Raw genomic sequence first — 144179 nt, 5'->3', positions numbered from 1 at the left:
GCGGAGGATGCCCTAATTGCTTGGGCCCCTGCACCCATGTGGAAGATGCAGATGGATTTCCTGGCTCCTGGCCCAGCCCCAGCTATTGCAGCTAGTAGAGGAGTGAACCAGAGGTTGGAAGCGCACTCTTGCTCTCTTGTTCTCGCTCTCTCTCTCTCTCTCTCCCTCCTTACCTCCCTCCCTTCACTTCCCCTTCCTGTAGCTCTGTCTTTCATATAAATAAATAAATCTACCCAAAAAAAAAACCTACAACAAGCATCATACCTAGTGGTGAATGACAGAATGCTTTACCCTATGAGATTAGGAACAAGACAAAGATTTTCATTCTCACTACGTCTGTTCAATATTATGCTGATGATTCCAGCCAGTGCAACCAGGCAAGTAAAAGAAATAAAAGGCATTCAGTTTGGAAAGGAAGAAATGGCATTGTCTTTATTCACAGATATCATGTTTGTTGATATAGAAAATCTGATAGAATTTATGTAAAAATCTACTATAACTAAAAATTTGCAGGGTTAAAGGATACAGAATGAACATATAAAAACAATTTTATGCCACTATACTATCAGCAATTGGAAATTGAAGTTTTAAAGAATGCTAGATGATCAAGGATAAATCTGACAGAAGATATTAAAATTTGTGCATTAAAAGTAATAAAACATCTCCAGAAACCTTTAAGAAGACCTAAATGACCACCTTATTTGAAAGACTGAGGATTGCTAAAACATTGACATTTCCTTTATTAATTTACAATTTACATACTGCCAAACAAAATTCCAGAAAGCCTAATTTTTCATAATATTCAGTACTCAATTATTTTAATTATGGTTAAATACACAAAACCTAACACTTAGCATTTTAACAATTTTAAGAGCACACTTCAGGGACCTTGCTCTACAATCATCACCACCACCCATCTCCAGACTCATTAAAAAATAACTCTGCATTCCCTGTTCCTCAAGCCCCTACAAACAACCTTCTATTTTTGTCTATGAATTTTACTCCTCCACATTTATCCTGTTATGACTGGCTTATTTCACTTAACATAATAGTTTCAAGTTCATTAGTAAGATGTGCTTTTTATAAGGACATATATATATATACGTATATATATATTCACATTTTGTTTATCCATTCACCCATTAATGTACAATGTACACTTGGATTGCTCCCACCTTTTGGTCATTGTCAATAACGCTACTTTGAACATGGATATACAAATATTTTATTTTAGTCCCATTGTTTAATTATTTGGGTATATACCCAGAAGCACAACTGCTGGATCATATGGTAATTCTATTTTTAATATTTTGAAGAACTGCCATACTTTGTGTGTGTGTGTGTGGTTCTATTTTCTTAATAGAATAAAATTTTAAAAATAAATAAATTTTAAGGGCTGGCGCCGTGGCTCACTTGGTTAATCCTCCACCTGCGGTGCTGGCATCCCATATGAGCGCCGGGTTCTAGTCCCAGTTGCTCCTCTTCCAGTCCAGCTCTCTGCTGTGGCCCAGGAGGGCAGTGGAGGATGGCTCAAGTGGTTGGGTCCCTGCACCCTCATGGGAGACCAGGAGGAAGCACCTGGCTCCTGCCTTCGGATAGGCACAGCGCCAGTCATGGCGGCCATTCGGGGAGTGAACCAACAGAAGGAAGACCTTTCTCTTTCTCTCTATAACTCTACCTGTCAAATAAATTTAAAAACAAATAAATAAATATAAATAAATAAATTTTATTAATATAAAGAGGATAGATTTAATGATTTCATAGGTAAAGTTCTAAGAATATAACCATACTTACCTCCATCCTCTTCTCTCTCCCTCAGTCCCCCTCATCCCTTCTTTTCCTTTTTTCTTTAATTTTTACAAAGACATAATTTCAATCCACTCTATAATCACATGTTTAATTCATCACTAAAAATAATAGTCAACAAGAAAACAGTGGGAGACCACAGTTCCACAGGACTATAAACAAGAGTTAAAAACAAAGGTGGAATCGGAGCAGATCCAGGACTCAAATCAGACACTCTGATATGGAATGCAGGCATCCCAAACAGTGTCTTAACTGCTAGGCCAAGTGCCTCACTCAAATTTAGTTTTACATGACTTCATTACTTACAAATGAAAGACAAAAAAGAGCTCATTATTTGTCTTTAGAATTTATATTAAGAGCAACAAAATGAACAAAAAGGCAAGAAAAGGCATTTGTAAATCTAAAAGCCAAAAATTTCTATTAATTGACAAAAAGTTGAAATTTTCATAAATTGACAGATAAATAAAATGTGGTATATCCAAACAACAGAATATTGTTAGATCATAAAAAGCAATGAGGTACTAATGCATGCTACAACACAGATGAAGATGGAAGGCATCATGCCAAGTGAAATAATCCACATATTGACAACACAAGTGATACTATTTACATCAAAATACACATAACACTATACAGAGAAAGTAGAACAGTAGTTACCTAGAACTTGGAACTGGTGGTTAAGAGGAAATATAACTATTAATGGGTACAGGCTTTCTTTATGGTTAGGAAAATACTCTAAGACTGATTGTGTGAATATTAAACAAATATGTAAATATACTAAAAACAGTGGATTGTATACTTTAAAATAGGTAAATTGTATGATAGGCAAATTATGTCCCAACAAAGTATATATGTTAAAAACTTTAATTATGTAGAAAATAAAATGCAAAAGCTTCTTTAAAATATCACTTAAAATAGACCTTGTAAGAACCTCACTAGGAGCCGGCACTGTGGTGTAGTGGGGTGGGCTTTTCCCTGCAGTGTTGGCATCCCATATGGGCGCCGGTTCTAGTCCCACTGCTCCTCTTCTAATCCAGCTCTCTGTATGGCCTGGGAAAGCAGTGGAGGATGGCCCAAGTCCTTGGGCCCCTGCACCCACATGGGAGACCCAGAAGAAGCTCCTCGCTCCTGGCTTTGGATCCACACAGCTCCGACCGTTACGGCCATTTGGGGAGTGAACCAATGAATGGAAGATCTTTCTCTCTGTTTATCCCTCTCTCTGTCTATAATTTTACCTCTCAAATAAATAAATAAAATCTTTTTAAAAATTTTAAAAAAAAGGACCCCACTAAACAAAATAAGAAAAATATACAGGGGAGACTTTCACAGTTACAGTTAGACACTAAAACAAATTATATGAGAATTGCATATGTAACTGTGTCAAAACATTTAAGAGGCTAAAGGAATAAAAAGTTTCTTAAAATATATAAATTTAAAAATGACCCAAATTGAGGTGAAACACTTGAATAGATTAATTAGCACAGAGGAGTTCAAAAAGTTGATGGAAATAAAGTGCTGTCCCATGGGAAATGGCATAAAAACCACATGAATTCACAGCCAGATTTAATTAGATTTTTAAGAACAGCGAATCCTCAATGGAAGTCAATGCTAATGGTATAGGGCTTCTTTGGGGGGGGGTGATTAAAATATCTGGAATTACATCATGTTGATATTGCCCAAAATTTTCAATATACTAAAAGCCATTAAGTAACGCACTTTATTTATTTATTTTTTTAAGATTCATATAGGGGCCGGCACTGTGGCGTAGTGGGCTAAGCTTCTGCCTGCAGTGATGACATTCTGTATAGGCAACAGTTTCAGTCCCAGCTGCTCCAGCAGGCATCTGGGGAGTCAACCAGCAGATGGAAGACCTCTCTCTCTGTCTTTCCTTCTCTCTGTAACTCTACCTTTCAAATAAATAAAACAAAAATAAAATCTTAATGTGATTAAATTATTTTTATTTGGAAGTTAGGCTTACAGAGAGCCAGATAGTTGCAATAGCTGTGGCTGGGCCAGGCCAAAGCCAGGAACCTGGAACTCCATCTGGGTCTCCCATGTGGGTGGAAGGGACCCAAGTAATTGGGCTATCTTCCTCTGCTTTCCCAGGTTCATTAACAGATTGCTGGATCAGAAATGGAGTAGCCAGAATTTGAACCAGCACCCATATGAGATGCCTGCATCACAGGCAGCAGCATAGCCCACTGTGCCATAACAGTGGCCCTGAATTATGCATTGTAAAATGTGAGTTTTGGGGCCAACACTGGGCACAGCTGGTTAAAGCCCCAACCTACAGCACCGGGATCCCATATGGGCACCAGTTAGAGTCCCGGCTGCTCCACTTCCAATCCAGCTCCCTGATAATGTGCCTGCAAAAGCAGCGGAGGATGGCCCAAGTCCTTGGGCCTTTGCACCCATGTGGAAGACACGGAGAAATCTCCTGGTTTTGGATCGGTTCAGCTCTGGCTATTGGGCTATTTGGGGAGTGAACCAGCAGATGGAAGACTTCTCTCTCCTGCTGTCTCTACCTCTCTCTGTAACTCTGTCTTTTAAATAAATAAAATAAATATTTAAAAAAAGTAAAATGTGAGTGTTATCAATACAATATGGTGAATTTTATGTTATATGAATATAAAAACCAATTTTTTGATGAAGTTGTTAAATTTCTATGAGATTAAATAATAAACTTTCTTATAGTGCTTATTTAAAATAAATGAAATAAATATACAAAGATCAGTAGCTTTCCTGGTCCATCAATAAGCATTTAAAATAGAAATTTAGAAAATGTTCCATTCAAATATGACAAAAGCCTTAAAATGCTTAGAAATAATTTAACAGGATCTATATGAATAAAATGTAATATAAATAAAAAGTATATTCTTATTAAAGCAAACAAGCAAGGTCTGGTAAAAAACAGAAATATATACCATAGTGTTGAATTAGAATACTTGATAGCATAAAAAATGCCAATTCTTTCAAAATTACATATAATTTCAATGCAATTCTTACGAGAATCACAATGGTGTATACTTTCATCTTACATAACAAATGCCAGAAAATGATGAAAAAGAAGTAGATTAGGGAAGGGAGTGTGTCTTAACAGATTCTAAAACATACTACAAATGCACTGTGCACCAACAGATATGGTACTGTCATTTGAATGGCCAAGTAGACCAGTGACTCATAACAGAGAATCTAGTAATAGATATAGATCCAAGAATCAATTGGAAAAAGAAAGCCACTAAAAATGATGCTTGAGTGACTAGATATGCATGTTAAAGGAAATGAAAGCAAAGCTTTTCTCTTTACAGCATTGTCAGAAATAAATTCCAACTGAATTAAAAATTTATTTGTGCTAAAAATGCAAAATATGCTCAAAATTTTGGAGATATATTTACTATCAAGGGATGGGGAAAATATAGCATTATTGGGATTGTTTAGATTTTAAAACTTTAAGTATAGACTGTGTCCATTAATATTTCATGGAAGACTTCAGGGGACTCTGCAACCAAGTAAGAATGATGGATTTGCAAAAACCAGTAAAGTTGTAGTTAAGTACATACTTACGGAATTGTGATTCAGATGTTGTATGAGGTGATGATAATTATAAGACAACTAATTCCAACTGATAGATAACTATTAGAGTACTTATGGTAACAGAGTACTTAAATCAGAGCCTATAGGAGAGAAACTGACAATTTGAGATGTAATGATTTTTTTAAAGATTTATTTATTGTTTATTTGAAAGTCAGAGTTACACAGAGAGAAGGGAGGCAGAGAGAAAGAGAGAGAGGTCTTCCATCCACTGGTTCACTCCCCAGTTGACAGCAACAGCTGTCATTGTTTTTCATGGCTAAGTACTATTCCTGTGTGTGTGTATGTGTGTGTCTACTGCTTTCCCAGGCCATAGCAGAGAGCTGGATCAGAAATGGAGAGGCTGGGTCTCGAACCAACACCCATATGGGATGCCAGACCAGGGTGTTAACCCGCTGCACCACAACGCCGGCCCCAAGATGTGATGATTTTGAATAGCCCTTGCCTTTACTGTCAGGGAACAATGCTTTTCTTCTTTTTTTTTTTTTCTTCATACTAATTGGTGAACTCTCTAGCTGCTGTAGGGTTATTATTTTGAGTATAAAAGACAAGATTATGGGTATGAGGAAGGTTGGCGGGAAGCATCATGTTCCCAAATCTGTATATATAAAATGCATGAAGTTGTATTCCTTAAGCAAAATAAATTTTAAAAAGGGAATAGACAACATGACCAAGTGGGAATCAACCCAGGAATACAAGAGTATTTCAGCAGAAGAAAGTCAATCAATGTTACACACAGCTATAGCTAGAACAAAGGGTTAAAAAAACACACCATAATGTAAGCTGAAGCGGACAATGTATTTAATAAAATCTAAAACTCTTTCATAATAAAAAAATTTTCAGAAAACTAAGAAAATGAGATAACTTCCTCAACATGATAAAGGAAATTTATGAAAACCCTCAACTAACATCATATTCACTGGTAAGAGACTAAAACCTTTCCCCCTTAGATCAGGAATAAGGCAATGATCCCTGCTTACACCACAGCTGTTGAACATTGTACTGGAAGTCTTAGGAAGAGCACTTAGACAACAGGAAGAAGCACAGAACATCCACATTGGAAAGGAAGAAGTAAAATTGTTTCATTTGTAGAGGATAGGATCCTGTATGTAGAAAGACCCCAAAATATAGAGAAGGCTGCTAGGATTAATAAACAAAGTTCAGCAAAGTTATACAAGATATATACCAGCAATCAATAACCAAAAATAGATATTTAGATGGTTCAATGCCATTAATAATCGCACCTAAAAGAATAGAATAACTAGGAATAAATTTTACAAAGGAAGTGAAAGACTCATGCATGGAAAACTATAAAAAATTGCTCCAATAAATTAAAAGAAGACCCTCATTAGTGGAAAAGTATCCTGTGTTCATGGATTGGAAGACTTAATATTGTTCATGTCAATGCTACTCAAACTGACCAGTATATTCAAGGTAAACCCTATTAAGTTTCAACAGTTTTTCTTGAAGAAATAGAAAATCCAGTCATCAAATTCATACAGAATTGTAAAGGCCTCAAAATGGCCAAAATAATCTTGAAAAGGTAAAATTAAATCAGAAGACCCATACTTCCCAAATTTGAAACATACTACTAAACTACAGTAATCAAACAGTAATCTGGTAAGGAACAGAAATATAGACAGAGGGAATAAAATTGAAAGTACAGAAATAACCCATCCATCTAAGGCAAATTCACTTCTACCAAGGGTGCCAAAATCATTCAATGGAGAAAGAACAGTCTCTTGAACAAATGGTACTAAGACAACTGGATTTCCACACACCAAAGGATGAATTTGAGTAACTACTCACACTATATATAAAAATTTCTTAAAATAGGTCAATGCTCTAAATGTAAGTGGTGATACCATAAAAGTCTGTGAATAAAACCTAGAGGTAAAATATCACAAATTTGGATTTGGCACTGGATTCCTAGATGAGGCACTAAAGGCATTAGCAATAAAAAAAAAATATGTAGTTGAACTTCAACAAAATTGAAACTTTTGTGAATAAAAATATCAAGAAAGTAGAAGAGAAATCCATAGAATGGTAGAAAATATTTCCAAATCACATACTTGATAAAGGTTTACTACCCATAATATACAAAGAACTCAACATAAAAGAGCAACAATTCAACTGGTTTTAAAAATCCAACATGGGAAGTGAGATACTCAGCAGACTCATAGAATGGCAGATGTCCTAAATAGCACTCTGGCCTCAGAATCAGCCCTAAAGGCATTCGGAGCTGGCTGAAAAGCTCATGAGAGTATTTCAGGCATGGAAAGCCAAGACACTCTGGCAAAAGATCTCTGCGAGTGAGATCCCAGTGGAAAGAACAGGTCATCAAAGAAGGAGGTACCTTTCTCTGAAGGGAGGAGAGAACCTCCACTTTGACTATGACCTTGTCTAAACAAGATAAGAGTCGGAGAACTCAGAGGGCTTCCATAGCCTTGGAAACTCATGACTGGAGCATAGGGAGATTACTGATGCCATAGACAGGAGTGTCAATTGGTAAAGTCAACAACAGGAGTCACGGTGCACTTACTCTTCATGTAGGATCTCTATCCTTAATGTGCTGTACATTGAGATTTAATGCTATAACGAGTACTCAAACAATATATTTCACTTTGTGTTTCTATGGGGGTGCAAACTGTTGAAATCCTTACTTAATGCATACTAAACTGATCCTCTGTAAAAAAAAAAAAAAAAAGAAATTATCAATTCCCAACTTGACTCTCACTGGGATTAAACATGACAATAGGTCTGCTCTGATTTCATCATCATTTAAAAAATCATCTATTATTTTTCACTTTATGTTTCTGTGTGGGAGCAAACTGTTGAAATCCATACTTAATGTATACTAAGCTGATCTTCTGTATATTAAGATAATCGAAAATGAATCTTGATGTGAATGGAAGGGGAGAGGGAGTGGGAAAGGGGAGGGTTGTGGGTGGGAGGGACGGTATGGGGGGGAAGCCATTGTAATCCATAAGTTGTACTTTGGAAATTTATATGCATTAAATAAAAGTTTAAAAAAAAATGGGCAAAGGAAGATATGGACTCAACCTAGAAGGTCTATCAACTGATGAAAGGATAAGGAAAATGACACACACACACACACACACACACACACACAGAGGAATAGTACTTAGCCGTGAAAAACAATGGAATCATAACATGTGCAACAAAATGTATAGAACCGGAAATCATGATGCTAAGTGAAATAAGCCAGACCCCGAAAGACAAATATCACATTTTCTATCACATACAAAGTTAGTATACAGAGTATAAAAATTGGGTGGATGTCATACTATCTGGCATATAGTTGTAAAAATTGTTTCGCTGATAAGCAGTAAAAAATGGCCCAAGTCCTTGGGTCCCTGCCACCCATGTGGGAGACCTGGAAGAGGCTCCTGGTTCCTGGCTTCGGATTGGCGCAGCTCTGGCTGTTGCTGTCAACTGGGGAGTGAACCAGTGGATGGAAGACCTCTCTCTCTCTGCCTCTCCTTCTCCCTCTGTGTAACTCTGACTTTCAAATAAATAATTTTTTTAAATTGTTTCACTAAATTATACCATGTACATGACAGTATATCTTTTTTCCCCACTTTATGATCACTGTCATGAATCTCACAAATTTTTGGTATTAATATATATGTGTATGTATATTATATCTACATATGAAGTGAATATGGCAAAATATTAAAAATTGTCAAATAATAAAATCAAGATAATAAAGTTAAATATATTTAAAGTACTTGAAGAGACAGTTCAAAGAAGTTATACAAATGACCAACAATTGGGCCGGCACTGTGGCATAGTGGGTAAAGCTGCTGCCTGCAGTGCCAGCATCCCGTATGGGTGCTGTTTCAAGACTCAACTGCTCTACTTCCAATCCAGCTTTCTGCTATGGCCTGGGAAAGCAGTGGAAGATGGCCCAAGCCCTTGGACCCCTGCAACCACGCTGGAAAACTGGAAGAAGCTCCTGGCTTCAGATAGGCGCAGCTCCGGCTGTTGTGGCCAATTGGGGAGTGAACCAGTGGATAGAAGACTTTCTCTTCCTCTCCCTCTCCCTCTCCCTCTCCCTCTCCCTCTCCCTCTCCCTCTCCCTCTCCCTCTCCCTCTCCCTCTCCCTCTCCCTCTCCCTCTCCCTCTCCCTCTTCTCTCTGTGTTTAACTCTGACTTTCAAATAAATAAATAAATCTTTAAAAAAAAAACAAATGGCCAACAAGGCTATCAACAAATGCTCAATATCATTAGTCATTAAAGAAATGTAGATGGAAACCAGAATGAGAAATATCTAACACCCCTCCACATCTACATCTATTATAATTTAAAAATTATTTATAAAAAATAACACGCATAACCAAGGATGTGGAGAAATTGAAACTGCACATTGCTGATGGGAGAAATAGTTTGTCATTCTTCAAAATGTGTTTTTGTATAATGTATACATAAATAAAAACATCACATTGTAACAAAAAAGCTATTATTAACAATAAATAATAAATTTAAAATAAGCTGAAGTATAATTTTAGAAAATTTAAATATAGAATACCACAATCCAACAATTCCACTTCTAGATATACACAAAGGAGTCAAGAATAGACTAAAAAATCTGTTTATATTGGTGTTCAACGCATGTTTAGTCACAATAGCCAAAAGGTGAAAACAACCCAGGGCACATCAAGAGATATATGGACAAGTGAAATTGTGTGTGTGTGTGTGTATACATATATATATATGCAATGAAATACTACTCAGCTGTGGAAAAAAATGAAGTTTTGAAGTATGCTATCATACGGATGAAACTGGAAAACAGTATTTTAAGGAAAATAAGCCAGACACAAAAATACAAATATTGTATGAGTCCATTTGTATGATACATGTGAACTGGCAAATTCACAGTCACACCAAGTAGATTAGAGGCTATCAGGGACTAGGGGATAGGAGGGGATGGGGAGTTACGGACTAATGGGTAAAGAGTTTCTGGTTGGGGTGGTGAAAAAGTTTTGGAAATAGATAGTGGTGATGGTTGCACAGTGTTGTGGGTGTAATTAGTATTACTAAATTGTAAACTTAATGGTTAAAATGTGAAACTATGACTATATATATATATACATATAATTTTTAAAAAGAAAGAAATCCACCACTGCAGGAAGCACAGCCCGTGCCCCACACCTCCCTTTTAGAACATCACAAATTGAACCCAGAACAATACTGCAAAACCCAAAGCCACAGTTCAGAAACAATACTTCAAAGCAATTTTCCCTCCGCTGCATCCTAACAACTGCAGCTGCTACTTTTCTGCTCTCTGCTCTCTACTTCTTGGGTTACGACTTTATCCTATCTTTTCTCCCCTGTCAGCTTACTGAACGTTTCTCACCAATAACTTGCTTCCAATGCACCTGTCCCAGTGAAAATCCTCTGCCTCTATTTATGCCCCTGTCTTACTGGTTTAGAACAGGACTCTTGAGGCTCCTTTAAGTCATACCTCCAGCTTGACAACACTATTTGAATAGTCAGAGACATGGTAATTGACTCAGGCAAAGAAAAGAAGCCTGTAGTTTGCTTTGGTCCTGGGACTACATGTTATCATATGCAAACTATTCCTCTGAGTTCAGCATTGGCATCAGTTATATAGAGTAATGTCATCATTCTCTAAGTGTTTTTTAGGATTAAATTAGATTAACATGTATAATATATCTAGTACATACTATAATCTAGTAAATTTTGGTTACCTTTCCCTTCACAGCACGGTATTAAGAAAAACTGACTGCTGCGGTGGGGGTGACTTGCATTTCTAACACTCTGAAGAGGACATCAGGGTGTAACCTTACTCTCAGAAACTAATAAGCATGCCTCTGCCAAGCACCCACCATGTGATGAAGGTAGGATGAACTCGAGTTGTTACAGTACTCTTCTGTTCTTCCAAAGTAAAGTCTTTGATATGCAGAAGAAATAACTTCTTGTGAATACTCTTGAAAATTAATGACTTTTACAGATTCAAAGTAAATAATTCCATCATTTTATTAAAGCTGTACTTTTATATTTTTATTGAGTTACTTAGAGCAGAACACAGCTCTAGAGCAGAGAACTATAGCATTAAGTGGAATTATCCTCCTTCCATACAGAGAGCCACTCACACATGTGTGTAACCATTCAGCATTTGTTTTGTGCCACTGTGATCCCTTTATATGGATACAGACTTGAATAGGCTATCCTGTTCCTATCCTCAAGGACTCACAGTCTAGTGAAGGCCACAGGTAAGTAGACAATTACAATACAATGCACTAAGCTCTGTCATTCAGGGGAATTTTGAGAACAGATTGGTAGGCAGTGACACCTGCAATGTGTTGAAGTTCATGTATGAGATATACAAACATACCCTATTGCTATTAGACGACAAAAGCTCAACTAAGGCTCTGGCTCTGTGGCATAGCAGGTAAAGCTACCTGCAGTGCCGGCATCCCGTATGGGCACCTGTTCGAGTCCTAACTGCTCCTCTTCTGATCCAGCTCTCTGCTATGGCCTGGGAAGGCAACAGAGGATGGCCCAAGTCCTTGGACCCCTGCACCCACGTGAGAGACTTGGAAGAAGCCCTAGGCTCCTGGCTTCAGATGGGCGCAGCTCTGGCTGTTGGGACCATTTGGAGAGTGAACCAGTGGATGGAAGACCTCTCTCTCTCGCTCACTCTGTAATTCTGCCTTTCAAATAAACAAATAAAATTTTAAAAAAGAAAAAAATCAAGGTGTAGAAAAGTACATATAATATAAATACCACCTACATTAGAAGGAAAGAAATAGAAATACATATGTACATATCTGTTATGTTTGATAAGGAAATTTAAACCATAAAACAAAGAAACATGGTTACCTGTGAGGGTAGAGAAGAATGGCATAAAGAAGCAGGAATAAATGCTAGGCTTCTTCAGAGCTGGCATTTAGCCTAGTGGCTGAGGCGCTCACATCCCATTGGAGAACCTGAGCTTTATTGCTGACTTTAGCTCCTGACTCCAACTTTCTGTCAGTGCAGACCCTCAGAGGCAGTAGTGATAGTCCAAGTAATGGAGTTCCTGCCACCCAGGTGGAGACCTGGATTGAATTTCTGGGTTGCTGCAATCTACACAAGAGACCTGGCTCCCAGGTCTTGGCTTCAGAACAGGTAATGCAGTTATTTGAGGAGTATATCAGAGGATGGGAGTTCTCTCTGTTTCCCAAATAAATAATTTCTTTTTTAGGATCTAAAAATATACACTTCTCTTTTTTAGGATTTTAATTAATTTATTTAAAGGCAGAGTGACAGAAAGATGGGGAGACAGACAAACAGATCTTCAATGCGCTGATTCACTCCCCAGATGGTTGCAACAGCCAGGGCTGGCTTCGGCCAAAGTCTGGAGCTTGAAACTATATACATCCAGATCTCCCACATGGGTGGCAGGGGAACAAGCACATGGACCATCTTCCAGGGCTTTCCCAGGTACATTGGCAGGAAGCTAGATTAAAAGTGGAGCGGCCACAACTAGAACCAGCACTCTGATATAGGATGCTGGCATCATACACGATGGCATAATCTACTGTATTACAATGCTGGCCCCAAGATAGACTTCCTTAAGTATATTTTGTTCTGTAGATTTGACTTTGGAAACACATAAATATATTACATGTATCTAGGAATTAAATTTAATAATTACTTTACAATTATGTAATATATGTGTTTCCAAAGTCAAATCTACAGAACAAAATATACTTAAAGAAGTCTATTGTAAAGTAATTATTAAATTCAATTCCTAGATACCAAACAAAAAATCAAACAACTGAAACCCTGTATTCAAATGGTGACATTAATCATATAGAAAAAAACTTTAAAACACAGCAAATGAAAATGTATATCCCCAATAGGATGTATCATAAGCGAAACACAAAAATATCTACAAAGAACATTAAATTCTTTTTAGTAATTTTTAAGGTAGCATACTTATATTACTATTCCAAAGCAGTTGTCTGTTTGCTGTAGGATAAAGCAAATGAGTGATTATGTTGTCTTGATAAGCAATATTTTAGCTGTTGAGAAAGGAAATACAGATTGTTGGGGTTAAATAAAAATCCAATAGTGTCGAATTTAAATTGGAAAGATCATAATGTCAAGGGCCCAGATTTTATTTCCAACACCTTTTTACACTAAGAGGAACAAGGGCTCCCAGGAGAGATGGCTGATTTCTGGAATGCCAACATGCAGCATTCTCAGAAAGCAAGGAAACTATCATAGACCACCAGGATCAAAGGACACAGGACAGGAGACACGGGCCAAAGATAGGATGTTTTGAATATCAATAAGAATAACTGTAATTGATTGAAATATTTAAAATGTTTGTTACTGTGTTAATGACAATACTGAAAAATGGTTCTATTTTAAAGATGATATGGAACACCTCATTATTTTGAAAACCAGTCAACTAAAAGAAAGAATCAGCAATCTACCAATTTGTCCTACACAAACTGCACCATTAGATGCCAGACAGTAGGTGGGGGAAAATTTCTACTTATAAAAGAATCTTAGCTAATAAATGAATGTGGAATGATAGGCTATCACTATTTTACCACCTTTAATGAATTAAGAGACACAGCTATTGAGGGACAACCAGATATTTTGTGCCTCCTGATGAAGAACTCCATACAATCTACGAACCATCTAGCTAAGGAAAAGGAGCCTGAATCTAATTAAGCTTCTAAAGTTAAGCACCAATTTTTAGGAAAAACAGCAGACAGAAGACATGTTAAATCATACTATGGGAACACAATCAGTAAAGTCCCTACAGGACAAACAACCTGATATAGTCAACAAATTGCAAAGAGAAATGGAGGGATAAGAGGAAAAATCTATGGCTTAAAAGAGATTTAAGAGGCATATTAATCAATACAATGCGTAGTCCTTATTTGGTCCTGACCCTAACAAACTATAAAATTCTGTCTCTCTCTCTCATGCTTGCACATACACTCAAGCATTTATGAAATAGTTGGGAAATTTGAGCAAAGATATGAAATTTGATATTATTAAAAAGTTGTGTTTGTAGGTATAATAGTTCGATTATATTTAATTAATCAGATTATATTGATAACTTATTTTTACAGGTACATAATATTTATGGATAAGAGAATATGAAATGTGGGGTTTGCTTCATAATAAAAGAAAGTGAGAGTATAGATGAAAGAAATAATTTTGGGGCCGGCACTGTGGCGTAGCAGGTAAAGCTGCCACTTGCAGTGCTGACATCCTATATGAGCGCTGGTTCAAGTACCAGCTACTCCACTTCCGATATGGCTCTCTATTGTGGCCTGGGAAAGCAATAGAATATGGCCCAACTCTGTGGACCCCTGCACCTGTGTGGGAGACCTGGAAGAAGCTCCTGGCTTCTGGCTTCGGATAAGCACAGCTCCAGCCATTGCGGCCATCTGGGGAGTAAACCAGTGGATGGAAGATTCTCTCTCTCTCTCTCTCTCTCTCTCTCTCTCTCTGCCTATCTGTAACTCTGCCTTTCAAGTAAATAAATAAATTAATTTGCTACAAGTTGATAATTGCTGAAGCTAAGTGGTGGTGTTAAATGTATATACTTATTGGGGCTGGCACTGTGGCGCAGTGGGTTAACGCCCTGGCCTGAAGCGCTGGCATCCCATATGGGCGTTGGTTCGAGACCCAGCTGCCCCACTTCCTATCCAGCTCTCTGCTATGGCCTGGGAAAGCAGTAGAAGATGGCCCAAGTCCTTGGGCCCCTGCACCCACGTGGGAGACCTGGAAGAAGCTCCTGGCTTCCAGCTTCAGATTGGCGCAGCTCCAGCCACTGCAGCCAATTGGGGAGTGAACCAGCAGATGAAAGACTTCTCTCTCTCTCTCTCTCTCTCTCTCTCTCTCTGCCTTTCCTCTCTCTGTGTAACTCTGACTTTCAAATAAATAAATTGATCTTAAAAGATGTTAAATTTAAAACAAGTTTAATTAAAAATGTATATACTTATTAGATCACAAGGGCATACAAAAATAAAAACAAGTGATCAATAAAGCTGAGAGGTGGTCTGGGAAAAACAAATAAAACTGATAAATTTCTCAGCAGGTTTATCACATAAAAAAAAGAGAAAAGGCACAAATAATGTACATAAATAGGGACGTGGTCTAGATTTGCACAACCTTATAATGATGAGCTTTGACCACTAGCAGAAATGCTTGCAATTTCTGGAAACATTTTGGTTGTCACAAACTAAAGGGAGGTGTGCTACTGATTCTAATTGGTAGAGTCCAGGGATATTACAGTATCCTACAATGCACAGAACAGCCTCCCACAAACAAGAATCATCCAGTCCAAAATGCCAGTAGTGCTGAGACAAAATCTTTGGGGGCTAGCTGTCACCTGTAATGTCAACACTCCATATAGGTTGAAGTTAGTGTCCTGGCTGCTCCACTTCCAATCCAGCTCCCTGATAATGGCCTGGGAAAAAGTAGTAGCAGATAGCCCAAGTGTTTAGTTCCCAGCCACCCAAGTGGGAGACCTGGAAGAAGCTCCTGGATCCTGGTTTCAGTCTGTCCCACCCCTTGCTATTGCAGCCATCTGCGGAGTGAATTAACAGATGGAAGACCTCTCTCTCTCTCTCTCTCTCTCTAACTCTTTCAAACAAATAAATAAATATTTTTGAGAGAGAGAGAGAAACTTTGACTTGGACTAAATGGAAAGTTTCTAGGAAAACATTAGTTATCAAAACTGATCCAAAAAATATCCGAATAATGCAATAATGAGAAGAAATTCAGTTTTCATAAATCTCTCTTTTACCGAGAGGTACCAGAAGAGTAAGTTGTGCCAGATGAGTTTTACCAATACTTCAAGAAACACATAATTTTCATTTCATCTAAAGACTTAGAAAATGTAATGAAGATGAGAACCTCATTTAACAACCAAACATAGCCCTGGTTTAGACATCAAATAAAGACACCTTAAAAGTAGAAGGCTAGAGGCTGTTGTAATTTAAAAGCAAAAATGCAAAAATCCTAAATAAAATGTCAATAAATAGGGGGCCAGAGTTGTTGTGGTGGATTAAGCCACCACCTGTTACGCTAGCATCCCATATGAGCACTGGCTCAAGTCCTGGCTGCTCCACTTCAGGTGCAGCTCCATGCTAATGCATCTAGGAAAGCAGCAGATGATGACTCAAGTGATTAAGACCCTGCCACCCACGTGGGAGACCTGGATGGAGTTCCTGGCTCCTGACTTAGGCCTGGCCCAGCCCCAGTTGTTGTGGCCATTTGGGGAGTGAACCAGTGGATGGAAGATCTCTCTGTAACTCTCTCTCTCTCTCTCTCTGGGGCTGTGTGTGTGTGTGTGTGTGTGAAATGAATAATTTTTTTAAAAAGTTAGTAAATTGAATTTCATATGCATTAAAGAATGGTTCAATATGTCCAAGTGTGGTTTTTCTTAGGAATAAAAATACAGTTCACCAAAGGAAAGCTATCAATGTAATCACACATAACCCAAGTAAAGGGGAAAGACTATATGATTTATTCAATACAAGCAGAACAAGAATCCAATAAAATTCAACATTCATTTGTGTAATATTAGTAATAAAGATCTGAGAAGCCAAGGAGAGAAACAAACTCTTTTAAAGTGATAATGAGATCTTCCAGAAATCTATTACATACATTTTTAATAGTTAGGCATCAAGCCTAGTCCCATGAAAGTTGACAGCAAGAAGTGATAACCACTAACCCCACTGCTGTGGCCAGGGAGTGCAGTGGAGGATGGCCCAAGTGCTTAGGCCCTGCACCCCATGGGAGACCAGGAGAAGTACCTGGCTCCTGCCATCGGATCAGCGCGGTGCGCCGGCCGCAGCGCGCTGGCCACGGCGGCCATTGGAGGGTGAACCAACGGCAAAGGAAGACCTTTCTCTCTCTCTCTCTCACTATCCACTCTGCCTGTCAAAAAAAAAAAAAAAGATTTGAAAGATAGGGGCACAGTGGGTTAAAGCCCCTGCCTGCAAGGCCAGCATCCTATTTGGGTGCTAGTTCAAGTCCCAGCTGCTCCACTTCTGATCCAGCTCCCTGCTAATGAGCCTGAGAAAGCAGTGGAAGATGGCCTAAGTGCTTGGGCCCCTGAACTCACGTGGGAGACCTGGAAGCAGCTCCTGGCTCCTGGCTTCTGCTTGGCCCAACCCTGGTCGTTGCAGCCATCTGGGGAGTGAACCAGCAGATGGAAGACTTCTCTCTCTGTCTCTACCTCTCTGTAACTCTGCCTTTCAAATAAATAAAATAAATCTATTTTAAAAATAAAAAATGAGCCTTTCAAAAAAATAAAAATAAAAAATGAAAAGATAAAGACACAACTGTTACTATTTTGCAAATGATAGGACTGACAATCTAGAAAACCTAAAATCGTCAGCTTCAAGCCATTTAATTTAAGGTAAGAATTAAAGGGTGGGTATAAGATAAACACAAATAATTTTCCTTTACATAATGATAATCAATTAAAATATAGTAAGAAAAAATTCTATTCATAATAACAACAAAAGCTATAGAATAGCAAGAAATATATCTAATAAAAATGCAAGTCTAGAGACCAGCATTGCGGCATAGTGAGTTAAGCTGCCACTTGTGACATCAACATCTCATATATGTGGGTGCCAATTCAAGTCTCAGCTGCTCTGATCCCAATTCAGCTCCCTGCTAATGCACCTGGGAAAGCAGTGGAGAATGGTAGGAGTACTTGGGCCCCTGCCACCCACTTGGGAGATTTGGATGGAGTCCTGGCTCCTGGCTTCAGCCTAGCCCAGTCCCTCTGTTTAGGGAGTGAAACAATGGATAGAATATCTCTCTCTCTCTCTGTCTCCCTCTCTCCCCCTCTCCCTCTCTCAATCTTTCTGTCATTCTGCCTTTCAAATAAATCTCTTTTTTAAAAAAAAAAGTCTTTCATAGAAAAAATATAAATTTTACTGGCGGGCCTGGCGCTATGGCTCATTTGGTTAATCCTCTGGCTGCAGTGCCGGATCCCATATGAGCGCTGGGTTCTAGTCCTGGTTGCTCCTCTTCCAGTCCAGCTCTCTGGTGTGGCCCGGGAGGGCAGTGGAGGATGGCCCAAGTGCTTGGGGGCCTGCACCCGCATGGGAGACCAGGACGAAGCACCTGGCTCCTGGCTTCAGATCGGTGTAGTTCCAGCTGTAGCAGCCATTTGGGGGGTGAACCAACGGAAGGAAGACCTTTCTGTCTCTCTCTCACTGTCTAACTCTGTCAAATAAATTTAAAAAATTTTAAAAAATTTTACTGAAATACATTTTAGAAGTTCTGAATAAAGTGAAAGTGAAATGTTGTCAATTTGTCAGCTCGTCCCAAATGAATCTACAAATTCAATGCAACCACAATAAAATTTTGAATTTTACTCAGAACTTGACCAAATAATTCTAAAATTCCAAGGCAGTGCAATATTGGTGAAGTTTTAGAACAACAGAATATGTTCAATGTAATATTTCAAATCAATGGGAAAACAGTAACTCAGTAAATGACATTAGCACAATTGGTTAAACACTTAGGAAATATTCAATTAAATTTCTATCTAAACCCATTTATTAAAATACAAGAGAATCAAGGGCTACAGACAAAGTTCCAACAATAAAAACATGAGAAAATTATAATGTATTGATAATTTTGGGAGATTTTAATTTCTTGAGGCTGCCATAACAAATTACCACAAACTTGGTGGTTTACAACAACAGAAATTTATTCTCTCTCAGTCTGAAGGTCCATCTTCTAAAATCAGAATGTCTGTAGGACTGATTCCTACCGAGGCTCTGTGGGGAGAGTCTGGTGCATGCCTCTCTCCTAGCCTTGGGTGGCTGCTGGCAATTCTTGGAGTTCCTTGGCTTCTAAATGTATCCTTCTCCTCTCTGCTTTATCTCTGTGTGTCTTCTCAAAAAAACACTTGTGATTAAGTTAGAGAGACAGTAGGAAAATCCTACTGGACCTCATCTGATCCAGATTCTTCATTAAATCTGCATAGAATTGTTCCAAATACGGTCACATGTACAGATTCCAGGTGGCCATTGTTTTTGGGAGAAACAAGTTTCAATCCACTACAAAGGCTTTCTTAATTAAGACAAAAGGGAGAAGATTCATAAATTTGACTTCATTAAAAACAAAAGCTACATTTAAAAACAGCATGTTAATTAGAAAAATTAAAGGAAAACATGAATGGTATCTCTCTTACATTTATTTTAGAAAAAAGTTAAAATCCAGAATATATAATTTTCAAAATTCCTGCAACTCAAAAAGAAAAAGAATAATGACTCAATAAATTACTAAATATATGAAGTCATTAATCAGAAGAGCAAATAAGATAAATGAAATAAACACAGTATAAATACACATAAATTAAAAACATTAAAAGATATTCAATGACATTAGTATTCAAGGAAATGAAAATTAAAACATACCACTTTGTACTCATCATATTAGTCAAAGCTAAAATTTAATAATATTTAGTACTGGTAAGGATAACAGGAAATGGGAGCTTCAATATACTGCTGATTGGCACAGATAATTTCAATGCCTTTTTTTCTATATCAAAATTTTAAATTCCTGTTTCCAAGACACCTGTATACATTCACAAGATGACATGCTTATGTGTTTTCTGAAGTACTATTTCCAAGAATTCTAACCTGGAAACAAAGTAAATGTTCATCAACAGAGTAATGCTTACTTAAACATGAGACAGAACCTCATAATGCCCACACAATGCTGTATTATGGAGGTCTATGCAATAACAGGACTAGCTATGCATGGCATGCTTTGGGGTAAATAAAGTAATCTGCAAAATGTAGCTACAGAAAATACTGCATAGTTTTAGATATTATATATATATTATATATGAATATATTAAATACACACACACAATCTAGAAGTATACAAACCAATCCAATAAAAGTGGGTACTTTGGGGCAGGGGGGTAGAGGGGACTGTGATGGGAGGTAATAGACATAAGTAACTTTAACTTTTCTGTAGTATTTTAACTTTTTTTGTGAAGAATGTATTCATACGGGGTCAGCATTGTGGCACAGCAGATTAAGCCAATGCTTCCGAAACTGGCATCCCATATCAGCCAGGTGGAGTCAGGATTGCTTAGCCTTCAATCCAGCTCCCTGTTAACACCCCTGGGAAAGCTGCAGAAGATGGCTCAAGTATTGGGCCCCTGCCACCCGTTTGAAAGACCAGGATGGAGTCCTAGGCTCCTGGCTTTGATCTGGCCCAGCCCTGGGCATTGCAGCCTTTTAGATAGTAAACCAGCAGATGGAAGATTTTCTCTCTTATTCTTTCCCTCTCTCTCTCCCTCTCTCTCTCTCTGACTTTCAAGTAAATAAAGAAATCTTTTTTAGTGTTCATAGATTATTTATATTATTCCTAAAAATAATTTTTAAATGAGTGGGAAGTAGTGAAAAGGAGAAAGTGTATATGCTATTTTTTCAAGAAGTGTAATAATGAAATAATTATTACTATTAATAAGAATATTTAAGCAAACTGTAGGATATCTAATAAAATGAATATTAATGCAGAATATATAAAATGGAAAATCTTTGTGGAATTTTTACAACTTTGGATTTTTAAAAATTAATATGATTAAAACTTCTAAGTAATATAAGAAAGTAACAAAATTTTCCCAGGAACTTGGAAATAAAATTTTGAGAATTAAACTTAAATGTATAATGAATTAGATAGGAAAATCACCTTTGTGAAACATAATGCCTTCCAGAGTGACAAGACCTGACTGTAACTTGGATGACAATGTTGACATATCTAACGAAAGAATGCATCCATGAGCCAAAGAAGCATAGATAGGGAGAGTCAATGAAGCCAATGTGGACAGAGCAGACTTGTCTCTTACCTCATTTTGTATGCCTTAGTTTCTCCATGCCAAAAATGGGGTTAATAAGAGCATTGCATTATTATATAAAATACAAGAGCATCTGCTACCTAGTGAGGCTTATGTGTTATTAAAGAGAAGGAATGTAGTGGCTAGGCCAATATAAACCATGTCCCCATTCTTTCTATTTTTCATTATTGAGCAGCACCCTGCTTTTCATACACCAGGCTGTTGTGAGGGTATCAGCATGAGTCAGCCTCCTGAGCCTGTCCGGTTTTGAAACACGGAGCTGATCAAGTTTCTGAGACTGCCAGACTGAGGCCTAGACTGGACAGAGGTTGAAAGCACCAAGGTAATGCCATTAAGCAAGGCCTCTTGGTAGCCAGCCAGCTATATTTCTTAATGACATGCCACCCTGGCATACCTAATCTGGTCATACTTTTAACAACGTGGAGTGGCCAGAGGGGATAGGTATATGTAGAAGGAATGAAAAGGCTAGGAAAAAAAAATAAACTAAAATACTAACAGGTAGTTGTGTACAAGTATTATGGGGTGATTTAATATTGTCTTTGTTTTACTTGCCTATACTTTCCAAGTTTTCCTTAGTGGGTGTGCAGTACTTTAAGGTTTTGTAAACATGTCTAACTGAAGTTGAGGTGGTGAAAATCAAGAGGGACAAGGACAGAGAAGAGGCTTCTGAGGCTTGAGGCTGAGGGAAACCTGTCAGAGAGTTAGAGGCAGAGCAGAGATGACTAAGTGCACTTTCCTAATGAGAAGCTTGCTTTCCCCAGAAAGACTGTTTCTACCCCCTGTGCACCTAGGCTTTGAAGTGACTCACTTGCCTGTCATTTCATTGCCCTAGCTAATGACTGCAATGGAAAATATTTCTTTGAGAATTTTAAGTGTATCACTGTGTCTAACTCTACCACAGGCACTTGTTGAACCTGAACTCCCCAGATCTGAGTTCTTTTGTTGATGTTGTTTTAACTTTTATTGATATAAAGAGAACACATTTCATGTATTTCATAGGTATAGTTCTAAGAAGATATCTCTGTACTGAATTGGGTACAGGGAGTTTGTATGAGGAGAAACAAATTTTAGAGAAATAAAAATAGAAATGAAAATGCAAAATCACTGTGGCCCGGGTGAAGTGGCTAGGGAAGGCTTAGAATGTGAAAGGTCAACGGATCTAATTTTCTTACCCTTCGATTCAGGGAGCAGGTGGTGCTTAAGCTGAACCTTGAGAAGCCTGGACGGTTTGGATAAGCAGAGAGCAAGTCATGGGCAGTGGGGACAGCAGATGGAGAGAGCAAAGGCACTGGGGCCAAAGTGGCCCCGCGGACTGTAGATTGACTCTCCTGAAGCCAGCCAGCATTATCTGCAGGATACTTTTCCAGCCACCCTTTATTTTCAGCTGTGTCTTTGTTGCCTCAGTCTTGTGACCTCGGTGCGCAAGAGGAAGCCATCCAAAACAGTTACATGATCTGCTCCAGCTCCAGTGCTGGCGCGGCTCGCTCCCAGCCCAGTCCCCCTCCCGGACTCGCGCCGCTTTAGAGCGCACCACTGCCTCCTCCTTCCCTAGCCCGCTCACTCGCCAGTGTCTAAGCAACAAAGTGCCCTAGGAAGTTCTTTCTTGTTTGGTTTGGGGCGGGGTGGGGCGTGTTTAATCTGGGCTTCTAGTTCAAATCTAAAATCCGATCAAGACGCGGAAATCCAACTCTTTAGATCTCGAACGCAAACGAGATTTTTCTTTCACTTTTCAAGTGACCGTCGGTTCCTAAAACTAGTCCCGTAGTAGAAAGCAGCAGCACCCTCCTCAACATTTTGTAAGCCCAGCATGTGTGGAAAACTGAAATAATCATTTGCAGGGCTTCGAAAATAAACCTTGCCTACGGTGACAAATTCCCCGGGTGGCCGAGCCCCTAGGGCGCAGCGCGCAGCTGCCAGGACCCGCCGCGCCCGCCCCGCCTCTCGCCCGCCCGCTCGCAAGCGTCCCCTGCAAGGTGGAGGCGGCGCCGCAGCGAGGGAGCTGTTGTGGGCCGCCAGGCGGGAGTCTCTGGGCCGCCGCTGTCTCCGCCAGGAGAGCGGAAGATGCAGGAGCCACGCTTGGACGCCGGCCGGCACTAAGGGGAGCAGCGGGCAGCGGCTACGGAAGCGTTGCGGTGAGGCCCTAAACAGACCGAAGCTCCAGTCAGCTCTGGCGCGTGGTGGACTCCGGAGGCCGCCAGAGCCGAGAGCACCAGGCGAGACCCGCTGGCCCCAGGCCCTAGAGGTCGGGGGCTCTGGCGGGCCTGGCACTTGGGCTGCCCACAGCGAGAGTGCAGCTGCTGTGAAGCTGCCTTTCTTTGGGGCTGAAGCCCCGTGCAACACGTGGGTCATTTCTTTGAAACCATTAGAAACGTGCGGCAATGAGGAGCCGGAGTAACTCCGGGGTCCGACTGGACAGCTACGCTCGACTGGTGCAACAGACCATCCTGTGCCATCAGGTAAGTGTGGGGTGTCACCTGTTATCACCCAGGATGTGGAGTGTGATAGCCTGGACACAGACCCTGAGTGAACCTGTGTGTGTGAAGGGGTGACAAGTATTCCTGCCCCCTAGCTTGGGGAGGCCATAAAGGACCCTGAAAGGGAAAAAGAGGTTGATGTTGAGCCTGGAGCAGAACCAGAGTCTGGCACGGATAGACACAAGCCCCCTGGGTCACGGCTTTGCAGCACCCCTCACCAGCAGCACCAGTAGCAGCAGCAGCAGCAGCCACAGATGGGCTCCAAGGGCAGACTTGCAAGATCTGTTGAGGCTTGTTCATTGACTTCCCCCTGACTCCCAGGTTTGTGTGTTATCTTGCCCTTCTCCCAGAGAAAAGACATAGGGAACTTTAAGCTCTCTTAAGCTAGACCATTGTGAAGGTCGAAGGCACTCTGTATGGTTAATTATGTCTCCTACACCTTTATTGCTGGTTTTATCATTGGTGGGTCAGTCTATACAGATAATTATATGTTTCCTACACCTTTATGGCTGGTTTTTTCATTGGTAGGTCAGTCTTTGTAACTGAAAAGTTAAAGCTGTTTTTAGATAAAACTTTTAATGATGCTTTTCTCTTAACAATAAGCCTGAATAATCTCTTTTAAAAATGATACACACATTTCGGATTTGTAAGGCTTCAGCCAGCTCTTTTCCCTTACTTAAGATAATACTGGCGAAAGGTACAAACTTTCTGTTCTAAGAATATGTTTTGAGGATCTAATGTAAACCAGCATTGGGACTATAGTTAATAACACTTACTTGTATAAAAATTGAAATTTGCTAAGAGAATAGATGGCAGGTATTCTCACCATCAAAAAAGGGAACTAAGTGAGGTGACGGATGAATGAATTAACCTGATGATGGTAATCATTTCACAATGAACACAACCAATGGCAAACCATCACATTATACATTTAAAGTACACACAATTTTTGATTGTCAATCATACCTCAGTTGAAAAAGACAGCATTTGCCTGCAGTTGATCAGAAGAGAAGGTTAGGGGGAATTAGAGGAAAGACCAGAGTCCCAAAGTAACCCATTTGGTAGATTCTGTTTGCTAATATTAAGAACCTGTGGTTACCTGGCTATCCTTTTTCTCCACCTTGCAGAATCCAGTGACCGGCTTGCTTCCAGCTAGCTATGATCAGAAAGACGCATGGGTCCGAGATAATGTGTACAGCATCCTGGCTGTGTGGGGTTTGGGCCTGGCCTATCGGAAGAATGCAGACCGGGATGAGGATAAAGCAAAGGCCTACGAACTGGAGCAGGTATTCAGAGTAAAAACTTTAGGAGATTCAGAGCTATGTGAGGTTGCTGGGGAAAGGGGAGCAAAGACTGAATGTAGCCGGCAGGAGCTAAGAGAACTGTATTTTGCCTGTCCTCTTTTTTCTTCACCGTCCTGGAATTACATTGCAAAAGGTTTTCTTGAATTGTTCTGAAGTGGTCTTTTGTTTGTTTGTTTGTTTGTTTGCAGTAGAAACTTGAAACTTGCTGATTCAGGGAAGGGGGCACAGTCTGTTCCATTACAGCGGAAAATCCCATCCTGAGATCTTTCCTAAAATGTATAATCCTCTTTCTACGTAAATGTATTTTGCAGCCTCTATCATATTTATTCTCGTTGACAAGAATGTTTGGGGGCAGATATCTACTACTTTGCTTCATTTTTGAAAATGATTGGTGGCATGGGGGTACTTCAGAAAATGTGTGGAAATAGTTCAAAGATAAACTTATTTTGGTACAAAAATATTTAAAATCCATATGTAGTTTTTTAATTTTTTTTATTTTTGACAGGCAGAGTGGACAGTAAGAGAGAGAGACAGAGAGAAAGGTCTTCCTTTGCTATTGGTTGCCCCTCCAATGGCCGCTGCGGCCGGCGTACCGCGCCTATCCGAAGGCAGGAGCCAGGTGCTTCTCCTGGTCTCCCATGGGGTGCAGGGCCCAAGGACTTGGGCCATCCTCCACTGCACTCCCTGGCCACAGCAGAGAGCTGGCCTGGAAGAGGAGCAACTGGGACAGAATCCTGCGCCCCGACCAGGACTAGAACCCGGTGTGCCGGCGCCGCAAGGCAGAGGATTAGCCTAGTAAGCCACAGCGCCGGCCTTGTAGTTTTTTCATAATACATTTGCCATGTACTTTTTCAAAGACTTCCCATATTTGTATGAGGGCAACACACAAATAAGAGACCTTTCAGACTAGACACCAGGCAGGTTATTTGTTGATTTTTATAGCTATGGCCACTGTTTCAGACCCTATTGCTCCCCTGCTTCCTCCCCACGTGTAAAATGAGGTCAGAATCAGCAGATGCTTTAAAGCCAACTTTCAAGGCACTTCTCATAAACTAGCATCCTTCATAAAACTGTTCTGACACTCAGGGAGCAGTATCTTCTTGAATGACCCAGAAAACAAGTTATTCTAAGTTATATGAGACTTTAATAATTTTTAATGTACTTGAGAGGCAGAGAAATAGAGCGTGAGAAAGAGAATAGACAGAGTTCCCATCCACCGGTTCATTCCTCCAGTGTCTTCCATGGCCAGGGCTGGGCCAGGCAGAATCTGGGAGCTAGGAATTCAGTCCATGTCCCCTACTGTGGATGGCAGGAACCCAACTACTTGAGCATTGGCAGGTCTGCATTAACAAGAAGCTAGAATCAGGCATGGAGCCAGGACTGAAACTCAGGGCTTCCAGTAGGCGATGCAGGTGTCCCAGCTGGCATTTTAACTGCTAGGCCAAATGCCCACCCACTATATGGGACTTTTAATGTAGAAATACTATGCTGTTAGTTGTAAGATATATATGAATTCTTATCCAGGAGTGGAAAAGATTCTTTCTACACCAGTCGTTTTCTCTACTAATCATCCTCAGACTTAGGCAAAATGAGTTCCAGTCTAAATTTATAAGTCAGAATACTGAGCTTTGGTTATTACTAAAAGTACCAGCATATTACAGAGTTGCAGTTCTTAGCAATAGGAAAACTGCACTGTGCTATCTTCAGCAACAGTAGGCACTTGTTATTTTTTCAGGCATTATTGTGAGGTGCATACATCTGCCAAAAGAAATTATTGGAGTCTTTGCTGTAGCCCAGGATGTACAGATCAAATGCTGTTATCTGTACAGGTCTTTTATACAAATAATACCATTGTAGAAATTTTGAAAATATAGAGAAGTACTAAAAGTGAACTGTAATCCTGCTCCTCCCGAAATCCTACTTCCTGGTTTTAGTGTTTTGATATTTTGATCTCAATATTTTATGTTTTTGCTAGAAATTAATATCAGTAAAGCTGGAATTACATATCTAGTACAATTTGACCAATTTTTCAAATACTATTAGAAAAGTATTTTGTCTCCCTATTGACCAGTCATTCTACAAAGAGGTTTTATTATTTGATCACATTAATTTTTTTCTCAAACTTGGTTCAGGATTAATCTAGACCAAGAATCCAAAAATCATCTCTGTAAAGGGCCAGTTAGTATTTTCAGCATTGAAGTCTCTGCCCAGCTATTCAACACTGTAGTCGTGCAAAAGCAGCCAGAAATAATATATAAACAATGAGTATGGTTATGCTCTAATGAAACTTTATTGACAGTAACCACCAACAGTGGGTTAGACTTGTCCCTGATCTAGATGAATGATTCTAAACTCTGAATATACATTGGAATCACTTGGGAAACTTTTAAGACATACCTTTATCCTGTCTTAGAACAATTTTAAGAATCCCTGGACATCAATATAAAAAAAAGATTCTAATGTACCCCCAGGGTTAATAATGACTGATATATGGTCAGTATGTGAACATAGATTAAATCTAATAAATCCATAATTAAATTGTCAGCTACTGTCAACTTTCCATTATTGTGTGGATTTTCCCAAAACATTGATTGTTAATCCTGTCTACCTTTTCTTCAAATTCTCACTTTGGTTTCTTTCTGAGAAATAACATCAGAGAACTGAAGAGAATTCTGGATGTAAAAGAGATGAGGACTTAGGCAGCTACCATATCCTAGACTGAGAACAGAATTATTCACGTCCATGTTTTTACAAATGCCCCTTTCTCTTAGACACAGGATACCGTCTGAAACCCATAAACAATAAATAAGCACACAAGCAGGTATCACTCTGGCTGCCTTAAGTTCTACTTCTTCCTCCGTTTTGTTTTGTTTGTGCAGTCTCTCGTCTTTTCTCTTGAATTTAATTACCTTTATAAGAAGGACTTTGAAATCTTCCAAAATAAAGCTCTGACCTCACTTTAATTTCATACCCTCGTATCATGGTCTGCGCATCAGTTTTATCTGCATACCTGTGTCTGCTCAAACTCAGTGTGCCTGAAATCCCATCTTCCCAACAACATCAAAAATAAATAAATAAATAAATTCCCAAACAACAATTCACCAAGTAACCCTTTATTGGTGTCCTCATTCTACCAGTCACCCAGGCAACATTACTTGGAGTGTTTCCCATATCGTGTTCTGTGGAACATGAGGCCAAATAAGTTTGGGGCTATGTTAAACTGCATATTTCTTTAATTGATGCTTTCTCAGAACTTTTGGTATACTAATATACATTTTGAATAGAAGATGGATTGAATTTTCAGCTTTTCTAAGTGCATTCATTACTTCTGGAACAGTCCTTTAATAAAAACACTTAACATCTTTGTAAATAGCTTTCATTGTACAAACACTTCCCAGTAATTGCCAGTATTTTATTCTCACAATGCTATGTGAATTAACTATTACTCTTCCCAGTTTACAAGTGAAGGGAACAAAGGGCAGGAGATGAAGCTGGAATTTGGTGGTGTGCATACAACATGGATGTTAGGACTTTTAGATGCAGTCCTGTTTGCATTTTTTCCTCCAAATGAAGCCATAGACATTGTTACCTCCAAGTCTTTACAGGTTGTGTCTTCTCCAAACCTATTCAAATATCCAAATATCCTATTTTGAAATCCCAGCACCAATCCCACTTTATTGATGGTCCCTGTCCTTACAGACCACTCGATTGTACAGTCATCACTTCTTTCTCAGGACTCCTCTCTTTGAATTTCTAGGTCACTTATTGTCTGTACCACTCAACATGTTCTTTTTTTTTATTTAATGAAGTTTGTATAATTGTTATGTGCAAGGTCCTGTAATAGATACAAAAAAGAAATCTGGACAAAATATATAGACATTTACATGATTTTTCAAATTTTGCCTTTTTTGACTTTTTATTTATTTTTTCCAACATAGCACTATATTTATTTTTGATATAACATTTTTAATTTGCTTTTGGAGAAGACTTTTGAAAGTTACTTGCAGACATGAGTTAGGTTTTTTATATACAACCTGCTTAGTCAATTGACTAAATGTCTTTTTCTGAACATGGTCTCTGCTCCTTTTTCTCAAGGGGTTTATAGTCAATGGGATAGACATATATATAAATAAATAGTTACAATACATTAAGCCAGGTACTGTAGGTACTGTACATATTGAAGATAAGTATTAAGTTCTGCGGAAACACACAAAGGCAGGATTGTCTAAACTTTCCTTGAACAAGGCAAAGAAAGTTCACATAGAAGAGTTGAGCTGTAAAGAATAATTAGGAATTGCTGAGTAGACCATGTTGTAATTCAGTTTTTGTAACATATCTTCCCATCTCTCTTGCTTTATGTTCCACAAAATCTGGTATATATGACTGTATATGATTATATACTATATGGTCAACTCACAGGTACAAAGATCCATGTCCTCAAAAAAAGTAGATGATGTATAGGCATTTGGCTTAGCAGTTCAGACACCACTTGGGATGCCTGCATCTCATATTGGAATGTTCATGTTCGAATTCTGACTCCTTTCCTGAATCCAGCTTCCTGCTAATACACATACTGGAAGGCAGCAAGTGATGGCCCAAGAGATTGAGTTCCTGCCACCCATGTAAGAGACTCAGATTGAGCTCCCAAATTTTGGTTTTGGCCTGGCTTTGGCCTGGCTCAGGCCCAACTGCTGGAGGCATTTGGGAAATGAAATAAAGAACCAGCAGAAGGCAGTGCACCCCCCTCTCTAATAGATAAAAAGAAATACAAAAATTTTTAAAAGTAAATTAACTTTAAAAAAAGAAATAAATATGAGGTGAGGTGTTACTTTGTGTGAGTAGAAGCCCTGGTATATAAATGTGCACGTATAATTTACACCATCTAGTGTACTTGAGTCAGAAAACAACCCGTGTGTGGGACAAACTACAGATACCTCCTGTCACTCCTACCTCCGCATCTTTTCTATTGATTTTATCCTGAACTTGAAGACAAAAATGGCTGATAATGGCCAATCCAGGAAGACAAAAGTGGTTGGAAATCAGGAATCTTCCATCTTCCACTGAGAACGTGATTCCCCAGATTTGCTGTTTTAGTTAAAGAAAATTTAGATAGGAATAGTCACAAAACAGGATAGATGGGTAAGCAAGAGAGAAAATGACTAAGGAAGTAAAATAGCAAAGAAGCCAATGAAGTGAACTGAGGGGTCTTATAGAATAGTATAGAAGTTAAGTCCTATATTGATTGATTAGAGGCCCTCAATATGCTTTGTTTATTTTTTTAAGAAACCATTTATTTAACAAGTACAAATTTCATAAGTAAGATCAAGTGTCTAGGAATAACAATGGATAGAATTAAAAAGGAGAGAATGTTTCAACATGAGAAGCAATTCACATAGCAGACTCATAGAATGGCAGTCACTCTAAAATAGCACTCTGACCTAAGAATCAGTATGCTTTAAAAATGAGTTCCTTTGGGTTACTGATTTAAAGAAAAGACAACTGAAAATTCTGCCTCTGCTTACCACTCTAATTTGTTGGATGTTGGAAAAGAAAGTACATGGTAGAAAACTTTCAGTATGTTGTAACACATATCAGAACTGAATAAATGAAGGCTTTCTTAAATAATTTTTGTTAACAAGGTATATGAAAGGGCTAGTCTCATTAAGGTTGAAGTAATAATAAGAGAAATGATCTTCACTTTTAGTAAAAGTCTTCATAAAGAGTTGGAACATACTTTAATAGGAACTTATCCTCATCGTGCCTATTGCTTGTTGTGTATTTTGAATGTGCTTTGAAAAAATAACAGAGTGATATAGCACCCAAGTAGATTAGTTTTCAGAGGTGTCCTGAAGCCACCTCTGAGCTAGCATTCCCCGGAGTAATGTGATTGGAGTTCTTTTGGACTGTGAAACAGAAAGCTTTTTGGAAAAGTGGAGAAGGTGTTCAGTGCTATGTTCTTCCAAAATATATTGCCTACCTGTATCACTGTTGATGGATCCTTCTAAGTGCTGGGTAGTATATAGCTGATCATCAGAATTTGGGAACATATAACTGGAAAACAAGCTACTTGAGAAATTTTCAAGCCCTAGTAAGAGAAATAGTGATGACTTAAGACTTAAGAAATTTGTGACTTTTTTCATAGAGAAAGGATTGAGTCATACTAACAATTTGCCTTTACATTTATTCTAAATTGAAAATCACTTTATTCCTCAGGGAAAATGTCCAGATAAACATTTCTATGAACTCTTGAAGATAAATCTTGCCTAGTTTAGAAAAAATAAAAATGATATTATGGTGAAGCCTTTCTCGGCCATAGGATATACAAAGGGACTTCAGAAAGTTCATGGGAAAGTGGAATTAAAAGATAAGTTTATTTTGGTGTAAAAAATTGGAAATATATGCATAGTCTTTTCATAACATAGATTTCTGTGGGCTTTTTGGTGACCTCTCATAAAACCCAGAGCCTCATGATTTTTGAGCTGACTTGCTTCTTTTCTCCAAGTAGACTGTCCTCCAATAAGATGTTCATCTTATTTTTACATAAACCTACAGAACATGGATTATTTTTTGTAACTGGATGGGATCACAAACTGTAGCTTTTGATTCCACTTTTAGCTGCAATCTACTCTTCTGTGTCCCTATAAAGTAAATGCCATGTAAATAGGAACCCAGGATAGAGTTACTTGTTCTCGAAAGGTCATGTACCAACTGCTGTTGCTGAGTAAGTGTTCTTGTATCTAGGGATGTTTATAACAGTCTTGTTTCCGTTTATTTCTGCAGAGTGTAGTGAAGCTGATGAGAGGACTGCTGCACTGCATGATCAGACAGGTATGACGTTGGGAACAGCTTCCTCTCTGATGAAAGCATAGCAGAGTAGTATCTACTCCTTGGCAAGTATTTATAGCTTATATTTTCTTCAGTTTCACAAGTAGTACGCACTCATTTTAGAATATTTAGAAAATTGAGAGGAAAAAAAAAATGTCACCCATAATCTCATCACACAATTACCTCTAGAATGTTTTCCTTCCAGTCTGTTGTTTCCCATCTACAAATTCATCTACAAGTACTTCGTCATTACTGTACATGCAATTATGTTTATTGGGTAAAAGCTGATAGAAGTCTAAAAACCCTCATCTGAAAGCTGTGGAGCCACCAGATCAACTTTCAAATTAAGAATTTCTCGGCCGGCGCCGTGGCTCACTAGGCTAATCCTCCACCTAGCGGCGCCGGCACACCGGGTTCTAGTCCCGGTCGGGGCGCTGGATTCTGTCCCAGTTGCCCCTCTTCCAGGCCAGCTCTCTGCTGTGGCCAGGGAGTGCAGTGGAGGATGGCCCAAGTGCTTGGGCCCTGCACCCCATGGGAGACCAGGAGAAGCACCTGGTTCCTGCTTTCGGATCAGCGCGGCCATTGGAGGGTGAACCAACGGCAAAAGGAAGACCTTTCTCTCTGTCTCTCTCTCTCACTATCCACTCTGCCTGTCAAAAAAAAAAAATTTCTCAGATTTAAAAAAGGAAGTATTGGGGTTCTTTAAAAACTTCGTGGAAAGTGGACTAAACTGATAAGTTTATTTTGGTGCCTTACATTTTTGAAATCTATGTATACAAATGGTCTTTCAAAAGTTTGTGGAAGATGTATAATATGAAAAAACTATACATGGATTTCAAAATATTTTTGCACCAAATGAACTTGCCTTTGAATTCCTTCTTCCATGAATTCTTGAGGTTCCCTTATACAGTGGAAATACTGTACATTATCTTATGCCCTCAATGGGTCCAGGACAGCACTCCATAGTCAAGAACATTAATATCTCTGTAGGGAAACATGTAATTTCACACTAAGTGGAATATACAAAGACTATAGAAATGCCTATGTAAATTTGTTGCTACCAAATGAATTTTGGTGCAAAATATAGAGGAAAAAACCTTTTCAAAGTGTTTTAGTTTTTAGAATTGGTGAGAAATGACCTTGGACTTGTATCTTTTTTAGTGATTTGTATTTTCCTGACCTTGAGTGAACTTGAGCATTTTCTCATATGTAGATTGAAAATTTGCATTTTCTGATTGGCAAACTGCTGCTAAGATCTTTGCTTATTTTCCTTTATGGATCCATCTTATTTTTGCCTATTTGAAAATTTGTGTACATTTCAGTTATGATTCCTTTGTCACATGCCTTGTAAATAGCAGTCTGCCCTTTATTTTTAAGTTTATTTGTGATATCTTTTTATATAAAGTGTTTTATTTAAAAATTGTTTTATCCTAGGAGAATTTTTTTCACATTCGAAACACAGAGACAGAGACAATGAGAGAGAGTCTTCCCATCTGCTGGTTCACTCTCCAAATGCCCACAATAGCCAGGGCTGCACCAGGCCAAAGCCAGGGGCCCAAAAATCCATCCAGATCTCCTGTGTGGCTAGCAGGAACCCATGTACTTAAGCCATCACCTGCTGCCTCCCAGGGTGCAGATTAGCAGGAAGCAGAACAGCCAGGACTCCAGCCAGGCACTCTGTTATGAAATGCAGGCGTCCCAAGTGGTCACTTAACAGCTATGCCAAACATTCACTCCCTATCCTAGGAAATCTTAAAGCACATTGCACACATTGAATCTGATGCGATTTTCTAGAGCTCAAGATTATGTTTTATTAGAAGAAGAAAGTGAGACCCAGATGGATAAAGTGACTGCCCAGTGACACACAATAAGTCTGAAGGAGAAAGACATCAACTTTCGTCTTCTGAACTTTATCAGTGCTCTCTCTGCTGGGTTGTCTCACATCTATCCTTTCTCTTTTTTCCCTTTGCCACTTTATTTTTGTATTTTAGATATTTGCATTTTCTACCGTACCAGATTTAAAGGCATTAACTTCATAAACCAGATTTAAGAACCAATAATCTCATTTATCATATAATCAAGTCTGAGTTTCAGGGAATCAGTCTTTCAGTTGTCCTTCGCTGGTGTTTCCCTCCTGACCTCTGGTTTCAGCCTTTCTGTCACACCTTTCTCTGAATCTTTTCACACTCAGTTCTCTCTTACTAAGCTGCAGCACCTTGAATCTCAGTTTATAGTGTGGTAAAGCGGCATCTGAGGTATGCAAGAGAGGCAATTTAGGAAATAACTGGTTTTGATTATTTGGCATTATTTTCTAATGAAATAGATTGAAAAACAACAGGGCAAAAGTGGTACCAATACATTTTAAATATTCACAATTGCCTGAAGATATAATGCAATAATATACATTAGAGTACTACAGAAGTGGAAGTGTGGCTTGATTTTTCTGTATATCCTTCTTTTAACTGTCTTTTCTTTCAGGTGGATAAAGTAGAATCCTTCAAGTATAGTCAGAGTACTAAGGATAGTCTCCATGCCAAGTACAACACCAAAACCTGTGCCACTGTAGTGGGTGATGATCAATGGGGACACCTGCAGTTGGATGCTACTTCTGTGTACTTGCTCTTCTTAGCACAAATGACTGCCTCTGGTAAGTACATAGAGAGAAGTATCCGGAGCGCCTGAGTGTGGAGTATTTGCTCTGGCGCACATGGCTTCTCCTAAGATATTGGCTAGAAAACAGCATAGCTGTTTATGTTGCCGAAAGAGGCACATTGGAAACATAACATCTTGCAAGGCTTATACAGAAAAACAACTCTTTGAAGCCTGCTTAATATTCTGTTAACACTGAGAAACAAGTCTGGGATACTAAATAATATTCTCTAAAATTGAGATCCAGGAAGTCTGGTGTGAATCTTCTTTAGACAGATATTTTTATTGTTTATTAATCCTCAGATTCTATAGGGGAAAGAAGCACTAGGGTTTGTTATTTATTTTCACTCTTTATGCTGACAAGCCTGCAGTTAGTAAAAATATAAATTGAATTACCTGCTTTATACTAATCTTTATGAATATATTATAAATAAGGCCTCTACATATCTCTATATTTAAATTATAGTAAGGGAATTAACTTAGGTGTCAGAATCAAAATGTTTGCTTTTTAATTGTTGAATATTATACGTTTCTCATGTGGTTTTGTTAATTAGCTGTAGATACTTTACCTGCAAAAAGGAAAATGTAAGACACAGCATAATTTCTGTTATTTCTCCTTAATTGGGGTGGGGACAATGAATGTGATTTTAGAGTATCACAGAACTGTGACGTATCGGGTGATTTTCTGCATATCCTTCTTTTAATAATGTATAGTTATAAATATTCCTGAGTAAGTTAATATGCTCTTCACAATACAACATTTTTCTTTATCTCCCTTTCTGATTATAGAGCTATCTGATACTAAGGGCATCCAGGCTGGGAATTCCCACAGAATATTATTCTTCTCATATTCTTAAAGAAATAAATATTTGGTGATAAGCCCTTGCTCTTTTGCCCTTAGAAACACACAGCCCAGAGGCTGAATAATCTTTTCTTAAAATTATGAACTGCCTACCCACATACTCCCTATTTTGCCTGGAAAGTTTCTCTCCAGATAAATATATGTTTAGATTTTGTTTATTTAAAAAGCGGCATCTATCACTTTGTTTCTAATATTATTTTTTAAAAAAATTATTTATTTATTTGAAAGGCAGAGTTACAGAGAAATAGGGAGAGAGGGAGAGAGAGATCAATTTTCCATCTGCTGGTTCACTCCCCAAATGGCCGCAGCAGCCAGAGCTAGGCCGATTCGAAGCAAGGAGCCAGGAGCTTCTTCTGGGTCTCCCACATGGGTGCAGGGGCTCAAGGACTTGGGTCATCCTCCGCTGCTTTCCCAGGTGCATTAGCAGGGAGCTGGATGGGAAGTGGAGCAGCCGAGTATTGAACTGGTGCCCATACAGAATGCTTGGCACTGCAGGCCATGGCTTAACCGGCTGCACCACAGCACCAGCCCCCCTCTATTATTATTTTAAAACCAAACAGTATCTAAATATCCCTTGTTGTTTTTGCTTTTTGAAAATTTAAGAAAGGCGCGACCTGCTGCCTGGAGTGCTGACATCCCATATGGGCGCCAGTTCAAGTACCTGCTGCTCCACTTCTGATCCAGCTCTGTGCTATGGCCTGGGAAAGCAGTAGAAGATGGCCCAAGTCCTTGGGACCATGCACCCGCGCGGGAGACCAGAAGAAGCTCCTGGCTTTTGGCTCCAGACTGGCCCAGCTCCAGTCCTCCGGATTGGCCACTTGGGGAGTGAACTAGCGGATGGACCTCTTTCTCTCTGACTCCGACTCTGACTCTCTGTAACTCTACCTCTCAAATAAATAAATCTTAAAAAAATAAAATAATTTGTTTTATTTGAGAGGCAGAGTTATACAGAGAGACAGAGACAGAGATCTTCCATCTGTCTGCTCGTTCACCCTCTAAATTGCCACAATGGATGGAGCTGGGCCAGACTGAAACCAGGAGCCAGGAGCTTTTTCCGGGTTTTGCACATGAGTGCAGGGGCCCAAGCACTTTGGTCATTTTCTGCTGTTTTCCCATGTGCAGTTGCAGGGAGCCCAATCCGAGGTGGAGCAGCCAGTACTTGAATGAGCACCCATATACGATGCCGACATTGCAGGCAGCAGCTTAATGTGCCACAGTGCCGGTCTCCAGTTTTCCCTTTTTTTTAGCCCATTATGGATGCAGAAATATACCAAAGAGGCTTATAAAAGACTGAATCATTCATTCGAGAATTTAGCACTGTTTTCCACATTTTTGAATACTTAAAAAATAGACCTTTTTAAAAGAGTCTTACACAATAGCTGACTGCAACTTATAGAATGGTGACAAGAGGAGCTCCATGGACCCTCTCCCAACAAAACAACCATAAATGCTAAAAATGATTTTCAGAAAACCAACCACTAAGTCATTTGGAAATTATCCAAAGGACACACAGCAGATGGAGTAATACTTATTTGAGGATATTTACTAACTCTAGGTATGAGCAGTGAGAGAGGGTGGCATTTGGGTCTCAACCTACACCCTCCCCTATGCCAGCACACATAACAGAAATGCTATTCTAGGTGATTATAGCCTAGGGACATAATTCTTCCTCTGCTCCCAGATACCAAGAGATGTAGGCTGCCATCATTTTTCATCCTCTCCAGATCCATGTTGCAGAAGTCCTAGTCCAGACAAGATCAGTTCTGGAGCTTCATTCCTCCCCACCCCAGCCTCACGGGTGGAAAAGCAGCTTTATCTCAGGCAGGGCAAGATAACAGTATTCGGCCCTAATTGTCCTTGACCCTCCTATCTCATAGGGTGGAGGTTTCGCACTGGGAGAGGCAAACTGAGATCAGAGGCTACCACCATTACTGAGTTGTCAGTTTGTAAAGTAGGAATGTTTCTCCACTGTTCTTGCCACCAGCTCTGGAGCACTGGCACAGAAATTTTCCTTCAGAGAGGCAGGCTGTAAGGATAAAAATCTCCATAACTCTTCCCAAGATAATTGACTTCATTTAGAATAGAATGTGGGGTATTTTGAGCCTAAGGAAAACTTTCAGAAAGCAAAAGAGAAAAATCTTAAAAAAGAAACAAACAAAAAACAAAAGTAAGAAAAAAAAAAAGAGATTTTGTTTCTAAGCAATTAATAGGAGGCCAGTGGTTCAGTAAGATCAAGAACCTAAACCAGAAACTAGCTAAGCATTTTAATAAAGAAAACCAAAGAAAGAGACAGCTAAAAAGAGTCCTCCTAGTGTTGGAACAAGTCTCAAAATGTTGTCCCAAAGATCATGTGAAAAGAAGCCTGAATTTGATTAGATTAAGGAGCGATTTATGCCTTAGGGTATTACACAAACAAATAGAGCTATAAGTTGGGAGTTAGTGGAGGCAAACAACTGAGTATGATACCAACACTGGCAGGAACTTAACAGATCAAGGAAAAGAGATAGTTGATGAGGACCTGCTAAAACATTGCCCTTCCAGGGTAGTGGTGTACCTCCTCAAAGCTGCACCTTCAGAACATCAGAGGCTACATACTGCAGGGAAAATAGACTTCACAGAAATAGTCCAGCCAAGTCACTAAATAAGTGATCAAGCCAAGAGAAGATGATATTGGTATCTAGAGTTCTTGAAACATATACCTAAAATATGTAGTTTTTACTAGAAAATGCAGAGAGAAAGATAAGTAAGGATCGTACACAAGAAAAAAAGCAGGTAACACAAACTGCCTCTGAAAGGACCTATATGTTGACCTTAGGGAGATAGAGTCTTCAAAACAGTTGTTACAGGGGAGGGCTTTTGACCTAGTAGTTAAAATGCCCACATACCATATCAGAGTGCATAGGTTCGAGTCTAGCTCTGCTCCCAATTCCACCTTCCTGCTTATGAGCGCTCTGGGAGACAACAAGTGGTAGCTCAAGTAGTTGGATCCCTGCCATCGATGTAGGAGACCTGGATTGAGTTCCCATCTCCTGGCCCTGACCCCAGTCCAACCTCAGCTATGTAGGCATTAGGAGAGTGAACCAGTGGATGGGAGTTCTCTCTCTCTCTCTCTCTCTCTCTGTCAAATAAATAAATAAAAATAATTCATACAACAACTAGGTGGGAGGTCAGTATTGTGGCATAGCAGGTAAAGTCTCATATGGCCCATGCCTTATATGGGCCCTGGTTCATGTCCTGGCTGTTCCACTTCCCATCCAGCTCCCTCCTAATGAATGGCTGCTTCTAATGAAGCAGGAGAAGGTAGCCCAAGTGCTTAGGCCCCTGTCACCCACCTGAGAGACCCCAGTGGAGCTTCTGACTTTGGGATGGCTTAGCCCGGGCTGTTGCGGCCACTAGGGAAGTAAACCAGCAGATAAATTGATCAGTCTCTCTCTGTCTCTTGCTCTTGCTCTTACTCTCATTCTCTCTGTAACTGTGCCCTTCAAATAAACAAATAAATCTTTGGGAAAAAACAAACTAGGTAGAAGATCAATAGGAAATTGAAAACTTTGACTAGACTTAACACACATCTGTAGAACATTAGTCCAAGAACTCTCGAATACTTATTCTCCTAAAGTATACTTGGACCATTCTCCAGGATAGACAGTATGGTAGGCCATAATACATAATTCCTATTAAAAATCTCAGCAAGTTTCCTTGCAGAAATTGACAAACATCTTAAAATTCATATGAATATATGAGGGACCCAGAATAGCCAAAACGATCTTGAGTTGGAGGACTCACATTTACTACAAAGCTACAGTAACCAAAATAGTATGGTACTAGGATGAAAATAGATGTGTAGATTAATGGAATAGAATTGATAGTCCAGAAATAAACCATCACATTATGTTCAATTGATTTGTGACAAGGGTGTCAAGATAATTCAATGTGGAAAGATCAGTCTCTTCAACAACTGGTGCTGGAACAACTGGATAGCCATATGTAAAAGAATGAAATTGGACTTCTTCCTCCTGCCATAGATTAAAAATTAACTCAGAATAAATCATAGACCTAAATGTAAGAGGAAAACCTATAATACAGTATGTTAATCTCCCATGACAGAGTTACCACAGGATGGATGGCTTAAATAACAGAAATGTGTTTTCTCATTGTTCTGGAGGCTGGAAGTCCATACATGAAGATACTAAAAAAGTTCATGGATGTAGAATTAAAAGATATTATCTTAATGTGAAAAAACTTGAAATTGGTGCATGGTTTTTCCATAGTATGCATTTTCCATGAGCTCTTTGAAGGCTTCTCATATATTTCCAAGAGAAATGAACACATACATTTACTCAAAAGCTTTTAAATGAATGCCCATGGCAGCATTGTTTATGATATCCAAAGAGCAGAAACAATTCAAATGTCTATCAACCGCAGATTGGATAAGTGAATTTTGATATATCCACACAACGGAATATTTTTGTCAATTTAAAAATGAAGTACTGATACACGCTACAACACAGCTGAATCTTGAAAACCTTATGCTAAGTGAGAGAACCCTGATATAAAAGGCTGCATATTGTCTGATTTCCTTATATATCAATGTCCAATAAGGCAAATCTGTAGAGACAGGAAATAGATGAGTTATTACTTAGGCTCAGGGGTTAGTATTGAAGGGAAATGGGGTGTGACTGCTAATGTGTACAGAGTTTCTTTTTTGAATTAATGAAAACATTCTAAAATTGTAATGATGGTTGCACAAGTCTGCATATACTAAAAAGCATTGAATTATATACTCTCTATGGATGAATTTTAAGGTATGTATAGTATATGTCAACAAAGTTGTTTTTTAAAATGAGGGAGAAGGAGGCTTAATGTTAAACAGGTGTATGCAAGGCAATCTAATGGAGCAGACCAATGAATCAGCTCCATTCTTGGAGTCCTGAACATTTTAAGGTGTTTTTTGTTTTGTTTTGTTTCGTTTTGTTTTGTTGACAGGCAGAGTTAGATAGTGAGAGAGAGAGAGAGAGAGAAAGGTCTTCCTTCCGTTGGTTCACTCCCCAAATGGCCGCTACGGCCAGCGCGCTGTGGCCAGCGCACTGCACCGATCCGAAGCCAGGAGCCAGGTACCTCCTCCTAGTCTCCCATGTGGGTGCAGGCGTCCAAGCACTTGGGCCATCCTCCACTGCCCTCCTGGGCCACAGCAGAGAGCTGAGCTGGAAGAGGAGCAACCAGGACTAGAACCCAGCGCCCATATGGGATGCCAGCGCTGCAGGCAGAGGATTAACCAAGTGAGCCACGGAACCGGCCATTTTAATGTGCTTTTATATATAGCACTGTCACCTTTAGCCTAACTCAGCCCTACTTTAGTTCATGTGTACTCATCTCTGCATAAGCAGTGTCTTGGCTCTTCAGAAGGAACAAGATCCACAGGTCCTGCATTTAAGGATCTTGCTAGAGACTGGTCCCTTTCCTGTGGTTAACAAAGTTGTTTTCTATCATGAATAAACATTTGAATGTCTGTTGTTAAGTATTGCTTAATACCATTCACAATACTGTTAGGTACTTTTAGGGGCCATGTGAGATACTTTTAGAAGAAGCAAATATAAATATCATATTATTCTTTCCTTAAAATTCAGGTACATATTTATCCATGATATGAAGAATAAAATTCTGTGAAGCACAGGAGAGGAGGAACAGTTGAAAGCATCACAGAGGAGATAGAATTTAAGTTGGGCCTTGAAAGAACAGTAGAATGTCAAGATGAGAAGGGGGAAGACCGTGTAAACAGAGAATATCATTAGCAAAGAGACATATGGTAAAAATGTGTGGCATTAAGTAATTAGTTAGCTATGATAGACCATAAAAGACAAACAATAACATTTATACTCCTCTCTTCTCTTGGGCTCTGCTCATGTTGGCACACAAAAATGAAAAGATGAAGCTATGAAGCTGATGCCTGTGTTACTAGCTCTTTTCCCTTTTCAGCCTAAGAAGTTAAGATTATTACTCCTGCAAAAAAAAGATCATTTGCTGCTACTACTACCTCATGGAATAGTAGCTATTTTGAAACAGCCATAGATCAGGAGGAGTTTACAGTCTGATGACACTGGTCATATATTCTTGTTTAGTTCCAAAGGTACACAGTTCTGTGATTTAAAATGTCTGTTATAGAACAATGATATAGATGCAAAAAATGAAATAATAAAAGTATAGAAAATTTAATGGGATAAAATTTTTTCATAAAAATTTCTGCAAAGAAAAATATACTACAGATTGAACATTCCTAATCTGAATATCTGAAATCCAGAATGCTCCAAAATCTGAAACTTTTTGAGCACAAACATGATCCCACAAGTAGAAAATTCCACACCTGACCTCATATGGTGGCTTGCAGTCTAATGGCAGGTGGACTAATAAAATGTGTAAAATTGGAGCTGGCTCTGTGGTGCAGTAAGTTAAGGCCCCATCCTGCAGCACTGGCATCCCATGTGGGTGCCAGTTCGAGTCCTGGCTGCTCCTCTTCCAATCTAGCTCTCTGCTGTGGCCTGGGAAGGCGGTGGAGGATGGCCCAAGTCCTTGGGCCCCTGTACCTGCTTGGAAGAACTGGGGGAGGCTCCTGACTCCTGGCTTCAGATCAGCTCAGCTCTGGCCATTGCGGTCATTTGGGGAGTGGGCCAGCGGAATGGAGGACCTCTCTCTCTGGCTCTACCTCTCTGTAACTCTGTTTTTCAAATAAATAAAATAATTCTTAAAAAAAAATGTGCAAAATTATCTACAGACTAGGTGCCACAGCTCACTAGGCTAATCCTCCGCCTGTGGCGCCAGCACCCTGGGTTATAGTCCCGGTTGCTCCTCTTCCAGTCCAGCTCTCTGCTGTGGGCCGGGAGAGCAGTGGAGGATGGCCCAAGTGCTTGGGCCCTGCACCCACATGGGAGACCAGGAAGAAGCACCTGGCTCCTGGCTTTGGATCGGCACAGCGCACCGGCCATAGTGACCATTTGGGGGGTGAACCAACGGAAGGAAGACCTTTTTCTCTGTCTCTCTCTCTCTCTCTCTCTCTCTCACTCTCTCTGTCTAACTCTGCCTGTCAAAAAAAAAAAATAGAAGTGAATTTTGTGTTTAAATGTGAGTCCCATCCCCAAGATATTTCACTTTGTATGTGCACATGTTTCAAAATCCTAAACACTCGTGGTCCCCAGCATTTCAGATAAGAGCTATTCAATCTATAAACAAAGTTGAAATTCAAACAAACTAGAAAAAATATTTGGAATACGTATGGACGAAGACTAATTTCATTTATATTCATTAAAATTTCAATAACAGAAAGAAGAAAAATGAAAGTTTAGTAATGAGCGATGTGTATGTATATAAGCATATCGATAGACAATAACAAAAAGCAGCAACTCCATAGAAATGAAGGGCATAAGCAAGCAGTTCATAAGAAAAGAAATACAGATGGCTTATAAATGTATAAAAAGACTCACAAGCTTACTCCTAATGAAAGGACTGCAAATTAAACTATAAGGACATTCTATTTCTTATCCACTGAACTAGAGTAAGGCAGAGATGAAAATCTTTTATTGAAGCCTGTGTTTGTAAGCTTTTATGTAAATAGCCAGTTAGTTTTGGTTGATATATAAAGTGTGGAATTATATCAGGGGGAAGTGTACTAATATCTGCAACTTCGAAATGCATAAAAAATAAGATGGATAGATATGTGAGGAGCAAAGTATAGTAAAACATTAATGGCAGAGTCCAGTTGGTGGGTATGTATACAGGTGTCCTTTATAAAACTCTTTCATTTTTCTTGTTTGAAAATATTCATAATAAAATATTGGGAAAAATAATTTGCATGAATAATATGCATGAAGTGTTAACCGAGTATTTCCACTTCTAAGAATTTACCCTGGCTGGCGCCAGGGCTCACTTGGCTAATCCTCCGCCTGCGGCGCTGGCACCCCGGGTTCTAGTCCCGGTTGGGGCGCCGATTCTGTCCCGGTTGCTTCTCTTCCAGTCCAGCTCTCTGCTGTGGCCAGGGAGAGCAGTGGAGGATGGCCCAAGTGCTTGGGCCCTGCACCCGCATGGGAGACCAGGAGGAAGCACCTGGCTCCTGGCTTCGGATCGGCGCAGCGCAATTTGAGGGTGAACCCACAGAAAAGGAAGACCTTTCTCTCTCTCTCTCTCTCTCACTGTCTAACTCTGCCTGTCAAAAAAAAAAAAGAATTTACCCTGATATGCTAACACCTATGCAGAAAGATATATATATATATATATATATATATATACACACACACAAAGATACTCATTGCAGCATTGATTGTAGTGATGAAAGGTTAGATAAGACCTAAATGTCTTTCAATAGGGTACTGGTTACATGCCTGGACATTCAGTGGAATGCTATGTAGCCGTTAAAACAATGAGGCAGATAGATGTGTTTGAAAATATCTCCAAAGTTATATGCGAGAAAAGCAAGTGGAATATAATGTAAGCGGGCTTCAAAAACTTCATGGAAAACGTGCATTATTGTTTAATTCCATTTGTCCACAAACTTTTTGAAGCCCCGTCGTATACTATCCTTTGGGTAATGTCTATATATGTATAACATATCTCTGAAAGGATACAAAAGAAACTAGTTAAGACTGGCTTACTTGGAGAAGAGATTTGTCAGGGGCTGGCTGGCATGATATGATTCCAGGTAGGAGGAAGATTCTCTGTATACTCTTTGCTATAGTTTGAATTTTTTTCTTATCAAAGAGGGTTACTAAGTGCTGAGTTATATGGGAGGTTTTTGTGCTAAGAATTGTTTCTGAACAGGAGTGAATATCATCCAGGACATTGATGGTGGAGTTCATTTGAAAGCTGACATTAAGAAGCATTTGACAACCACTTTACATCACACTTCTAAGAACATCGGTGGACTTTTCCATTCCCAAGCTCTTTATTTATTTATTTAATTTAAAGATTTATTTATTTGAAAGAGTTACAGAGAGAGAGGGAGAAAACAAAGAGATCTTCCATTGGCTAATTCACACCCTAGAAGGCCTCAGTGGCCAGGGCTGAGCCAGGCCCAAGCCAGGAACCAGGAGCTTCATCTGTATGGCGTTGCAGGTGGTGGCTTTACCTGCTAACCCACAACAGCCCCCATTCCCAAGCCCTTTTATTTATTTTTTTGAAAGATTTATTTTATTTAATTGAAAGTCAGAGTTACACAGAGAGAGGAGAAGCAGAGAGAGAGGTCTGCTGGTTCACTCCCCAGATGGCTGCAACAGCCAGAGCTGCAGGAGCCAAAAGCTTCCTCCGGGTCTCTGACTCAGGTGCACGGGCCCAAGGACTTGGGCCATCTTCTACTGCTTTCCCAGGTCATAGCAGAGAGCTGGATGGGAAGTGGAGCAGCTGGGACTAGAACCAGCACCCATATGAGATGTCAGCGCTTCAGGCCAGGGCTTCAACCCACTGTGCCACAGTGCCGGCCCCTCCCATAACCTTTTAAAAGAAGCTTTTGCCCTAGATCTTGCTTCTGTGGATGTACCCATTGCTCAGCAAACTGCAGATTCTGGGCTTTTTCTGCCTGTAGCTCAAGTTACATAACTGGCAGATGTAATCATTTCCATTTAAACCACGCTGTTTTGGTTACAAATTTTTGTTTAAACAAAATAGTTTCTTCCAGGAAAATATGAGAAGCTTTAAAGTTTAGTGTCTCTAGCTAATATGTTCTTCTCTTCTTCCTCCTGTTTGCTTATAGACTGTAAAGGAAAAATAAGCTTTTTGATTTTTCAATTCTGAAATGATTTTATGGTTAGAATGAAGTAGTCTACATAGACAGTAAACTTTATTGTTGTGAGAGAGATGTTTTCAAAGTTAATTGAGTAGTAAATTTATACATACAAAAAGTCTTAGTGCTCAGGATTTAATAATTTTATGTAAAATTGAATGCAGTGTGTCTTCCAGGTTTCTGCTTTATTTAATATGATTTTGCTTTTCTGTATAACTTTTTAATTTAAAAAGTAGTGCCTGTTCATTGTCAAATATTGAAAAATTACAAACATGTCCAAACAACAAGAAAATAAAGCTCCCTTGAATTTTACCACCAAAGATAATGATGTTAACATCCTCCTGGTATAGATTTTTCAAAGCGTGTGTGTATGTGTGTGTGTGTGTGCAGAGAGTTTATAAACAAAAATGGAGCATATTGTGCATACTAGGAAATAGTATAGAATTTTGCTTAGGAACTCAGTCTCTGAAGTGACACAGAAGTTAGCACTCAATTGAGTCTAGTCCCACTATTTATTGATTACATGAGCTTAGGTAAATATTTTCTCTCTCTATGCCTCATGGAGAAAATATATAGCTAAAAAAATACTCACTTCTTATGGTTGTAGTAAAAGTTAAATGTGAAATTCAGGGCCAGCATTGTGGCATAGCAGGTAAAGCCACGCCCTACAATGCCAGCATCCCATGTGGGGGCCTCTTTGTGTCCTGTTCCACTTCTGATCCAGCTCCCTGCTAATGGCCTGGGGATGCAGTGGAAGATGGCCCAATTTCCTGGGCCCCTGCACCCACGTGGGAGACGTGGAAGAAGCTCCAGACTCCTGGCTTTGGATCATCCCAGCTCCAGCCATTGTGGCCTTTTGGGGAGTGAACCAGTGGATGGAAGATCTCTCTCACTTTCTGTCTCTCCCTCTGTCTCTGTAACTCTGGCTTGCAAAATAAATAAATCTTTATTTTGTAAAATTAAATATGAAATTCAATCAAAATACTATGTGTAATCAGTAGCTATTTAGCTTACATTTAGAATAACCATCATTTTACTCAGAAAATATGGTTTTAAATCTTCCTTAAAAATCATAATTTTGTCTATTACTTCTTGTTTCTGACTTAGACCCCTTCCAACTCTTTTTGAGATGTCTTTCTTCTTCCAGATGTCTAAGTTTATATACTTAAGTGCATTGTAAAATAGTTTCTTATAGAATCAAAAGTCTGAGACTTTTTTTATTAACACTAAAAATAACAAATAAAATTCTTCTATGTTAAAATGTTTGGTTCTTACTTAGTTAGAGATTAGCCTAGGACTGACTTGTGGTCTTGTGTTATTGTTTAGGAATCAAATTACTTTCCATTGTTCCTAAATGGAAATAGGACTACTTGGAAATAGTGAGGTCATCTAATCACCCCAGCTACCTATAAAGCTTGAAGTGATAATTGACTAGTTCTATATATTTGTTCCCTTTTTCCTCAGGACTCCATATTATCCACAGCCTAGATGAAGTCAATTTCATACAGAACCTTGTGTTTTACATTGAAGCTGCCTATAAAACTGCTGTAAGTACTAATTGTGGAATGGACTTTAAACATGATATTTTTGTTTTTAAAATCCTGGACAACTCATTCTTTCTGTTAATGCTGCCCCTCATCATGAACCAATATAAAAGGATTCTAGCAGAAATTGTCTTCAGCTTCCTTCTTTACTACTCTGTTAGCCTTTCCCCAAGGAGGTTACACAGACAACAGGATCAAGATGCTATGCTTTCATTCCTTTCAAATCCTGTGATATCGCATAGCATGTGTATGGCAATCTGGGACCAAATTGTGGTCTTATTTTAGTGATTTAAGGTCTCACACAGGAACAAGGAGTCTAGAGAGTATTACAGGTCATTAAGTTACTTAGAAATAACATTCAATCATGTGTTTAATATTATCTGTTGGCACTGGTTCAGTGATGACTATATAGAAAGGTTGTTTTTCCTTTAACATATGAGATAGGTTTATATTAAATTATCATATATTTAATATCCTCTGTATAAAATCTTTTGGTAGATACTGTACAAGAATGCTTTTTTTTCTTCTGCAGTCTAACATAGACAGTTTTTGTTGTTGTTCTTTGAGGCCTTATTTATAATCTCCAAAACTGTATATAATCCAGATGTCCATGAACAGGTAAATGGATAAATAAATTGCAATATATCCATAAAATGGAACTTTACTCGGCAATAGAAAGGAATAATATCTATGCAACTATATGGATGAATATTGAAGGCATCATGCTTAGTGAAAGAAGCCAAACAGAAATGTTCATTCTATATGATTCCACAAATATAAAGTTCTAGAAAATTGGAGCTGATATTTAGCATAGCAGTTGAGATGCTTATCCTTTATTGGAGTGCATGGTTCCCAGCTTTGGCCTGTACCAGCCCTGGCTGTTGCAAAAAAATTTTGAAAGTGAACCAGTGGATATCTCTGTCTGTTTCCCTCTCTATCTTTCAGCTTTTCAAATAATTGAGTAAATAATTTTTTAACTCTAGAAATCTGTAGTGACATAAAGCAGAGTTGTGGTTGCAAAGGACAGAGGCAAAGGAGAGATACATTAAAAGGACATGAGGAAACTTTTGAGGATTTTACAATTGTTCATTAAATGCGATGATAATGTCACAGGTGTAGACATATGTCAAAATCGATCAAATTGTATAGTTTAAATAGATGTAGTATTTGAACACCAATTATGCCTCAATAAATATTTAAAATTATTTTTGAAATGCATAAATGCAGTCACTGTAGGACAGTGCTGGAGACAAAATGCCAGAGTTTTCTTCTCTATCTTCCCTTTTGCATTTTTTTAAAGATTTATTTTATTTATTTGAAAGGCAGAGTTAGAAAGAGATCTTCTATCTGCTGGTTCACTCCCCAAAGGGCCGCAGTGGCCAGGAGCCAGGAACTTCTTCTGGGTCTCCCACATGGGTGCAGGGGCCCTAGGATTTGTACCATCTTCTACTGCTTTCCCAGGCCATAGCAGAGAGCTAATTGGAAAGTGGAGCAGCTGGGACTTAAACAGGCACGCAAATAGGATGCCAGCACCACAGTCCAGGGTTTTAACCCGCTGTGCCACAGTGCTGGCCTCCCTTTGCATTTCTTACTAAGCATCCTTTTCTTTGGGACAAACACATTCTTTTATATTTTTGTTAATTGGACAATTACCATTTAAAAGTGATTTAAATAAAAATAAAAATGTATTTACCATTTCTAATGCTTTTCATCCTCTCATGTGGATTCAGATGTTAAACATATCTTTTCCTTGTGCCTGGAGAAATAACTTTAACAGTTTTGAATTTGCTGGTGATGAATTGTAGGCTTTTGTATGCCTAAAATCTATTTCACCTTCATTTTTGAAAGATATTTTTACTAGGTATAGAATATTATTGTCACTCTAACATCTTGTTTGCATTGTTTCAGATGAGAATTTATTGCCCTCGTTATTTTTTTTCTTTATGTAATGTGTCTTTTTTTCCTTTGGTTGCTTTCAGGAGTTTTTTTTTTTTTTTTTTTTTTTTTTTAGTTACTGACTTTAAGCATTTTAATTATAATGTTTTTTGTACTTGGGGTTTATTTATCTCCCTGGATATGTGGATATATACATATTTAAAGATTTATTTTATTTTTTGAGAGGCAGACAGAGAGAGGGAGAGACAAAGAGAGAGGTCTTCACTCCCCAAATGACTGCGACAGCTGGAGCTGAGCAGATCCAAGCCAGGAGCCAGAGCTTCTTCCAGGTCTCCCACGTAGGTGCAAGGATCCAATCACTTGGGACATCTTCTACTCCTTTTCCAGGACATCAGCAGGGAGCAAGATCAGAAGTGGAGCAGCCAGGACTCAAACTGGTTGTTCATATGGGATGCTGGCACTGCAGGCAGTCTAACCTACTATGCCACTGTGCCGGCCCTGGATAGATTTCATCTATATATAGTTTTCATTAAAAGTTTCAGCACAGTGGGCATTTAGTGTAGCAGTTAAGACACTGCTTAGAACATCTACATCCCATGTTGACTGTTTGGGTTCAAGTCCTGTTTCTGCTCCTAATTCTTGTTTATAGGTACTCTGTGAGGCAACAAGTGATGGTTCAAGTATTTGGGTCTCTTGTGGGGGGTCCAGTTTGAGTTCTGAGCTCCTGGCTTCGGCCTGCTCCAGCCCCAGCTAGTGCAAGCATTTGAGGAGTGAACTAGCAGATGGGAGTGCTCACTCTTTCTCTCTCTCTCCCTGCCTCCCTCCCTCTCTATCTCTACCTCTACCTCTAAAATAAATAACTAAATAACTACCTATATAAATAAAATTTTGTTGAGAGCAGAAAAAAGTTTTCAGGAATTATTTCTTCATATCTTGTTATGTTTCCCCCTTTCCTTCAGGGACTCCAGTTACACATGCATTAGGCTGTAATGTGCCACATCTCACTGTTGTACTGTTCTGGTTTTCTTAAATTCTTTTTTCTCTCTATGTTTCAATGTGAATAGTTTCTTTTTAAGTTTATTTTATTTTATTTTTCATTTGAAAGGACAGTGTTAGCCTGGGCTGGTTCAGGCCAAAGCCAGGAGGTAGGAACTCCATATGGGTCTCCCATTTGGGTGGCAGGCATCCAAATACTTGAGCCATCATTTGCTGCCTCTCTGTAGATAAGCGGAAAACTGAATTGGAAGTGGAGGCAGGACTAGATCCCAAGCACTCTTAATATGGGATACAGGTGTTCCAAGCAATGGCTTCATCCACTCTGCTGCGGTGCCCACCCCCTTGAATAGCTTCTATTTCTACACTTTCAATTTTACTGATATTTTCATTTACAATCTGGAATTTGTTGTTAACCCCACTCAGTAAGTTTTTTTTTTTATCTCTGATATGTTTTCATCTCTAGATGTTAAATTCCTGTCTCTTTTATATTTTCCATGTATCTACTAAACTTTTTGAATATATTGAATAAAACTTTAATACATGTTTTAATGTTTTTGTCTGAATATTTGAACATTGATATCACTTCCAGATTAGTTTCAGTCGATTGATTTGTATTCTTATAATTATTCTCAACCTTTGTGCCGGAGTTGGAAAAAGTTTCTTCCTTTTCAAATTTTTTAAAAATTTTTTGGATACACAGAGTTATAGAGAGAAAGAGAGATCTTCCATCCACTGGCTCACGCTCCAAATGGCCACAACAGCTCATCCTGTCCAGAGCCAGGAGCTTCATCCACATCTCCCACGTAGGTGTCAGGGACCTAAGTACTTGGTCCATCTTCTGCTTCTTTCCCAGGCACAGTAGCAGGGAGCTGGTTTGGAAGCAGAGCAGCCGGGAGTTAACCAGAGCCCATATGGGATGCCAGCATCACAGGCAGTGGCTTAACCTGTTGTATCACAATGGTGGCCCCAAAAGTTTCATCCTTATTGCTTTTAAGATGTGTTACATGGATCCAGAGTCATGTTCATTCTAGGGCTGATTATTCCTCACTGCTTAGGCAAGACCCTTCTGAAAAGGTTACCCAATATCCCTATGAATTAAGAGGCTTTCTAGTCTGACTGATCGGAACAGGCAGTATTTCTGGTCCTGTGTAGGTATCAGTTATTTTTATTTTTTTAAAAGATTTATTTATTTACTTGAAAGAGTTACACAGAGAAAGAAGGACAGGCAGAGAGAGAGAGAGGGGTCTTCCATCTGCCGGTTCACTCCCCAGATGACCACAACAGCCAGAGCCGTGCCGATCTGAAGCCAGGAGCTTCCTCTGGGTCTCCCACGCGGGTGCAGGGGCCCAAGAACTTGGGTCATCTTCTGCTTTCCCAGGCCACAGGAGAGAGGTGGATCGGAAGTGGAGCAGCCGGGACTCTAACCGGTGCCCATATGGGATGCGGGCACTGCAGGCAGTGGCTTTACCCACTACACCACAGCACCAGTCCCTCAGTTATTTTTCTAATTCTTTTGGATTGCTCTTTTCCCTATTTCTCACATTCGTGAATTGATCATTATTATTTTGAATACTTAAGGAGGAACCTCTACAAATTTATAAGGTTCTCTATGTAGCTCTCTCTATTCTTCATTAATCTGTTTGAAAAATTACAGGTACCTTGATCTTTCTGTATTCTCAGCTCCAGTTCCTCAACTTGAGGAGTTTGCCAGGCTCTGCTTGGGTTTCCCTTCCTTGTACTGATGCCTGGAAACTTTTGCAGTAATAAGCTGGTGTGGTCATAGGAGTCATCCTGTTTATTGTCCCCTTTCAGGAGTCACTTCTGTTCATTGCATGATGTTTATTGTATTGAAAACCACTGTGTTGGGGCCGGCACTGTGGTGCAGCGGGTTAAAGTCCTGGCCTGAAGAATCCCATATGGGAGCCAGTTCTAGTCCCAGCTGCTTCTCTTCCAAGCCAGCTCTCTGGTATGGTCTGGGAAAACAGTAGAAGATGGCCCAAGTCCTTGGCCCAGGCACCCATGTGGGAGATCCAGAAGAAACTCCTGGCTCCTGGCTTCAGGTTGGTCCAGCTCTGGCCGTTGCGGCCATTTGTGGAGTGAACCAGCAGATGGAAGACCTCTCGCTCTCTGTCTCTACCTCTCTGTGTAACTCTGTCTTTCAAATAAATAAAAAAAAACTTAAAAAAAAGAAAACCACTATGTCATAAATAGTCCATTTTTAAAAAAAATGTATTTATCTATTTGAAAGGCAGGAGAGAGAGAGATAAAGAGAGAGAGAGAGAGAATCTTCCATCTGCTGGTTCACTCCCCAAATGGCCAACTGCTGTAGCTGGGATGATCTGAAGCTAAGAGCCAGGAGCTTCTTCCAGGCGTCCCATATGGGTGCAGGGGCCCAAGTACTTAAGCCATCTTCCACTGCCTTCCCACCCATATTATTAGAGAGCTGGATCAGAAGTGGAGCAGCCAGGACTAGAACAAGAGCCCATATTAGGAGGCGAGTGCCACAAGCAGCAGCTTTACTCGCTACGCCACAGTGCCAACCCCCGATGGTCCAGTTTTTAACTTGTTTCAGGTGGGAGGGTAAATCTGGAACTCTTTAGTCCATATTTGCCAGAAGCACAAGTATAGCATAGACATTCTTGATACAAGCAGACATTATTTGTTGAGTGATCATTTTGCCTTCAAATTAGCAGAGACCTTCTGTGGTCCAGGTTAGAAGTCAGGATTATTTGGTCTCTCATTGCATCCTAGGGTTGCAACAGTAGAATTAATGATATTTATGCCAACTATTACTCTAACCTGTGTTACACAAACCCAAACTGGATTTGGGTTAGGTGAGGCCAGCCATAGATTAAATAACTTACCTTCCTGAAACTTCACTTTAACTCTAGGATTTGACAAGAAAATATAGAAATAAATATAAATGTGTGTACATACACACATACACATGTATGCACTTATCTATTTACAAGTTCTGTTCAATAAGGGCTTAAAAACAATGTCACTCCAAAGACAATACACATATCTACTGCCAAGGTCTTGGATTCTTTCAGTTTTGATAAAAATAAACCAGGGCTTCTTGTAGAAGTGGTTGATTTCAGGGCTGTCACAGAGAAAATACAGGATATGATTGCTGCATCTTGTAGTGCCCAAAAAGTGAAGAAGTGCTAAAAAAAATGGGGCACATCCAAAGCACACAAGAACCAACATACATAGAACACTCAGTGGCCAAATATGGAACAATTTGAGCAGTAAAATAAGTAATGATAGTATTTTCTTATAAGCCACAGAACAATATGTAGTATCTCTAAATATTCTGTTTATCCTCAAACAGCTTCTCTTCCTTAGAGAAAAATTGCAATTAATGACTATAGAAGTAATGAAGACTCTAGAAAATCACCCTTAAAACGCAACTGGAGGCCGGCGCCTCGGCTCACTAGGCTAATCCTCCACCTAGCGGCGCCGGCACACCAGGTTCTAATCCCGGTTGGGGCGCCGGATTCTGTCCCGGTTGCCCCTCTTCCAGGCCAGCTCTCTGCTGTGGCCAGGGAGTGCAGTGGAGGATGGCCCAAGTGCTTGGGCCCTGCACCCCTTGGGAGACCAGGAAAAGCACCTGGCTCCTGGCTCCTGCCATCGGATCAGCGCGGTGCGCCGGCCGCAGTGCGCCGGCCGTGGCGGCCATTGGAGGGTGAACCAACAGCAAAGGAAGACCTTTCTCTCTGTCTCTCTCTCTCACTGTCCACTCTGCCTGTCAATAAATAAATAAATAAATAAATTTAAAAAACCACGCAACTGGAGGCCGGCGCCGCGGCTCTCTAGGCTAATCCTCCGCCTGCGGCGCCAGTCCCGGTCGGGGCACCGGATTCTATCTGAGTTGCTCCTCTTCCAGTCCAGCTCTCTACTGTGGCCCGGGAGTGCAGTGGAGGATGGCCCAGGTGCTTGGGCCCTGCACCCACATGGGAAACCAGAAGGAAACACCTGGCTCCTGGCTTTGGATCAGCGCAGCGCGCCAGCCACAATGTGCCGGCTGTAGCGGCCACTTGCGGGGTGAACCAAAGGAAAAAGACCTTTCTCTCTGTCTCTCTCTCTCTCTCTCTCACTGTCTAACTCTGCCTGTCAAAAAAAAAAAAAAACAACACCATAACTGGAATAATTGTTGCAGGCAATATTCACCAGTGAATATTGAATTAATAAGTGGATGTTTGAAGAGAAACAGAATATTTATATACACATAGTCTTAAAATGTCTCTCTCAAGATGCTTATTAGTTACAAAGGAAAAAACACTAGAAGTAGAATGGAGAAACCTGACACACAGGTTTCCTTAACCAAGGATATAAGGTTAAGGTTATCCTTAACCAAGGATGATATCACCATTAATAAGACATATCAGCACCACATACCCCTAATATGATGATACAGTAAGAATGGCATAGCATAATGTCTTCAATACATATTCTTGCCAAAAATGCCTAACTTCAGTCTGATCATGTGAAAACAAAGATCAATCCCAAATTAAGAGAAATCTGCAAACTACTTGATCACTAGTCTGCAAAAACTGTCAATGTCCTTAAACACAAGACTTAAAAGAACTGTCATTGGTTGGAAGAGACTAAGGAAACAAGACAAATGCAGCATGGAATTCTTTATTGGATCCTGGAATGTAAAAAGGACATTAGTGTAAAAACCAGTGAAATCCAATTCAAGTTTTTAGTTTAGTTAATGAAATTGTAGTGATGTTAATTTCTTAACTTTGACAATTGTACTATTGTTACGTTAGATGTTAATAACAGAGGATGCTGAGTGAAGAGTATGTGGGAACTCACTGTACTGTTTTTGTAGCTTCTAAGTCTGAAGTTATTTCAAAATAAAAAGTTCTTAAAAGTATTTTAAATGTAATCTTTACATTACTGAGCTGATACATAGAGCTAAGGTAAAGAGTAGGCTTTGCGGGGCTGAAATTGTGGTATAACAGGTTGAGCCAACCCCTGTGGCACCAGAATCTCGAATGAGCACTGATTCGAGTCCCAGCTGCTCTGCTTCTGATCCTGCTCCATGCTAATGTGTCTGGGAAAGCAGCAGAAGATGGCCCAGGTTCTTAGGCTCCTACACCCATGTAGGAGACCTGGATGAAGCTCTTGGCTCCTGGCTTCAACCTGGCCCAGGCCTGACCATCGCAGCCACTGTGGGAGTGAACCAGCAGGTGGAGGATCTCCCTCTCTTTCTCTGTAACTCTGCCTCTCAAATAAATATAATAAATCTTTAAAAAAAAAAAAAGGAGTAGGCTTTGGAGTGAGATTATTTAGACCTTGACTCTGTCATTTACTAGCTGTGTGACTTTGGGTGAGTCATTTAACCACCCCCCCCTTTGCACCTCACTTTCATCATCTATAAAATATAAGAATTAAAGAAGAAAATGATACAAAATGCATCAATTAGTACATGGTACGTTGTCACTGTCAATAAAGAGTAAAATTAGAATTGGTGTTTAATATAAAATACTGGACTTCTCTTTAAGCCCTGGCTCCTAGATCCCCTGGGAAACTGCTTTGATGAAATATTTTGGGAATTGCCTCTCTAGATTGACTGTTATAGTTCTTAATAACTCTTGATTAACTGTTGAGGAGTCTTCCAACTTTTGGAGGCCCTAATTCATGGTTACTTTAAAAATTTCATAGGAAAATGGAATTGAAAGATAAGTTCAGGGTGGGTATTTGGCCTAATGGTTAAGAACCCCATTAAGATGCTCACATCCAGGCACTGTGGCATAACAGATAAAGCTACCACCTGAAGCTCTACCATCCTATATAGGTGCTGATTCAAGTCCTGGCTGCCCCACTTCTGATCCAACTCCCTGCTGATGCACCTGGGAAAGCAGCAGGGGATGGTGATGGCTCAAGTGGTTGGACCCCTACACCCACATGGAAGACCTGGCTCCTGGTTTCAGACTGCCCAGCTCTGGTCATTGTGGCCATTTGGGGAGTAAACCAGCAGATGGGAGATCTCTGTCTCTCTGAATCTCTCTCCTCTTTTTCCATGTGTGTGTGCCTTTCAAATAAAATGAAAGTTTTTTTAAAATATTATTTTGGTGAAAAATATTTTTTTGAAATCCATGCATAGATTCTTCATTATATGTATTTTCCATGAACTTTTTAAAAACCCTCTTAGAATGTAAAGCTATTGGGAAAGTAGCTTCAGGGACCAAATAACTCACTGCCATCTACTTAGTAAGCATTTGGGATATACTTGTAAATGGCAAATTAACTCCAATTAGTGTCTTTTATTCAGAGGCTGTGCATCTAGCAAGTATTTAGTAGTTATGACTTGTTAATTGTATATTGTTAATGACTTGTTAATGGTATTATTTTATGCCAGGACTTCGGGATATGGGAACGCGGAGACAAGACCAACCAAGGGATATCAGAACTGAATGCCAGTTCAGTAGGAATGGCAAAGGTAATTTTTCCATTCTTGTTTGTACCAAGTATGGAGTAAGGAAATCTAGTGCACTTTTGCTATGAATAAAAACTTAATATCAATGTGGACCATCATCACATTGGTTATTCTTTTAAACCATAGGCAATCGCTTCTCGGCCTTTTGGCTAAGATCAAGTGTAAACCATAGGCAAGAGTCAGATTTTCTCAAAGAATTTTGGATATGTAGATGAAAACTTCCATAAGTTCCAGATTTGATACACAAGCTTAACACCTGAGAACCACCTCTCAATCCTCTACCCCTTTAACCGTCTCCATCCCCAAATCATCATTATCATCCATCATCATCATGAACACCTCTCCACTTGGCTTTGCTTTTTCATCCTACCAGCTCTTATCACCTCTGGAAACAGTAAGAAGGCAAAAACTAGGATAGCAGGAATAGGATCAAACCTGTGCAATATGATAAGTATGCATTGTTTAATGTCTTCTACAAAAAGGTAAAGACACAGATTGACTTGGAAAAAAGGAAATCCAGTGTATACTGCCTATCAGAACTCTAATATAGCAAAATGATACAGAAATATTTAAAACAGAATGATGGACAAAGTACAGTCTGATAAACATAAATTTAAAAAGAGCAATGATGACTATGTGAATGTTAAATGAAGGATTTGAATTCTCTACTACGTGTAGGGTTAATTTTATGGGTATAAAATTAAATGAAAAATTGATCTCTACAAAAAATAAGAATGAGAAAGGAAGAGGGAAGAAGAAGAAAGGTGGAGTATGGGTGGAATGGAGGTAGGGGAGTAAGAATCATCATGTTCTCAAATCTGTATATACTAAATTCATGAAATTGTATTCCTTAAACAGAATAAAATAAATAAAGATATATATGTATCACATGGAACAAAGAGGACAGAATAGGACCATGATAGAATTTTGAAAGGCACGACTGAGGCCGGCGCCGCAGCTCACTAGGCTAACCCTCCGTCTTGCAGCGCCAGCACACCGGGTTCTAGTCCCGTCGGGGCGCCGGATTCTGTCCCGGTTCCCCCTCTTCCAGGCCAGCTCTCTGCTGTGGCCAGGGAGTGCAGTGGAGGATGGCCCAAGTACTTGGACCCTGCACCCCATGGGAGACCAGGATAAGTACCTGGCTCCTGCCATCGGATCAGTGTGGTACGCCGGCCGCAGCGCGCCAGCCGTGGCGGCCATTGGAGGGTGAACCAACGGCAAAGGAAGACCTTTCTGTTTGTCTCTCTCTCACTGTCCACTCTGCCTGTCAAAAAAAAAAAAAAAAAAAAAAAGAAAGGCACGACTGAGAAAGTCTGGTCTTGAATGTAGTTTTAACTATTCAGGGCAAAATATATGAGAAAACAGGGCAAAACAAAAACAGTTATTAGGGAAATAAGGAAATAAATTTAAAAAGCATTGTCAGCCTATGATGCAGGCAGTAAACCAAAAATAAGATCATAGAAATTTTGAATTATGTAATCAATACAGTTGGATTAGTAAATACATTTAGGACTTTGTACTTACAAAATGTTTATCCCCTGGTAAGCTTTTAAATGTATTTTTAAATAACCAAAGTGGTATAGGTATTATGTTTGCCTTTTTAAATGAGTTTATACCATACCTACTTCTGTGTAACTGATTTTTTTCATTCAATAATCTTGTAATTCACTGAACAGCATAAGCAACTCCTTTCAATGGCATTTCATACAGATTAATCCAGTTTATTCTTTTCAGTTACCATACAGTATTTAATAATTGCTCTGTGGTGCCATTATCTCCATTTTTAAATTATTCCAAATAATAATTTAGTGAGGGTCCTTCTGCATGCACCCTGGTGGACTTGTATAATTATCTTTGTAGGATAGAGTCCTAAGAGTGGAACCCTTAGGAGATACACACACACACACAAATTTCTCTCTAAAAAATTTCCACTAGTTTGCATATTCCTCATACATATATATGATGGATATATGGAAAATGGAGTTAAAAATAAATTCACTTTGAAGTAGTTTGAAATCCATGCATAATTTGTTCATAATATGCATTTTCTATGAACTTTTTGAAGACCCCTCATAAGTCATTTTCCTCAAATCCTTGCTATCTGAATATCTGACTTTAAAAGTTTTAACCACTGAAACTGTTTTTACTTCTTGTTTTGAAATCATATGAGACTTACACAAAAGTTGCAAGAACTGTACAAAAATTCCTTACATTCCCCACTTGTCAACATTTGATTAATCTCTATTTACAAACTTAGACACACATACACACATGTGCATATGCACAAATTTTACATTTTCTGAACCAATGAAGAGTACATTACAGATATGATGCCACAATACTCCTAAATATTTCAGTGTGAATTTTCTCAAAGACTCTTCCATAACCATCATCAAAAGTCAGAAAATTGGATCAGGCATTTGACCTGCATCCCACCTTAGAGTACCTAGATTTGATCCAAGGCTCTAGCTCCTAACTCTAGCTTCCTGCTAATGGCAGGCTCTGAGAGGTAGCAGTGATGGCTCAAGTAGTTGGGTCACTGCCACCCATGTGGGAAATCCGGATTGAGTTCCTGGCTCTTGTCTTCAGTCAGCCCAGCCCTGGCCATGCAGCCATTTGGAAAGTAAAACCACAGATAAGAGTGTGCTCTCTCTCACTCTCTCTCTCTCCCTTTCCCTCCCTCCCTCTCAAATAAATAAGTAATTTAAAAAGTCAGGAAATGAACGCTTACATTATATTATTATATTACATTATATTATTACCTCATCCACAGACCCCATTTAAATTTCTTTAATTTTCTTTTTCTTTTTTCTTTTTTTTTAATTTTTTGACAGTCAGAGTTAGACAGTGAGAGACAGAGAGAGAGTTACAGACAGTGAGAGAGAGACAGAGAGAAAGGTCTTCCTTCCATTGGTTCACTCCCCTAATGGCCGCTACGGCCAGCGCTGCACTGACCCGAAGCCAAGAGCCGGGTGATTCCTCCCGGTCTCTCATGCAGGTGCAGGGCCATGCTCTGCTGCCCTCCCAGGCCACAGTAGAGAGCTAGACTGGAAGAGGAGCAACCGGAGCTAGTACCCAGCGCCCCAACTGGGACTAGAACCCGGGGTGCTGGCGCCGCAGGCGAAGGATTAGCCAAGTGAGCCACGGCGCCGGCCTAATTTTCTCAATAATGTCACTTACAATAATAAAAAATCCTAGTGATGAAAGATCAAATCTAGGATAAGATATTACATTATATCATAATGTCTGTTTAGGCTCCTTCCATTTATAACAATACACCAATCTTTACTTATCCTTCTCCCTCTCTCTCTCTCTGCCTTTTAAATAAATATTCTTTAAAAAAATAAAGACAAAAAGGACCAGCGCTGTTGTGTGGTGGGTAAAGCTGCCGGCTGCAGTACCAGCATCCCATATGGGCACCGGTTCGAGTCCTGGCTGCTCCACTTCTAATCCAGCTCTCTGCTATGGCCTGGGAAAGTAGTAGAAGATGGCCCAAGTTCTTGGGCCCCTGCAGCTGTATGGGAGACCTGGAAGAATCTCCTGGCTTCTGGCTTCGGATCAGCACAGCTCGGGCCATTGCGACCATTTGGGGAGTGAACCAACAGATGGGTGACCTCTCTCTCTGCCTCGCTCTGTTTCTCTGTAACTCTGTCTTTCAAATAAAATAAATAAATCTTTTTAAAAACAAAATAATAAAATAAATCAAACTACATTTCTAACAATTGTTAAATGGTTAAATATACTTTCATATATCCATAAGAAATTTTTGTACAAAATGAAAATACTCATGCTGCATTTTTTTTACTGCAAAAAGCAGGATACCAAATGTGACCTCAACTATATAGAAATATGCACAGAAAAAAACCTAATAAGGAAACATGTCAAAAATGTTAACAGTGGTTGTTTTAGCTGAGTTTTTTTTTTTTTAAAGATTATTTACTTGAAAGGCAGTTACAGAGAAGCAGAGGCAGAGCGAGAGAGGGAGAGAGGTCTTCCATTCACTGGTTCAATCCTCAAATGGCCGCAATGGCCATAGCTGGGCCGATCCGAAGCAAGGAAACAGGAGCTTCTTCTGGGTCTCCCACATGGGTGCAGGGGCCTGAGGACTTCGACCATCTTCTACTGCTTTCCCAGGCCATAGCAGAGAGCTGGATCAGAAGTGGAGCAGCCGGGACTCAAACCAGCGACCATATAGGATGCCGGCACTGCAGGTGGCAACTTTACCCGCTATACCACAGTGTCGGCCCCTTAGTTGAGTTTGTGTCCTCTTTATACCTTATTATGTTTTCAAAATATCCTATAACAAGTGTGTTCTACTTTTATGATCAGAAAACATATTCATAAAAGAAGTTAAGAAATAAATTATAGTTTTTAAAAAGCATGTTAATTTCATTTTAATGTGTCATCTAAAAATTGAACTCATGTAAATAGAGAGTAAAATAATGGTTGCTGGTGCTAGAGGGGAGTGAGGCAATGGGGAGTTGTTGATGAAAGGGTGCAAAGTTTCAGATATACAGTAGGGATAAGTTTCTTGATGTATTGCATAGCAGGGGATTATAGTTAATAGAAATATATCGTTCAAAAAACATGCAACTACTCCTTTGCCTTGGTGACTAATAACCTTTATCTTTAAGTCAAATATAATATCTTTCTAGGATATTCACTTCCCTATGGAAACTCAACTATGTGGCAGTACCTAATGGTTGCTGCATTATCTTGTAGTCATATACTTCTTGTGTTTTAATATGCTGGTACCTTACTTAGAGCTCCCCTGGCAAAAGAATGATTTACTATAAATTCATCTAACATGCTAAAATTATTTTTAAAGTTTGATAAATGTGATGCTTGTTTGATAGTGTGCAAATTTCATCTTAACTTTTTCTATGGGATAATTTGGGAGGCAATAAAACCCCACAGAAACCTCTGAGAAGAGAGTGCTAATCTATTTTCTGTTCTACTGAACATATTGAAAAGTGAAATCATATAGATAAGATACAGAGGTGCAGAAAGAATAAATTTGTATTGATAGAACACTGACATTGTACTTTCCTTCTTTAATCCTCACAGGCAGCCCTGGAAGCATTAGATGAACTTGACCTGTTTGGTGTGAAAGGTGGGCCCCAATCAGTTATCCATGTCTTGGCTGATGAAGTACAACACTGCCAGGTGAGGCAACAATAGGTCACATTATAACAAATTGTATTCTTGCCCACACTCATATTCACCATGGACTTTACATTAAGGAGAACTGAATAAGGGAGAGTACTTCATGTGATTTGTTACCTTGTGCCAAGAAATACCTTTATCAAGCCTCCTGTACTAAAGCCCAATATGGTGTTGGATATAAAATGTTTTGTAGCCTTGCTCTCTCACCCAAGATGATAAAGCAGGGATGGGGAACCTTTTATTGCCACTTGGATATTTATGATATCATTCACAGGTTATAGAAAATTGTCTTTTTAAAAGTTAGCCTCCTATAGATTTATTGAGTTTCTAGTCCCAACTGCAGTTGCCTTAGCAGGGCCAGACCAAATGATTTGGCCTGGGTCAGAGCAAAGCTGGAACCTGGGAACTCTGTCCAGGTCTGCTATGTGAGGGACAGAGAACCAAGTATTTGAGGCATCACTTGGTTATTCCCAAGGTGCATATTAGCAGGAAACCAGAATAAGAAGTGGAGCTGCTGGCCAGCACCATGGCTCACTTGGCTAATCCTCCGTCTGTGGCGCTGGCACCCTGGGTTCTAGTCCCGGTGGGGTGCCAGATTCTGTCCCGGTTGCTCCTCTTCCAGTCCAGCTCTCTGCTGTGGCCTGGGAAGGCAGTGGAGGATGGCCCAAGTCCTTGGGCCCTGCACCCGCATGGGAGATCCACATGGGAGGAAGCACCTGGCTCCTGGCTTCAGATCAGCGCAGTGCGCCAGGCGTAGTGGCCATTTGGGGGATGAACCAATGGAAGGAAGACCTTTCTCTCTGTTTCTCTCTCTCTCGCTGTCTAACTCTGCCTGCCAAAAAAAAAAAAAAAAAAAAGTGGAGCTGGGAGTCCAACCCAGGGCATTCTGGTATGGAATGCAGGTTTCCCAACTCATGACTTAACCACTAAGGCCAAATGTCCATGCCCACATAAATGCTTTTAAATTAAAGTTACTGGTTTTACAATACCAAGGTGTTTAATAATGGGCCACATTTGACTTAATTTCTTTTAGTCTATCCTTAATTCCCTACTACCCCGGGCTTCAACATCCAAAGAAGTTGATGCTAGTCTACTTTCAGTGATCTCCTTCCCAGCCTTTGCAGTAGAGGATAGCAAGTTGGTGGAGATCACAAAGCAGGAGATCATCACCAAGCTTCAGGTAAGTCCATATGTGCCTCTCTTTTCTTTAATGCTATGACTTTGAAGGGAAATTAATTAATTTGAGTATCACCTGTGTTGGTGATTTCAAGAAATGTTTACATTTTCCAAGTTATCATTCATATGGAGTTTCTATAAAAAGCTGTTAAACCTTCTATCCACCCTAAGGTGGAGAGTCATGGAGAGGATACTTATTCGGAACACTGCTTGAGGGAAGAGCCTGTAACTTACTCCTCACCCCAAATCAGTCTCTGCTGCTAGACTGATTTCAGGATTTTTGTTTCTGTTTTGGGGTATCCTATATGTATAAATGATAGGTAAACACATATAGATGTTGCAAAGGCTGTATTTCCGATTAATTATTATCTCTGTCCCAATTTATAATCTTCTGACCTTTCTTCTCTGCATTGCCAGGGTCGTTACGGTTGCTGTCGTTTTCTCCGTGATGGGTATAAAACCCCTAAAGAGGTATGTTTCTTTTCTCCAAAATGAACTCAAGATAGAATGGTCATCACTACCTGCAGCCTCATTCAGAGAAAATACTTACCTCACTAATGGTACTTACGTAAATCGCTAAATAAGATAATGATAACTGAGGTTTGTCATATTTGTTGGGCTTAGCTGCCAACTTCTCAGGTTGTGGACCTTTTAGGATTAAATAAAACAGAGGACGGTGAAGCCCTTCCAATCCCTGCAGTTGGTTAGTTTCAGGAAAGAACTACTGATGGATTCTAGAGTTAGTAAATGAAAGTTTAAGTAGAAACAGAATATTTGCATAGTCTCAAACAATCTACCTCCAAATTTTTAATAATAACAATGGACTAAGTCTATCAGTAGATCTTTCTGACCATTTTCCACTTTTTGCAGTTTGTTAGCTTCTAAGCAGTACTTGTTCTTGAGAATATAAGTTCCTTTTATTCTGTTATCAAAAGTTCTCAGAAAAGTCAGTGGAGAAAATCGAGTATTATTAAAGGAAATGAATGGTCAATAAAGAAGCACTTTCATTGGTAATGCTGGTCAAAAGCCATTATGACTTTTAAAGATCATTGATCTCAAACTCTTTTGATCTACTTCCTCTCTTCCACTTAATTCTTTATCTCTGAATTTGACTGCTGCCCCTGCCAATCTACTGAAATTGTGCTCTAAAGCAGGAATTGGGAACCTTTTTCTGTCAAGAGCCATTGAATATTTTCATCATTCGCAGGCCAAACAAAATTATCAACTTAAAAATTAGCCTGTTATAGATGTATTGAATTTTGAGTCTCACTTGCAGTTGCCTTGCAGGACCAGACCAGATGATTTTGTGGACCTTATATGGCCTGCAGGCTGGGCATCCCCCACCCTGCTAAAGCATCATCATAAGCTGCTAAATGACCAACCCAATAGTCTTTTCTCAATTTTTATCCTCCTTGACTTCTCTACAATACATCACTATTTCCACCCCCATATCTTCTTGAAAATATTTTCCTATTTTAATTTCCAAAATACAGCACTATCCAAATTCTTTTCTTTCTGTTCATTCCTCATCCCATTTTGAGGGTTTATCAAGATTCCATTCCTGGACAGTTTTCTCATTTATATGGTACTATCTCACAAAGTTCATCTGTAATTTGTGCTTTATATGTCATCCCCATAAGAATGATACCCAAACTCTCATTTCTAGCTGCCCCTCTAAACAAATGGATATTGTAGTTCATGCCATTTGTATGTCCCACTACTACTTCAAACATAGTAAGTATAAACTAAACTCAGTTTTGTTGCAAACCAATCTTAATTCTTACACACCCTCTTGTGATGTCATTATTGTCCCAGTGGCACTAATTAGAAGTCACATCACAGAATATTGGCTGAGGGAGGAAAGTATGTACATATGATGTCTTCCCTGGTGTCAGCTCTAAAACACACTATCAATAGTGAAAGGCCACATTTTAGTGCCTTTGAATTAAAGATGAACATCTAACCTCTGAGTGATAAGACAGACTTTGTTTATTATATTCCCACCAGGATCCCAATCGTCTATACTATGAACCAGCTGAGCTGAAGCTGTTCGAAAACATTGAGTGTGAATGGCCATTGTTCTGGACTTACTTTATCCTTGATGGGGTCTTCAGTGGCAATGCAGAACAGGTAATGAGCTGAGGAAGGAGCTTTTCAGCAGAATGTTCTCATTACGTCCTCTTTCAGTTACTAGCTGTACCAACCCTGTATCCAAATGAAAGTATTCCTGGTAAGGAAGAGACAGAATTGTCTCCTGGAGATTAATAGCTGAGGGTACTAAGTTAAGAGTTGAGAAATCTGGATGCTTTTTTTTATTTTTTAAAGATTTATTTATTTATTTATTTTTAAATATTTATTTATTTATTTGAAAGTCAGAGTTATGCAGAGAGAGAGAGAGGTCTTCCATCTGTTGATTCACTCCCCAACTGGCTACAACGGCCAGAGCTGGGCTGATCCGAAGCCAGGAGCCAGGAGCTTCCTCCAGATCTTCCCACATGGCTGCAGGGGCCCAAGGACTTGGGCTATATTCTACTGCTTTCCCAGGCCATAGCAGAAAGCTGGATCAGAAACGGCACAGCCAGGACTCAAACTGGTGCTCATATGGGGTACTGGCACTGCAAGCCGTGGCTTTACCTGCTACGCCACAGTGCCAGCCCCAAGATTTATTTTATGTATTCGAAAAGCAAATTGAAGACTGAAGGAGAGACGGAGAGAGAGAGTTCTTCCATCTTCTGGTTTACTCCCTAAGTGGCCACAATGTTCAGAACTGGGCCAGGCCAAAGCCAGGAGCCTGGAACGTCATCTAGATTTCCCACATGGGGTTAGCAGGGGCACAAGCACTTGGGTCATCTTCTGCTACTTCCCCAGGCACATTCGCAGGTAGCTGGGTCAGAGTGGAACATTCAGGACTCGAACCTGGCTCCAGTGTGAGATGACATAATCACAGGTGGCAACTTAACCTGTTGTGCCACAATGCCAACCCCCTGGATTCCTTTGTTTCTTTACACCTAACCATTGAGTAGCCCAGGAATCATCACTGGCTTCTTCAGTTTTTCTGTATATAAAATTTGAATAGTTTTTCTCTCCTCATTAAAGAAGATGGCATTACAATTCTTTACATTTCACAAATAGAAATAATTTGTTAAGTACAAGGTACAGTCCATTCTGCTGTAATGAGACAGGTACATTTCTTTAAAAATCACCATGCTATGCATATTCAATAAATAACAACAATGGAGCTTGTAGGAAAATGGGATAAGGAGCACAGCACTTAAAATGTTTATAAAAAACACAAATGGATAGGAACCTAATGAAAACAGTAACAATTTTTACATGTTAAAAGGTTAAGAAATACCTAAAGACCACAATAGTTATGGGTTTTACCTTGAAAAAGACCTGAGGTTTGCCTTTGGAAGTGTGTACTCATGTTCCCGATAGATCACCCACATGGCTCCTTGCCCACCAGCCTGTGTACAAGAGGAAAAGAACAAAATAGAGATAAAAATAGTGAAAAGGAACTTAGAACAGAGAGGAGAAATAAAAAATAGTTTGAGATGAACGAAGGGGATAAATTAAAGAGAGAAGAAGCACAGTCTTGCAGCCAATGTGGCCACCAGATGATTGCAGCTTGTAAGACATAAAGAAATGCAGGGAGGGTTCTGAAATTGGAAGGAAATGTGTAAGAGCAGATGCAGATGGGTGCGGTTCATGTGTTCCTGAGGTGTGTGCATGTGTGTGTTTTATGTGTTTGTATGCACTTCAGTTCAGCTGATTGAGTATTTTTCCACCATAAGATACAGATGTTTTTGTTTCCGCATTTTATGTAACTTCAGCAAATTGTGAAGCAAAGAAGATGGACTTAACCATAGTGCAGTATCAATACATCCTTAAGTCAAGCAGCTATACTTAAGGTAGAACATATTTGATGAGGCCTTTGAAGGCATGCTGACTTGGGCTAAACTCTGGACTTGATTATGTACTTGTTCTGTGATCTTCTGCAAGTTTATAATCTCTTTGAGTCTTAATTTCCCTGCAAAAAAGGCCTTAATTACACATACTATATCATGAACTAGCTGAGCTGGAGCTATTGAAAAGATTGATCATAAATGGCTATTGTGTTAGACATAGTTTATCTTTGATGGGCTCTTCATTGGCAATGCAGAACAGGTGATGAGCTAAGGTTATTAAAATTTAAATGGACACTATGAGAAACAGTGACTTGATCAGCTCTTGTCCTGACTGTTGATGTACAATGTAATACTTTATCCATTTTAGTATTTTCTCTTTGTTTTGTTCTAGTACTATTGGTTGAACTCTGTGATTAACACACAATTATTCTTAGGTGTTTAAATTTTAACTGAAAAGTGATCCCTGTTAAATATAAGAGTGGGAATAAGAGAGGGAGGAGATGTACAATTTGGGACATGCTCAATCAGACTAGCCCCAAATGGTGGAGTTAGAATCATGCCAGGGGATCCCAATACAATCCCATCAAGGTGGCATGTACCAATGCCATCTCACTAGTCCAAGTGATCAATTTCAGTTCACAATTGATCACACTGATAGGTCTAAGAGTCAAAGGGATCACACAAACAAGACTAGTGTCTGCTAATACTAGCTGATAGAATCAGAAAGGGAAAGAATGATCCATCATGGGAAGCGGTATACACAGCAGACTCATAGAATGGCAGATGTCCTAAATAGCACTCTGGCCTCAGAATCAGCCCTTAAGGCATTCGGATATGGCTGAAGAGCCCATGAGAGTATTTTAGGCATGGAAAGCCAAGACACCTTGAAAAAAAAAAAAAGAAGACCTAAATGGAAGATCTCTGCGAGTGAGATCCCAGTGGAAAGAACGGGGCCATCAAAGAAGGAGGTACCTTTATCTGAAGGGAGGAGAGAACTTCCACTTTGACTATGACCCTGTCAGAATAAGATCGAAGTCGGCGAACTCAAAAGGTTTCCATAGCCTTGACAACTCATGACTAGAGCCTAGGGAGATCACTGACGCCATAAAAAAGAGTGTCAAATTGTTAAGTCAACAACAGGAGTCACTGTGTACTTACTTCTCATGTGGGATCTGTCCTTAGTGTGTTGTCCAATGTGAAGTAATGCTATAACTAGTACTGAAACAGTATTTTACACTTTGTGTTTCTGTGTGGGTGCAAACTGATGAAATCTTAATATATACTGAATTGATCTTCTGTATATAAAGATAATTGAAAATGAATCTTGATGTGAATGGAATGGGAGAGGGAGCGGGAGATGGGAGGGGTGTGAGTGGGAGGGAAGTTATGGGGGGAAAAAGCCATTGTAATCCATAAACTGTACTTTGGAAATTTATATTTACTAAATAAAAAATTTAAAAAAAATTTAAAAAGAAAATACATGGTGGAAAAAAAAAAGATCAAAGTCGGTGAACTCAAAAGGCTTCCATAGCCTTGGCAACTCATGACTAGAGCCTAGGGAGATTACTGATGCCATAAACAAGAGTGTCAAATTGTTAAGTCAACAACAGGAGTCACTGTGTACTTACTCCTCATGTGGGATCCCTGTCCTTAATGTGTTGTCCAATGTGAAGTAATGCTATAACTAGTACTGAAACAGTATTTTACACTTTATGTTCTGTGTGGGTGCAAACTGATGAAATCTTTACTTAATATATACTAAATCGATCTTCTGTATATAAAGATAATTGAAAATGAATCTTGATGTGAATGGAAGGGGAGAAGGAGCGGGAGATGGGAGGGGTGCGAGTGGGAGGGAAATTATGGGAGGGAAAACGCCATTGTAATCCATAAACTGTACTTTTGAAATGTATATTTACTAAATAAAAGTTAAAAAAGAAAAAAAAATTTAATAGATCGCACTGTACGAAACTCCTAGCATAATATTTGGCTTATAAAACTCATTGAGCAAATGTTTTTCCCTTCCCTGCCCCACTTACTTAGTGAATGAGCTTCTTTGCAATAGGACCTTCTTTGACTATAGGCTCTCTCCTAGGTTCTCAAGGAAAATTTCTTAATTTGTTTTTCTGCCTTTTATCTTCAGGTTCAAGAGTATAGAGAGGCTCTTGAAGCAGTTCTCATCAAGGGCAAAAATGGGGTCCCACTTCTGCCAGAGCTCTACAGTGTTCCTCCTGACAAGGTGAGTTGGACAGTGCCACAATGTGGAAGAGACAGAAGAGGAGCAGTACTTTAATCCTATTACCTCATTTGCATCAAATAATTTTTAATCTTCGGATTTTAATGTTCTAAAAGTTTCTCTTAGGTACAGGGCAATAAATGGATTATTTTTCCTTTAAAAATAAAATTTTGAAGGAGTGTCAGTTACCACAGTGTTGCACAATGGCACAAGGACAAGATCAAAGTGGAGATCATTTGGTAGAACTAGGGTGATGTTCTTTCTGAGCTCTTAGGATTTGGTGTTCTCTACTTTGAGGCCAGGAATCTGGGATTATTTAAGTAGGTCAGGCTTGGAAATTGAAGCATGTCCTCCTTGTCTTCTTTTTCTGAAAATGCCCATTGGGTGTACATTTGTTCATCTTCTCCATTGTGAAAGACCAATAAACATGGGAGAGTTACAGTCTTCCATTCTGGTGGGCATGGGTAGAATTTCAGGCCCTACCTCATACCTATTCAGTCAGAATCTGCATTTTAACAAGATTCTCAGATGGTTTGTATGCATATTACAGTGTGAGGAGCAGTGCCCTAGCCTACAGTTATAGTGCTTGACATTTTAGTGCTGTGCATACATGATTGCATAGGGTATGAATCACAACCCAGACTCAGTCTTTTTGTCAGTATCTTAAACTTCCTATTACCCCTCATTTGGTCTCTTCGTCTTTTCTTTTAGGTTGATGAAGAGTATCAGAATCCTCACACCGTGGACCGAGTCCCCATGGGGAAGTTGCCTCACATGTGGGGTCAGTCTCTATACATTTTAGGAAGCTTGATGGCAGAGGTATGGAAACTGCAAGCCTGCCCCACTTTTTCTGCCTTAGTTACCTTAATAATCAGATTTGTGAGTGGCTCATTAAATCTGAAGGATGTTTTCGCATTTTCTACATTGCCTTAATTACAGTTTTTCCTCTAGATCCTCAGAGTAGGGAGCATGGCCAACCCTCAGTAAAAATTTCTTGCCCCTGGCAACCACATCTCTCATGCTGCCCAGGGCTCCCTACTTTGGCACTGTACTTGGAACTACTCCGGAATCAGGCACTTTAGCCTTCCCTTTCAAACCTCCCCTCAGTGCCTTGCCTGGTAACTAACAAATTCAATTGTGCTTAGATAACACCATTTACAATGGGTGAAGGGCCACCCTTTCCAGGCAACATAGTGTTTCATTATTTAATTGAATTAGCTGATCACTTTAGGCACCATGTCGACTGGTTGGGAACATCCTGGGTTTTTGTTCAATTGGTTGGGGTGTTTCTTGGTTTCTATTTGTTTGGTTTTGGGTAAGTATGAAATTCTGTTGAGACATCTCTTAATGAAGTAATTCTGACTTTGTGTCTAGTTTTCTTGTGTGTGTGACATTTTGAGCCTACACAGAAGGGCTCAGTTTCTGAAAAGTTTTCCAAATTTTCTGAAAAATATATTTCCCCATTGTGGATTATTTTGATAAGTTACAACTCAGGCTACTTGAGAGTCTAATTTGGGACTTAGCTGTCTTTTCTTTGTAAAAAAATGTTTGTTTGAAAGTCAGAGTTACAGAGAGGGAAAGAGATCTTCCATCTGCTGGTTCACTCCACAGATGGCCAAAATGGCCAGAACTGGGCCAAGCCAAAGCCAGTGGCCAAGAACTCCATCTAAGTATCCCATGTGGATGGCAGGGGTCCAAACAGTTGGGTCATCTTCCACTGCTTTTCCCAGGCCATTAGCAGAGAGCTGAATTGGAAGTGGAGCAGCTGGGACAAGAACCAGCATCCATATGGGATGCTGGCATCACAGATGGTGGCTTATCCATTAAGTCACAATGCCAGGCCCATTAACTATCCTTTCTGATCCAGGCCTTTTGACCTGTTTATGTATGACAGTTTATTTTATGCAGCTGTTTTCGTTTGTTTGTTTTATTTTTCTGTGGTCATATTTGTTTGATTATCATTAGTTAACATTAACATGAATATAGTAATAATGGGCAGAATGCTTTAAAATTATCCTTAGTGACCTTCACCTTTACTTAGAATAAATTAGTGCAATGAAAAAAGATGAGTGAGAGAGGTGTTCATAAGGGCAAAGTAGATGAGTTTATCTCATTTCATAAAGGATAGAAACTCAAATCAAGTAACAAGATTTCTAAGAGCAGAGAGCACAGCAGATAAATGACCAAATGAGAAAATAGCAGAACTAAAGGCATTAGTTATTGATAATAAGAATTGTCCTCTGATCATCTAATTTTATATATGTACATACATATATATATATATATAAAGAAGATAAAGGAATAACCAGGAAACTTTGTGTATTTATCTTTTATATCCCACTTTTTTATTTTTTTATTTTTTTGACAGGCAGAGTAGACAGAGAGAGAGACAGAGAGAAAGGTCTTCCTTTGCCGTTGGTTCACCCTCCAATGGCCGCCACGGCTGGCACGCTGTGGCCGGCGCACCGCGCTGATCTGATGGCAGGAGCCAGGTGCTTCTCCTGGTCTCCCATGGGGTGCAGGGTCCAAGTACTTGGGCCATCCTCCACTGCACTCCCTGGCCACAGCAGAGAGCTGGCCTGGAAGAGGGGCAACCGGGACAGAATCTGGCGCCCCGACTGGGACTAGAACCCGGTGTGCCGGCACCACAAGGCAGAGGATTAGCCTAGTGAGCCGCGGTGCCGGCCTATATATCCCACTTATTTAAAAAGGATCCATGACAGCCACTAGAAATTAACTCCTGATAAAACTAATTTGGATGTGAATTCATGGAGTTCAAATATTTTCATTTAAGATAATTATTTTCATTATAAGATAATTATTTCTTTCTATACCTGCCTCTCACATTATGGGGTAGGGTTATAGACATAAGAATGTTGTTTTCCCTTAACCATTAGCCTTTTTGGAGAATTAATAATCTGTATCTTTGTGATTTTTCTGTAGGGATTTTTAGCTCCTGGAGAAATTGATCCACTGAATCGTAGGTTCTCTACAGTACCAAAGCCAGATGTTGTGGTTCAAGGTATGTATCCTTATTCCCAGTGGCAGAAACTTTGTATTGAAGGTCTGGTTAGGGGCAGAGGCTTTTGGCCAGTAAATTATGGCTTCTTCATCTTGATTTTGTTGGGTTTCAAGCAGTATGCAATGAACTTAGTTCAGCTTAGTTTCAAATTGCTGTTAGAGTCATAAACAAATGAATGTTATGCTTATATGTCAGAGGATTCCAAAATATTATTTGACATTTGTAACCACTCCTTATTTTGGAAATTTCTTTTCTTATAGTTTTCATGACATTTTGGCTTCCTTATCTATGTTTTCTCTCTGACCACTCTCTCTGGCCACTTTTCCCACTAGCTCCCTTTCTTTTCATGTCTTCTTAGTGACTCTGTATTAATATTGTACTCTTGTTTCTTTTGCATTTATGCCCTGAATTATTTGCTAAGGCTGCCTACCTCGTAATACATCTGCTTCCATGGTTTGAACTATTACATCTTTGGAGAGTACTCCAAGCCTTTATTTCTGTTCCTTACAATCAACCTAAATTTTGGAGCGTCAACTCTGTGCAAAACACTGGACTGACCTGTAAGAATTCCAGTCCAGGGCCGGCGCCGCGGCTCACTAGGCTAATCCTCCGCCTAGCGGCGCCGGCACACCGGGTTCTAGTCCCGGTTGGGGCGCCAGATTCTGTCCCGGTTGCCCCTCTTCCAGGCCAGCTCTCTGCTGTGGCCAGGGAGTGCAGTGGAGGATGGCCCAGGTGCTTGGGCCCTGCACCCCATGGGAGACCAGGAAAAGCACCTGGCTCCTGGCTCCTGCCATCGGATCAGTGCGGTGCGCCGGCCGCAGCGCGCCGGCCGCGGCGGCCATTGGAGGGTGAACCAACGGCAAAGGAAGACCTTTCTGTCTCTCTCTCTCACTGTCCACTCTGCCTGTCAAAAAATAAAAAAATAAAAAAATAAAGAATTCCAATCCAAATACCTATGAAACGTCTCCATCACTTATACTTCAAGTCTAAACCTGACCTCTTCTGTCTCCATCCATCCTATCCTTGACCTTTCTCAAGAGAAGCAGATTGTTTCCACCTTCCTTAGCTCTCTCAATGATTTCAGCCTTGTCCTAGCCTCCTTGAGTGGAAAGTCTGAGGTGATAATTTTACTCTCCAGTGTCATCATCCAATATGATATGAAGTCCTAATGTGAAGCACCTTTATATGTTCTCTGGTCGCTTAACTTTGAGTTGATTCTATGTGGAAAATAATCCTGTGTGTTTTCTAATACTTCTTCTAATTGGCATCCCATGTAGTCATAAAGGTAGACCTTGCTTTTCAATGTATGTAGCAAAGATACAAAGTTAATTAGTCGTCTTCTCCCATAATAAGACTTACTCTTTTTAAATGTACGCTATTTGACTGCATTGAGCACCTGTTTTCTCTATTTCATTCATTGAAGACTTCGAGGCTTGGGTCACACACAGCTTTGCTCTTCCTCTCTAAATCCTGCTAAATTTCAACACTGATGTAGATGTCTCAGAATTCTTGTGTATCCATATGTTTAGTGACCTTTTGGGCTACCTTTACTTTAGCCCCTCCCACTAAGGACCAAATTTTAGGAGTATTCTAACTCAGATATAAAAACTTCCGATATTCTACTCTCTAGAATTATTTCACATTATTTCAGCTTTCTTTTTCTTCCTGTTGAACTTGTCTATTTTCTCCTAGTCTGCCCTTCCCCATCTCATGGTTGATCATCTAAATATTTCAGTCACCTTTATACCATACTTCTGATACACTAACCAGAAAAATCATAGCCCTGATCAATCTTACAGTATTCATTTTCCAATGCTATTTATGGCCTCCTAAAAGCTACTGGGGAAAAATCATACAAATAACAAAGTGGGGCCGGCTCCGCGGCTCACTAGGCTAATCCTCCACCTAGCGGCGCCGGCACACCGGGTTCTAGTCCCGGTCGGGGAGCTGGATTCTTTCCCGGTTGCCCCTCTTCCAGGCCAGCTCTCTGCTGTGGCCCAGGAAGGCAGTGGAGGATGGCCCAAGTGCTTGGGCCCTGCACCCCATGGGAGACCAGGAGAAGCACCTGGCTCCTGCCTTCGGATCAGCGCAGTGCTCCGGCCGCAGCACGCCAGCCATGGCGGCCATTGGAGGGTGAACCAACGGCAAAGGAAGACCTTTCTCTCTGTCTCTCTCTCTCACTATCCACTCTGCCTGTCAAAAAACAAACAAACAAACAAAAAAAAAAAAAACAACAAAGTGGTAGTACTGAAAATCCATGGACTCCAACTCAGCTATGTCTACTGGTTCCTCTTTTAGGCCTCATTCTTATCATTAGCCAGAATTTCATTCTTTTCAACCACTATTCCAACCTTCTCTGCGTTCATCCCCTACCTCTTATCTTTCAGCCTGATTCTTGGTCTGTTACTTCATGCCTGATAATCGTGATATTCTGGTATTTGTCAGTTTCCCACTCTCAGATGTGCTCAGCTTCTACACCACAGAGAATAGATAAGTTGTGAGACAAGAATCCCTCCACCCCCATTCAAATCCCAGGCTTTTATTTATCTGCACATTCCTTATATGTTGGAATGTCTGTAGGTTATATTCTAGATTGTCTTCTCTTTATATATGATTCTTGACCCATCTCAGGGCTTTCTAATGACTCCTCAATCTATCTCAGCTTCCTTTAATTTTGTCCCCCTTGGATGTTTCACATGTATAAACTCAACATGTTTAAAATTAATCAGCTGCACCCTCTGGTACTGCATTACTCATACCTGTTTTTCTCCTGTGTACCTGTGTCATTAAATGACACACTGTTCTCCTGTTATGTAAATAAACATCTAGGGCTTCCTTCTCAATATCTCCTTCTCTGGCACCTCCTGTATTCAATCAGTTAATAAGTTCTGGCTTCTGTACTTCCTAAATAACTCTGAAATCCATTAACTCTAGTACCAATATCATGATCCTCATGTAGGTAATCAGTATCTCTTCCTTAATTTCTACAATAACTTTGAAACTAGTCTCTCTGTCTTCAGTGTAGGCTCACTACAGTCTTATCAGTTTATCCTTAATTGTCAACCTAAATCTCCTCTTTTTTTTTTTTTTGACAGGTTAGACAGTGAGAGAGAGAGAGAGACAGAGAGAAAGGTCTTCCTTCTATTGGTTCACCCCCCCCAAATGGCCGCTATGATTGGCGTGCTGCAGCTGGCGCACTGCGCCGATCTGAAGCCAGGAGCCAGGTGCTTCCTCCTGGTCTCCCATGCGGGTGCAGGGCCCAAGGACTTGGGCCATCCTCCACTGCCTTCCCGGGCCACAGCAGAGAGCTGGACTGGAGCAATCGGGACAGAATCCGGCGCCCCAACCAGGACTAGAACCCGGGGTGCCGGCGCCGAAGGCAGAGGATTAGCCTAGTGAGCCACGGCGCCGGCCCTAAATCTCCTCTTTTTAAGGTGTGGGTGTGGGTATGTTGTTCTTCTCATTATAATTCTTCAGGGGCTTCCCATTACCAGCCTCATTATTACAGCTCACAAGGCTCCTTGTGATCAGGCTCCTGACCCTATCTATCTTCAGCTTTGTTTCTCATCATTGCCCCTTCACACTTCATGTTCCAGCTATGAAGAACGTCTATAATTCCTAGATCGGCCTTATTCTCTGTTCCTGAGAGCCATTGTACATACTGTTTCTTCTGTCTGGAATAACTTCTCTCTTGCTTTTACTTTTACCTCTACAAGATTAACAGTTCCGGCAGAACTCAGTACCAGTGCCATTTTCTCCATGTAAGGATCATATCTGTCTGTGTATTCCTAGCATTTGGGAGTGTCTCGTACATGAGAGGCAATAAATAAAAACTTTCTGAGTATGTCATAAAACATAAAAGAAACAAAAACCTGAGTTGCTTGGGTTGAAAGTACTTGTGTTATTCACTCAACTACCCTTCAGTCTCCTCTAATCCTATTTTTTAAATATTTAGATATTTATTTATTTGAAAGTCAGAGTTACACAGAGAGAGAAGGAGAGGCAGAGAGAGAGAGAGAGAGAGAGAGAGAGATCTTCTGTCTGCTGGTTCACCTCCCAGATGGCTGCAATGGCCAGAGCTGTGCCAATCTGAAGCCAGGAGCTTCCTCCCAGTCTCCCACACGGGTGCTGGGTCCCAAGGACCCGAGCCATCCTCTACTGCTTTCCCAAGCCGTAGCAGAGAGTCGGATTGGAAGTGGAGCAGCCAGGACTTGAACCAGCACCCATATGGGATGCCACAGCACTGGCCCCATCCTCTGCTCCTTTTATCAACTGCATTGCTCCCTATAGAACTCTAAGGCTCAGTGAAATATGGTTTGGAAATCAGTGTTCAAGGATTGAAAAAACAAGATCCATAAGTGAAACATATTCCCTCTTTGATGATCTAGTCCCCGTGTACCTTTCTAGAATAATTTCTTTTGCCACTAGGCAAGGTACTTCATGCTATGGTGATATTGAAGTGCATGTGGCTCCCCTTCATGCACAGCCACAGACTTTTCTCAAGTCCACACTTTAAGTTCATTCTGGACCCTCTACCTAGAACAATAGTCACCCTCCTCTCCCCTTACTTCTCTTGGCTAGCTTATTCATTCTTTCTAATTCAACTTAGTTATCAGCACTTTCAGGAAGCCTTTCCTGAAGCCATCCCCCCAATGCAGCAACCTCTTGGATGGTGATAGCATTTTGTGTAGTATCTCCTTTTATCTAGCAGGTTATTTTATATTCAGTTTGTATGTGTGACTCTTCCATTACCCTGTAAGCTTCTTGAGGGGGAAACTAATTTATTCAACTTTATATCCTTAGTGCTTTGCATGGTGCCTTATCCATTTAAGAACTTAGTAAACATTTATTAATGAATGGATGGATAACCACATGTATTTCCCTGAACTTTTCTAAGCCCAGTACCATTCTTCCTCTGTTCATTTTGCCTGTACAGTTTCCTCTTTTATTTTCATGTTTTCAGTTAGAAGTAATCAAGATAGGGTTATGTCCAGGGGGCTCTCTAATCATCATATCCTATATTTCCTGGTGCAGGCTTCAGCATCTCATTAGGATGAAGCTCCCAAGATAGAAAAATATACAAAGAATAAAGGCATGGGAAAGCAAAGCAGCACTTTGTTAACTATACTTTTGCCCCAAAAGCTCAAAATAGAAAATATTGGTGAACTGAAGTAAACCAAGCAGTACACTGTTTTTCCTGTAAACCAAATCGAACACATATACCAGTACCAGAGGAACAGAAGTCGTGTTTGCCCTTGGTGCTTAGCATCTATCCAGCTGAAGTGTCACTCAGATTATGGCAACTGGCTAGGCATCTTTCTCATAGAGGGAAGATGAAAAGAATCAGGGAGTTGTCTTGATCTCCTCCCTTGTACATAGACTTACCACTTCAGAAGCCTGAGTGTTACAGGAAGAAAAGAGAACTGTCTAGGCCTGGTAGGCTCTGAGGCCAGATAAGTGTCATTCCCATCCCTCCCCACCACCTCCTGCCAAGAAAACATACACAGTTTCAACTATAATACTTGCTGTATTTTGGTGACTGATATCTTTAACCTCAGTTCACCCTGCCTTTTTACCATTCTCTAGCCAGAGGTTAACTCTTGCCATTAGGGTGATCTTTATTATACTCGCATTCCTGGCCCTCACCTTAAGTGTACTGATATGAAAGAGCTTGGGGAATTAACTTTTACCAAATTTATAAGAAAACCTCATGATGGATGTTTTCTCCATTTCAGCATGAAGTCTCAGAGTGTGATGTTCTCTAGGAGCACATAAAGCACATGTGATGTCTAGTCATGAGATGTTTTTCCTTTTCCGCAAAGAGAATATTGTAAAGTACTGTTTCATCAAATTTCCTTAACTATTAATTTCCTCCTCCTTTTTTCTTTAAAAAGAAATTATGTGGCTTAGTTGCCTAGTGAAATAAAATTTTCTGTAGGCCTCATCTATTTTCTCTCCTGTAGTCTCCATCCTTGCTGAAACAGAAGAAATTAAGGCCATTTTGAAGGACAAAGGAATTAATGTGGAGACTATTGCTGAGGTATACCCCATCAGAGTACAGCCAGCCCGTATTCTCAGCCACATTTATTCCAGCCTTGGTAAGTATTATTCGGTACAGTCTGATTTTCTTCCTGTTTTTTCTTCTTCTTGACTTTGTATTGCTTTATTAAACTAGAGATGAGAAGGAATTCAGTGGCTCTGAAATCCTAGTTTCTAACCCTATCCATCCTGAGAAGGCTTGATAATTTTAGATGTGTTTGATGAACCCTTTGGTGCATAAGGCATGATTATTATCAGATGACATTGTATCTTCACTCCAAAAGTGTACTTAACTAACACATTCTACCTTTTCTTGGAATCTATGTTTCTCTTTCAAGTACATGTTAATTTTACAGAGATTGATAGCTCAGGGACTTGTTTTTAAGTCTTTTATCCTTTGCCATGTAATGAATTTGTTGATAATATTTGTAAAACCCTTAACTTAATACTTAATCTAATGATTATTTTTATTTCAACTTAATAGTTTATTAATTTTAAAATAGCATTCAGTTAATTAGTACTTATTTTTATTCAATTTTATGTTAGCTTAAGTGATAGGCATTTAATATTTGATAAATTACTTAAACTGTTAACTTCACAAAGGATATGCAAATTTTCTAAACTGAATAATGACCCCCAAAGATATCCAGGTCCTAATCCCTGGAACCCATGCACATTATCTTATATGACAAAGGGGCTCTGCAGGTGTGATTCAGTTAAAGAGTTTGAGATGAGGGGCCAGTGTTGTGGCATAGCAGGTAAAGCTGCTGCCTGTGAGGCCAGCATCCCATGCAGATGGATGCCAGTTCATGTCCCAGCTGCTCCGTTTCCAATCCAGCTTCTTGCTAATGGCCTGGAGAAAGCAGTGGAAGATGACCCAAGTGTTTGGGCCCCTGCCACCCGCTTGCAAGGTGCTGGCTTAGGGTCAGCCTAGCCCTGGCCATTGTGGGAATGAACCAGTAGATGGGAGCACTCACTCTCTCTCTCTCTCTAACGTTGACTTTTTTGAAAAAAAAGATTTATTTATTTGAAAGGCAGATTTATAGTGAGGCAGAGGCAGAGAGAGAGAGAGAGAAAGTCTTCCATTTGCTGGTTCTCTCCCCAAATGGCCACAATGGCCTGAGCTGCACCGATCCAAAGCCAGGAGCCTGGAGTCTCTTCTGAGTCTCCCACGCAGGCACAGGGACCCAAGGACTTGGGCCATCTTCTACTGCTTTCTTAGGCCATAGCAGAGAGCTGGATCAGAAGCTGAGTCTCGAACCAGTGTCCCTATGGTATGCCAGCACTGTAGGCAGAGGCTTTACCCACTACACCACAGCACCGGCCCCATAAATCTTTTTTTTTAAAGGAATGTTTGAGTTGAGATTACCCAGGCAGACCCTAAATATAACCACAAATATTCTTATGAGCTAAAGACTAGACTATAGAAGTTGGATATGTGAAGACAGAAACAGATCTTTAGGGTTCAGAGGGTAAACTGTGTGATACTAAATGATGGCTCCCAGAGACATCCAGGTTCTAATCTTTGGAACCTATGAACATCAACATTATATGCAGCTGTGAGCCAAGTATCACCAAGGAATACCCACAGCCTTTAGAAGTTAGCATTGGTAGAGGGCCAGTGCCATGGCTCACTTGGTTAATCCTCCACCTTCGGTGCCGGCATCCTATATGGGCACTGGGTTCTAGTCCCAGTTGCTCCTCTTCCAGTCCAGCTCTCTGCTGTGGCCCAGGAGTGCAGTGGAGGATGGCCAGGTGTTTGGACCCCTGCACTTGCAGGGGAGACCAGGAAGAAACACCTTGGCTCCTGGCTTCGGATCTGTGCAGCACCCGCTGTAGCGGCCATTTGGGGAGTGAACCAACAGAGGGAAGACCTTTCTCTCTGTCTCTCTCACTGTCCACTCTGCCTGTCAAAAAAATTAAATTAAAATTAAAAAAAGATGTCAGTACTGCCTAAAGCTATCAGAATATTCAAGGAAATCTTTGTGTCATTAGCTCAGTGATTTTTTAAAAAAAATAGAAAATTTTGTTCTAAAATTCATATGGAATTTCAAAGGGACTCCGAATAACAAAAATAATCTTCAAACAATAACAGGATAAAATTTGAGGACTTGTACTATGATTTCAAAATATACTGCAAGGCTAAGTAATCACAAAAGTATACTACTACTGGTATAAAGACAGATAGATAAAACAATGCAATAGAATGGAGAGCCTAGAAACAAATCTTCACATATACTATCAAATAATCTTCAACAAGTATGCCAAGGCCATTCAATGAGGAATGGACATTTTTTTTTTCAGCAAATGGTGCCAAGAAAACTGGATATCCACGTGCAAAGAATGAATTCAGACTCTTTGTTTACACCATATGCAAGAAGTTAATTCAGAGGCAGGCATTTGGTGCAGCAGTTAAGATGCTGCTTGGCCCACCCACATCCCATCCTATATCAGAGTCCCCGGGTTCGAGTCCCAGCTCTGCTTCTGATTCCAGCTTCCTTCTAGCACACATCCTGGGAGGCAGCAGTGATGGCTCAGATTTTTTTTATTTTATTTATTTATTTATTTATTTTTTTTGACAGGCAGAGTGGACAGTGAGAGAGAGAGAGACAGAGAGAAAGGTCTTCCTTTGCCGTTGGTTCACCCTCCAATGGCCGCCGCGGCCGGCACACCGCGCTGATCCGAGGACAGGAGTCAGGTGCTTCTCCTGGTCTCCCATGGGGTGCAGGGCCCAAGCACTTGGGCCATCCTCCACTGCACTCCCGGGCCACAGCAGAGAGCTGGCCTGGAAGAGGGGCAACCAGGACAGAATCTGGCGCCCCGACCGGGACTAGAGCCCGGTGTGCCGGCGCCGCAAGGCAGAGGATTAGCCTAGTGAGCCGCGGCGCCGGCCATAGCTGAGATATTTTGATCCCTGCCACCTGTGGAAGAAACTCAGATGGAGTTCCAGGCTCCTGGCTTCAGCCTGGCCCGACCCTGACTGTTTTGGGCATTTGGGGAGTGAGCCAGTAGATGGAAGATATCTCTCTCTCTCTTTCTCTCTTGCTCTCGCTCTCGCTCTCGCTCTTGCTCTCACTTTCAACATCTTCCTCTTTCCCTCTCTCTCTCTTTCTCCCTCCCTCCCTTCTTTCAATAAACATAAAAGCAAATTAATAAAAAGTTTTAAAATTTATTTTTAAATTAATTCTATATGCATTAAAGACCAAAATTTAAGACCAAAAACTGTAAAAGTATTGAAGAAAATGTCGGGAAAAAGCTTCTTGATCATGGGCCTCACAATGATTTCTTGGATATAATACCAAAAACACAGAAAACAAAAGAGAAAAGTAGACAAATTGACCTTCATGAAAATAAATTTTTTGTGCATCAAAGGATACCATCAACAGAGTGAAAAGGCAACCCATAGCACAACAGAATGTATTTATAAATCTTACAGCTAATCGGGGATTAATATCCAGAATATACAAGAAGAACTAAAGTTTTACAACAAAAAGTAACCAGATTCAAAACTGAGCAAAGGACTTGAATAGTCATTTCTTCAAAGAAGATATGCAAATGGCCAACAAGGAGTTGAGAAGATGCTCAGCATCACTAGGGAAATACAAATAAAAACCATAATGAGATACCATTTCACATACATTGCAATGACTGTCACAAAAAATATAGCAAATAACAAATGTTAGTGAGGATGTGGAGAAATTAAAGCCATTCTGCACTGTTGCAATGTAAAATGGTACAGCTGCTATGGAAAAATGACAAAAAAATGAACATAGAATTACTATATGATCAAGCAGTTCCACTTCTGAGGATATACTCCCAACAAAGTGAAAGCAATGACTCAAGCATATATTTTCTACACCAATGTGCAGCATTTTTCACAATAGCCAAAAGATAGACACAACCCAAATGGCCATCAGCTTTCAGGGCTGGGGAATGTCTGGCCCGCAGGCTGTATAAGGCCCACAAAATCATTTGCTCTGATCCTGCAAGGCAACCGCAGGTGGAACTCAAAATTGTAGCAGGCTGTTTTGTATGGCCCACAGATGATGTTAAAAATATCCAAATGGCCCTTGGCAGAAAAAAAGGTCCCCTCCACAACCCTGATGAAGCTGAAAGATATTTTACTAAATGAAATAAGCCAATACAAAAGGACAAATAATATATGACTCCAGTTATATCTAAAATAGTCAGATTCATAGAGACACAAAGTAGAATGGTAGTTGACAGAGACTGAGAGGAGGAGAAACAGGAAGTTACTGTTTAACGAGAGTTCCAGTTTGGGAAGATGAAAACCTGAATATCGACGGTGATGCTACTTGCACAATGATATAGATGTGCTTACTGCCACTGAACTGTACACTTAACTATTATTGAAATGGAAAGTTTGTGGGTCAGTACTGTGGTGTAGTGGTTCAAGCCATTGTCTGCACTGCTGGCATCCCACATGGGTGCCACTTCAAGTCCAGGCTGCTCCACTTCTGACCCAGCTCCCTGCCAATGCACCTGGGAAAGCAGCAGAAGATGATTCAAGTGCATGGCCCACCCTGCACCCATGTGGGAAACCTGGATGAAGCTCCTGGCTCCCAGTTTGCTGAGCAACGAGTGCACCCACAGAAGCAAGATCTAGGGGAAAAGTTTGTTTTCAAAGGGCTTGGGAGGTGGGCGCTGTGGCATAGTGGGTAAAGCTGCCGCCTGCAGTGCCAACATCCCATATGGGCACTGGTTCAAGTCCCAGCTGCTCCACTTCCAAGCCAGCTCTCTGCTATGGCCTGGGAAAGCAGTAAAGATGGCCAAGTCCTTGGGCACCTGCATCCACTTCCAATCCAGCTCTCTGCTATGGCCTGGGAAGGCAGTAGAAGATGATCCAAGTCCTTGGGCCCCTGCAACCACGTGGGAGACCCAGAAGAAGCTCCTGGCTCCTGGCTTCAGATCAGTGCAGTTCCAGCCATTTGGGGAGTGAACCAGTGGGTGGAAGACCTCTCTCTCTCTCTCTTTCTCTTTCTCTCTCTCTCTCTCAGCCTCTGCCTCTTTGTAACTCTGCCTTTCAAATTAAATAAAATAAATCTTTAAAAAAAAACTATTTGGGTCTGGTGTTGTGACATAGCAGGTAAAGCTGCTACCTCCAACACTGGCATCCCATATGGGCACCTGTTTGTGTCCTGGCTGTTCCACTTCTGACCCAACTCCCTGCTAATGAGCCTGGGAAAAGCAATGGAGGATGGCCCAAGTACTTGGGCCCTTGCTACTCACGTGGGAGACCCGGATGAAGCTCCTGGTTTTGGCCCAGCTCAGCCCTGGCCATTGAGGACATCTGGGGAGTGACAGCAGATGGAAGCTTGCTGTCAGTTTTTCCATCTGTTTCTGTAATTCTTTGAAATAAATAAATAAATAAATCTTTAAAAAATAAAGTGGAAAATTTTATGTATACTTCACTGTGATTTGAAAAAAAGAAACAAAAAGGAAGGAACAATGGATAACCCTGATTGTGACATTAATCTCCTGAAAAATGTGTGCTTTGCTGTGCAGACGCTAGAATATGACCAAGACATTAACAGTTCTCTGTTTCTAGCTCCCATAAAAGTGAAACAACACTAAAAATGTACCATTTGTGATCAATATAACACTTAGGATGAAGCCTAAAAGTCCCGAGGGAAAAAATGTTCTAGTCAAAAGGGAAAAATGGTAAAGAGGCAGTGTTTCTGTCAGTGCTGACATGAAAGGATATAACTATTTCTTCATTGCAAGAGATTTTGATTTCATAGCTGCCTTTTGGAAGACAAAAAGAAATTCAACTAAATATGACATAGATATCATTTAAAAAATAGGTTCCAATTTCAGAATATAAAAAGAAGGCACCTTAAACTCGAGGAAATAAGGTGAATGTGTGTACCTATGTGTCTGTATCTGTATGTAAAATGTTTGCTGTTTTGGTTTGTACACTACACATATCTTGACCATTTCCCAATTCTGTGTCAGGATGCAATAATAGAATGAAACTCAGTGGACGACCCTACAGACACATGGGAGTACTTGGAACTTCCAAACTCTATGACATTCGGAAAACTATCTTTACTTTCACTCCACAGGTGGGTTAAATAAACGGAAATGTGCATTGAGGTGAATGGAAATTAAAGAGAAACATTGCAGAAAGAAATCATATACTGTAGTTGGGATAAGTGTAGAAGAGTTCCACAGAGCCATGAGTATATTAATTTGTCCATTAAATGTTTATTGGGTTTAACCGAATTGAACTTGCAACACAGACTTTATGACAAGTGATTTTGATTACCAACAGTAGACTTGGGGTATTGCAGAAGTACTAAGGGTTTTACAAATGTTAGAATGTTCACAAAGGTTCCCGTTACTTTTAAGGGCTAAAATAAGATGCATTTGTCAATTATAAGTAAAACACAGTCTCTTTTATTCAGCTAATGATTTATGTGTTTTCTTTATTTGAGGGGAGGGGACTATTTTACATGCTTAGGGATCTTCAATATCTTCTTCACAACAAAAATGTCAGGACTGTTTTTAGTAATTTAATTAGTTAGGACTGTTAAATATAAACATTATATACATTATATATATTATTAGCCTGATATTTATTAGCTATATTATAGTAGCAAGCCCAATAATATGTGTGTGTATGCAGAGGAGCAACTATTTTTTGGGAAGAAAGCTTAAAGTTTGTATTTATCATGTACATTTGAAGTACTGCAGCTGAGGGAGATATAAATGGAAGATTAATGAACCATAGATTCTATTTATGACTTTGCCATTTGCAAATTATTTTTCATTTATTGAAAGAAGATAAGCCCTTAATGGGTGTACTTGAAGATACTTGGTAAACTGTAACACCCTGTGAATATGTCAGAAACTCTTGTTATATGTACCAATTAACCACTAAATACAAAGGGAAGTATTAGGGATTACATTTGAGGGCATTTGAAGCTCTTTTTTATCCTTATAAGTCTGTATTTTAAAATATTATTTGATAGTTATGAGAGTCAATTATTCTGAACAATTACTTTTCTTTTTCTCAGTTTATAGACCAGCAACAGTTCTACCTGGCTCTAGACAACAAGATGATAGTGGAAATGCTTAGAACAGACCTCTCCTACCTCTGTAGCCGCTGGAGGATGACAGGCCAGCCTACTATCACCTTCCCCATCTCACAAACCATGCTTGGTAAGGGCTATCTGAGGCAAGTAATGCATGTGTATTTTTTTTAAATAAATCATATGCTTAGCCTTTTACTATATCAGAATTGCTGGAGAGCTATTTCTTGTGATTCATTCTTTCAGCAGTACTTATCAGCTCCTCTTTCGTGCCAGGCACTTTTATAAGCACTGGGAACACATGGGGTGAATAAGTATATGAGGTTTCTACTCTAAGGGAGCTTAGGTTTTAGACCAAGACAATTGATAAATATGTAGCAAATAAACCCATAGACAAGTATATTTCAGATAGCTTGAAAGGTATGATTTTTTCAAAATGTATCACAGAATAACTTGATTGGGGGCTATTTTAGAGAATTGGATTCCAGATCAATTTGCAGAAACTATTCTCTTTAAGGACAGTGCTACTACATTGTGCATCTTTCTGACTCCAGTGGAGCTGCAAGATTTATTAGATAAGTTCTCAGGCTTCTCTTTCCAAAGCCTGTCTAACTGGGGCAGTAACATCTAGCAAGGAGAAAGTGAAAAGGCTTTTGGTGTATCTTTCTTTCTTTTATTCCTTTTTTTTTTTTTTTTGGATGTGTTTCCTGATATTGCTCACTTGAAACTGGGTGAAAGGCTTTATTGTTTGTTCCTAGAGGACTAGAGCCAATACTGAAGCAACTGCTTCCTTTCTGTGTCTCTGCTGTTGCTTCCAAAGAGCTGTTTGTACTGTCAAATTACACAGAATTCTTTTTCATTAAAGAAGAATCCATCATCACAAATGATTCAAAATCCAGACAGAGTCTTAGGGATTTTGATCACATCTCAAAAATCCTTTCAAATTATTGCAATTGAGGAAGTAGTGAAGTCTTTCTTTACTTAAAACGGTTAACAAGTACCCAGTTTAATAACTACTGTGGTCCCAGAATTGTCCTCAGAAAGGAAAAAGTCTAATTCAAGTGGCAAAGATTATACATAAGGATAGTAGAAAACTGTTCAAGATAGTAAGTACAAACCCATTAGATTAGTATTTTGCAGTGAATCAAATCAAATTGTGAAGGACAATTTCTCAACTGAAATGGAATTTATGAGATGTCAGTAAATAGAACAAACTGAATAAAATGGGCTTTGCATGTTGGAGTATAATTTATAAAGAAAATTAGTAAGTAAGGTAGGATCAGATTGTGAAGACATTGAAAATAAACAGAACTGGGGCCGGCGCCATGGCTCACTTGGTTAATCCTCCACCTGAGGCGCCGGCATCCCATATGGGCACTGGGTTCTAGTCCCGGTTGCTCCTCTTCCAGTCCAGCTCTCTGCTGTGGCCAGGGAGTGCAGTGGAGGATGACCCAAGTGTTTGGGCCCTGCACCCCATGGGAGACCAGGAGAAGTACCTGGCTCCTGGCTTCGGATCGGCGCAGCGCAATTTGGGGGTGAACCAACAGAAAAGGAAGACCTTTCTCTCTGTCTCTCTCTCTCTCTCACTGTCCATTACTCTATCTATCAAATAAAATTTTTTAAAAAAGAAAATAAACAGAACTAATTTTTAAAATTTTATCAGAAGTCTGAAACTGCCAAAAGTTGTTGAGAATGGGATGGCATGATGAAAGCAATATTTAGAGACTATTGGTCAGTGACAGTACACATTATAGTGAGGAGGAAGTGCACTAATTCACAAATAGATAAAGAGAAGATATACTAGTTTGGTGATAGTAAAAATCGAGTGGGTCATTCTAAACCACAGCTGTAAGTCAGGTATTGGTTAACTAGATAAATAAGAGATGAGTCTAGATAACATGAAGCTTTAGAAACTTTCAGTCCATTTGTGCTGCTACAGGATAAGCACCCTTGATATGAAACCCTGAAGCTCAAAATGCTCTAAAATATAAAACTGACATTCCAACATTTTGGGTTTTGAAGCATTAGGATTTTGGATTTTGTGGTTAGGGATATTCAGCTGGTAAATTCTATGCAAACATTCCAAAATAAAAAAAAATCTGAACTCTGAAATGCGTCTGGTCTTAAACATTTTGGATTATGGGATATGCAATCTTTATGACAAAATACTACAAACCGAGTAACTTATAAACAATAGAAATATGTTTCTCACAGTCCCAGAGGCTGAGAAGTTCAAGACAAAGGTACTGGCAGGTCCCATGTATGAGGATGGCCTAGTCTCTGCTTTCAAGATGGTTCATTTGTCACTCTGGCCTCTGGAGAGGATGCATGTGTGTTCTCACATGGCAGAAAAGATAGAAAAGGGATAAACCCACTCCCTTAAACTCTGTTATTAGTACTCCAGTTCCACCCAGGAGGGCTCCACCCTCAGGAAAATTACCCCCTAAAGGACCCACTTAATACTATCACATTGGGATTAAATTTCAACATATGACTCTTGAGGGACATTAAGATCATAGCATTGGGTAAATGTTTTTGCAGTTGATGGAAACAGATACTCTATAAGATGCCAATTGGGGCCGGCACTGTGGTGTAGCGGGTAAAGCCGCCGCCTGCAGTGCCGGCATCCCATATGGACACCAGTTCAAGTCCTGGCTGCTCCGCTTCCAATTCAGCTCTCTGCTATGGCCTGAGAAAGCAGTAGAGGATGGCACAAGTCCTTGGGCCCCTGCACCCACGTGGGAGACCCAGAAGAGGCTCCTGGCTCCTGGCTTCAGATCAGCATAGCTCTGGCCATTGCAGCCAATTGGGGAGTGAACAAGCAGATGGAAGACCTCTCTCTCTGTCTCTCTCTCTCTTTCTCTCTCTCTCTCTCGCGCTCTCTCTCTCATATTCTCACTCTGTGTAAGTCTGACTTTCAAATAAATAAATAAATCTTTAAAAAAAAAGGATGTCAATTGTAAAAGGACTTATTCAGTTCAAGGTGACAGGTTTAAAAATAGAAATACCTAATGGATAGGATGAGATCCAAAGCCAAAACTTGGGAAATGGAATAAAACCAAAGATCTAGACTTAAGTCACACAGTTTTGATAACTGGTATGTGAACACACAACAAAAACATTAGGAACAACAGCAATAATTTTTTTTTATTTATTTATTTGAAAGTCAGAGTTACACAGAGAGAGAAGAGGCAGAGAGAGAGAGAGAGAGAGAGAGGTCTTCCATCCGCTGGTTCACTCCCCAGTTGACTGCAATGGCTGGAGCTGCGCCAATCTGAAGCCAGGAGCCAGGAGCTTCCTCCGGGTCTCCCACGCGGGTGCAGGGGCCCAAGGACTTGGGCCATCTTCCACTGCTTTCCCAGGCCACAGCAGAGAGCTGGATTGGAAGTGGAGCAGCTGGGTCTTGAACCGGTGCCCATATGGGATGCTGGCACTGCAGGCCATGGCGTAACCCTCTGTGCCACAGCGCCGGCCCCACAACAGCAATAATATTGAGCACTTACTCTGTGCCAGGCCTCAAACTAAGTGCTTTCAGTGAATTATTTTGAAATATCTACAACAGTCCTATTTAGCTAGGTAATATTAATATCCCCATTTTATAGATGGGAAAGGTGACTCATCCAAAGTCACAGTGCTAACAAGTAAGTGACAAAGCCAGCCTTCAAACCATCTTTCCATCTCTAAAGTCCACATTACCGATAGCGGTGTATTTTTACCAATGAAAATTTTGTGCTGGTAAAATAAGAATAAACAACCATCTCATTAAAAGATGAATTAATTAAACTTTCATATTCAAGACAAAAATTTCCGTAATTCATAAAAGAGCAAAATCCAGCTGGTTGATCCTTATAAATCGCTGAAATTAAATTCTATGAGAACATGGAAAATAAAGGAATATGGAAATATATATCATGTAAATGCCAACAAAAAGAAATCAATGATGGCAATATTATTAAAAATAAATAAAATTCCAGGCATATATAAGCAAATGGTACAAAAAATTTTATATTGATAAAAATTGCAGTCTGCCAACATGATGTAACATTTGTGAACTTTTTTAAGATTTATTTATTTATTTGAAAGTCAGAGTTACCCAGAGAGAGAGGAGATGCAGAGAGAGAGAGAGAGAAAGAGAGAGAGAGAGAGAGGTCTTCCATCCACTAGTTCACTCCCCGATAGGCCGCAACAGCTGGAGCTGAGCCTATCTGAAGCCAGGAGCTTCTTCCAGGTCTCCCACGTGGGTGCAGGGGCCGAGGGACCTGGGCCATTTTCTACTGCTTTCCCAGGTCATAGCAGAGAGCTGGATAGAAAGTGGAGCAGCCGGGACTCGAACCAGCACCCATATGGGATGTATGAAACAAACCTAAGAAGACTAAAAGTTTGAAAAAAGAAGGCAGACTGGTTAGGAACTTTGCAGCTTGAAGAATAACACAACAATAAATTTTCTGATTTCCCTTCTGTGTTATATATCCTGGACCAGATATTGGAGAAACTGGCAGGCAAATAAATAAATAAATCAAACAAGACACAAGAAAATCTGCTCTTTCAAGCCAAAGGAACAGGAAAGGAGCATCCCATCCAGACAGAAAACTTTAAACAGTGACTCTTCTACTCCAGCCAAATAACACAAAAAAAGAAACTTGACCCCACCCCCAACCTCAGGCTGAGTGGGGACCCTAGACTTCTACTCTCACACAGCTATGACTAGACACCCTTCCATCTCTTAGAGATAGTGTTGGAGAAAGCCTTGTGAGGAACTTAGATGTTTCTCCTTGCCCAGTAATAGAGGAACCCTTTCCACTTCAGGCAGTGTTGTATCAGTGGAGCCCAACTGCGGAGCCCTGGACTTCCTCATACACCCAGCAGTAACAAGGCAGTACCTCCTTCTCTGGCAGGGAAGTGTCAGAGGAGATGGATACATCAGAAGATTTAGTAAGATTCAGACTTATGGGGCGACATTGTGGTGTGGTGGGCTAAGCCTCTGCCTGCAGCAGCAGCATCCCAAATGGGCGCCAGTTTGTGTTTCGGCTGCTCCTCTTCCAGTCCAGCTCTCTGCTGTGGCCTGGGAAAGCAATGGAAGATGGCCCAGGTATTTGGGCCCCTGCGCCCACATGGGAGACCCAGAGGAAGCTCCTGGCTCCTGGCTTCGGATTGGCCCAGCTCTGGCTGTTGTGGCCATTTGGGGAGTGAACCAGCGGATGGAAGACCTCTCTCTCATTCTCCCTCTGCCCCTCTATAACTCTGCCTTTAAATAAATAAATAAAATCTTTTTTTAAAAAAGATTCAGACTCATAATGAAAATGTCTAGAAGTGGAAGACATTGTGGCACAGCAGGTTAAGCAGATGCTTGGGACAGGGATCCTCCTCCATTTCTGATACAGCTTTACACCAGCACAGCTGGGAGGCAACAGATGATGGCCCAATTGCTTGAGTTCCTGCCACCTATGTGAGAGTCATGAATAGAGTTCCTGGCTCCTGGCATCAGCCTGACTCAGCCCTGGCTGTGGTAAGGCATTTGAAGAGTGAAGCAGTGGATGAAATATCCCTCTCTCTCTCTCTCTCTCTTTCTCTCTCCTAAACAAATATATGATACATAGATAGATATAGATAAATAAATAAATAAATCCTTCTTAAAATTTTCCAGAATACAATAGAAAATCACTCACACCAACATTCAGGAAGATATCAATTCCAATCAGAAAAGACAATAAACAGATACCAACATCAAGACAACAATGATGTTGGAATTATATGACTACAGGTTTAAGGCAGTTATCATAAATTTGCTTTAATATACAAGTACAACCATACTTAAAACAAAAAATTTGGAAGTCTCAGCAAAGAAACTGAAGACATAAAGATTCAAATGGAAGTTTAGAATTGAAAAATAGAATAACTGAAATGAAAAAACTCCCTAGATAGGCTCCATGGCAGAGTGGAGACCACTGAGTGAACTTGAAGATAGAACTATAGAAATGGACTGTTCAAACAACACAGTGAAAATAGACTAAAAAATATGAGCAGATCCTCAAAAACCTGTGGGACTAATAACAAAATATCTAACATTCATGTTGTAAGAGTTTCAGGAGAAGAGAAAGAGTCTGGGGCTGAAAAAGTATTATAATTAATAATGATTGGAGGGGCTGGTGCTGTGGTGTAGTAGGTAAAGTCACTGCCTGCAGTGTGCGCATCCCATATGAGCGCTGGTTCGAGTCCTGGCTGCTCCACTTCCGATCCAGTTCTCTGGTATGGCCAGGGAAAGCAGTAGAGGATGGCCCAAGTCCTTGGGCCCCTGAACCCACATGGGAGACCCGGAAGAAGCTTCTAGCTCCTGGCTTCAGATCGGCACAGCTCCTGCAGTTGCAATCATTTGGGGAGTGAACCATATGATGGAAGACCTCTCTCTCTTTCTCTCCGCCTGTCCTTCTCTCTCTGTATAACACTGACTTTCAAATAACTAATAAATAAATCTTTTAAAAATAATGATTGGAAAATCACCAAAAGACATAAGCTTACAGATTAAAAAAATCTAAGAAAGCTAGAAATAAGATAAATCCAAGAAATCCATGCCAAAACACATAACAATAAAACACCTGAAAATTAAAGGAGAAAATTTTGAGATCAGTGAGAGAAAAAATACTTTTCCTGTAAAAGAAAAGCAATGAAAATGATTGAAAATTTCCAATTAGAAATCACAAAGACCAGAGGGAGATAGCACAACATTTTTTTTTTTGGACAGGCAGAGTGGACAGTGAGAGAGAGAGACAGAGAGAAAGGTCTTCCTTTGGTTCTTCCTTGGTTCACCCTCCAATGGCCGCAGTGGCCAGTGTGCTGCGGCTGGCGCACCGCGCTGATCCGATGGCAGGAGCCAGGTGCTTCTCCTGGTCTCCCATGGGGTGCAGGGCCCAAGTACTTGGGCCATCCTCCACTGCACTCCCTGGCCACAGCAGAGAGCTGGCCTGGAAGAGGGGCAACCGGGACAGAATCGGGCGCCCCGACAGGGACTAGAACCCGGTGTGCCGGCGCCGCAGGGCAGAGGATTAGCCTAGTGAGCCGGGGCGCCGGCCAGCACAACATTTTTCAAGTGCTGAAAGAAATGAATTGCAAACCAAGAATTCTGTGTCCAGCAAAAATGTGCTTTAAGAATAAAAGGGGAAAAAGACATTTTCAAATGGAGGAAAATTAAGTAAATTTGTCTTCAGGATATCTGCCCTAAAAGATGACATAAAAGAAGTTCTTAGAAAGAAAACAATAAAAGCTGGAATCTTGAAGTATCTGGAAAGAAAAAAGAGCAAGAGTACTTTTTAAAAAGGTTTATTTACTTATTTGAAAGGTAGAGTTTCACGGGGCAGGGGGCGGGGAGTGAGTGATGTTCTATCCACTGGTTCAATCCCCAAATGGCAATAGACAGGGCTGGTCCAGGCCAAATCTAGAAGGTCAGAATTCCATCCAGGTTTCCTACGTGGGTGGCAGAGCCCCCAAGCACTTCGGCTATCTTCCACTGCTTTGCTGGGAACATTAGCAGAGACCTGAATCGGAAGTGGAGCAGCTGGGACTAGAACTGGCACCCATATGGGAAACTGGCACTGCAGGTAGAAACTTAACCTACTACACCACAGCACCAGCCTGTAAATATTCATTTAAAAAGACAGATGCGGTCACATTGGTATCCAACATAGTAGACTTCAAAGTAAAGAAAAATCCAAGTAATAAAAATATTAGGAGTGAAAAAGGAGATATAGCAAGGGAAATGAAGGAATCTTTAAAAATTGTAAAGGAATGCCAAGTACAGTTTTGTAAATCTAGATAAAATTGACGAATTTTTGTAGAAAACTAAATAATGTAAGTTTAGTAAGAAATATTCTTAGAATATATGAGAAAAATTATACAACTGTTGAAGATCATAAAATATTTTAATTGTTAGAGAGGTATATCATGTTCCTAGATGAAAATAGTGTATTTTGAAAGGGTTTTCATTCTCATCCAATGAATCTATCAATTCAGTGCAATTCCAAATAAAAATAAAAACAAGCTGAACTTTGTGAACAAGCTGAACTTAGAAGTCAAATAGAAAAGAGAATGTAGAAAAATAGGCATTTTTTAAAAGAAAGTGAAAGATCCATCAGAATTAAAATAATGATAAATAGAGCATTTTAAATAGAAGCAAAACAATATAAATGAATACATTTGGGAAACTAATTCATTTAGGCTTATTGTTTTACTTTGTGTGTAAAAACAAATTCTAAATAGATTGAAGAGCTAAACATAGAAAGGAAAGTATTAGAAGAAATATGGGGACATATTTATGTAATCTTAGGCTAAAGAAAGCTGTCCTTTCCAAGGTACAAAAAGAAACAAATTGACATTTAAAACAAAGGTTAAGTAAACATTTTATATAGTGTCATGGATGAGGTCAGAAGACAAGTCAAAACTATATAAAATATTTGCCATAAATATGATAGAAAAAGGGCACTACTCATAAAATATGCGAAGTTTTTTTTTTTTTTTTTGACAGGCACAGTGGATAGTGAGAGAGAGAGAGAGACAGAGAGAAAGGTCTTCCTTTGCCGTTGGTTCACCCTCCAATGGCCACTGCATCCGGCATGCAAAGATTCTTAAAAATCAATTTTAAAAAAGATAAACTACCGGCGCCGCGGCTCACTAGGCTAATCCTCCGCCTAGCGGCGCCGGAACACCGGGTTCTAGTCCCGGTTGGGGCGCCGGATTCTGTCCCGGTTGCCCCTCTTCCAGGCCAGCCCTCTGCTGTGGTCAGGGAGTGCAGTGGAGGATGGCCCAGGTGCTTGGGCCCTGCATCCCATGGGAGACCAGGAAAAGCACCTGGCTCCTGGCTCCTGCCATCGGATCAGCGCGGTGCGCCGGCCGCGGCGGCCATTGGAGGGTGAACCAACGGCAAAGGAAGACCTTTCTCTCTGTCTCTCTCTCTCACTGTCCACTCTGCCTGTCAAAAAAAAAAAAAAGATAAACTACCTAATGAAAAATTAGAAAGACATGAACAGGCAATTCATAAGTCCTACTGACAATAAAATTAGAATGATGTCTCCTTGTTTTACCTATCAGATGAACAAGGATTAAAAATTATTAATATTCATTGTTTTTTTTTTTAAAGTACTTCTTTTTTTTTATTTTTTATTTTATTTTATTTTATTTTTTGACAGGCAGAGTGGACAGTGAGAGAGAGAGACAGAGAGAAAGGTCTTCCTTTGCCGTTGGTTCACCCTCCAATGGCCGCCGCGGCCGGCGCTGATCCGATGGCAGGAGCCAGGAGCCAGGTGCTTATCCTGGTCTCCCATGGGGTGCAGGGCCCAAGCACCTGGGCCATCCTCCACTGCACTCCCTGGCCACAGCAGAGGGCTGGCCTGGAAGAGGGGCAACCGGGACAGAATCCGGCTCCCCGACCGGGACTAGAACCCGGTGTGCCGGCGCCGCTAGGCGGAGGATTAGCCTAGTGAGCCGCGGCGCCGGCCAATATTCATTGTTAAAAGTGTGGGGAGGGGCCGGCGCTGTGGCATAGTAGGTAAAGCTGCCGCCTGCAGTGCCAGCATCCTATATGGACGCCGGTTCGAGTCCCGGCTGCTCCACTTCCAATCCAACTCTCTGCTATGGCCTGGGAAGGCAGTAGTAGAAAATGGCCCAAGTTCTTGGGCCCCTGCAACCATGTGGGAGACCCAGAAGAAGCTTCTGGCTCCGGATAGGCACAGCTCCGGCCATTGCAGCCAATTGGAGAGTGAACCAGCAGATGGAAGACCTCTCTCTCTCTCTCTGTATCTCTCTGTATCTCCTTCTCTGTATCTCGCTCTGTATCTCCTTCTCTCTGTGTGTAACTCTGACTTTAAAATAAATAAATAAATCTTTAAAAAAAAAGAAGTGTGGGGAAACTGTTACTTTCTGTACTGTTGGTGGAAATATAATTGGCACAATTTTTTCAGGGAATAACTTGGCAATCTGTGTAAAATTTTTTAGTAAGTGTTCCCTTCATCCTAAGAGTTCTATTTGTAAGAATTTAACCTAAGGAAATAACAGAGTAAGTGCATAAAGATATAAGTACAATGCTTTTCATAACAGTGCTGATTGAAATGTCGAAAGAATCTAAATGTCTGCTCTGATATCACTTTTTCTGTGCAAAGGATATGTTAGAAAAAACAGATCAAACAAGAATATGTATAGTAGGATCCCTGTCAAATAAAATCAGATAATTGTTAGCTTTTTAGATATTTGTATGCCTATCTGCAAACCTAAGCCAAGCCTCTTTATATAATACATGAGTTTATAAAATGCTAAGCATGGTACTTAGCACGTAACATTCAACAATTAGTTTCTATTGTTATTGTCAGCATTCGGTGGTTACTAAGTATTTTGCCATGGGGCACTGTGCTAAGTACTTAATGATAAGTAACATAATATCTTTGAGGAGCCTGTCAACTGGTCATCATTCCTTGTCATTTGCCCACTCTGCAGTGTTGTTGGTTCTCAGTTGAGTTGTGGAAATACAGGGTGTCTCATTTGTACCATAACCTCTAGAATGTTTGTTTGAAATAACTGAAAGAGTTTCCCTTACTTCAAAGTTAAAGCCACAAAGATTGTTTTTAAAATTCTCTTTATTTCAAGATGAGGATGGAACCAGCTTAAATTCAAGTATCTTGGCAGCACTACGAAAAATGCAGGATGGCTATTTTGGTGGGGCAAGGTAAGTGACCTTTATACACCTTTTAGTGAAATGAAATTTGGGAGCTGGCTATAGTAATAGCAGAGTTATGATGCTTTTCTGTGTGTCTTCAACAGCAGAATCCCACCATACTCAGATGAGCTAGTATTTGATAGAATGAATCAAGGAACTTAAATGTTATAGAGGAAGGTTGGAAGTTTTACCCAACCTGTTCTTTGCCTAAATTTCAGAGGACAAGAAAACTTATTCTTTCAAAAACAAAAAGAGGTTACCAATTTTTTTTTATTCTGGTTGCTTTTCCCCTAGAAATTTGCACAAAATGGCCGGCGCCGCGGCTCACTAGGCTAATCCTCCGCCTTGCGGCGCCGGAACACCGGGTTCTAGTCCCAGTCGGGGCGCCGGATTCTGTCCCGGTTGCCCCTCTTCCAGGCCAGCTCTCTGCTGTGGCCAGGGAGTGCAGTGGAGGATGGCCCAAGTCCTTGGGCCCTGCACCCCATGGGAGACCAGGAGAAGCACCTGGCTCCTGCCCTCGGATCAGCGTGGTGCGCCGGCCGCAGCGGCCATTGGAGGGTGAACCAACGGCAAAGGAAGACCTTTCTCTCTGTCTCTCTCTCTCACTGTCCACTCTGCCTGTCAAAAAAAAATTTAAAAAAAAAAGAAATTTGCACAAAGAATACTGAACACCCACATAGTCTCTCAAGATTGACCTGTTGTTAACATTTTATCCACTGTGTGTCTCTCTACCTCCTCCCCACTTTCCTCCCTTCCTCCCTTTCTTTCCTCCCTCCTCTTCTCTCATGTATATATATACATGCCCACACACACAAAATACACCCCTCAAACACTATATAAAATAGACATATATGCACATTTTTTTGTTATTCATAGACGTCATGACTCTTTAACCCTAAGTATTTCAGTTTCTATCATCTAAGAACAGAACATTCTTATATTTAAATACAATATAATTCTCACACTGAGGAAATTTAATATTGATACACTAGAGTAGTTTAACCTTATCCTCAAAGGATATGTTCCAAAACCCCTAGTGGGTGCCTGAAACCCCAGATAGTACTGAATCATATGTACATTATTTTTTCCCATACATACATAGCTATGATAAAGTTTAATTTATACATTAGGCACAGTAAGAGATTAACAACAGTAACTGATAATGAAGTAGAACAATAATAATATAATATATACTTAAAATATATTTAAAACTTATGGATTATTTGTTTCCAGAATTTCCATTTAATATTTTCAGACTGTAGTTGACCATGAGTAGCTATAGCCATGGAAAGTGAAACCATGGATAAAAGTGGGACTCTTGTAACTGATATCTAATTGTGGAGACCATAATCAGAATTACCCAGTTGTCCCAGTAATGCTTTTACATAGCCTTTTTTCTCAGTTCAGGATCCCACTGAAGATCACACATTTAGTTGTCATATCTCTTTGGTGTCTTAATCCAGAATAGCTCCCCAGAATTTTGTTAATTTGTCATGACAGTTTTTATTACAGTTTTGAAGAATTAAGATCAGTAATTTTACACAGTATCTCTCAATTTGGATTGTTCTGGTTGTTTCCTCATAATTAGATTCAAGCTGTATGATTTTGATAGGAGTATTACCTAGTGATGTTGAGTTGTTGTTTTGATCTAGTATCTTCAAGGTAGAGAGAGCACTCCTTCAGTGACTAGGAGAGACACAAGATGTAAATAAATATTTATTACTTACAGAAGGAATACACAACATACTTGAAGACCTATGTGTCACATAATTCTTGAAACACAAGAGTAGGAAGAGACAAGCCTTTCTGTGGGACAACACCTTTATTAGAGTCTAGGGCATTATCCAAACAGGTGTCCCATAACAAGCATTAATTTATGGATTTAAAGCAGGCAGGTATGAGTTCCACAAAGTCACACTGTGACTGAGAGGTGGTTACTGTGGCATATCTGCACAGTCTATGTGAAGGCATGGAGGTCAGAGGAGCTAGCCAAACAGGTTGCACTCAGCTGTCCCATAAGGAAGTGGTCACCAAGAGGAAGATGTGTAAGACAGATACCTGGATTGACCACACTGAATACTGGAGGACGTGTAGAACTGTAAACTGGGTCATGGATGACTGAGCCTTGCTGCTGATAAAGTTAAACTTAGATTCAAAATGGATGCCAAGGTAACACAAAGTTACAAGTATTCACCGCCATCCTTCTCAGTGCATCATAACAGAAGACACATTAGACTAGTTTGTCACATTATTGGTGATGTTAACCTTGACCACTTGGTTAAATAATGTATGGCAGATTTCTCCATATCCTTTCCCCAACACCAGTTGTCTTTAACTAAGTGGTGTTAGCTTCCATTGACTTGCTAATTATCACTAATGGAGTTGTAAAATGGTGTTTTTGTGTTTGTCACTCTGCACATTTATTTGTTGGAAAAAAAAAAGAGCTTTCTACACTCCCTTTGATTTTGTAGTTTAGTATCAGCATAGATTCATGAATTCTTACTTTATTCAGTATGTCATGATTCATCCCTGTCATTATTTCAATGTTCAAATTGTCCAAGGTGTGGCCACTAGCAGCCCCTTCAAGCTGGCTTCATTAAAAAATTAGTACTATTGACTTTCCTTTTGGATTTTGTAACTGACTTTATAAAGAAGGGGTCTTAAAATTCATTGTAACAGAATTTCCAGGTACCATCTTTTACGTTCAAATGGTCTTTTCTGGATTTTTTTTAATGATGTGGTAGATTTGTTATGACTCATCTTCATTCTTTCCTGGCTTCTCTGGTAGCCAATGCAAATTTTTACCAGATGTTTGGCATGAGAGTGCTTCAAAAAGTTAGTTGGGGCGGGCATTTGATGTAGTGGTTAAAATGCCACTTGGGCATCCACATTCCACATGGGAATGATGCATTTGAGTCCCAGCTCCACTCCCAACTCCTGCCTGTTGTTATTGTACATCTCAGGAGCCAGCAGTGATGTTTCAAGTAGTTGGGTCTCTGCCACCCATGTAGGAGCTCTGGATGGAGTTCCCAGCTCCTGGCTTCAGCCTGGGCCAGCTTTGGCTATTGCAGGCATTTGGGGAGTAAACCAGTGAATAGCAGCATTCTCTCTCTCACTCTCTTTCTGTCTCTATGTTCTCCCTCTCCATTTCAATCTCCCTCTTTATCTCCATCTCAAATAAAGTAAAAAAAATAAGTTTTTGAAGAATGGAATTAAAAGGTAAGCTTATTTTGATGCAAAAATTTTTGAAATGCATTTTTCCATGAACATTTGAGGTGGCCTGTTATATGGCAGTGGAGAGCAAAATTGTTCTGGCAATGGATTATGAACCCATAATTATAACCTGTATTAACACAGTTCCCTAGCTATTTAAGTTGAACATTATGCCTAGCAGTTCTGTTTGATTTCCCTTTTACAAAATTGATACTAATATATAAACATTAATAATCCATCAAAAGACAATCTATGTGCCCTTTTGTCAACTGGGATTGTGTTGTTTTAAAAAGAATCTCCCTGCTTTTCTAATTTCTATCTACTCTCTGTACTCATCAGGATCCAAACAGGTAAATTATCAGAGTTTTTGACAACATCTTGTTGTACACACTTGAGCTTCATGGACCCTGGACCTGAGGGTAAGCTGTACAGTGAAGATTATGATGACAACTATGATGAGCTGGAATCAGGTGACTGGATGGATGGTTACAATTCAACCAGTACTGGTAAGGAGGCTTTGTAAGCGCTAGCCCGACTAGACAAGAATACAAATGATTGTTTAGCGTTGTCCTTAATAATTGGTGCTGCCAGCAGTCTCACAGTGTACCATCCTCACTCCTGTTTAATACACTTAGATTTCTACTTTTGTTTGGCTTTACTTTTCACCCCTCTACTTACCTTTGGGTTTTGGTCTAATATCCCTGTGGTAATTGTGGAACATGGAGTTGGACTGTCCCTTACTAAAACTGGGGAGGATTTCTCTCCCAGGCATTTGAAGTGGCTGGTGATTTTGAAGTAGGAAGAAGCAGCGATGAGTGAGAGAGATTTAATCTAATCAAGTGTGAGATAGGAAAGTTATACATGTGCTGCTTTTTGATATTATAAAGCATAAAAATATTAAATTTAATAAGATTACTTTATATAACATAAGAGGAGCAAATCAGAATCTCTGGAGAGGTCTTTGTGCTAGTCAAGACTCTACTTGTTTGGGCTCAGCATTTACTCATTAATTCCCCACTTCATTCAGTCTGTATTTTATTTATAAGATCTAAACTAGTTTGAATTTCTTTGTTGGAAAAGTACATTAAAAGTAAGGAGATTTACTGTCATCAATAACAACCAATCTTGGCATAAAACACTTTGAAAATTAGATAGGGATAATCATATATGGAGGTTGTTTGCTATTCCATGAGTAATTATGGATCTGTAGCACTCATTCCCTTGGATTGCTTTCTGAAATATATCTTTTTAATGCTATATATCACTACATTTGGAATTATAACATTGTGAGTCACTTTCCCACTTCTGGGTTTACTCATGAGTGGTCTCACAATGGGTATGCTTATTGCTTGCCAGCCGTTCTCTAGGTAAACAGTTTCCTTCTATATATTTCATAATCCTCCTGCCATCTAGATTGTACTCAAGGTACAATATTTGTTACCAGGAAGTCACTGACTATGAGTTCCATTCTTAAGACTCTTCTGGTTCCCAGTAGTCACATGAAAGCATGAAAAAACATCTGGAAAGATCGCTGAAGATCATCTGAAAACTAGATGACGCATAACTGACTTAGCAGACTTCAGTATTGATAAGGACAGTGTGCATTTCCTTCTATAAACATTGTAGCTATTCATGTAAAGTCTGAAATATTAAGTACCCACAGGGTATATGTGTATTTTTGGTTCCAGTATCCATATTCAGAGACAATTATAGGTGTATGGAGAAGGGGGAGCCCAAGAGCCTAGAGACTGTATCTATCTTCTTCACCCTGAAACCTCAGCACCTACCTAGTACACTACCTGGTAAATACTAACCAATAAATATTTGATGAATAAAGAAATGACATGACTAAAAACACCAGTGTGTGAGCCATAGTCCTTTCTATACCAATGTCATGTGAAGATTTCTTTTTTCACTGGTTATTATTATTGTCCTTAGTAGAATCTGTTTAAGAGGGAGGCTAAATATTTGGTGGAAGGCCCTTGACCTCCCTTGACCCTTTCTCACCCAAGTCTCCTCATTCTACTGGGGCTTGAAGGGCCTTGTTTTGCTCCTCCTCCACCACTGCTGCCATCACTCCAACTGTCACACACATGTGCAAACACACACACACACACACACAGATTATGAAGTGCTTGCTCCACCTGTCCTAGAATTAGCTCATTCTGCTTTCAGGAACCCTAACATTGTCTCAGCAAAACTGAAAAACAGGTTGGCCCTGGTAAACAGACATAGTCTCTCTCTAAATCTTAAAGCTATATAGTGATCAGGACCTTTTTTCCCTCATGAGCCAAAAGCAACCTACTTCCAAAGCTGTGTTGTGAGCAGAGGAGTGAGTCATTCTCTTTCCTAGGGATGATTGTGAAATAACTAACATATTTGTTTTTTCTCCTTCCCCTCCCCCCACTAACCTTGCAGCTCGCTGTGGTGATGAAGTTGCTCGTTATTTAGATCACCTTTTGGCACACACTGCTCCCCATCCTAAACTAGCACCTGCCTCACAGAAGGGAGGGCTAAATCGGTTCCGAGCTGCTGTACAAACAACCTGCGACTTAATGTCCTTGGTGACCAAGGCCAAGGAGCTGCATGTACAGAGTGAGTAATGCCATGACTCACTGGAGTCAGGCACAGGATGACGTGAAGAGCAGGATGGGGGCGGGCATTGATGACAATGTAAGCAGTAACTTTGTTTTCTCCACTGCTTTATCCCCAGTATCTCAGACAGCACTTAGAACATGTTAGACACTCAAATATCTGTAAAATTAATGAATGGGATATAGTTTTGCTACAGATCGTATAGTTGTCTGGCTTAACCAGTAACATAGTAAGAAGCAGCAGACCAAGGGACATCAAGTGTATTCGATTTTAACATCAAAGTGGGGGATGCTAAAAAAGGGCTTTTCCTTTGGAAAAATTACTCCTTTGACAGTAATTTTGTTTAAAGAGAAAGCAATTGTAGAACTATTACAATATGACCATACAATGGGAAGGGAGATAGTCTCCCTTAAATAAGCCACGTTTGATTCCCTTGAGCCATCTGTTACTTCTTTTAAAGATTTATTTTATTTATTTAAAAGGAATAGTAACAGAGAGAGAGAGAGAGAGAGAGAGGGAGAGAAAGAATCTTCCAAATGGCTGCAATGGCCAGGGCTCAGCTAGGCTGAAGCCAGGAGCTTGGAACTGCATCTGAGTCTTCCACATGGATGATAGGGTCCCAAATTACTTGGGCCATCTTCCACTACCTTCCTAGATGCATTAGAGATGCAGGATCAGAAGTGGAGCAGCGAGGGGCCGGCTCTGTGGCATAGTGCGCTAAGCCTCACTCCGCCTGCTATGCTGGAATCCCATATGGGCGCCGGTTTAAGTCCCAACTGCTCCTCTTCTGAATCAGCTCTCTGCAGTGGCCTGAGAAAGCAGTTGAGGATGACCTAAGTGCTTGAGCCCCTGCACCCATGTGGGAGACCTGGAGGAAGCTCTTGGCTCCTGGCTTCAGATCAGTGCAACTCCAGCCATTGCAGCCATCTGGGGAGTGAACCAGAAAATGCAAGACCTTTCTCCCTGTAACTCTACCTGTTAACTAACTAAATAAATTCTTTAAAAAAAAAGAAATGGAGCAGCTGAGACTTGAAGCAACACTGTTAGGTGATACTGGGGGTCACAAGCAAAGGCTTAATCCAGTACATCACAACACCAGCCTCCAGCTGTAACTTTTACAGTTATTGTTCTAGCAATGTAGAGCTATATTTGTCATACAGTACTCACTCTTCACAGTTTGGCCATTATCTTCCCGACCTACCCTCCTCCAGTAGTATTTGCAATGGAGGATATCTCCTACTACATTTTGCCAGGAGTAGTCATGGTTCCTAAGAGTGTTCAGAGACTCCATGGTAGCTGCATATGAAAGGAGAAAAGGGCTCCTTGGCCACGGAGAGGACCTGAATATTAACATTTTACAGATAATAAGAATGATTGAGATGCATGCTCTTGCTACCTAAAACTTGATTGACTATTACTAACAAATGATATTAAACATGAAAATTGGGGAATCACTAAGCATTCATAATGGGGAAATACATAACATACCCTTGGGGTATGCCTCCTGGAGAAAAGACTTATGTGAAGAGAGAAACTTTATTAATTTATACTTCTTGATTGCAAATCAGTAAACTTGAGCTTAATTCCCAGCTCTGCTACTTACTTACTTGAACAAGTAAGTATCTGTATCTCTCTTTCTGTATCTGTAAAATGGTGAAAATGACCAGAAAGTCTCTCCTTAGAGTTTATGGTAAGTATTTCAACAATGGACTGTAAGTAAAAAAAAAATCTTAGGAATATCTTAACGTTGGTCAGCCACTATATTTTTTCATTTCCTAGATAGTATCATTCATCCACATATTCTAGGGAAATCCAACTGCAAGCAATCGGATATTCTCCTTGGAAAGCTAGAAAATATAAAACATAATGATGTTCTATCTGTTATATGTGATATTCTATCAAAGTATCGATAATAGCACCATTGTGTTATTTATTATATTAGTAATTTTAATTTCTTATGTGTACATCTTTATGCTATAATTCTAGAAATTCAATTCAAAATGTATTTATTGATTAGTTGGACACTATTTAAATTATCTAATATTCATATTTTTGTTGATACTCCCAAGAAGGGAAAAATTTGTCATTCTTGTTCTATAAAGAATTGACCCATATGTGACCTCGTTGTTTGGGTCAACCATACATTTTTATTTGTCTTCTAATTATCTAACCTTTCCCATAAATGTCAACCTCTTGCAGATGTTCACATGTATCTTCCTACAAAGTTATTTCAGGCTTCTCGCCCTTCACTCAACTTACTTGACTCATCTCATCCCTCACAGGAGGACCAGGTAAACTTGCACATTAGATATTTCCATCAGCTTTTTGCAAAACTACTGCCTTTGTGGAAAATAATATAGCTACTGTTAGTAAGTAGTGGTAGGCAAAATGCTATCCTGGTGAAGATACATGTCCTTTTCAGTTCACATTTGAAGTGAGCAAGTTTTTCTTTCTTTTTCTTTTTTTAAAAGATTGATTTGAAAGGCAGAGCAGCAGAGATTGAGGGGGAGAGAGAGAGTGATAGAGCGATCTTCCATCTGTTGATTCACACCCCAAGTGGCTGCAGCAGCCAGAACTGGGCTAGGCCAAAGCTAACAGCCAGAAACTCCATCCTTGTCTCCCACATGGAGGGAGGGGCCCAAGCACTTGGGCCGTCTTCCACCGCTTTCGCAGGCACATCAGCAGAGAAAGAGCTGAATGGGAAGCGGAGAAGCCAGAACTTGAACTGGTTGGTACTCTGACATGGGATGCCGGGTCATAAGCGGCAGCTTAACCTGCTATGCCACAGCACCAGCCCCAGACAAGTTTTTCTAATCAAGCTTTAAGAAAACTAGATTGCTGTGTCATACATGCTGAAGGCCTCATTATTTTCACTTTGCTTTTCATTGACATTGAGAGAATGCTTATGGAAAAGGTTTGGGGGTAAAAAGATGACTCATTCTAGGGCATTGTTTAAGTTGAGCCCTGATGGACTTAATTCTTTTCACCATTTCTCAAACTCAAGGTTCCAACTGTTCGTGTAGAAGTACATCTTCCTAGAGACCAGTCTGGGGAAGTGGACTTCCAGGCACTGGTTTTGCAGTTGAAGGAGACGTCAAGCTTACAGGAGCAAGCTGATATTCTCTACATGCTGTATACTATGAAGTAAGTGATGCAGATTTTCAACTTACTTTAATGTTCTCATAGAGAGGAAGTATGGCGTAGTAAATAGAGCCCAGCTCTGCAGTTTCACTCATCTACATTGGAACACAGTTTAACAACCTACACATTATGGGGTTTTAAAGCCTCAATTATCCTCATTTGTAAAATTTGGGTTAAACTTGCCTCAATAACTGCTAAGTATTATTATCATTATTATGGTTTTTATTTAGCTTCCATTTTTTGATAAAATCTATAAAAATTCTTAACCCAAAAGAAGAAAGAATTTGGAGGCTTATAGGAAAAATAAAACAACAATTCTGAGTGCTATATACTTTGTATCCACATGTCTCAGGTGCAGTATGCCCAAACTGGACTTTCTCTTTCCTGTTCCCTACAGCCACTTACAAAAATAACCTTCTCTTTTCATGTTGTAGTCACCATAAGTAGGCAAGACAGATCCCTGTTCCCTAAATTTAGTTTGGAGCTAAGACTGATGATGCTGTACAGATACCAAAAAGGAGTATAGTGTTAACTACTCACTTAATGGGCTTTCTGGAAAGAGCAGAGAAGACTCCCAATTCACTCTCCAAGAAGTTTGAGAGATCAGAGAAAGGGTGCTGGATTTTGAATTATACTAGGATTAGGGGCTGTGGCTATCATGAGTATTCTCACTGGCACCAAAGAAAGGAGCACATGGACTTGCCTATCACCTTCTCAGATATAGGGACAAAAGGAAAGGCAAGTGGTGGGGCTGGAAATCTATCATCAGTCAGATATCAAAATTGGAGTCAAAGTCTCTTAAATTCTCCATCTCCATTTTTGGAGCTAACACTTACCTAACCATCAAGCTGCTACCCATGTCCAGTTAATCACCAACTCTTTCCAGCCTTACCGCTAAATACCTTTTTCTATTTCTAGTATTGCTGCCTTTATTCAAGCATTTATTCTCTCTTAGGCAAAAGTGAAAAGAGAAATGAATACTTATGGATCCATCACCCAGCTGGAACAGTAACAATTGTCCCTCAGTATCCGTGAGGGATTGGTTCCAGGACCCCCTGCATATACTAAAATGTATACATGCTCAAATTTCTTATACAAAATGGTGTAGCAGTTGTATATTACTTACACATATCCTCCTATATACTTTAAAGCATCTCTAGATTATTTATAAATCCTACTACAATGTAGATACTATGTAAATAGTTGTTATGCTGTGTTGTTTAGAGGATAGTGACATAAAAATCTGTACATGTTCAGGAAAGATGCATTTTTTAGTACTTTGGATTCATGGTTTGTTGCAGTACAGGGGGCTGATCATGTTACATGTATATTTTCACTCTTTTCCCCTTAGATTATTTTGAAAAATATACCATATATTATATCATTTTATTCTTTAACATTTCAGTATTATTTCTAAAAGATGAAGAATCTCTTAAAACATAGCCACAATGGGACTAATGCTTCTGGAAAAGATGAAGTAGATGCATTTCTCCTGGGATCTTCTGCCAACTCCAGGAGGATAGTATTTGCATAACAGCTATAACAGGACTCTTAAAGGTGTAGAGAATGAGGCAGACCAGATAAGGACCTCAGAATCCAAGAAATAACAGGGCAATGAAGTCCCACAGTTTTCTTTTTTGCTTCATATGACCTATACTGGGTCATGAAGAAGCCAGCAACCTGAAAACAACAATGGGCAGAGAAAACAAAAGTCCCAAGGAAAAAACCTGTCCTTTCTAAACTAAAGACTAGGGAAGGGGCAGTCTAGCAAGATAGACAACTTTCAGACAATAATTGTTCTACTCCAGCCAAGTATCATAGGAAAAAACTGTGGTCCTACTGCTGTCAACAAAGGCTAAGTGGGAAGTCCAGACTTTACTCTTGTCCAGTTATAACAAGACAGGCACTGGTCTATATTTCTACTGCCATCTTATGTCAGTGAAAGTGAAGTAGCACTTTGGGACTTTAATATTCTCTGAGTTTAAAGAGCCCCCCAGGTTTCAGTGGAGACCACATAGAGAGCCTGACTTCCATCCCTACACTATGGTAATGGGGTACCCCTCCCCTTTTCTGCTAGATGGTATCAGAGGAAGCCTAGTACAGTCAGGACTTCCACTGTCATTCAGTGGTAATGTAGTAAGTATATTGGTGGAGGCCACATAGGAGCTAAGTTTCCACCCCTGCTCAGCAGTAATGAGGCACCCTTCACCCTATCCATGAAGGCTAAATGAAAAACCTCAACTTCATCCCTACCAGACAATAATAAGGCAGCATCCCCTTTTCCCTTATGGTGCAGTGTCAGAAAGGACCTGTTAAAACAAGATTTAAATAAGATTCACATTTCTACAATATTAGTACCTTGAATGTCTTAGATACCATTGACAACCATTGTCACACCAAGAACCATCTCAACTTGAATGAGAGAAATCGACACCAACATTAAGATGATACAGAGGTTGGAATTAACAATCAAGTATGAACACCTTTGAACCAAACAGAATATACAAAGAGGAACCAAATGGGAAGTTTTAGAAATGAAAAATACAATAACCAAAATGAAACAGCAAAATATAGAGGACAGAGGTAGAAGCAGTGGCTTGAAGACAGAACACCAGAGATTACTCAATCTGAACAACAGAGATACTTAGACTAAAAAAGAATGAATAGCTCCACAAGGACATGTAGGACTATAAAACAATAGCTACAATTCCATTATCATGTATAAAAATTTTAAAGCATTCCTCAATATCATCAAGCATCTAGTTAGTATTCAGATTTCTCTATCTCATAAATGTGTGTTTTGCAGTTGATTTGTTTAATTCACGATGCAATGAAGGTCCACATATTGTACTTGGTTATTTTATGTTCTCAGCATTTTTAACATCTAAGCTCTCCTTTTTTTTTTCTTAGACAATTATTGAGAAAGTGAGTTGCTTGTCCTATAGAATTTTCCACATTCTTCATTTTTTCAATTGCATACCCAAGATAATGTTCAAACATGTTCTTCTCACTTTAGAGTTACTTGTAAATTGATAGATCTAAAGGATTGATAAACCCGGGTTTAATTTTTTTTAGGAAAGACAACTACATAGGTGGTGCACTGTACTTCCTATTCTATCATACCAGGAGGTACACAATATATGATAGATGCTCTTTTTGTCCTGCTAAGATTGGTCAGATGTTGTTAGCCTTTTCTGGCCATATGTAATTATGGCCTTTTAGCTTTTCTCCTAGTGGTTTTAGTAATCATCAATGGTCATTTCCTGGTTTCATTATTTCATTAAGGATGTCGAATCCTGGTTTGGTTTTTTAGTTCTATACAACGCTCTTTTAAAAAAAAAAAGATTCATTTATTTATTTATTACACAGAGAGAGGAGAGGGAGAGAGAGAGAGGTCTTCCATCCAATGATTCACTCCCCAGTTGGCCACAATGGCCAGAGCTGTGCCAATCTGAAGCCAGGAGCCAGGAGCTTCTGGGTCTCCCACGCAGATGCAGGGGCCCAAGGACTTGGGCCATCTTCTACTGCTTTCCCAGGCCATAGCAGACAGCTGGATCGGAAGTGGAGCAACCAGGTCTCGAACGGGCACCCATATGGGATGCCGGCGCTTCAGGCCAGGGCGTTAACCCACTTCGCCACAGCGCCTGCCCACAATGTTCTTTTTAATGTGCTCATCTTACCAAGTCGCTTCCAAATTTAAAATTGTTCAATTGCTTCCCTGAAGCAGAGGAAGAAATTTTAAAACCTTAATATGGTCTGCAAGATAAAGTTCATGCCTACCCTCCAGACTCCTCTCTCACCATTCTGTGTTCTATGATTGATAATCCAAGCAACACAGAAGTGTTGACAGTTTTCCAGTGACACTGTGCTGTTCCTCATTTCTGTGTATTTGCTCATGTTATTCTCTCCATAAACTTTTCTAAACTCTCTTGTTCACCAGACTGACTTTGTATTCATCTGATAAAATTCAGTTCATAATACATCCTCCAAGTAGTCATCTCTGAAATCTTTTCCTCCTCTACCCCCTGTTCCATTGGTAACCCCTGTAATGTGCTGTACAGACCACTAATATGTATATAAGGATACTTCAAAATTTTATGGAAAATGGGATTAAAAGATAAGTTTATTTTGAAATTATGCTTTCTAGGGGTCTTCAAAAAGTTCATGGAAATGCATGTTAAAAAAAAAAACTATGCATGTATTGCAAAAAGTTTTGCACCAATATCTTTCAATTCCACTTTGCACTAACTTTTTAAAGTACCCTTATATTTTCATGCTTTATTTTATGTACATATCTCAGCCCACTAGACTATATTCATGATCAGTGACTGTGTTTTATTTATCTTTGTAGACTCAGAAATTAACACACTGCTTGTCTTATAGTATGTTCTCAATATGGTTGGTCAAATGAACTACTTTCTTCACTTAATCTTTATACTTTTCCTATGAGGTAGTTGGTAACTATATTTTGTAAAGATGGAGACACTGTCTCAGGGAGGTTTAAACAGCTTGCTCAAGGTCACATACCGAGGGAAAGAGATAAGATTAAAAACCTTGATCTCTAATTTCAAAGCCCATGTTTCCATCAAACCGTGCAATTTAGCAAGTTAACTGAAAAAGACACAGGTCTTCCTATTAACTGAAAAACACCAAAAGTAAAATTTTACACATCCAGCTATTTTAAAAATTACCCAAATACACAGATTTTTTTCCCATTTAGGGCATGCCTGCTTTGTATACTCCTCAAAACTCCACCCCACATCTACCACTGATAGATAAGCCCCAGGTCATGAATACTCCAAATTACTGGTGCCCTTCAGAGATCCACAACCCAGACACTCCCTGCAGTCCGCTGAGGAATATCACCTAGGCATGTAACACCCTTCTCCTCCCCTTCTTGGACTTCCCTTGCCTTTCTTCCCTTCTCATTAATAGAACCTGGACCATAAACCTTTGAACAAGCTCATGATGTGAAGGAATTCCTGTCTGTTGCAACCCTGTCCAAGTCCATCCAATAAAGCAAAGAGGCATTGAGTATGATTATTTATTTATTTGAAAGACAGTTACAGAAAGAGGCAGAGACAGAGAGAGAGGTCTTCCATCCGCTGTTTCACTCTCCAAATGGCCGCAACAGCCAGAGCTGCGCCATTCCGGAGCCAGGAGCTTCTTTCCGGTCTCCCACGTGGGTGCAGGGGCCCAACACCTTGGGCCATCTTCTACTGCTTTCCCAGGCCATAGCAGAGAGCTGGATCAGAAGTGGAGCAGCCGGGACTCAAAATGGCGCCCATATGGGATGCTGGCACCGCAGGCCAGGGCTTTAACCCACTGCACCACAATGCCGGCCCTAGAGTATTATTATTTTAATATCTCTATTTCCTTTTTAATTTTGTGGTAGGGCACTTTATTTAACAAGGATCTTTTGAGCACTTACGATGTGTCAAACACATACTAAAATTCAGAGTAATGAAAAGGTAAAGAAGGTTGAAAAGAGTTAAGGAAAAAGGACAGAATGATTGTAGTTTAAAAAGAAATTAAAGATTTAGAGGAGTAGTAGAGATGGGCAAATAAGGAAAGTTTTACACAAGGCGTTCACGCTTTCCCACCAATTCAGTTGATCCATGACTGACTGCCCTCTTCTGCTTCCAACACGTGACTTTTTTTCATCTAATCCTGCATATACTGATTTCCCCAGGGCATCTGAGTAACTGTAATCCCCCTAAAACTAGTACCCCATGTAATACCAAACCACTTTGAGTAGATTGTGTGAATAGAAGAACAATCTGGCACTGCGACTAAATAGTAGGCTAAGCTTCCACCTGCGGTAGTGCCGGCATCCTGTAGGGTGCCCGTTCATGTCCCAGCTGCTCCTCTTCCAATCCAGCTCTCTGCTACGACCTGGAAAAGCAGTACAAGATGGCCCAAGTGCTTGGACCTTTACACCCACATGGGAGACCTGGAGGAAGCTCCTGGCTCCTGGCTTTGGACCAGCACAGCATCAACCATTGCAGCCATTTGGGGAGTGAACCAGCAGATGAAAGACCTCTTTCTATGTCTCTCCCTCTCTCTCTCTCTGTAACTCTGCCTCTCAAATACATAAAATCTTTTTTTAAAAAAAGAGAGCAGAAGGAGGCCGGCGCTGTGGCGCAGCGGGTTAACACCCTGGCCTGAAGTTCCGGCATCCCATATGGGCGCCGGTTCAAGTCCCAGCTGCTCCACTTCCGATTCAGCTCTCTGCTGTGGCCTGGGAAAGCAGTAGAAGATGGCCCAATTCCTTGGGCCCCTGCACCCACATGAGAAACCTGGAAGAAGCTCCTGGCTCCTGGCTTTGGATGGACGCAGCTCTGGCTGTTGCAGCCAACTGGGGAGTGAACCATCGGATGGAAGACACCTCTCTCTCTCTCTCTCCCTCTCCCTCTCTGCCTCTCCTCTCTCTGTGTAACTCTTTCAAATAAATAAATAAAATCTTTTTTTTAAAAAGGCAGAAGAATAAAAGATGCTATTACCTGTGCTTATTAACAACTAATCCTTCTGTAAATTGTCTGTTCATAACCTTAGTTTATTATATCTACTGGGTTATTTTTGTTTTTCTTATTGACAGCATTAGATTTTACCCTTTTTGTTAGATATACTGCAGACTTTTTGAAAAATAATTTGATTTTTTATTTATGTGCTTTTTCTAATCAGAAGTTTTCTTTACATATGGTTGAATGTACCAACCTTTATCTAAAAGGCAGAGCAACGGAGAGCGAGAGAGATCTTCCATCCACTGGCTCACTCCCTAAATGGCCCTAACAGCTAGGACTGGGCCAGGATGCCAGGAGCCAACAACTCCATCTGGGTCTCTTATGTGATTGACAGATTCCCATGTACTTGAACCATTTTCTGCCGCCTTCCCAGGGACATTAGCAGGAAGCTGAATTGGAAGCAGAGCAGCCAGCATGCAAACCAGCGATGCAATATGGGATGCCGGCATTGCAAGCAGCAGCTTGACCCACTGCACAATGCCAGCCCTGAATATTTCAATCTTTTCCTTTCTGACTTCTGGATTTCTTGTCATGTAAAAGGAAATTTCTCTCCTCACAGAACTTAAAAATATTTTGAGGATGGCTGGTGCCACGGCTCACTTGGCTAAGCCTCCGCCTGCGGCGCCGGCACCCAGGGTTCTGTCCCGGTTGCTCCTCTTCCAGTCCAGCTCTCTGCTGTGGTCTGGGAGTGCAGTGGAGGAAGGCCCAAGTGCTTGGGCCCTGCACCCGCATGGGAGACCAGGAAGAAGCAGCTGGCTCCTGGCTTCAGATCAGCGCAGCGCGCTGACCGTGGCAGCCATTTGGGGGGTGAACCAACAGAAGGAAGACCTTTCTCTCTGTCTCTCTCTCACACTGTCTAACTCTGCCTGTCAAAAAAAAATATTTTGAGGCATCTTAAATAATTTTTTTAAAATTTTTACGTATTTAATCTACCTGTAATTTATATCTCTTCCTGCTCAGCATGTCTACAATCAAACTATCTACCACAAGCCTTCTGTTCTTTCTTGATCCTATGCATGGCACCATCATTCTTTCAAGTCACAGAGACTTGAAATTGAGCCATCATCTCTAGCTTGTCCCCTGCCTCTCTGTACAACATCATCACCACCATAGGAAGTCATTGGCCAAATCTACATTCTCTAGGATCTGACTTTCAAATTTATCCACCATAATCCTTTCTCAGACGAGATCGGGCACGTTCTTGGTGGTATGGCCGTAGACCATAATCCTTTCGCATAATATGAATGCTATCACCAAAACACAGCTTATACATACCTACCTCCATGGTATTGGTTTGTGCTTTTGCCTCTGCCTAAAATATTCTCCTGTACCGCACCCCATCTTTACTTTTTGCAGTTCTTTCTGTTCATCAAGGTCTAGTTCATCTAGCATCTCCCTGAAGCTTTTTCCAATTTCTAGTAATAAATATAATATCCCTTGATTCTGAGATCTCATAACACTTCTTTCATATTTTAAAATTTTGTTGTGACAATTGCAAACATAAAGTTCTAAGTATGGTACAAAGACGTTTCTGCATATCCTTTGCCCAGGGACCTCAGATAGTTACACTGAGCTTTTCTCTCCCCCTCTACTTCCCCTCTCCCCCTTTCTTCCTCGTCTCCATTCCCACTCCCCTCCCTTACCTCTTCACACACTCTCTCTCACTCCTCTCCTCTCTTCTCTCCCTCTCTTTTTCACATTGTCATCATCATTATCATCAATGCTCAATCACATATACAAGCAGTCTTCAAAGAATTCATGGAAAATGTGTACTAAAAAAGACTATAGACTTCAATATTTCACACAAAAATAATCTTACCTTTTAATTCAGTTTTTCCATGAATTTTTAAAATACCCTCATATCATTTCTCTGAGCCATTTGAAAGTAAGTGGCAGATATAATCCTCTCTGCCCTTAAATACTTCAGTGTGTATTTACTAAAAACAAACTCTACTACCCAAACACGGAATAAATGCCAAAATCAGAAAACTAATATTAAAAACCATACTATTACCTATCTACAGACCTTATTAAGATTTGTCAGTTGGCCCAGTAATTTATTCATACAAAATAAAATCAAAACCCATCCAGGTTTCTCCACTATCAAGTTGATCTATGGTGCCCTTTGAAATTAAAACATTTCTTGTGGGGATATATTTTGAGACTGTGTAAATATCTTGTTGCATTTCAAACTTTCACTCACTAGTTTTTGTATCCACTGTATGACTCTAAAGTACTTTTCATTTCACATTTTTTAATTTAATATATCAAATAGGTAACACATTCTTATGAATCACAATATTTTAAGTACAAAAGAATATATAGTGGAAGGGTAAAAAGTTTATTTCCTGCCTCTGTTTCCTGATACTTGGTTTCTCACTGGTAATCAATACTGTGTGTGTGTGTGTCCACCCAAGGACATTTTATGCTTATATAGGTAAGTAGAAATATATCTGGATACTCTTACCTGTATTTACCCAGATGGTAGCATAGTATATACAATGTCCTATGTCTTGCTTTTTTGAGCTAAAATTATATATCATTATATATCATTAAGATCACTACATATGTGTTCTAGCTATCACTATCTAGCAAATCACTGCAAAACTCAGTGGCTTAGAATAAGATTTAAAATTGTTTAATTATCTGAGGTTTGCCTGGGATCAGCTAAAAACATTCTCATTTATGGTCTCTCATTCAGGTTTGGTCAGACAGTATCTGGTGCTGTAGTCATCACAAGCCTTGCTCACTCCTGTATCTCGCAGTTGATACTGGCTGTTGCATAGAACCAGATTACCTACAGCTGGAACACCTATAAATGACCTCACCAAATGTGTCTCCATTTTATCCACATCCTCACAGTGTAATGATGACTAGGTTCTAAGAATAAGTGTCCCAAGAAAGGAGTAGGTAGAAATCATTACTTTTTATGACCTTTCCTCAGAAATGATATAGCATCACTTTTGCCTAAATCATGGGCATGTCTGGGTATGAGGGGAGGGAATGCAGATCCCACCTCTTGACAGAAGGATTATGGGAGTCACATTGTAAGAAGAGCATTGGGTGAAAAATTGTTGTAGCCATTTGGGAAAATACCATCTGCCTCAATCTACACCTACCTACTTCCTTAATAGTTGTATAGCATTCTATTATTTAAGTATGTCATAATTTATTTAACCAGTCTTCTATTGACTGTCATAAATAATACTACAGCACACATTTCACATGTGTGGAAGGAATTTATCCCACAGATAAGCCTGAAATGGAATTGATGTATTAAAAAATGTAAGTGTTGTTCAAGTGTACAACTGATTGGCTTTTAATACATTCACAGTTTTATGAATCCTTCACTATGCATTTTAGAATATCTTCATTACCCCAAAAAGAAACCCACTCTCCTTATCCATCAACCCCAATCCCTTCAACCCTCTAGCCTTACACAACACTAATCTTTCTCTCTATAGATCTGCCCATTTTGGACACTTTATATTAATGGAGTCACTTCTTTCATTTAACAAAATATTTTCTGTTTAGTGATTTATTTTTTCCATGTTTTAATTTTCACATTAAGTAATTTTTAATATTTTCCCTATTCATATCATGGGTAAATATTATATGCATGCACATATAATCATTGTCATAAATCCCACATTTTGTGATATTACTGTTTTCCAATTTTTACTTACTTATTCAAGAGACAGAGAAAGAGACAGGGTAGAGAGTAAGAGAGAGAGCTTCCATTCTCTGGTTCACTTCCCAGATGCCTGGAAAAGCCAAGACTGGGATGAGCCAAGGTCCAGGGTCAGAAATTCAGTTCGGGTCTCCTATGTAGATGGCAGGAGCCCAGTTACTTGAACCATTCCTGCTGAACCATTAAGTCAAATGCCCACCCCAGCATAGTATTTTCAAATTCTATCTATGTTGTAGTATGTATCAGTACTTCATTTCTTTAATTGCCAAATACTATCACCTGCATATTTATACCACATTTTATTTATCCATTCTTCAGTTTATGGACATTTGAGTTTTTAGCACTTTCTGGCTATTACATATAATGTTGTGTAAGCATTATACATAGACATGAATAATATATATCATGGACAATATGTTTTCATTTCTCTTGAGTATATAACTAGGAGTAGAAATTCTAGATGATATGGTAACTCAATGGTTAATCATTTTAGAAACTATCAAGCTATTTCTTGCTTTTTTTTTAAATTCTCTCCTTGTATATTTTTTAAAAAAGATTTATTTATTTATTTGAAAGTCAGAGTTACACAGAGAGAGGAGAGGCAGAGATAGAGGTCTTTCATCCGTTGGTTCACTCCCCAGATGGCCGCAACTGGACAGAGCTGCACTGATCTGAAGCCAGGAGCCAGGAGCTTCTTCTGGGTCTCCCACGCGGGTGCAGGGGCCCAAGGACTTGGACCATCTTCTACTGCTTTCCCAGGCCATAGCAGAGAGCTGGATTGGAAGTGGAGCAGCCGGGACTAGAACCGGCGCCCATATGGGATGCCGGCGCTTCAGGCCAGAGCGTTAACCCACTGTGCCACAGCGCCGGCCCCCTTTTAAGAGTTATTTTATTTATTTGAAAGAGTTACAGAGTGATGTAGAGACAGAGAGAGAGGTCTTGCTGGTTCACTCCAGCGGATGGCCGCAATTGGCCAGAGCTGCGCCAATCCCAAGCCAGGAGCCAGGAGCTTCCTCCGGGTCTCCCACATGGGTGCAGGGGCCTAAGAACTTGGGCCATCTTCTACTGCTATCCCAGGCCATAGCAGAGAGCTGGATCAGAAGAGGAGTAGCCGGGACTAGAACCGGTGCCCATATGGGTGCCGGCACTGCAGGCCAGGGTGTTAACCTGCTGCGCCACAGCACCAGCCTTCTGCTGTTTTAAATAAATATTTGTAAATAGTCCCCTACATGGAATATCTCAATTTTCACTCACAAAGTTATATAGTGAGAGTACTTGTTTTCCCAAAGCCTTGATTAATGAAATTTAATCAATCTGTGGAACTTTCTGACAACCTGTTCTATGGATTCCCATATATGTTGCATTGTTAAAAAGTCCTCTTAGGGCCGGCGCCGCGGCTCACTAGGCTAATCCTCCGCCTAGCGGCGCCGGCACACCGGGTTCTAGTCCCGGTCGGGGCGCCGGATTCTGTCCCGGTTGCCCCTCTTCCAGGCCAGCCCTCTGCTGTGGCCAGGGAGTGCAGTGGAGGATGGCCCAGGTGCTTGGGCCCTGCACCCCATGGGAGACCAGGAAAAGCACCTGGCTCCTGGCTCCTGCCATCGGATCAGCGCGGTGCGCCGGCCGCAGCGCGCTGGCCGCGGCGGCCATTGGAGGGTGAACCAACGGCAAAGGAAGACCTTTCTCACCTGTCTCTCTCTCTCACTGTCCACTCTGCCTGTCAAAAAAAAAAAAAAAAAAAAAAAAAAAAGTCCTCTTAGGGAGCCGGCACTGTGGCTCACTTGGTTAATCCTCCGCCTGTGGTGCCGGCATCCCATATGGGCGCCAGGTTCTAGCCCCGGCTGCTCCTCTTACAGTCCAACTCTCTACTGTGGCCCAGGAGGGCAATGGAGGATGGCCCAGGTGCTTGGGCCCCTGCACCCACCTGGGAGACCAAGAAGAAGCGCCTGGCTCCTGGCTTCCTATTCCTACAGTGCCGGCCGTGGTAGCCATTTGGGGAGTGAACCAACGGAAGGAAAACCTTTCTCTCTGTCTCTCCCTCTCATTGTCTATAACTCTACCTGTCAAATAAAAAAAATTTTTTAAAGAATTTTAATAAAAGTCCTCTTAGGAGCCAGCGCTGTGGCTTAGCAGGTGGAGCCACCTCCTGCAGTGCCAGCATCCCATGTGGGTGCCGCTTGGAGACCCGGCTGCTCTACTTACGATTCAGCTCTCTGCTATGACCTGGTAGGCAATGGAGGATGGCCCGGATGCTTGGGCCCCAGCACCTCAGTGGGAGACCTGGAGGAGCTCCTGGCCTGTGGCTTCCAATCGGCCCACCTTCGGCCATTGTGGCCATTTGGGGAGTGAACTAGTGGATGGAGGACTTCTCTCTCTGCCTCTGCCTCTCTGTAACTCTGCCTTTCAAATAAATAAATAAATCTTTTTTAAAAAAGTCCTCTTAACTCCAAAGTTATAAACTAATTCTCTCATGTTTTTTTTCCAGTACCTTTACCTTTAGGTGGTTTACACATTTGGAATTGCAGTGTATACAATATAAGGCACAGATTCACCTTTTTCCAGATGGCTGCTTGATTGTCTTTCTTTTAAAAAGATTTATTTATTTATTTATTTATTTGGAAGGCATAGTTACAGAGATGTAGGGAGAGGCAGAGAGAGATCTTCCATCTGCTGGTTCACTCCCCAGATGGTTGCAACACCCAGGACTGAGCAAGGCCAAAAACAGGAGCCTGGAACTTCTTCCTGGTCTCTCATGTGGGTGGCATGGGTCCAGACACTTGGACCATCTTCCTCTGCTTTTTCCAGGAATTAGCAAGGAGTTGGATCAGAAGGGGAGCAGCTGGAACACAAAACCAGCACCCATATGGGATGCCAGCATCACAGGAAGAGGCTTTATCAGCTATGCCTCATTGTTGGCCCCTTACTTGATTGTCTTAAAATCATTTAATAAATAATCTACTCTCATCATATATTAAATTCCCAATTTCATAAGCCTTTGTGTACCTTTTTAACACATTGTAGTTGAACTTGTAATAATTTTTATAGCAATAATGTTTATGCACCCTTCTAAAATAAACATACATTCTTCTAATTTCTTCATTAGTTTCTGAAGTGTAGCATACTTTCTACATTGGCAGTAGTTATCTTTTGTCTTTAATATCAGCTGATTGAAGCCTTTGGAGAGTATAAAAGAATGCATTTTATTAAAGCACAGCTGAAACAGACTTTTTCTTGCCTATGTATTTATTTGGCTTGCAGAGTGTTAATCATGGTTTTATCAGGATTCTTTTTTTTAATTGATTTATTTGACAGGTAGAGTTAGAGAGAGAGACAGAGAGAAAAGTCTTCCTTCCATTGGTTCACCCCCCAAATGGCTGCTATGGCCAGAGCTATGCAGATCCAAAGCCAGGAGCCAGGTGCTTCCTCCTGGTCTCCCATGCAGGTGCAGGGCCCAAGCACTTGGGTCATCCTCCACTGCCCTCCCAGGCCACAGCAGAGAGCTGGACTGGAAGAAGAGCAACCGGGACTAGAACCCGGCCCCCATATGGGATGTTGGCACCACAGGTGGAGGATTAACCAAGTGAGCCACAGCGCCAGCCCCCATCAGGATTCTTAATAAATAATACTAGTTTCCAAATGAGAAAGTCCTACCAAAAATAGGTATATCCATTTTAACATTGAAACTTTTTTTTTTGACAGGCAGAGCGGAGAGTGAGAGAGAGAGATAGGGAGAAAGGTCTTCCTTTGCCGTTGGTTCACCCTCCAATGGCCGCTGCGGCCGGCGCGCTGTGGCCGGTGTACCGCGCCTATCCGAAGGCAGGAGCCAGGTGCTTCTCCTGGTCTCCCATGGGGTGCAGGGCCCAAGGACTTGGGCCATCCTCCACTGCACTCCCTGGCCACAGCAGAGAGCTGGCCTGGAAGAGGGGCAACCGGGACAGAATCCGGTGCCCCGACTGGGACTAGAACCCGGTGTGCCGGTGCCGCAAGGCAGAGGATTAGCCTAGTGAGCCGCGGCGCCGGCAACATTGAAACATTAACATTATACTTAATGTAGTCCTGTCTTTAAAATTCCAGAGGACCTGACTGGGATACTGAATTATATGAAGAAGGGAGTGCTACAGTCAGAGAGCTTCTTACTGAACTATATGGCAAAGTTGGAAAAATTCGTCACTGGGGCCTGATCCGATACATCTCTGGGATCTTAAGGAAGAAGGTGGAAGCACTCGATGAGGTACTAACAGTTCTTGAATTTATACTAAATCTAAGCGGAGGTGCTTTTAAAAGTTAGTTTCTGTAATTTTTTTATGGCAACTGTAGCCTCTAATCTTTTGAAGTGTTGATTTTCCTATGTGAAGTTTCATCATTTAGTTTTGTTTGTAAATAAAAAGTATACATTACTGAACTCTAAGAATTGTAGACATATAGAGATATTATAAACCATAACAGCTTTAGATCTTCAGAATAAATTTACATTAGACTAAAAGTTCATGCCTTCTAGAAGATGCAAACTCATTGTTCCTTCCTAGAAACCACTCTTTTCTGACTTTCATGGTAGTTCCTGAGGAAGAGTTTGGTGTGTCATTAAGTTAAGAGAAAGTAAAGGTTTCCAGGCTGAGAACAGAAATGTTCATGGAAATACGAAGTGTTGTGGAAAGAATAATGTTATACTATGTTATGTTACCTCTTCTTAGGCCTGCACAGACCTTCTGTCCCACCAGAAACATTTGACAGTGGGACTCCCTCCAGAGCCTCGAGAAAAGACCATCTCTGCGTAAGTATGGTGTTGTTTGGGTTTCATCAAGCTTCTCTTAGCCTCTAAGTTGCCATTTGGGCTTGTCATAATTCTCACGCCCTTATCTGCCTATGGATGACAGTGTCCTCTACATGCACACTTGTATCAGAGACACCAGGGAGAATGCCGTTAATGGCAGGGCACAAGTAAATCGAAGTGGAAACTCACAAGGAGTAGCGCTCAATTTTTTTTTTTTTTTTTTACTTACTGGCTTTCCCAAATTTCCCATTCCAAAAACAAAACAAAGCAAAGAACAAAATAACCAGAACACCAGGAATTACACCCACAAAAATTCACCCAGACTTTAAAGAGGGCAAGAAAGTGTGTGGCTGGAGCACAGGGCTGATGATGAAACTCCATACTGCTCAAGAAGGAATAAAAGGGTGCAAGTCATATTCAAAGGAGAAGAATGGGCACTTGCAAGCCTAGTGAGTGAGGTAACACCCTTGCAAGAACACTATAATCAGATCGCTACTGTCTGAGTTCTGCCCCAGCTTCTAAATGGAGAAAGTGCCCTAGGATAGGGTGGGGGTGCAGCTGGTGGGAAGTTGAGTGACAGGCTGGGATGGAACATTTCTTACTCATGGATCTTCCTTTTGCCATTAGCCATGCCAATATAACTCATCTACACTAAATCTGTTTAATTTCATGTCATGCCAGTGCTAAAACTTAAATCTGCAAGCAGACTATTCTTGTATTTCCAAGAAGTATTTTTAGAGGAAGTCTGACTTCATTCATAAGTGATCTGAAAAATCTGTATTTCGGCTAGGGAATAATTTGAAACAAGATATTCTCCCTGCCTGCCAGTTCTACTTCTGTAGCCAGTGTAGTGAAGAATTTATTTTGTAAACACAAGATGTTCTAGATATAGAGTTTAATCAGGAAAAAGAAATGAGGGAGAAGTAAGCAGAAATATCTTTGCTGATGCTTGTATGCTATCTCCTTGGTTTACATTCATGACTTGTGTTGCTTCTAAGATTCTGTATTAAAGCTTAGAGAGACATGTCCTAGAGCATTTGCCATGCATTCCATGTGTAAGACCAAGTTAAGGTTTCATGAAAATAGTACTAACTTTGCGTGTTACTTTGCTTAAGCTGCCATAACAGACTACCACCGACTAGATGATTCAAACAACAGAAATTTATCTTCTAGCAGTTGTAGAGGCTACAAGTCCAAATCAGGATATCAGCAGGGTTAGTTCCTTCTGAAGGCTGTGAGGGGAATGGTTCCAGGCCTCCCTTCTTGGTTTGTACATGGCCATCTTTTATGTCACCTTGCATTTCTTCCCTCTATGTATGTCTCTGATTCCAAATTCTCCCTTTTTATAGGTACCTCAATCACATCAGAATAGGGCCGGTCCTGATGACTTAAGTTTAACTTAATTACCTTTATAAAGACCCCATCTCCAAATAAAGTCACACTGTGACATACTGAGGGTTAGAATTTCTTTTTTTTCTTTTTTCTTTTTTCTTTTTGACAGGCAGAGTTAGACAGTCAGAGAGAGAGAGAGAGAGAGAGAGAGAGAGAGAGAAAGGTCTTCCTTCCGTTGGTTCACCCCCCAAGTGGCCACCACGGCTGGTGCACTGCGCTGATCTGAAGCCAGGAGCCAGGTGCTTCTCCTGGTCTCCCATGCGGGTGCAGGGCCCGAGCACTTGGGCCATCCTTCACTGCCTTCCCGGGCCACAGCAGAGAGCTGGACTGGAAGAGGAGCAACTGGGACAGAACCAGCGCCCCAACCGGGACTAGAACCTGGGTTGCCGGTGCTGCAGGCGGAGGATTAGCCTAGTGAGCTGCGGCGCCGGCCAAGGGTTAGGATTTCAACCTATGTGGCATGGTCCACAGTCCCAGGGTACTTTATGTCAATGATAGTCAGAAGTGGAACAATGTGTACAAACATGTGTGTGTACTGATAAAACTAGAAAATCAATGTAACTCTAAAGTCATAAAATGGCTTCCAAAAAGCCTAGTTTATTACTTTGTAACTGTTAGCGTTAACTGACAAATGTTAAAAGAACTAACCACGGAAGAATAGTTTGAAAAGACATCATGGGCTAAATTTTAAATAAAATTTTGGAGGAGGACAATCCAGGTTTAGTCAGGAGAGAGAAGCGCTCTTCTGAGTTAATGTGGGCCAGACTGGTTTGGCGGGGGCAATGACTGGGCCTTGGAGACTGCAAGAACCAAAATACCACTGGTAATGAAGAGATGTTGTGGCAGTGACTTAAACTTTGGAAGAGCTTTAAAATTTTTCCAATGTATTATGTATAAGTGGTTGCAGAGTGTTTCTTTCTTTCTTTCTTTCTTTTAATCTCTTTTCACTGTCATCTTCCTCAGACCTCTCCCCTATGAGGCACTCACTCGGCTGATAGAGGAAGCTTGTGAAGGGGACATGAACATTTCAATCCTTACACAGGTGAGCAGAACTATAAAGCCTAATCTGCTGGTTGATAGCTTTAAAGGTTGTTTTCAATTGATCTGGCAATTTGCAAAGACAACAAAATAGGTACTGGGAGACTGGCACCATAATTTTTTGTCTAAATCCATTTCATTCCCAGGAAATAATGGTATATCTAGCCATGTATATGAGAACTCAGCCTGGTCTCTTTGCTGAAATGTTTCGACTTCGAATTGGTCTGATCATACAAGTTATGGCAACAGAACTGGCCCACTCCCTTCGATGCTCAGGTACTTAATTCCTTAACTATTTCACATGGAATTCACTTTAATGAAAGTCTGTGGAGTTTGAGATACAGGGGAAAAGAAAGCTAACACATTAGTATCCATAGCTCAGACGCTGCATATGGCAATCTTGCTCCCATGTTTATCAGTTAATATGTAAGTCAAGAGACTGATATTGGTGACACATTTGTGTATTAGTCCTGCTACTTCCAAATGCTGCCTCTTGGGGGCTCTGCACTCCCAGTTCTTCCTAACTGCTCTTCATTTCTCTGAACTACGCAAGTGTCCTGATTTGTTCAGCAGAGCTTCTGGACAAAAACTGAGTCACTACATCAATGGATCATATTGTTGGCATTTTATCTAATTAACATCACAATCAAAGGAAGACAATATCTTATTAAAATTTATCTGACAAGACTCTGAAATCAGTTTTAGGTACATTTGGCAAGATAACTTTTAGAAGAATAGTTGAGGCCTTTGGAATCTGATATTTGTCTTATTTCAATAATAATGCAAAATAATTGAAATAGTGATGGCACAGAAAAATAAAATCACAATTGCAAAACTCAATTCTAGTGATCATTTCAGTTAGATTTTCCCCAAAAAGGTTTTCAGTTGAGCTGTTAACCAGTAGCTAAATATATTGCTTTGAGTCAAATCTAAATCAAACACAGATCATTTATATTTAAGTAACCCTTTGAAGGAAGGGTTAGCAATTGCTTTATAGCTAGCAATTGTTTTATAGCTATTACATTGCCAGACGCTGTGTGACTTTTTCTTTATATGAGTGTTTAGATAGAGAAATTGTTTCTACTCCTTACAGCAACCCCCCACACACACTTTTTTTTTTTTTTTTTTTGGATACTGCTATTGTTTATTACAACAGCTTAGCCTGGCTTACCTAGTTTCCCAAACATGGACAAAAATATGGAGTTGGGTCCCTTTAGGAATTGTTTTAAAGTAATGAATTTTTAACAGATTGGATATACTTTGTAGATATAGTTCTAAGAATATGATATTCCCTTCCTCCCTCCCTCCTCCTTCTCTCTTTCCCACCCATGCTCCCTCTCCCTTTCTTATTTTAGTTTTTGAGATAATATTTTAAATTTACATTACAGTAAAAAGGCTTATTGCTTCACCAAACAAGAAGTTTAACGAGTAAAAAGCAAAAAGACCCTAGTTTAGTGGAATTATAGACATTAGAGCAGTGCTTTATAGAAGGTATTATTGTCCCACTTTTACTAATAAGGAAACTGAAACTCAGAGAGATTAAGTAACTTGCACAAAGAAACAGAACTAGTAAATAATGGAATTTGAATACAAGTGTGTCTGATACAAAATATTTCTAGTTCAGCACACTGTTAAACATAAAAGTATGCAGATACTTCAAAAAAGTTCATGGAAAGTGAAATTGAAATGGGGTAGGCATTTGTCCAAATAGTTAAGATGCTGATTAAGATGTCCTGGTCCCCCCTCCTGGGAATTTACCCAAAGGAAATGAAGTCGGAATATGAAAGAGTTACTTTTACCCCCATGTTTATAGCAGCTCAATTCACAATAGCTAAGATATGGAGTCAACCCAGATATGCATCAACTGATGACTCGATAAAGAAAATATATATATACATGATGGAATACTACTCAGACATTAAAAAAACAGTAAAATCCTGTCTTTTGCAACAAATGGATGCAACTGGAGACCATTATGCTTAGTAAAATAGGTCAGACCTAAAAATACAAATATCATGTTTACACTGATTTGTGGTAGCTAATATATAGAGTACCAAAAAAAACCCTTCATATATATAAGTGAAATTGACATCTTGGGATTTGAATATTGTTTATAGCCCTTGTCTATATTCCTGTTGAACAGTGGTCTTTCTAATTTTAATTTGTTGAACTTTTTATTTAGTGGAGCATTAACCCTGTGATTATAAAGTAAATTAAAAATATTGCAAAAGTTTAAAAAGGAAAAAAAAGAAAGGAAGGAGTAGGAAGGGAGGGAACTATCATTATACTCTTAGAATTATATTTATGGGGGCTGGCGCCGTGGCTCACTTGGTTAATCCTCTGCCTTGCGGCGCTGGCATCCCATATAGACGCCGGGTTCTAGTCCCGGTTGTTCCTCTTCCAGTGCAGCTCTCTGCTGTGGCCCGGGAGTGCAGTGGAGGATGGCCCAAGTCCTTGGGCCCTGCACCCCATGGGAGACCAGGAGAAGCACCTGGCTCCTGGCTTTGGATCGGCGCAGCGCTGGCCGTAGCGGCCATTTGGGGGGTGAACCAACAGAAGGAAGACCTTTTTCTGTCTCTCTCTCACTGTCTATAACTCTACCTGTCAAATAAATAAGTAAAAAAAAAAAGAATTATATTTATGAACTACTCAAAATATGTTCTCTGTATATTAATAAAAATTAATTTAAAAAATTTTAAAGATGTCCTGGTCTAATATTAGAGTACCTGGATTCAAAACCTGGCTCTACTCCTGACTCCAGCTTCCTGCTAATGCAGACCCTGGGAGGCAGTGATGACTCCCCAAATGATCAGGTTCCTGCCACCCAAATGAGAAACCTGGATTGAGTTCCTGGTCCCAGCTTTTGTCCCTGCTCCTGCCATTATGGGTATTTGGAGAGTAAACAGCAGATGAGAGCACTCTGTCTCTCTGCCTGTCACATAAAAAATAAATAAAACTATAATTTTATTTTGCTACAGAAGTTTTTTGAAACCCTTGCCTATGAAAGATGTTTAAAAAGTTCATGAAAATGCATATTATGAAAAAACTGGGGCTGGCATTTTGGCTTAGAGGGTAAAGCTGCTTCCTGCAATGCTGGTATCCCATATGGGCACTGGTTCGAGTCCGGGCTGCTCCACTTCAATCCAGCTCCCTGCTAATACCCTGGGAAAGCAGCAGAAGATGGCCCAAGTGCTTGGGCCCCTGCACCCATGTAGGAGATCTGGAAGAAGCTCCTGACTCCTGGCTTCAGCCTGGCTGAGCCCCGGCTGTTGTAGAGTGAACCAGCGTATGGAAGATTCTCTCTTTCTCTCTTGTCTCCCTCACTTTTAAATAAATAAATAAATAAAGCTTACAAGTACTCAAAAAAACTATGCATGGCTTTCAAAATTTTTTGCACCAATGTGAACTTATCTTTTAATTCCATTTTCCATGAACTTTTTGAAATACTCTTTTATTATATAGTATTCTCTAGTTGTGATATTAAGATAAGTTTTGTCAGAGGGTATGGTTGTTCAGTAAACCACCAATCAGTTAGTCTTCATTTTTCCTTAATAATCTGTTATGAAACTTTTTCTTTTGGATTAATCAAAACCATGGATCTTTATGTCTCAAAGGATAAAATCAAGATCCCTGGGTATGATATTCAAGACCTCGACCTACTACTTTAACAGTACTTCCACTAATTTTATCAGTCCCCAGCCTTAGAGATTAATGTCTCCTCCTATTTCCAAAGCATTTTTTGCCAATATTTATCACTTCAAACATAGTGTATGCAACGTTTTGTTTTGCTTGTTTACATATTCCAACTCTCCCAGATAATCAGCTTCTCAAGGTCAGGTACCATGTCATATCCTTTTATACCAACATTGCTGAAAATGATGATCTATGGGTAATAAGCTCTCAGTGAGTATCTCATGTTGATGAAAAAGTTCAAGTTATCCTCCCAATATTTTTATTAATTTCATAGATTCATATATATTTTCTTTTAAGTCTCTATTTTCAGGGTGAGAAGTTTCAACTATTTTAGTCCATTTGCATATATACACTCATTACCTGTCTTTTAATGGCCTCCAGTTCCAACATTTTTCTATTCTTCTCAACTGCTGCTGGATACCCTAATGTTGTGGAAGGGGTGAAAGGAAGAAATCAATGACATAGCTAATCCACAAATTGTACAGTCAGTCCTTAAACAATTAAGGATCTTTATCTGTATGAATAGCTAAGGTTATGAAGCTAGAAGGTTATTTTTTGATTCTATTTGTCTGATCAAGTGACTCAGAAATTCTAAGCAAGAAAGCAAATAGAGAAAAAATAGGGCGGATATGGCAGACAAATTAGAAGTCTTCCTGTCTTAATATTTCTCCCACATAGCTGAGGAAGCCACAGAGGGCCTGATGAATCTCAGTCCTTCGGCCATGAAGAATCTCCTGCACCACATTCTCAGTGGCAAGGAGTTTGGAGTGGAACGAAGTGGTAAGATTGAATAACTGCATTTCTGTTTCAGAGCATTTGGTTTCATGTGTCTCATTGCTTTCAAAAGTATTTCGGTAAAAGGAACTTTTTGCCTCCAATAAATAGAAGTCCAATGGATAAAACAATTAAAAGCAAAGTATTTCCTGGAACAAGATTTGGAAACCACTATATGTCTTATCCTTTTTCCTTAAATGATATGCAGATTTAGCATCCCTAATCTGAAAATCAAAAATTTGAAATGTTTCAAAATCCAAAATTGTTGAGCACCGACATGCACCTGATCGCATGTGATGAATCACAGTAAAAATTCAAGTAAAGTAAAAATAGTGTATAAAATTGCCTTCAGACTTTGTATATAAGATATATACAGAATTTTGTGTCTCCAAAATATCCAACATCCAAAAGAAATCTGAAACACTTCTTGTTCCAAACATTTGGATAAGGAATATTCTCAGCTTGTCTCAACTAAGTTGATTGATTACTAACATGTTTCATTTTAACTGCTTTGTCTATTTCCTTACATTATCCTAATTCTCTGCTTTAAGATGACTTACAATCCATTGCATCTGAAACTTTCTTGTGTTATCATTGAGAGTAATTAAGTAGCACTTTATGTGTGTGTAGCTGCTTCAGTATATCTAATATATCCTTTCAATTTCAAATTCAAATTTGTCTAGAAGTCCATGGCAAGCTACTATTCACCCCCTCTTACGATTTTTGCAGTGTTATTTGGTTTTGTCTCTAAAGCAGCAGAGCAAACGAAAAGATCTTATCTCTCATCCTCAACTTTTAGGATTAGGATAAAGATAATATATGTGATCAAAATGGATAGATGCCAGAACTTAGAGTGATAAGGATTCAGTAGGCCTGGGTTGGGGTCTGAGATTCTACTAACAAGTCCCCAGCTGACACTGATGCTGCTGGTACATAGACTACACTCCAATGAGGTTCTACTAGTTGGTTTTTAAAATTAAGTTAAAAATAAAAGTAGGAACACATCTAAATCTCTTAACATGGTAGAGAAAAATTGAATTGTCCCCTTTCTCTTTAATCTCTCATATTATATAGTTCGTCCCACTGATTCAAATGTCAGTCCTGCTATTTCTATCCATGAGATTGGTGCTGTTGGAGCAACCAAAACGGAACGAACTGGGATCATGCAATTAAAAAGTGAGATAAAGCAGGTAGGATACTATTTCATGAATTAACTGTAATATTGTCATGTTTAAGAACATTCTTTCAGAATGAGTCTTTGTTGAGATCATTTATTTTGTTTCATATCCTGAGTTTAATTTGAGGCATTTATTTTTCAGGTGGAATTTCGTAGACTGTCTATCTCAACAGAGAGTCAGGTGAAACAACTAGGGATCCTTGGATATAGTTTAACTTACCTTTAATTCTATGTAGCATGCATGAGCTCTTGGCCTTTTTACAAAAAAATAATAACATACTGTGGAATAGTTTGTTTGAATCTCTTTTATAACAATCATGTTATGGTTTTCCTTTTTAGGGACCAAGCTCTTTTGTTAATTTTAGGAGGAAAGTAACTTGCGTCTGATAGAAAAGAAAAGAAATCCTGAATCCCTCTTTGCTAAGATCAATGTGCAATTTTGGAATTCATTCTCCTTACAAAACTAAACCTAGACTTGCTAGTTTTAAGAGTAGATACTAGAGAGAATGCAAGATTTTTAAATCTATATTCAGGTATTGTTCCACAATTTAACTTTTATCATTGCCATGATAGAGGTATATGAAAGGTATTGTAGACTCAGAGAAGCATCTAAATCAGTCTAACAGTTGTTGGGAGTCACCAACCACCATACTGTACCCTCTTACTTTTCCCTGTAGGTGAGGATCCGTGAGTTTTTACATTACACAAAGGAATAGTTAACACAGCCTTCCCCTTGCTTTTTTTAAAACTCTGGGAAATAATGTAGTTTCAAGATCTCCAACTTGAGAAGGTACTAATTTGGTTGCTCCTATAAAGACATCATATGAAAAGCTTAAAATTACTTCCCTTGCTTTTAGGATAAAATTATGATAGCTTATGGTATTAAAATACATCTGTAAGAGAAGATGTGAAGTGGAGACTTTGTTTGTTAAAGGAATCAGAAATCCTTTTGTAAAAGAATGACCCAAAGCTTGAAGCTTAATTTGGAGTAAACTTCATTTGAGTACACTTATCAAATACCTTTTGACAGCATTTGCTTTTGAGCAAGGGCAAGTACAGAATGAAATTAAAAAGGGCCTTGAGTTGAAAAAAAAAGTTCACTGTACAATTTTTTCCCAGATAAACTGAATAATCTGAAACCTCTCCTATTTGAAAAGTGAAAGAATTATATTCAATAATTGAAAAGAATCATATTGGTGTGCAATCCTTATTTTGGTTGAGAGTGATTGACTAAACTTTTTATAGTTGTTTATAATCATGCATTGTTACTTACAAGTTCATTACATATTTAGAACTAGAAGCTCATGTTCCAAGCTAGATTAATATGATATTAAGAGTTGACCTGCTCAGCTATATCATTTCGGTTTTTTCTATAAATACACTACTTACAGGTCTTCAAGGAAGCCAAAATCATTAGGGCTATAATTTAGAGAATTGAGAGCCCTAAACTTTAATTACTTTCCTACTTCTCAGTATTAATTTTCATTCTCCCCTGCCTGTCTGGTATTTTGTGTTATTCTAATTTCTTTTCCACTTCTCATCAATGCCCATTTTTCTGATTATGAGGGAAAATTCTTAAGATAGTTTTATTTATCTATCTTATGCTTTATCATGACTTCTAGTAAGGGTTGGGTGTCTAGCCCATGGGCCACATAAGGCCAGTGAAACTATTTGGTCTGGCCCTGCTGAGGCAACTGACAACAGAACTCAAAATTCAATAAATCTATAGCAGGCTAATTTTTAAATTGATAATTTTGTATGATCTGCAAATGAAGTTATAAATATCCCGGTAGCCAACGGCAGAAGAGGTTCCCCACCCCTGTTACAGGAAGGCTATTTCATCAGCTTTTTACTGATAACATACTGGCTAATTGCTTAAATAATCTGTACTTTTGCTCTGCTTGTAACTTTTAAAAATATAAGTAATTATTGCCTTGCCATATCCCTTTACATTTCTATTTTCTTTTTCTTTTCATAGCCCAATGGTGGTCATTCGCTGGGTGCAGATTTGATGTCACCATCTTTTCTGGTAACTGCTGATTTTTTTTTTATTACATGCCATTCACAAGTGCTTTGAATATGCTGTTATAGTGGAAGACAATATGGAGAAACCTCAGAAATCTGAAAATAGACCTGCCATATGACCCAGCCAACCCACTCCTGAGAATTTACCCAAGGGAAATGAAATCAGCATATGAAAGGGTTATCTGTACCACCATGTTCATTGCAGCACAATTCACAATAGCTACAATATGGAATCAACCCAAATGTCCATCAACTGATGACTGTATAAAGAAATTACACACACACACACATACACAAACACTATGGGGTACTACCCAGCTGTAAAAAAAAAATGAAATCTTGTCTTTTGCAACAAAGTGGATATAACCATTATATTTAGTGAAGTAAGCCAGTCCCAAAAAGACAAATACTATATGTTTCCCTGATCCTTGGTAACTAAGAGAGTTCCAAAAATGTAATGTATAGAAATGAAATTGACATTTTGAGCTTTGATGATTGTTTACAGCCCTTGTCTACACTGTTGAGGAACACTTTTTTTAAAAAGATTTTTATTTATTTATTTGACAGGTAGAGTTACAGACAGTGAGAGAGAGAGAGACAGAGCAAAAGGTCTTCCTTCCCTTGGTTCACTCCCCAAATGGCTGCAACGGCCAGAGTTGCGTTGATCCAAAGCCAGGTGCCAAGTACTTCTTCCTGGTCTCCCATGGGGGTGCAGGGGCCCAAGCACCTGGGCCATCCTCCACTGCTTTCCCAGGCCACAGCAGGGAGCTGGACTGGAAGAGGAGCAACTGGGACTAGAACCGGCGCCCATATGGAATGCCGGTACCACAAGTGGAGGATTAACCTAGTGCACCACAGCACTGGCCCCAGGAACACTGTTTTTTCTTCTTCCTATTTGTTGAACTCTTTACTTAGTGTAGGATTAATCTTACGAGTATAAAATAAACTGCAAGTTTTACTTAATGTAAAAATTAAGAGAGTAGGAGAGGAAGGAGGAGGAAGGGTGAGAGTATGGGAGGAAATGAGGGTAGGGTGGGAAGTTTCATTGTGTTCCTATCTATATCTGTATATAGAAAATACATGAAATCTGTATGACATACACTGGTTGAATTTTTATTCAAAAAAAAAATGAATCAAGAACTAAAATAGGGGCTGGCGGTGTGGCAAGGCCTGAAGTGCCAGCATCCCATATGGGCACTAGTTCAAGTCCCGGCTGCTCCTCTTCAGATCCAGCTCTCTGCTCTGGCCTGGGAAAGCAGTGGAATATGGTCCAAGTGTTTGGGTCCCTGCATCTACGTATGAGACCCAGAAGAATCTTCTGGCTCCTGACTCCTGGCTCCTGGCTTCAGATCGGCCCAACTCCTACCATTGCGGCCATTTGAGAAGTGAACCAGCCGATGAAAGACCTTTCTCTCTCTCTCTCTCTGTAACTCTACCTCTCAAATAAATAAATAAATCTTTTTTAAAAAAGAACTAAAATAAGTATGAAGCAACTTCATAAATGGGAGATGAAATCTTTGTATTTCTTTTCCAGTAAGGCAGGGAAGGGAGTTCAATTCCATCTTCTTTTCCATTTCAGAAAACAAAATTTAAGGAACATTTGTTAAATACCTGTTTATTCGTTCAACTGATATAATTTATTATATTCTTTTTTTAAAGATTTATTTATTTGAGAGGCAGAGTTATATATAGAGAAAAGTCTTCCATCCACTGGTTCACTCCCCAAATGGCCTCAACAGCCAGAGCTGAGCTGAGCTGATCTGAAGCCAGGAGCTAGGAGCTTCTTCGAGTTTTCTCACACTGGTTCAGGTCCCCAAACACTTGGGTCATCCTCCGTTGCCTTCCCAGGCCATAAGCAGAGAGCTGGATATGAAGAAGAGCAGCCAGGACACAACCCAGCGCCCTTGTAGGATGCCAGTATCCCAGGTGGAGGCTTACCCACTGTGCCATAGTATGGCCCCCTATTATATTCCTACTATGCACCAGGCATTGTGCTAGACAGTATCAGTATCACCTGGGGATGTCGAATGCGAATTCTTGGTCTCCAGCCTAGGTTTACTGAATTAGAAGTACTGAAGGTGATATCTAGCAAGTGGGTTTTAATTAGCTCTTTATGTGATTCTGATGCACTTTTAAATTTGAAAACCACTGGGTGAGCTGTTCTGATTATTAATTCATTTAGTAAATGTTATTTGAGTACCAATTTTATGCCAGGCACTGCAGCTACAACAGTGAATGAAACAGATGTGTTCCTTGCCCTCACAAGGCTTTTAGTTTAGGAAGACTGATCTCTAATTACATTTCTTCAGTTTGAATCAGTGACTCATAATGGCCTATGATTTAAGATCTCTTACACTGATGACATTTAGAACAGATGACAGTCAAACAAAAAACTGAAAATTTATTGGAAACAATATTGGTATTTTCATTACCCATATTCACATATCCTGTATGAGTTAATAAGACTTGTCAAAGTATGTCATATCCATGTTAATAGGAGACCAAGACATAGAAGAAAATTTAACCTGAAAATTCAAAACTATTGATATTTGGTTTTGGAAAAGTCTCAGTTATTCACTATCAGATATATACACTTTCAAGTTTGACCCCAGTCTCAGCAGCCTGCAATCCTGATGGTAGAGAACAACGAAGATGAATAAATGGCAGTTCATCTACTTGGGAGATCATTTTGATAGTCACTTACTAATAGAAATGTTTGGGGGTACTTTTCTCTTTTACATAGCAGTGGCTGATGATTAAGGCATTTGGCCCAAATTAAACTATGAAGTTTTTATCTCAGAAAATATTCCTATTATCTTCTATCTTATCTTTATTTCTGAATCTAAACTTTCTCCAGTGTATTTCATCCTTTACTTGGTATAATCTTTTTCAATGTTTATTATATTGTACCTTGTATCAAAACTTCATTCCTTTGTATTGTTGAATAATATCCCATTATATTGATATAACATATTTTATTTATCCATTCATCAATTGGTAGGCATCTGGATTGTTTCTACTTTTTCAGCTGTTATGAATAATGCTGCTATAAACCACCATGTATAAATTTTTGTAAGGACATATGTTTTCATTTCCCTTGGAGATATATCTCAGAGTAGAAATATTCAGTCATATGGTAACTGTTTTTAACATTCTGAAGAACTGCCAAACATTTCCAAAGGGGTTACATCAGTTTATATTCCTACACCAATATATGAGGGTTCCAATTTCTTTACATCCTTATCAACCCTTCCATCCACTGGTTCACTCCCCAAATGCCTGCAGCTACTACGGCTGGGCCAGGCTGAAGCCAAGAGCCCAGAACTCAGTCCTACTCTCCCACATGAATGGCAGGGACCCAAGTACTTAAGCCATCATTGGCTGCCTTCCAGGGTGCACATTAGCAGGAAGCTGGATTGGAAGCAGATGAGCTGGGCCTCAAATCAGGGTGTCCAAATGGAATGTGAGAGTCCCAAGTGGCATTTTAACCACTATGCCAAATGCCTGCTTCTGTCTCTTTTTTGATTTGTTGCTCGTGTTTTTGGTATCACATTTAAAAAGGCTTTGAACAAATCACAAATATTTCTTGCTATTCTTATTCTAAGATTTTTATAGATTTAGCTCTTACAATGTAGGTCTATGATTATGTTGGGGTTGTCCCCAAGACCATGCCTGGGTTCAGTGATTCACTAAGAGGACTCATATGTCTCAGAATATAGTTTGAGTAAACTATGATTTATTAGGAAGCCTCCCCAAATCCAGATTTCCAGATGCCAGTCATGGGCCAGCCTTGTAAGCATGCCTTCCAAAAGTAGCAGTTCCAGCCTGCTATGTTAATTCATTTCTGTACAATGATCCATTTGGACTCAATTTTTTTTGTATGGTGTGAGGTACATCGTCCAATTTTATTTTTTTAAAAGTTTCAATATATAATATTTTTACATTTGGGGGCATGCAACATTTCAACACATGTATATAGCACAAATTGATCAAATAGAGCAATTAGCCTTTTCCACATCATATTTTCTTTGTGTTTGCAGACTTCCAGCTTCAGTCTTCTAGTTATAGATGCAGTATATAGTACATTATTATGGATTATAATCACCTCACTGTGCTGTGGAACATTAGAACTCACTAATTCTGTCTTACTACATCTATCTTGCTTCTTACTTCTATCTTATTACTACTTTTTTTTTTTAATTTATTTGACGGATAGACAGTGAGAGAGAGAGAGAGAAAGGTCTTCCTTCCATTGGTCACCCCCCAAATGGCCGCAACGGCCAGAGCTACGCCGATCCGAGGCCAGGAGCCAGGTGCTTCCTCCTGGTCTCCCAGGCGGGTGCAGGGACTAGAACCCGGCGCCCATATGGGATGCCGGCACCACAGGCGGAGGATTAACCGAGTGAGCCACAGCGCCGGCCCCTTATTACTACTTCTGTTACTTCTTCTAATGGACCTTGTTATCCAAACTCCCTCTATCCCCCCTCCTCGCATTGTTTCAAGCCTTGGTAATCACTATTCTAAGATCAGATTAAACTTCCACATATTCAGAAGAACATGCAGTCTTTCTATGTCTGGCTTACTTCACTCAACATAATGACATAACTCTATCCATTTTGTTGTAGATGTCAAAATGTCTTTATTTTTATGCTTGAATAACATTAATTATCATATATAGTTCACATTTTATTTATCCATTCATCACTGATGAACACCTACATTGATTCCATATCGTGACTATTATGACTAGTCTACAATGAACATGGGAATACAGACGTCTCTTTGACACTTTGACATACTGATTTAACTTTCTGTAGATATATACCAAAAAGTCTAAAAGCTGAGTCATATGATAGTTTTTTAGTTTTTTAGGAATGTCCATACTGTTCTCCATAATTGCTGTGATAATTTACATTCCCACCAACTGTATATAAAGGATCCCTTTTCTCCACATCCTCACCAGAATTTTTTTTATGCTTTTCGATTATAGCCATTCTAACTGGAATGAGATGATACCTCATGTGGTAGGAATTTGTGTTTCCCTGATGGCTAGTGATCCTGAGCATTTTTGCTTATGCTTGTTGGCCATTTGTATTTCTTCTTTTGAGAAATGTCAATTCAGATCCTTTGTCCACTTCTTAACTAGATTGTCTGTTTTGTTGTGAGTTTTTTGAGATCCTGATGTATTCTGGATATTAATCCTTTGTCAAATTAATAGTTTGCTAATATTTTCCCCAGTGTGTGAGTGTCTCTTCAGTCTGGTGATTGTTAAAAAAAATTTAAGTGTATAATACAATTTGGTTAACTACAGGCATGATGTGAGACAATACCTCTAGAACCTACTCACCTTGCATAACTGAAACTTTATACCAATGGAATAACAAGCCCCCATTTCCTTATCTTCCCGTTCCCCAGCGACCACTATTCTCTCTTCATCTATGACTTTGACTACTTTAGATAACTCACATAACTGTAATCATACAGTATTTGTCTTTCTGCAATAGGCTTATTTCACTTAGCATAAAATCCTCCAGGTTCATCCATGTTGTCATATATTACAATATTTCCTTCCTTTTTTATGACTGATTAATATTCCATTGTATGTCCATATATATCTGTTGGCCATTTGAATGTCTTCTTTGGTGAAATATCTATTCAAGTGAAATATAATCTCTTTTGTTATTGATCATAATTATATCATGCAATTTTATTCACTTATTAGTTGTGATTTTTTAGTGAATTCCTTAGAATTTTCTATCTATAAGATCATGTCATCTCCAAATAGAGATGGTCTGATTTCTTCCATTCGCATCTGAACGTCTTTCCTTGCTTAATTGTCCTAGCTAGATCTCCTGCACAAAGTCAAACAGAAGTAGCAAGAATGGGCATCCTCTTGTTCTGATCCTAGGAGGGGACACATCAGGCTCTGACCACTTTTTTTTATCAGTTGTGGGTTCCTGGAGGAAAACAATGTAATCTTTAATTAGATTGAGGTAATTCCCTTATGTTACTAGTTTGCTGAGTGGTTGTTTCTTTTTTCTTTCTTTTTTAATTAGGAAGGCATGTTGCATTTTGTTAAAATGATGTGGATTTTATTCTTTATTCTTGTGGTGTATAAAATTAATTGATATTCAGATATTAAAACAACTTAAATTCCTAGAATAAATCCCACTTCATCTTGTTGCATAATCCTTTTTATGTGTCACTGAATTCAGTTCACTAGATTTTCCTATGATGTCTTTGTCTGCTTTTGGTATCAAGAACAAGTTGAGATGTGTTCCCATCTCTAGTCCTTTTTTTTGGGGGGGGCGTGGAATTTATGAAGAACTAGTGTTACTTTTTAAAATATTTTATATAATTAACCAGCAAAGTCATGTGTGCTTGGGTTTTTCTTTGTGGGAAGATTTCTACTTACTAATTCAATCTCTTTAGTTGTTATAAATCTGTTCAGATTCTCTGTTTCTTTTTGAATAACATTGGGTAGTTTGTGTTTTTGTAGGACTGTGTCCATTTCATTTAAGTTATATAATTTGTTAGTACATTGTTGCTTGATAGTAAGTATGTTTTTATACTCCTTTTTACTTGGATAAGATTGGAACTGATGTGCCTTTTTTCTTTCTTTTTATTCTTTATTTAGCTAAATACTTGTCCATTTCTTTTAAATTTTCATTAAAAATTTTTGGTTTAATTGATTTTCTCTATTATTTTTATAATCTTTATTTCCTTTCCACTCTAATCTTTATTATTTCTCTCTTTTTTGCTTGCTCTTCTTTTTCATTGTCATAAGGTGGAAGCTTTGGTTATTGACTTGAGACATTTATTCTTTTAATACAGAAATGTATTTCTATCTTTTTAAAGACTTATTTATTTTAAATGCAGAACTCATAAAAAGAGACAGAGAGAGAAAAACATCTTCCATCTGCTAGTTCACTCCCCAAATGGCAGCAGTGGCTGTGTCTGGGCCAGGCTGAAGCCAGGAGCCCAGAAATCCATCTGGGTCTCTCACATGTGTGGCAGAAGCCCTAGTACTTGGGCCATCTTCTGCTGTTTTTCCAGATGCATTAGCAGAGAGCTGAATCAGAAGCAAAGCAGCTGGCTGGGACTTGAACTGGTGCTCTGATATGGGATGCCAGCATCACAAGCAATTGCTTAATCCACTGCACCACAATGTTAGCCCCAATACAGAAACTTACAACAAATTTTCTCTTCAAGCACTGTTTTAGATGTATCCCGTAAATTTTGGTAGGTTGTATTTTCATTTTCATTCACCTCAGAGTATTTTTTAATTTTCCTTGTGATTTTTTTCTTTACTGTGTTGGTTATTTAATAGTATTTTTAATTTCCACATACGAGTATTTTTAAATTTCCTCCTGTAACTCATTTCTAATTTAATTCTGTTGTAGTTAGAGACATACCTCATATGATTTCAATTCTCTTAACTTTATTAAGATTTGTTTTATGACTCAAAAGAACAGCCAACTAAGCCGTAGACCAGGTAGAATTTTAACAGAGATAACCAAATAATGAAAGGGCTAATAATGTTTCATAGCATCAGTATTTTTTCAGTTCTTGTTAGGTATCAGATTACTTTTTGAAAAGCTTATACCAGTGTACAACAACACTAGTGATATATACCTAAGTCTACTGCCTTCACTTCAAGCTTTCTATCTTGGCTGTTTCACTTTATATATAGTGTATCATTCTGCAGTGTTTATGTTCCACTTCGTCAGAGACACAGAGGTAATTTTGATTTATGATCTTTTCTCTATTCTTCTCCTAAGTCTCCTGGAACCTCTGTGACTCCGAGTAGTGGGTCCTTTCCTGGTCATCACACATCTAAAGATAGTCGTCAAGGTCAATGGCAACGCCGAAGAAGGCTGGATGGAGCACTAAATAGAGTCCCAATTGGATTTTATCAAAAAGTATGGAAGGTTTTGCAGAAGGTGAGCATAACTCATTGTAGATGTCTGCTTATTTTTCCTCCTGAAATTCTCAGTTTCTTTGGCTAAGATAGGTCATGACTATACTGTCATGGGGTCCCTGGCTCCTGGCTTTGACCTGGCCTGGCCATGGCTGTTGTGGTCATTTGGGGTGTGAAAGATCTTCCTCTCCTTCTCCCTTTACTTCTCTGTCACTTTGTCTTTCATATAAAATAAGCAAACCTTTAAAAAAGGAAGAAAGAAATGCATGTCTCTTTTACAGGTCTCCAGTTGTTAGTCTAACTTTGGTGACATATTTTTCTGCTTTGTAGTGTCATGGACTTTCTGTGGAAGGTTTTGTTCTTCCTTCTTCAACAACTAGAGAGGTAAGTAAGATTCTGTGTCCTTCACATTCATGTGGCTGATTGTTCACCGAGCTAAAGGATTTCAGTGATCACTTTTCAAAGTAACAGGCCTATGCCATTATAAGTCAACTGAACATTAAATGCATCTAAAGAAAGGAGAGAATTTTTTTAAAAAATTGAATGGAAGGCCAGCGCCACGGCTCACTAGGCTAATCCTCTGCCTGCGGAGCCGGCACACCGGGTTCTAGTCCTGGTCAGAGCGCCAGATTCTGTCCCGGTTGCCCCTCTTCCAGGCCAGCTCTCTGCTGTGGCCCAGGAGTGCAGTGGAGGATGGCCCAAGTGCTTGGGCCCTGCACCCGCATGGGAGACCAGGAGAAGCACCTGGCTCCCGGCTTCAGATCAGCGCGGTGCGCCGGCTGCAGCGGCCATTGCAGGGTGAACCAACAGTAAAGGAAGACCTTTCTCTTTGTCTCTCTCTCACACTGTCCACTCTGCCTGTCAAAAATTAAAAAAAAAATTAAAATTAAAATTAAAATTAAAATTTAAAATTTAAAAAAATTGCATGTATCCCATTAGCTATATAAGTATGACTTCTTTTAATGACTGATTAAGTTGATCTGGTTTATGTGAATGTTAGGGCAGAAGGAATAGAAATCCTAGAATTAATGACTTCTCTTGTCCCCTCCCATCCTTATCATTACCCCCTCTCTTATAGGATGCTTGTAGAGCACTCTAGCATAAAGCAGTGATCCTTAGGTTTATTTGTTAGATCAACCTGGGTTCCCATATCCAACTTAGTGGATTAGAATTTTCAGAGATGGGGCCTGAGGATATGGATTTTTTTAAATCTATAAAACGATTCTGATATTTCATCACCATTGGAAAGCACTGCTGCAAACCAGAGGCATAGATTATGAAAAGCCTTAATATTCTTCCTTTTATCCAAATCACCATGTCCCCTATTTGTCTTTTCTTTGCCTTTAAATAAACTTGAAATGTTAACAGAATTAATAATGTATCCATACCTGAATAGTACTTTTAAAAGTATTCAAAGCACTTTCACATTATTTATTTTGATCTTCAACACAAGTATGTGAGAAAACTAAAGAATGAATGGTCATTCTCAATGTACAGATTAAGGAGGGGCTGAGTTGTGGCCTGGGGGGTTAGGCCTCTGCTCATGATGCTGGCATCCTATATTTGTGCAAGTTCCTTTCCCAGCTGCTTCACTTCTGATCAAGCTCCATGGTAATACACCTGGGAAAGCAGCCAAAGATTGCTCAAATATTTGGGTCCCTGCATCCATGTGGGAGACCTAGATGAAGCTCCTGGCCTTTGGCTTCAGCCTGGACCAACCCCAACCTTTGCAGCCATTTGGGGAGTGAACCAGTGGATGGAAGATATATTCTCTCTCTCTCTCTCTCTCTCCCCCACCCCTCTCTGTAACTCTACTTTTCAAATAAATAAAAATAAGGGGGAAAAAGTTTAGAGATTGTCCAAAGTTATATAACTAGTAAATGACTAAGACAGCATTTGAACCCGGATCTTTAGACCCCCAAGTCCACATCACCTCCCTAGAGTACATACTCAATACAACTTTACCAATGATTATTCCTCAGTGTCCTTCACCCTATAATAATTTTACAGGTCTTGGCCGGTGCCGCGGCTCACTAGGCTAATCCTCCGCCTGCGGCGCCAGCACACCGGGTTCTAGTCCTAGTCGGGGCGCCGGATTCTGTCCTGGTTGCCCCTCTTCCAGTCCAGTTCTCTGCTGTGGCCCAAGTCCTTGGGCCCTGCACCTGCATGGGAGACCAGGAGAAGCACCTGGCTCCTGGCTTCGGATCAGTGTGGTGCGCCAGCCGCAGCGCGCCGGCCGCAGCAGCCATTGGAGGGTGAACCAACGGTAAAGGAAGACCTTTCTCTCTGTCTCTCTCACTGTCCACTCTGCCTGTCAAAAAAAAATCTTAAAAAAAAATTTTATATGTCTTAAAGCCTATTTTTTACTATAACAATATGTAAATGTTTTATGTAATTCTAATCATCATGTGTATACAATTTTAAGTCCTACTTAATTTTTCCTTTACCTTTATTCTTTTAAATGGCTCCATAAAACTCATCAAGTTGCTATGACATGCTATGGCATTATTTATACAACCATTCCTGTGCTTAGGTTACTTCTAGTTTTACACTTAAGATTAATGCTGCTATAAACACTCATGCGCACGGAGGAGTTTGCTCCTCTTTTTTTTTTTTTAGATTTATTTATTTATTTATTTATTTGAGAGTCAGGGGTACACAGTGAGAGAAGGAGAGGCAGAGAGAGAGAGAGGTCTTCCATCTGTTGGTTCACTCCCCAGATGGCCACAACAGCTGGAGCTGCACTGATCCGAACCAGGAGCCAGGAGCCTCCTCCGGGTCTCCCACGTGGGTGCAGGGGCCCAAGCACTTGGGCCATCTTGGACTGCTTTTCTAGGCCATAGCGGAGAGCTGGATTGTAAGAGGAGCAGCCAGGACACGAACGGGCGCCCATATGGGATGCCAGCACTTCAGGCCAGGGCGTTACCCCGCTGCACCACAGTGCTGGCCCCTCTCATTTTCTTCCCTCTTTTGAATTAAGTTCCTTAGGATGAACTCCCAGAAATAGGATTATGGGGTACAGGGCATTGACACATTTATGACTCTTGTTATGCATTGCCAGAGTGCCTTGCAAAGAGACAGAACCAATTTACTCACTCAATTATTTTAAAGGGGGATGAAGCAGTTACTTGTGGCTACTGTGTTTTTACTGCCTTTCCTACATGATGGACTCTTAGGTTGTGATTTTCTTTTTCTCTATCACAGATGACTCCGGGAGAGATTAAATTCTCTGTTCATGTGGAGTCTGTCCTGAATCGGGTACCTCAGCCAGAGTACCGCCAGCTTCTAGTTGAAGCCATCCTTGTTCTTACCATGCTGGCAGATATTGAAATTCATAGCATTGGAAGTATCATCGCTGTGGAAAAAATAGTGCATATAGCCAATGACTTGTTCCTTCAAGAACAGGTAGATAAACCTATTTTTTATCTCAAAGGAGAATGTTTGATAGTAACCTGAACTTCAGAACTCTTCATGAAGCCTAGGTCACTTTCCTGTCCCCACTTCCTTATCACTCTTTGTTGGACCCCCTTTGTAGTGTCTTTGAGCTGTTTGCAATGGAGTAGGCCGCAGGAAAACTTCTGTCTTTTACCATGTGTTTTGTGGTTTGTGTTAGATTCTTACGTTGCCTGGAACTCAGGTTTTAACTCTTTTCCCTGAAAAGCCCTAAAGTATAGCATTAGTATCATATTTCAGTTTCCTGTTCACAGCACTTTTTCTATAGTTTTAAGAAATTAATAAGGGCCTATTTGGTAGCACATCCTATTAAGGAAAAGAGATTTGTTTTTGAATCGCTTTACTTTTGCTTTTGCTATTTCCCTATGTGAAAACCATAGCGAAACTTTTATTTCTACATTTTTCTTATTTTAAAATAAATCTTCTGGTAAATGAATCATAGTAAAATACAAATATTTATTGAAAGTATTCCAAATGTTGCCCAGATTGAACCAGCATGCATAAGGAGGATATGCAGTGTTGTCAATAGGAAAATCTCTAAAACATACTGTGGGATGTAAAAGAAAAGTATCCAGAATTTCCTGGACAGTCTTAATTTTAAATATTCTGGGTTGCTGTCAATTCATGTATCAGAAAATGGACCCCTTAGTCATACACTTTAGCCTTAGAAAAGTTATGCTCTATTTGTATTAAGTTGGCTTAGAAAGCCATGACCAAATGCAAGATAAATGAATACATACAAGGTGAAATCAGTAGTAGTAGATGGAATCAGACCAAAGTCCCACCATGAAGATTCATGTTAACATTTGCCTCTTAACTGGTGCAACTTAGTTATTATTGTATATTTAACTTTCAAAAAATTTATTGTAATGGGAAAAATGCAAAACAACCATTTTTTAATAATTGTCATAATTTGGGGGTAACGCAGCCACGTGTATAGAAATGCATATTCGCTCTTTCATGCATAATCCTAATCCCTTCCTGGCCAGACAGCCTAGGAGCCAATTAATTGGTTACAGAGAGGAGGCTCTGATTTTTATTAATCAGGACTCAACTTAGTAGGATTGGTAATTTTTCCTTTCCTCTGTGTTCTCCCCCTCCCTTAAAAAACAAACAGAAAACCCTTGGCGCAGATGATATCATGTTGGCAAAGGATCCTGCATCTGGCATCTGTACTCTTCTGTATGACAGTGCACCCAGTGGCAGGTTTGGCACCATGACCTACCTCTCCAAGGCAGCCGCCACCTACGTGCAAGAGTTCCTGCCCCACAGCATCTGTGCCATGCAATGAGGGCTTTGGGTCCTGGCTGCTGAGATCCTTTGACAGTTGATTGTGCATGGAAGTGGAATGTTATCACCTGATCACTCCCACCCAGCCTCTTTCTGCCCCATCCCTCCCAAGAAGAGAGAACATCTCCGATAAACTAACTGCTTTAGAAGAAGTGAAGGCTTCCCTGGAAGCTCCCTTCCAGCGTGCGGATGCTCAAACCACGCCTTTCATTAGCAGCTTGAATTCTTTCATGGTTCATAAAAGTTTGCATGTGTTTTGTTCTCTAGATCTGTTACCTACTTGGTTTTCTAACTCCTGTTTGGGGAGCAGGTATTAATAATAACTTATTCCTAAAGTTTGAATTTTCTCATGTGTGGTTTTATTATGTGTATGTGTGGTAGGTACTTTGGGACATTATTTCAAATGTGCAAACTCTAAATGGTTGGATTTTATGCTACCATAAATTGGAAATCTCTATCCTAAGTGCTTTTTGTGGTTGGAAAAGAGAGTATCTGGTCATTCTTCACTTACAAGTTGGCTTATACTGAGTGGTGAATTATTGTCTCTACTATTACTGTCTCTGTATCTGCACACATAATACCTAGTCCCACTATTCTGAAATATCAACAATGCAAATACACCATGTATATTTAAGGACTTCTGTATTAACAGCTGAAATCACATTTTATGAAGATTTCTGATACTCAGAGATATATTTGCAGCAGAAAATACAGAACAACTCAAAGGAATGGAGCCAGGTGCCTGATTCCAGAGAGGAAGGGAAAGGAGAAAAGCCTAACTAGTACCTTACATGTGAGTATCAGAGAGAGACTAGTTTCCTGAAGACAGTCTTAGGCACCTAATCCTTACATTTAAAGAGTATGCCAACAAACAGCTCAGAAAATAATTGAAGCCTCTGTTCCTGTTGAAAATCCAGCAGTCCAGTCTATTGCTGCTCTACTGAGCATTCTTCTTGTGTTTTTGAACTCTATCTCACTCACCTGCTCACTTTTTACCACATCCAACCACCTCCTCAACTCTTTGCCCTCTATCTATTCTTAAACTCTTTCACTTCCTAATTCTAGTGTTCATATCCCTGTACATCTTAGTATCAGTAGACGTGTATCTGTTCCTTGTAAACATCTGTGTGTGTGTGTGTGTGTGTGTGTGTGAGAGAGAGAGAGAGAGAGAGAGAGAGAGATGGGACGTTTTCTGAATGTAAGTGATTTTGATATGCCTATGCGTCTGTCCATATCTAATTTGATGGGGCGGGTAAGTATCTAATTATGAATATTGCCTATGACAAGGGGGTTATGACTGTGGTCTCCAGCTGACACACCATGGGCAACAGAGGAATCCCTTCCAATCTCTTCCCTGGACCTACGTAAATATAGCTTTCCTTGACAAATGTTTCTCCTAGGTTCCCTTCTCCAAGTTGGTGATGGATTTCTCTCTTTGCACCCAGATAACTTCTCAATTCAATCTTCTCTTTTCCCTCAGCTTTTTTTAATGATTTATTTATTTATTTGAAATTCAGAGTTACACAGAGAGAAGAGAGGCAGAGAGAGAGAGAGAGAGAGAGGAGAGAGAGAGAGAGAGGCCTTCCATCTGACAGTTCACTCCCCAGATAGCTGCAATGGCTGGAGCTGTGCAGATCCGAAGCCAGGAGCTAGGATCTTCTTCCTGGTCTCCCACGTGGGTGCAGGGGCCCAAGGATTTGGGCCATCCTCTACTGCTATCCCAGGCCATAGCAGAGAGCTGGATTGGAAGTGGAGCAGCCGGGTCTTGAACTGGTGCCCATATGGGATGCAGGTGCTTCAGGCCAGGGCGTTAACCCACTATGCCATAATGCCAGCCCCTCCCTCAGCTTTTAAGAGTTTTCTGTAAGAATGCAAATGGAGAAGGCAGGGATGGGAAATTCTCTAGCAGAACCAGTGACAATCCTATGAGTATACTGAATAAGTGAGCCTAGTGTGCTTGTAGTAAACAAACAGTGGGAACGAAGACAGGATGGCTCACCTTTTCAGGACATCTCTCAAAGCAAACAGAAATAAATAGAAAGTCCTTTTTTGATAATATGATCTTCTGATCACATTTTAAGAAAGTTTACACCATATTCTGAAATTATTTGTCTTTTCGCT

General features: G+C 40.0%; 1 protein-coding gene across 4 annotated transcripts; it reads left to right on the top strand.

Annotated features, from left to right (window-relative positions):
• Positions 1-23190: 23190 nt before the first annotated feature.
• PHKA1 (phosphorylase kinase regulatory subunit alpha 1) lies at positions 23191-142521 on the top strand. 4 transcript variants are annotated; one of them, XM_008272695.4, is made up of 33 exons: positions 23191-23760; positions 24906-25064; positions 31863-31910; positions 34386-34554; positions 46643-46725; positions 55988-56068; positions 61133-61231; positions 62265-62411; positions 62825-62878; positions 64415-64537; positions 68459-68554; positions 69263-69370; positions 71495-71573; positions 77537-77671; positions 83589-83698; positions 84653-84797; positions 95294-95372; positions 98916-99082; positions 100995-101171; positions 103371-103462; positions 104176-104315; positions 118599-118755; positions 119216-119295; positions 121651-121729; positions 121872-122001; positions 126097-126198; positions 127267-127382; positions 127512-127550; positions 129348-129398; positions 137176-137337; positions 137646-137699; positions 140520-140720; positions 141886-142400. In XM_008272695.4, exons 1-33 carry the CDS (start codon positions 23683-23685, stop codon positions 142057-142059), a joined length of 3714 nt encoding a protein of 1237 aa, XP_008270917.2. In that variant the 5' UTR covers positions 23191-23682; the 3' UTR covers positions 142060-142400.
• Positions 142522-144179: the final 1658 nt, after the last annotated feature.

This window comes from Oryctolagus cuniculus, chromosome X, assembly GCF_964237555.1.
Source record: "Oryctolagus cuniculus chromosome X, mOryCun1.1, whole genome shotgun sequence".
Classification (NCBI taxonomy): domain Eukaryota; kingdom Metazoa; phylum Chordata; class Mammalia; order Lagomorpha; family Leporidae; genus Oryctolagus; species Oryctolagus cuniculus.
The sequence above is the reverse complement of the archived record's forward strand: the minus strand, read 5'-3'. Positions and strand labels throughout refer to the sequence as shown.

Excerpts from the sequence above, each read along its gene's own strand:
- PHKA1 (XM_008272695.4), top strand. The coding sequence starts at position 23,683 with ATGAGGAGCCGGAGTAACTCCGGGGTCCGACTGGACAGCTACGCTCGA. Across the intron at positions 62,412-62,824 it reads AGATCATCACCAAGCTTCAG|GGTCGTTACGGTTGCTGTCG; the intron begins GTAAGTCCATAT and ends CTGCATTGCCAG. Across the intron at positions 104,316-118,598 it reads TACATGCTGTATACTATGAA|AGGACCTGACTGGGATACTG; the intron begins GTAAGTGATGCA and ends TTAAAATTCCAG.